At 41.7% G+C, this 102,371-nt stretch overlaps 1 protein-coding gene across 1 annotated transcript; it reads right to left on the bottom strand.

Annotated features, from left to right (window-relative positions):
• Nucleotides 1–12,587: 12,587 nt before the first annotated feature.
• Nucleotides 12,588–88,610, bottom strand: CRACR2A (calcium release activated channel regulator 2A). Its single transcript, XM_074151726.1, has 18 exons — nucleotides 88,403–88,610; nucleotides 74,992–75,230; nucleotides 69,243–69,354; nucleotides 63,350–63,518; nucleotides 61,622–61,768; nucleotides 49,308–49,398; nucleotides 45,627–45,722; nucleotides 40,845–41,032; nucleotides 37,861–37,932; nucleotides 32,249–32,294; nucleotides 31,364–31,455; nucleotides 29,638–29,965; nucleotides 24,444–24,576; nucleotides 21,932–22,013; nucleotides 20,187–20,301; nucleotides 18,930–19,031; nucleotides 13,568–13,644; nucleotides 12,588–12,678 (listed from the first exon to the last, which is right to left on the bottom strand). Exons 2-18 carry the CDS (start codon nucleotides 75,157–75,159, stop codon nucleotides 12,588–12,590), a joined length of 2,109 nt encoding a protein of 702 aa, XP_074007827.1. The 5' UTR covers nucleotides 75,160–75,230; nucleotides 88,403–88,610.
• Nucleotides 88,611–102,371: the final 13,761 nt, after the last annotated feature.

Raw genomic sequence — 102,371 nt, 5'->3', positions numbered from 1 at the left:
AACTACTCACAGGGATTGTCCTGTCACTTGAAACACAAAGGAGCATCCAAAAAACATAGATACTGGGCGTGTGTCGTGGTTTCGGCTGAATTTACCAAAACTGGACCAGCAGATGGCCCTTCTCCCCCCTTCCCCCCCCAAAAGAGGAGAGAGGAGGAGAAAGAGATAAGGAGATTCAGAAGTTTAGAATGAACTAAACTACTTTAATGAAGAATTAATATTAAAATAAAAATAAAGATGAAAATAATGAAATAGATACAATATATACAAAACCGTATCAAGCTCCCAGGATGACAGTCACGTCACCGGCAGGCACTGGGGAAGTCCCAGACTGGACTCAGCGACGGATGGGAACTGGATTCCAGCTCTGGAGTCAGGAACACACGGATCGGGATCAAAGGCAGATGAACAGACAGAGTCCTCTCTGGACGTCGGCCATCGCAGGAAGGGGGCTGACCCTTTGATCCCTCAGCCTTTATACTGAGCGTGGGGCAGATGGGATGGAATACCCCAGTTGGTCAGGTTTGGGTCACCTCTCCTGTCCACTCCTCCCCACCGATGTGACCCCTCTACGTTTTTTCCGTTTCCGACCCTCTAAGGGGGCAAATAAGGAAATTGGCTGCCCTTGGTTGTTACAGCAATAAGGATAAGCAAGGGCCTCTCTGCTCACCATCCCTTGGCACGGAGCACAAACATTGGGCTGATCATTCTGAGAACGAGCAGTTTTCTCCACAATATGCCGTTAATTTCAGAGAGTTAGAGGAGGCCTGGCGAGGATGTAAAGTTACAGAACAGAAAATTGGTTCGGTTTTACTTCAAACCGGGACAGCGTGCCTCTAAAAGGCACAGTGTGCAATTCAGACTTGCAGTGCTTGTAGTACTAGGGAGGTTGTTCCTAATGTTAAGAAGGCCACTCTGTGTTCTTAAGGTTCTCTACAGAACAGTATAGTCACATGCATTTTTTTATTCCCAGCACCAACTAGCCCTTGCCATATGTTATTAAAGTTTCACAGTTTTGGTTTAGTTTGGTTTTTGCAGGACTTGCGGTGGAGCAGGAAGGCACCAGTGATCTACCTCCTATCAGTCTGACAGTTCAGGTGGAGTCGGGGGCTCAGAACTCCCTTCTCAGTTGACTAAGAATAGATTACTTTAGCCACAGGCGATGACTCTGGCTAGATATGGAGAGGATGGCTGAGATGAGGGGGAAAAAAGAAGGTATTCAAAATGCAAAGCGGACAGCAAAACAGTAGCTGGAGTTATTTTGGTATAGAAGCTTGTAGAATCCTATAATAACTTGTAACGGAAAAGACTTCTGGAAGACTTCAGTCTAACTGCCTGCTCAGAGTGGGGCTAAATTCAGAGATAACTTACACTGCTCGGGGCCTTGTCTAGACAAGTCCTGAACGTTTTAGAGAACAGAGATTCCCCAGCCTCTCTGGGCAGCTGGTTGCAAGGTTGTGCTAATCTCACAAGAAAGCATTTTATGTTCAACTGGAATTTCTGTTGTTATCACTTGGACTGTGGGCTCTTGTTCTTTCACTGTTTGTCTCTGAGGAGTGCCCGGCTCTTGTTTTCACTGTAACTCCCCATACAATTAGCTCCCACATTAGTCCCCTCATGGTAGCTCCTCTCTTCCCTACACAACCCTTAATTGCATCCTAGCCTTTCATCTGAATTACAGCACCTATTCACCTGTAATGCCCCCCTGCCCTTTTTTTTCTTTCTAACTGAGGCTAGGTATATATTGCTGCTGTTACACGCTGCTTAACAAATGTATCATTAAGGGCTTTGCAAAGAACATAACTCCAAGGGTCACTGATTAAAGAGAACTTTGACTATCACTCCATGATATTCGAAAAGTCATGGCAGTCAGGTGAAGTCCCTGCAGACTGGAAGAAAGGAAACATCACACCCATTTTTAAAAAGGGTAGAAAGGAGGACCCTGGGAACTACCGACCTGTCAGCCTCACCTCTGTGCCTGGGAAGATCATGGAACAGATCCTTCTGGACGCCATGCTTGGGCATATGGAGGACAGGGGGATGATTCAGGACAGCCAACATGGCTTTACTAGGGGCAAGTCCTGCCTGACTAACCTAGTGGCCTTCTATGATAAAGTGACTAGGTCAGTAGACAAGGGGCGACCTATGGATGTAATCTATCTGGACTTCTGTAAGGCCTTTGACACAGTTCCTCACAACATTCTACTTGCCAAATTGGAGGGATACGGATTTGATGGGTGGACGGTTTGGTGGATAAGGAATTGGCTGAATGGTCGCACCCAGAGGGTGGTACTCAATGGCTTTAAGTCCAGATGGAGAGCAGTGACTAGTGGTGTCCCTCAAGGGTCCGTCCTGGGACCAGTACTGTTTAACATTTTTATCAAAGAACATAGACAGAGGGATTGAGAGCACCATCAGCAAGTTTGCAGATGACACCAAGCTGTGTGGTGTTGTCGATACATCGGAGGGACGGGATGTCATTCAGAGGGACCTGGACAGGTTGGAGAGGTGGGCCCAGATGAACCTCATGAGGTTCAACAAAAGCAAGTGCAGGATTCTGCACCTGGGAAGAAACAATCCTCAGTATAAATACAGACTGGGGGATGAGGTATTAGAAAGCAGCCCTGAGGAAAGGGACTTGGGGGTGCTGATGGACGAGAAGCTGGACATGAGCAGGCAATGTGCTCTCGCAGCCCAAAAGGCCAATCGCATCCTGGGCTGCATCAAAAGAAGTGTTGCCAGCAGATCCAGAGAGGTGATTCTGCCACTTTGCTCTGCTCTGGTGAGACCTCACCTGGAGCACTGTGGGCAGGTCTGGAGCCCTCAATATAGAAAGGACATGGACCTGATGGAGCGGGTCCAGAGGAGGGCCACCAAAATGATCAGGGGGCTGGAGCACCTCTCCTATGAGGACAGACTGAGGGAGCTGGGGTTGTTTAGCTTGGAGAAAAGGAGGCTCCGGGGAGACCTCATAGCGGCCTTCCAGTACCTGAGGGGGGCCTACAGGAAGGCTGGGGAGGGTCTGTTTACAAAGGCCTGCAGCGACAGGACGAGGGGCAATGGTTTTAAGCTGGAGAAGGGGAGATTTAGATTGGATATTAGGAAAAAATTCTTTACCGTGAGGGTGGTGGAACACTGGAACAGGTTGCCCAGGGAGGTGGTTGAGGCCCCTTCCCTTGAGATATTCAAGGTGAAGCTCGACGAGGCCCTGGGCAACCTGGTTTAGTTGGGGGTGTCCCTGCTGACTGCGGGGAGGTCGGACTAGATGACCTTTGGAGGTCCCTTCCGGCCTGGACCAATCTATGAATCTATGAAACTTCAGGTTCTCTTACTGTGTTGAGTTGGTGACAGGAAGGACACGTTTTAAGAGTAATTTTCAGATTGGCATATGAGGTGTAAATTTATGGCAGTGTGTGGACTTGCCTAGTTTCAACATACAACATAGCCACCTGATTTTTTTTTTCAATAGGCATTAAGCATTCATAGACTGGTTCCAACTGGAAAAGTGGGAGGCTTTTAGTCTTTTTTTGAAACATTTCCTTTCAACATTTCTCAGAGATTATCTCAGATGTTAATCCCCAAAGCACATAGGCAGGTGGGGGGAAAACAAATCTTTTAGATCAGATCTAAACTTCCTAAAAATTAAGTGTGAATTTACAGCACTTACAAATATTTTTTTAAAAGTATCTAAAGAAACAAAACTGATTTCAGATCTGATGTAACAGTGTGTTTGTTTTCTAATAACATTGTAAAAGGAAAAAAACGCATGACTTTAAATTCATTTTTCATATATTGTTTTAGAGTAATGAGGTTGTGAATCATCAGCTAGACGTTCCCCAGAATATTGGTATTTCTGCACTGTATGTTCACTGAGGTGATCCAGGGCAGTGGTATGCCTACAGGGAACAAGACTGTTCCCTGAAAATATGTGCTGCTTCTGGAGACAGACACAAAAACGGTAAAAAAAGACATGCTATACATAGCTGAGATGGAGAAAGAGGCAGATCACTGCTCACAGATGACTGCTAAAGCAGAGCACCCATCCTTTACACAAAAAATTATTCCAAAGTCCAGATGCTGTTGAAGGGAAAGAAAAAGAATGTTTATGATCTCAAAATTGTTACAATCTCCGCTGTTCTCTTTTATCTGTCTTTCCACTCTCTGCAGGTACTGATACAATTTCCCCGACTCCTTTCCCATTCCCTTTTCTTAGTATGTTTGATATTCTTCTCATTTTTCAGTGGAAAACAACACTGGATATAAGTGTTCATGAAGATAGCATTCTTTTGCGAAAGCTTGGAGAGAACTGTGGTGTGATTGTGAAACAGAAAGAAACTGTTAGTTTTGAGATGACAACTACAACCAAAAACCAATCTTACTTCCTCAAAGAACACGGAGGTTTGGGCTACAATCCAAGCCATTCCTCTGAATCATCAAACATGGTCTTTTAGAAGCACAGCAGTCAGCAAAATCAAGCCTGAGCTGACCCATGAATCCTCATGTGGAAAACAGAAACATCCTCTTTTGCAGTTCAGTTCTGTGCTTTCATGTCTAGCCATTTCCATTTACTCAAATGAACGATCAGCATTTCCAGTACAACACAGCCCTAGAACCAGAAATGGACCCCTGTGTTAAGAGCACAACAGAATATAATCACAAATCATACATGCACTACCATTTTGATGCACAAATATGAAATTTTGTGCATCCAAAAAGGCACACATAACTCACTGTAAACAGTAACTTGTAATGCTGATCAGTTAGCAGAGGTACGTTATCATCATCTTGGTATATTTTTCACATTACTGACATGACAAATCAATGTCACTAGCTAATGAGACCTGATTAAAGCAAAAACTATTTACTTCCATAATTGTCTGATTATTCAATGATTGCTATTATCACCCCTGATAGAGCATCTCAGAAAAAAAAATAGCTATTTTGCTTGCTTGCTTGTGGGATGAGTGTAGGCAGGCAAGCAACGTAAGTATGTGAAGCTGAAACAGCTGCATTTGTATATCAAATAGACAACAACAAAACACATGACAATAAGTTCTGAAGTATCAATTGAGGATATGGAAGCAGCAGAATTCAAAACCTGAAGGTATCGTTTACCAGTAAAGATGTGGAGATAAATGAGAAAAAAACTTCTGAAAGTATTCTGAAAATATTCAGAAGACCAGGTAAATTGGTCTGACACTTTCCACTAATAAAAGTAGCAGAGACATTAAAGAATAATATTTTCTGGGACAACTTTCCACTTGAGCTCTATTGCTAAATGATACCATTAAGTAGAAGTTAAGCAGAGGGACATCTGGTGTCAATCTGGGCAAATGCCTAGACCCTTCTAACCTAATGTTCACAGGTCCAAATGCAAAATTCACTTCTGCTTGCCAGAAAATTGACACTATGTTATGTTCTTCCCACCCTTGTTCTTTCAACGGTATTGACACAATATGCTGTTTTTTTTCCTTCATCTTGAGATGAAGGAAATTATGTTTCTAGCTTGTACTTTAGTGATATACAGAAAAAGGGCATTTGCTTAGAAATCAAAGCCAAACTTTTCTTCTAAGCTGCCCTCATCTCTTATTTGCCTGTGTGTCATGCGTTCTTTTTATTATGGTCCACACTCACATAATAGTCTGTGGGAGTGAGGATAAATCAAGTCAGCCTGGAGATCCTGCTTGTACCATGGGGCTTTGAACATTGTGCACAGTCAGAATTTCAGAAAAAATTACCACTGTGATCTACTGATCTCTTGAAACCATCTTGTCCAACCCCACTGCTGAAGCAGGACAAGCTGGAGCAGGTTGTCGAGGACTGTTTATAGTTGGGTTTTGAATATTGCCAAGGATGGACACTCCACAACTTTTCTGGGAAACTATTCCTGTGTTTGACCACCTCCATGATAAAGTATTTTCTTGTGTTCAGATGGAATTTCACGTGTTTCAATTTGTGCCTGTAGCCTCTTGTTATGTTACTCTGGACAAGAGTCTGGCTTCCTTCTCTTCATTCTCTGCCTCCATCAGCTATTTACACACACTAATAAGATCCCTCTTGAGCTTTCTGTTCTTTAGACCCTCTGGGCCTATTCATTCAGCCAGTTTTCAAAGCAATTTCCTGTCCAATTTTCTAACCTGTACTTTGTCATCTTGTCAATGAGGATGTTACGGGAGACAGTGTCAAAAGCCCTACTAAAGTTGAGGTAAACAACATCCATGACTCTACCCTCATCCACCAAGCTAGTCATCTCACTGTAGAAACTACCAGGTTCATTAAGCACAATTTTCCCAATTCCACGTAGACTATTTCTGATCACCATCTTGTCTTTCACGTGTCTGGAAATGGTTTCCAGGATTACTTTCTCCATCACTTTCCCAGAAATTCTGTTAAGGCTTACCGCCCTGTAGTTGTCTGGATCCTCCTTCTTGCCCTTTTAGAAGAAAGGACTATTTGCTTTCTTGCAGATGTCTTGCACCATAGAATGCTTTCATAGCACCCTTGGATGCTATGTTGCAGCTGTTGTAGCTGTCTTAGACTGTTAGGCTGTAATGTTGGTATACAAAGCAGACAAGCAGACATACAGCATGGTTTGCTTGACTCAAAGATTATCTGTTTTTTTCCCGTCTGTACCACAGAAATTTTGGTTGTAAGGAAACCTTGGAGGTTTCTAGTCCAACTTACTGCTTCAAGCGAACTTTCCCCAAAGCTATGTCAAATTACTATGGCTTTGTGTAAAACTCGCCCTTAAAACTTCCATGGGTGGAGATTTTATAAGCTATCAACAGATCTGATAGAAGACATTCCTCTTCATGATAGACCAGGCCTTGCTTATTTAGCATTATATTTTGAGACCTAATTTTTAATCATTTGATAGATGTCTGTAATGCTGATTTTGTATGACTGTTTTCTTGATCAATGGCACCCTACAGAAGTCTAAGTATACTATGTTTGCACAGCTACATCGTCTCCACAGCAATGACAAAAACACTTTAGCTACTGCTCTACACATCCCTAAGAATCATGTGAATGAGGAACAAATATTAAACAAAATTTCCACAACTTAATCACCTGTGTAAATGTTCTCCATTTGCCTTGATGTCAGTAGCACTCAACTTCTGTACAGCATAGCCTACATGGGGCATGGACATGACAAAAGCCAGAGCTTCAGACATCCTATCTGAGTTTAGTAATTCCTTGCACAACCTCCCCTGGGGCTTTTAATGACACCAATGCATTCCAACATAGAAGGTGACTTTAAGGGGGTGATTCCAAATAAAAATGTCTATAGCATACATGTAGAAAGTTTCACTCTTATAATTCATTAGTCCTTTCTTGCTGACAGACATGCCATTTAATGCAAATCAGTTTCTCTGTTAGAACAATACTTAAAGAAGTCCTGTCACTGAGAAGCTGCATTAGTGATTTATGCCTTATTTCAAAGGGATGAGCAACAGTCTTATTACAGCTTCATAATAGAAATCCATATGATACAGAGTTGCTATGACAACTGATGAGCCTTAATAGTCTAAATTTAAAGGACCTTGATCAAAACTGTCTTGTAGCGCAGTACAAGGTAGTTCAATCATTTGCACCTGTAACGATGGGGAGCAAGGCCATGCAGAAACAGAGCAGTGCACTCACACTCACGGGGGAACCCCACTGAGCTTTGCAGCTGAGTGCTATATCTCTGATCTATGCAAGCATTGTCTTGAGGCTTTTCAGCCCCTAGCAGAGGTATCCAAACTGGTGACTGGCTGCAGCAATACTGAGCTCAGCATTGGCCCCCAAAGCCACCTGAGAATCAAGAACCAGTTCACATCCAGTTCCATTTTTCTGTATTTAAAGATGAAGTTACAAACAGATGAGACAATTAAACACTTTGCTGCTACTGAAAATGGGCTGCCCACCCCTCCAGACTTCTTTTCTCACAACTGTAATCTTAGCTGTGTATTTCCACCCATATCCTCCCACTAGCTCCAATATTTGTCAGATTTTGCTGGGCTAGTTCAGCTCAGTAATGCAGAAGAAAACTGCCTTTTTTTTTTCTTGATACTCTGCCAAGGCAGTAACTTAAACTGGTTTACTGCAGAGTTCTAATGACTTACAAAAGGTAGAAAGGAGGAGTAATGACTAGCAGGGACGGTGAGTCACAAACCCACCCTGTACTTTCCTCCCCTGAAAAAGATGGCACCTGAGCTTTAATAACAGCTATACAGATACAGCAATATTCACATTCCTAATTCATATACTTGATTTGCTCTGCGAAGGCAAGGTTTAAGTTCAGCGCCGTGGGAGCACTGAATCCTGCAAATAGGGAAGGCTGTGATTTTCCAAAGCTGATAATGTTCATTTTGCAATGTGGTCACTGAGAAAACAGAAAAAAAGATGAAGCTAGATACAGCAGCAAAAGACCTGGAAAAGACCTGTATTATGTATGCTCAGAGCAAAAGAACGCAAATCTCACAACACATGAGATAAAGATGGCACAAGCGAGAATGTGGAAACCCAGGGCAGAACACAGTATGTCATAGAGGTATTATAGCTGTGGCTGCTGCTGTTCCTTTTTGCGAGTCCAGCCAAAACCCTAGCTGAGTACATATTGCAAAGATGCAGATACACATACAACACTAATGCCATCAGCCACACAGACAACACAGACAGCAGTGTCTTCACTGCTCATCACTCACAGACACAGCTATCAGTCTGAGACGGGAGACACCTCCTGGGTCTTAGACCTCACCAGATTTGGCTCCAGCAGACAAAGAGAAAGAAATCCCCTTCATCCCAGCATTCAGCTGCTCCTTAGCATTGTCTACCCTCAAGTTGTGTATATTCTGCTAGAAGAATCTCAGCGCACACTAGAAGATGCTCAAATAAAAATGATCCTGTGGAAATCACATAAAGAAGATCCACCTCATGTCACCTTCCTCCAAAATCAAGATGAACTTCAGTGAATGAAAAAATTAAGGATTTGAATTTGGAGTTTAGTGGGGCTAGAATCACTGGCAGTAAAGCCGAAATTAAGCCTTCAAACTGTCTTCCTGAGGTCGAGAGAGGTTGGAAGAAATACTGCCAGTTCTGATATTGATGGGGTAGGAAACACCTTACTGTACGGGAATAGATCATTCAAAGTCAATTGGCAAAGCCAGTATTTAAACTGATAACACTTCTTCCCGAATTGAAATTGGGACAAACGGTTTTGTTGAGGTTTAAATTAGGGGTTTGCATTAGTTCAACTCCAGGCAGGACTGAACACAGCTGATTCATTTCTGAGAAGATTTCCATGATGCATAACATGTAACAGTTGACAAGGTGACTCATTCCTCCACAACCAGTAATGGACTTCAAGAAGCAACCCTGGGAACTGAACAGAAAGCCTACTGATTTTCATTAATGGATGATAATTTTGCTCCTTTTGGGTTCTGGGGGTTCTTAAGCACCTCACTGGAATCAAGGGGAGTTTTTTTTCATTTGGATGAGGAGACTCTCAGGAACCAACACGAGAAAAAACCCTAAACATCAGCTCATCCGGGGCTACTTAGTCCATCCACCATTCCTGATAGAAGGAAAACCCTGGTTATTCCACTTGATAGGGAAAGGATCCCAACTCATAGGAAAGGGCATTTGAGCGCTGGTATGGATGTAAGAATTGCTGTAAGGGAAAATTTGCAAACCTCTATCGTATAGTTCTTGGGACTAGATAAATACTTTTGATCGGAGTGAAATCCCAAGACCACACTTAATTACTGATGAAGTTTTCATCCCAAAATAGTTACTTATAAAGCTAGCACTTAACTTTCATCTTTAGTTTCAAATTGATTTATTATTGAAATGAAAAATACCTTTTTTGAAACATTTAGAACATTTAGAAAATTGATTGAAGACATAATATCTGTCTCATGTAATAAAATCTATGGTTCACTTGATATTTTAATGAAATAAATTATACTATGGTTTCCATTTTCCCAACAAGTTCACCATCATGAACAATCATTCTTGAATGCTTACCAAAATAGATGGATGCAGTGAAGACAAATACCAAGAGGAATAATTGTTGATCACGTGCTGGCTGGGTTACCTACTCTCAAGTTTCTTATTTTCATTTATATTCTACAAAGGCTCCCAAAAGTAATTATGACATTTGAGTTTCTTATCATCCAGGATGGGCCATGATTTTCTAAAACATGTCCCTATGGGTTCAGTTTCTCAAACAGTGTCTCGGTACTATCAGGCCTTGGTGAAACCAAACGGAAATGCTGTGTGACAGATCCTTTTGAAAAATCAGTCACATAGGTATTTGAGGAAGAATTTTTTCTTAACATTGCTAAAGATGGTGATATCTCACTGGATTTTGGTGAGATTTTTGACTCCTTAAATGTTGGAAAGTTTCTCAAAATATTCCTCAGAAGATCTACTATTTCTGAAAATTCTGCCTCCAACATCTGACATGAAACCTTCTGTGAAAGACTTTTGGAGATAAAGAGCTGTTCAGTTGGTCCTCAGTATGCTTTGTACTACAACCAACTACACCAGTGAAATGAGCTTCCTATGTAGGTATGTGTTTTCCAACAGCACTAATGACAGCGAATTGATTTGAATGTTCAAGTTGGCCACAGATTGCTTTGGGACTTCTACAGGACACCGTAGCCAAGCAGAGGTTCAGAGCAAGCTCTGCAACATGAAGCAATACAGCCATGTCAAATATGGAGAAGAGCACAAGCTGATTTGCACTGAGTGCAACACTAACTAGCCAAAGTACTGCATACCCATGACTCTACTGTTTCTGAAAACTAAGCTAGATCATAGAATGGTTGGAGTTGGGAGGGACTTTAAAGATCATCTAGTTCCAACCCCTCCCTCACACAATGGGGAGGGACACCTCCACTAGACTACATTGCTCAAAGCCCCATCCAGCCTGGCCTTAAACACTTCCAGGGATGGGGCAGCCACAACTTCCCTGGGCAACCTGTTCCAGTGCCTCACCACCCTCACACTAAAGAATTTCTTCCTGATATCTAATCTAAATCTCCCCTCTTTCAGTTTAAAACCATTACCCTTTGTCGTATCACTACACACCCTGATAAAGAGTCCCTCTCCAGCTTTCTTGTAGGCTCCCTTTAAGTACTGGAAGGCAACTATAAGGTCTTCCCAGAGCCTTCTTTTCTCCAAGCTGAACAACCCCAACTGTCTCAGCCTGTCTTCATAGGAGAGGTGCTCTAGCCCTCTGATCATCTTCATGGCCCTCCTCTGGACTCACTCCAACAGGTCTATATACTTCTTAGGTTGGGGGCCTCAGAGTTGGATGCAGTACTCCAGGTGGGGTCTCAAGAGAGTGAGTGGAAGGGTAGAATCCCCTCCCTCAGCCTGCTGGCCACTCTTCTTTTGATGCAGCCCAGGATGCGGTTAGCTTTCTGGGCTGCCAGCGCACATTGCTGGCTCATGTTGAGCTTCTCATGAACTAACATCCCCAAGTCCTTTTCTGCAGGGCTGCTCTCAATCCATTCTCCGCCCAACCTGTATCTGTGCTTGGGATTGCCCTAACCCATGCACAGGACCTTGCACTTGGCTTTGTTGAACTTCATAAGGTTCACATGGGCCCACCTCTCAAGCCTGTCCAGGTCCCTTGGGATGGCATTCCTTCCCTTCCTTCAACTGCTCCACACAGCTTGGTGTTGTCAGCAAACTTGCTCACTCCTACTATTCATGTTGCCAGCCAAGATGTTAAACAGCACTGGTCCCTGTACCAACTCCTAAGGAATGCCACTCATCACTGGTTGCCACTTGGACATTGAGATGTTGACCTCAACTCTTTGAATGAGGCCATCCAGTCAATTCCTTGCAGATGTTTACATAGCACCACCTCATCATGGAAACATGCCAGCTTCCTTGTCAACAGCTCAGCAACCCTGTATGGTATCTCAGTGACCTGTCTAATCATACCTAATTCATCACATCTAAGCAGGAGAAAGGGTTTCTTATCAAGGACCTATTATGCAACAATGTCTAGTATAAATGAGTTAATGCTACTTATGAAAATCTTTACAGTTCTTCAATCCTTTGTTCACTTATATTTCACACTAAGTTTTAAAATATCACCTTATACTTTGCGATTGCTGGTCTGTTGCTTTTAAACAACCTACCAGCTACTTATTTCAATTTTTTAAAAACTGTCACAAAGTTCAGTACCAAATCAGGATCTAAAGAGCACTGAGATAAACAGAAGTAATCGGAAGATAGGTCATCCACACCAGTAAGAATTTACTTCACATTCCAAGTAGTTTTCTTCCTATAAAATTATTTCTTATTACTAATTATGTGGCAGGTTCTACAAGCCTGATCACAAAGCAGGATTCAGTGGTGGTAGGCATCAACCAGAATAAAAGACTTCTATTGTGCCAAATATTGTCAATTAACTAAAGACAATATTTGTAAAAGTGAAGATCAGAGCATACAAGGATTTTAAGGCTCACTTACACCTATACGCAGAATACAGCAGAAGAAAAATTTGGACGATAATGTAAACGTGATGGTGCCATGTAGTGTTGTACAAATGTAGGACATTTGTCTAAACATGCCCCAGCATTTTATGTCCTGACACAGCAAGACTTTTTATTCATATCAGAATGAAGTTCAATGGTTTTCTCTTTCATTTTATCTTCACGTTCCTTTAAAATCCTGGAGAAAGAAACAATATTTTTGAGAAAAAAAGTCAATAACACCCATAAGACAAAAAACATTTCCCCAATGCCTGTAAAATTGTCCAGAGATTAACAGAAAATGACAGAATTTTATGAACTATAGAACAACAAAAAAAAGTACAATTATGGTTGCTCCATCACAATCACCTTTGTTCATGCAGTTAGAAAAATGTAGTTGGTGCCAATTGTTAGCATTTATTGTTTATTACAGAGACTCAAAACAGCAACTTTCATTTGTTATTTTGAGGCTAGAGAAAAACAAAATCACATCTTGCTACCTAGACATTTATCAAACACTTAAAATTCACAACATCTCACTAACTGTAGCAACAATATCTGCCAATTCATTACCAGTGCTTCCACCTCTGTAAGTAGTTCAGAGGGAATAGATTTACCTGTATTTTTACCCCTAGCCTTTATATAGCTTAAAAAAATCCAACTCTCCCTCTCTCGCAGCCCCCAGGTAGACAGCAGAATTTGAGCTGTAATGAGCAAAGGGAAGAAAGAAGCACATCCAATGTTCTGCTGCAAGGACTCGGCAGCATCCATTTCCAAACATATTTCTCCAAGCCTCCAAGAACTTCCTGCAAAAACTATCACAACATCCCAGGACCTCAGCTTTCCTAGCAACAGTTCAGGTGTTTCTGGGTCTACACAGAGCTTTACTAGCTTACACCAGACTCTACAAACCTGAAGCAACTGCTCAGTTGGAGCAACAGTGTCAAGCTATAGACAAGTTTAAAAGGAACAAATATTTCATGATGGTAAGTTCTTATCAAACTAATTTAACAAACAGAATTCACTCTGTCATCAGTGACAGGGAAGTCAGGCACATATAGAATGCATAGATTGTGTTTTCTTCTTACCTAGCTAAGTGAATCACAGGCTTTTTGGTATTGTAGCCAGAATATGCACTGCATTCATAGAAAATTAAATTGTAATCCTAGAATCAAACAGAAAGACAATTTCAATTAATTTCGCACAGTATCTCACTCTAGCTTTAAAAAAGCAACACAGATACACTGAAATATAAAGAATATAAAGAAATAGAACCTCTTAAGAAAAATTAGGATTTAATTCTAGAGCTAACAATAAAAAGCAACAGAAGAAAAGAAGTCCAAGTGTGCTTCCAAAACAACAACTATGTCTTTCTTAACAGGAATTTGTTCAATACAATGGCTTTTGCTGGAAGAACTTGACCTCTCAAAGGCCTAAATGCAAACATATCTTATAAGTTACTGAAGTCTTCTGAACTTTCCTTGTGACGATGAAGCAATCAGTACATCACTAAATTCTTGAGAAAGCAAGTGAACATAATTCCAGTGACTTTTTTTTTTTTTTTTAAGTCTTGGAAAGCTTCAGCAGCAGTGTTTCTGTATTCAACAGTTTGAGACACCAATGTTTTCCAGCAAATGACCAGTTAAAAGCCTCAGCAAAAAACAACAACAATTTAATTCTATTTCATTTTTTGTACTTGTGAAATTTTTCTGCATCTTCTTCTGCAGTCAGCCTGCACCTTTGGGTTTTTAGCCCCTGGGAGCTTTGCAATTGAGAACAATGGAGAAATGACCAAGTCCTGAAGATATTGTCAGCACTTCAGCTGAAGCCTTATCACAATAAATGCAAGAGATCATCTGCAGAAAAGCCTGACCTGGCAGCTATGATGGCAAAAGAAGTTTGAGAGGGAACGACAGATTATTCTCTCCAAAATAGACATCTGACTACTTTCACAAGATATTACATTGAAGCTCACCTACATTGCCTCTGTGGTATTACCACTTGCCCTTTTACCCATCCAGATTTCAACTTTCTGTTCACTTTCCACTTTTCTATGTGTCTTATTGCTATTCATGACAGTGGCTTAAAATTCAAATAAGTCAGTATCTTAGGAAATTACAATCACACGTCTGCGTATTTTCATTTGTTTGCTATTAAGTGTGGTTACTGAGTTTGTACTTTAAATGTACTAAAAATGACCAGATATTTCAGTTTTGGTTTGGGTTTGGTTTTTGTTTTTGTTTAGTTTTGTTCTTTTAAATATACCATGCTTCCAAAATTGCACAGCTTTCTGAAATTTTTATCACCTTCATGAAATTTCAGAGACAAAAATGGGAGAAAAGAAGTTTCATAAATATGGTAGTTTATTTTAGCAGGTCTAAAAAAATACTTCAATATTATCAAATGCCAGTTTTGCATATGTTGGTTATATGGTTTGTTCTAGTGAGCATTAGGATTGAACCACTTGCAGGAGTTTCTGGGTGGCCGGATAAGCACAGAAGAGCAGAGAAGGGAAGAAATCAGTCACTGTTGAATGGATATTTACAATTATGTAACCCTATGATTCTCTTGCTTTACTTAGAATTAAGATGAATTTTACCCAGTTCAAATTTCTCACTAGATATGCAAACAGAAGTTTGAAATAAATTTACACTCTTCTACTGGGCTGATCAGAACTCTAATAGAAAACCTACTATGATCAGTATCTAGTTATTTTATATCAGTCAAAGAGTGATACTACTGAATCTTCTCCACATACAACAGAATTTCACTAGAGGTAAACTCTCAGTGATGACATCATTTATGCTGGCACGAATCTGAATGGATTTTTCAACAAATTCCAGGGATAGGACAAATTCTTATTGTTGAAATATAACAATTTAAACTCAATTGATATTAATTACTTATTTCTGTCAGTCTGGCAAACAGTTCCTTCTCTGCAGGATGAGTTAACCTGGAAATACAAAGTGTCATTCCTTTGAATCAGGGAGGAAATTTTAGTTGATAGAATACACAATGAGAACAAAGTAGCAGAAAGCAGGACACATATAATAAGCCAAGAAATGCCACCCATCTCTACCCAGGAATTAGCTATTGAACCTGAATACCACTGGCAGTTACTTCATTTTAAGAAGTTACATACAAATCAGCAGACATCTAAAGAACAGGGAGGAAAATATGATTACCAGAGGGAGCTGGGCAATTTCTGTCCTGTGAAGTAGTATCACTCTGAGAAGAATAGCTCGAATAGCTCCCTCATTAGCAGTATTTGTATAACAATGGCAGTGACAGGTTGATAAAGGAGACACTGTGTGAACACACAGTAACAGTCCTCATCCCATGAAGCCTACATAGTATGCAAAGTCAAGGCAGGCAAAGGCATTATTATCTTATTTCAGAGTTGAGGAACAGAAATAATGGATTTATTGACCCATTTAAGATCATTCAGGAAGTCTGTGCAGGGCCAAAATAAAATCATGCTGCCGGAATGCCTGAGCAGCACCTTATGTCATAAGCCATCTTATTTAAATAACTGGCAGTGGTTACACTAATCCACTCAAATAGAACATCTGCTGCTCCTGGATGCTCACAATATGATCTGAATACTCTCCATATTGTGCTCATATGAACTCTCGATCAGTGGATCAAGCTAAGCTAAGCAGAAATTTGCTAAATGGAGTTTAGCAAATTAGTCAAATGGACTCCTTTTTCTTCTCTTTTCTTTTCTTCTCTTTTCTATTTTCTTTCTCTCTCTTTTTCTTTATACTCTCAGTAGCTCTATCAAGAGAGTTTTAGATTTTTTCTATCAGGTCATTCTTGTACTGCACGTGACCATTTTGGTTTGTGTCTGCTGTTTCTCCCTGCAAAGTCAAAACTGCAAAATTCTAATTCATCCAACTACAGATCAGCTTCATCACTATTTAAATCTATTTTCTATGTAAATCTATTTTCAAAGGAGAAACAAGTATATACATGAAACCCAGCACATCGTTTGATTTAGGTAAATTCCTACCAACTCAGTTAATTTCTCAGGAATATTGGGATGACTTATTTCTAAACAAATGAATATTCTGGAGGCATTGGTGTTCAAACTATATGCATCGTATAGAGAGATTCAAAATTAAAAATTATGGGGATGGTACATAGGAATATAAAGAAGTGTCTGCTATTTGCAGTCCCTTAATGCTTAAAATTATGGCCCATGGATCACCAGTGCCTTGTTGTTCCTTATGATGCCTTCCAGAATCACTACCCACAACCTATTCCCCCTTTCCCCACGTATCCCACACACACAGCAACTACCAGTCTTCTAAAATGACAAGTAATTGAAAGGACTCCCTTCGGGCTGTCGTTCTTCCTTTTAATAATGAAGTGTGCTGCCTGCCTTGCAAAGAAGTTATGTGTCACATGCACTATAATGGGAGCCCTTGGGTTTCTGACCAAATTTGTAGTATGCTGACTTGCAAGTTTTGGGACTGAAACAAAGCAAGAGTTAACAGAACTGGGCTGGAATGCCCTCTGAAAGCACACATTCCGTTCTGTCTATAGAAAAAACTAGGAAAAACCAATCCCATTCTGTGAAGCCTTGAAACAGTCCATAAAAACTGGACTTCAGGGTCAACAGGCTAACCTGGTTCGTTGTCTGATGAGCACAGGTTCAGGGCTGTTTTCACCAAATATGGCTATACCTATTTGAATCAGATCAGAATCTAGTCCCATGTATTTTGGGTCATTTGTGAATAATTCATTGGATTATTCACAAAATGAGTGATTCAATTACATTCATGAATAGTGACAGTGGTATGTGGTTTCATAGGAATAACATGACTATTTAGCAAGAATTAATATTTCATTAAAATTCATGATTATTATTAGCTCAGCAAGCAAATTGTTATAATCCAATTATATCTATGGGGCTTTTCAGCTAATCCATTGTCATTAATCATTCTTTCCCTTAGCTACCTCAGGCAGCGCTCTCAAACATTCAAATGAGTCACTCAGATCCATTCATTTGATTATAACCATCTTTGATTTGACAACTCTCTTTGTTTTACTTATGCAAAACATTTTATTTTCTTGCATGACACGTTAGGACTAATAGCCTGGGTGGGCTGTGAGTTCTATATATTAGAATGATTCATCTTTGGTTTACTAGTACAATTTTTCAAGAGAGCTAAATGACACCTAAGACACCTACTCTGTCCATTTAGCATTTATGCATAATTTTTTTTTTTCACAGGAGGATTCAGTGTTACATCCTGGAGTCCCTCCTCCAGGCTCTCAAAACTATCTGCATTTCCACGCATACAGGAAAATAAAGCAAATTTCCGAAAGGGAGAACCTTTGAGGGAGGAAGTTCAAGACTGATATTGCTCACCTGCAAAAACAAAATAATGGACACAAACCTGAATACAGAGGTATGCTTGTAAAAGGCTATATGAATCATCAAGATAAAAAGAGACCTGGCCCTAACTCTTTCAGTTATAGAGAGGTGCCTAGCAGCAATCTTCCCTATAAACCAAGAACAATTCAGATGCATTTCAAATTTTGAAAATATCCTTTTTTGTTACCAGCAAGCAGAGCTGTAAATCTATTTTCAAAGGAGAAACTAGTACGTACATGAAACCCAGCACATCGTTTAATTTAGGTAAATTCCTACCAACTCAGTTAATTTCTCAGGAATATTGGGATGACTTATTTCTAAACAAATGAATATTCTGGAGGCATTGGTGTTCAAACTATATGCATCGTATAGAGAGATTCAAAATTAAAAATTATGGGGATGGTACATAGGAATATAAAGAAGTGTCTGCTATTTGCAGTCCCTTAATGCTTAAAATTATGGCCCATGGATCACCAGTGCTCTGGTAGATGCAGACTGTTAACTCTATTTATCTCCTTGATAGAAAGTTACTAAAAGTAAACATATTTTCTACTCCTATCATAGGAGTAACAGATGGTCTTCTGTGGTTTTACAAGAGGTAGGAGGGGGAAAAAATCTCCAAATTAGTTCTCTGTTAAGAACCCATCCACAGAGACAAGAAAGAAAAAAGAGAGAGGAAAAGGGAGGAAAAAATAGAAAGAGAGAACAAAGAAAAAGAGAAAGAGGGGAGAGAGAGAGACAGTGAGAGTGAATTCTCAAATATTTTTTCCACCACTTACTTTTTGTTTTTATTTCCATCTAGACAGTTTTATAACTACTATAATTATCAGCACTTGCATCACTGATGAGTGATCATCACTGATGAGTTCATCAATGATCATCATGAGTTCATCAATGATGAGTTCATCATCACTGATGAACTGATGAGTGCATCGGGGTTCCTAATCCTTAAAAATACTTGTCTGATTAAAATTAATCTGTGTTTCTATGAATTTAGACATACTCAAACTCCATTTTAAACCCTTAACCTTCAAGTTTTGTGAGGGGTTTCCCTCTAAGTATAGTACCTTAGCAAGATGCTCTCCCATTCCCATAGGGACCTCACGTTCCTTCTCATTATCAGTTTTATTACCCAACAAAAGCACAGGTACATTCTCCCCAGCTGTCTCCTGCAGAACAAAGAATAAATATCAACCAAGGCACCGCATTTAAAAAATCACAGATCAAGAGGATAAAAACTAACAAATGTCACACTACAAGACATTTAAGACATCACAAACATGTCAGGAATTGAAGTTGGATAAAAGACATGAAAAAGACAGAATGCTAGAGATTGCACTAACTCGGCATTTAATAAAAGCACAGAATTTCATCATACTCGATATTAAAATGGAAGAGAAAACTACCATGCTACACAGGCTCTTACATTGCATGTTTATGGCCATTGCTTTTCTAATTATATGGACAGGAAAATAATGACAACATCTGGGTACAATCATGCCAGATAAATTACATAAAGTAGTGGAGAGATACAAAGAATAGGCCCCAAAAATACATAGAATAGGCATGAAACAAAATTTGTTCTGAAATGTAGGCTGAATGCTGCAGCAGTAAATGGACTTGACCTTCTGTCTTCAACTTAGCAATGGTTTGTAGTAAACGAAATTATTCAGTAAAGATGAGTGAACTATTACAGTTTGGAAAAAGACTTTGACATCAATATTTTATTTTTCTGGATCAAAACCTGGAATTCTCCACTTTTACCATACTCAATTATAACAATCACTGATTTGTTAAGATCATATATTTAATAAGGGCCTGTTCTTACAAAATGCATGCTACTATTACTTCAGTGGAGCTACTCAGATGAGGAATAACTATACTTGTTTGGAAACATTTGAATGAATGAGTCCTTATTTCAACTTGCAAAGTCACCTATTGGCCACTACGGAAAACAGAGTATATTATACTAGAACACATCATCAGACCATCATAACTGATGCAAAGCATCTCCCAGTGCTAGTGGTGATCCAATCAGCTAGATAACCTTTATAAGAAATCAGAGGACTCCATGCTGGGCTTTCCCCACCGCTCATTTTAAGTCCTTAAAACCTTGGAACTGTGATTATTTTCATAGGCGCAGAGATTCTAAAAACAGCTTTATTGGGAACTGGAACTGCAGACCAAAATCACAAACAAAAATGTAGTTGTGACAACACAAGAAGCGTGCTGCTGTCTGTACTTCACTCTGCTAACGCTCCCTGTCCAGAAGAAGGTAGAAAATAATGACAGCAGAGTTTAGATTCAAAGTTATGTCATATTACCTCGATGCTTATCAGCCACTGCTTGACAGCTGTGAATGTGTCTTTTGCTGTTACATCATACATGACAATTACACCATCAGCTTTTCTGAAAAACTGCTTGGTAATACTTCGGTACCTACAAGTAAGAACCTGTTTATAGCTCTCTTCAACAGAAGCAGCAATCTGACAATATAAGTAAAATTTTATAGTAGTATCCCCCTGCCGCCCCTACAAAGGAAGATGTTGCCAAATGGTTTCTTCTAATCATCGAGTCTTAGTAAGGATTAAACCCTTGTTAATTTGGTTTATATATGTATTCTAAAATTCCATAAAATAGACAAGGGAGAAGCTGTAATACTGATCTTCACTGCAGATTCCATTTGAAAGGTGAGGCTTATTACAAATTGTAGTAAGCAATCCCATTGTTCCTGAATCATCAGACCCTTTTTCACATTCAGCAAAAGATTCACAGAATACACTACTACCACAAATTACTGCAACAGCAAATAAATTCTTTGCAAAAAAATATTTTTTGAAAGAAAGTGTTTGGAAAAGTTCTTCTCTGCCTTCTTTAATTGATTCTGGGTTAGTCTGGATAATCAGCTGCATATCTCACCTTCTCCCATCCTCTTTAATTTTAAACTTGGAGCAGAAATTTCCTCCTGACAAATTATTCTGCCTAAATCTAGCTAGATTTCCATTTGGGGCTTTTTTTCCCAAGCTTCTTGTAGAAAACAGATCATTATAATCATCCTTGCTTCTAGTAATATAAAACTACACAATAGGTGGCAATGGGGAAGGAAATTACCACTGAAAACTTATAAAAACTTGGGGATCTCTAACTACAATGGGATTGTTTTGGTGAAACTTATTTTTTTAAACTTTTTAAACTATTAAGGTATTTTCTGCTATAGAAACAATTCTAGGTACATTTTAAAATCAGCCTTCTTCCTAAAGATACTGCATGCCTTTTAAGAGCTTTAATAAGAATCTCTTTTACAGATTGGCAGTTTTTCAGTGGAGATTTACCACCAAATTAGCACATTATTCCTGCTAGGCAAAGATCTAAACTATGAATTCACCGGCTATATTAGGAATACTCCTATATTTGTTTCTCTTCCAAGAAGCGTGATTAGGTCCATGCTTACTAATCTTCAAACAGATGATTCAAGGAACAAAACCTTAGAATCTGTACTGGGTTTGACTGGCATAGAGTTAAATTTGATTGTACTAGATTGTACAGGGGCTATGTTCTGGATTTGTGATGAAAACAGTGTTGGTAGCACACCATTTTAGTTACTGCTCAGCAGTGTTTACACAGCATCAAGACATTTTCTGCTTCTTGGACTGCTCTCCCAGTGAGTACACAGGGGTGTACAAGAAGTTGGGAGGCAACACAGCTGGGACAGCTGACCCCAACTGACCAAAGGGATATTACATACCGTATGATGTTGTGGTCAGCAACAGAAGTGCAGGGGGAAGAAGAAGAGAGGTTGGCCAAGGTTGCAGTTGCTCAGGGACTGGCTGGGCATCAATTGGCTGGTGGTGAGCAACTGGGGTTTTTTTTGGTGGTGGTGGGTTTTGTGGTTTGGTTTTGTTTGTTTGGTTTTTTTTAATTATAATAAGCTGTCTTTACTTCAACCGAGTTTTCTCACTTTCACCTGTCTGATTCTCTCCCCCATCCTACTGGGGACGGGTGAGTGAGCAAACAGCTGTGTGGTGCTTAGCTGACTACTATGTTTAAACCAAAACAGAATGTTTCTCACCGTTCCTGGCCAGCAGTGTCCCAGAGTTGCAGGGCTACCTGGGTATTATCTACTGTGATGGTTTTCACATTGTAATCCACACCTGTAACAGAAATAGAAGGTACGATGTCTCTTTATATGCTCAGTTTGATCCTTGAAAGCCTGATCCAGCAAATAGCATCAATTCCAGCAAGTGATCAAGATAGATGCTACATTAAAAATTATGTCCATAGTCTCTAACTATCAGAGAAAAACAAGAGCTTTCATTTGCCAGAAATTCTTCAGTAATAAAATACTGAATGTTAACAGAGTAGTTGAATTTTGTAAAAGCTGTAAAATAAGTAACTTTCCAAATCAGGACACGAGTCAAGGGTCCATTTGACAGTCCACAGCAGTCTAAGCCATTTAGCCTGCAATTCATGCTGTATAACTTCAGTTGTATGAAATTTCAGTGTTTAGTCTGAGCTAGCCACATAGGCACCTTCTACAGTTCGTGAAAAAACACAAGGCACCACACTAAGGGGACACTGGAACCTACGATAAATGCTGAAGATAAATGGACTGAATATGTGGAGAATCTCCTCACCTCTTCAGAATATAGATGATGAACTGACTACTTTTAGGCTAGTTCCCTAATTTTTATGTGGCTAAATGGCAGTGAGACAAAAATTAATTTATCTAAACTTTTAAATTAATCCTCTCCCAATTCCCCTAACCTGTGATGATATAAGTATCTTCTGGATATTTATAATAGTAATTAATCTTAAATTTTAATCAGCCACTGCCGCCTGCTAATAACAACCTGCATCTTCTTGTATTACACACAATCATAGAATAATTCAGGTTGGAAGCAACCTCAGTAGGTCATCAGCAATTTCTTCCACATCAATGGGATTTTTACCACTGGCATTAATGAAGAAGCATCCACAACCACGTTCCTTCAATGGGCAATTAAGAAATCTGGATGGAGGATATATCCATTGCTTATATCTCAAGGAAAGAAATTGGAGCTAGTCTGTAGAAATTCAATAATGCTCTTCTCTCAGGTTGTTCACTTGACTTTTCAAGTGTCTGTATCTTGCCAGCCATAATCCACACCTGTGAAACTCATTGATGTGAAGACTAAATCAGAGCTACGACAAATACTTTCTTGCCATTGCATTTGCAAGAACACTGGACAACCAACCAAAAGATGAAAAGGTCAGACGCATTCCTGTGCTTTTCCTCTGAAAGCTCCAGGCAATTTAATACACTGTGTAAGATCCCAAAGTCTAGAGAAGCGTTATCAGCCATTTACAAGACAATATGGATAGGACATAGCACCAGATTCTTAAATGCAGACAATTGCATATAGGTGTCTAAGCTCCCATTACAGTTAATGAAGATCTAGTCAATGAAGAGCTAGGTGTCCAGGAAATTACTAAGCTCACCCTGAAGCAGGCATCAAGGGTCAGATTAATTGGTCCCTAAGCTCTTCTGGCTGGACCGATTCGGAAAGGATGGTGGCGTAGAATTCAGCTGTTTGGTCACAGACACCTAGTGCTACCGGAGATGCCATTTGGCATTCAAAATGTATGTTTCTGGCAGGCCACCCAGGAGACCTGCTCTATTCCAAAGCAGCAGCCGAAAGCCAGGTGAAATACCTTATAGTGCCAAAATTAATTTAAATCCCTATATCTTAGATGTTCCTTGACTCTAATGTGAACTCAACATATCAGTAGAAATTTAAACTTGGGTGTCTTTATCTACCCTGCAAGTCAAGGGAGCTACAGCAAGCGCTCACCTGAATGTTTTTAGATTGTCACAAATTCAAGACAAATCCATTAATTTAAATACCTTTTATTGTGAACAAGTTTTTTTTCATATATGCTGCAGAATAAGTAAGGCCTAAATACAGACCAAGTACAATGAATCCAGTCAATTACAGTAACTCAACTGTATTGCATACTGAGTTGAGTTGCATACTTAGTTTTTGTACCTTGACTATGTGTCTGACTTTTGAAAGTTTGGTTTACAACTACAGGTAATGTAAGTACAATATAGGTTTTGAAATGTTTGGCTTTGAAAACACAGTTCCAACATATTTCTTTGGTGCTTAGTATAATGCTAAATATTCAAATGTAATTCAAATACTCTATTTTCTCTTTAAAACAAAATCAGGTTACTTAGAGAGATAGAGATGGGGTATGGAGGTGGGATGGTTAGTACAGTGCAGTCCAGAAGACAGGATATCAGTTTCAGAACGGTGAGATCTATAAGGAAATTCCAGCTTCACTGAAATCAATACGATTTTTCTGATTTATTTATTTATGCCAGGATTTCAGTATGGAATCTACTCTGAAACCTCTCCACCAATTATCTGCCTCTCAGTCTAGGAGAACTCACTTTGCATGTCCTACTCTCCTTTTGGATAATGGCTTTTACAACATCTGTATGTTTCTGTTTTATAACACAGGATCTGATCTCAGTAGAAGCCGCTAAGCACTGTTGGAACAAAAATAATAATAATAGTAATAATTTTTCTTAAACTTACCTACAGTAGCAGCTGTGCCTGGGAAAAAACGATCTTCACAAAATCGCCTTAAGAATGAAGTCTTTCCAACACTCGAATTGCCCACAAAAATAATCTTGAATAAGTGGTCCAGGACAGAGTTTATTCTCTCCTCCTTCAAGTAAAAATAAACATTAGTCTCCAATGGTTCTATAAATCCTGTCGCCTCTCCAATTTGTCATGTCTTGAAGGCTAACTGAGATGGAGAGAAGAAGGTATTTTATCCTATCACGTTCTCCATTACTCATTAAGCAATATTCTGTTTCTTAAAATAACTCAGCATTTCAAATGTCTGCCATGCATCATTCCAAATAATTTGAAATGCAGTGATTTGGACTGAGCTCTGGAAGTGCACTGAATACAAACCTTGACATAAGACTGCATTGAAAAATGCACTAAATTCCCAAAAGAAAACAGTTTATGTTCATCCCTGCAAATCAAAACCCATACAGCTTCACACAGCTCTGCTCAGTCAGTTCATCCTGTACCAATGACAATGAGGAAACAGCGTATCTTCACCTAGATAACAGAAGCAAAGTCACAATTTTTTGGCTTATACCATCTATCACCAAATTCTCTCTGCTACTACCGTGGAGCCAAGAGTTTCCATAGAACTACTGCATTCTTCATCTGTGTGACATTACAGGCAGAAGCATGGGGAAAAGAGACAGAGAATTAGACCCAGTTAATCAGGCTGTAAACATCCAGCTATCTTTCTGTCACTCATTTTTTAAGCAGAAAGAAGAACAGTTTGTTCTGCCAATCCATGCCCTGTTTACTGCAGGCTACGCTAAGTGTATGATGGAGAGAATATTTATATCCTCTGTCAAGTAGGTCATTATTCCTAAGACCTCAGGACTTAGGACCTGTACATAGCTCAGGACTTGCTTATGGAAGAACACTGTAGCACCAGCTGGTGTGCAGGGGGTGCCCTAGCTGGCCTCTTCTATTTTGTGCAAAGGTCGGGGGAGGAAGAGGGAGATAGTGAGTTTGTTCTTAATGCTGCAGAAGGGGAGCAAGATCATGGATGCTCCTGGCATTAGTTTGTGGGGCCAGGGGTTGTGAGGAGGGAAAGGGGAGGGGAGGAGAAGGGAGGGGAGGCGAGGGCCTCTACCAGGCATTTGAGGTACGAAATCCCTGAGACTGCTGACTTCAAGAAGACATCATAACTGAACTTACTGCGTGACAGACCTTTGAATGGGACATTGAAGTCTGACCTTGCAAATGTTTTCTACAAATATATTGAAGCCTTACAGAAAGAAACAGAAACAATACAGAGCTGCACTTAATGAAGGGAAAAAATAACCTAACCAAAACTGTATTCCTTAGTATGAAAAAAAATTCATTCACTGCTGTAAATTTTGGGGACAAAAATTTCTCTCTCTTTTGTGAGCTGGGCTAATAGCCCATTACAACTATACAGAGATTTCTCATCTCGTTGTTCACTTCTCTTTTTCTATTAAAATCCCAAATGCAACTATAGTTGCAAACTCCACTGCAACTATAGGCTGCTAGTAATACCCAAACATCAATACAAAGCACATTTTCAGTTCTGCTGAAAAACATTCCCAGCTTATTAGTCTGTATGCTCTAGGAAATAAAACAAGTTAACATACAATCATCAGCTTGGCACCATTTTCACAGTGCTTCTGAGAACACTAAGTAAATACACGGAGTATATGACCTGAAATACCTTGTCCCTAGTGGTCATATACACCTCAGTAGCACTCAAAGACACCAGAGGCCTTCAGCTCAATTCCCAGCATAACAGGCAGTCATTTTTCATTGAGATGTATCAAGTCCATTTATGAAAATAACCTTAATAATCAAACTTGATTCTAAAGCTGCATCTGAACACTAGGGGATACATACTAGGGGATGAGCTACTTCATAGTCTGCTTCAACAAAGTGCTGATGGGATTATGGAATAGCGGCGGGATATAAATTTACTTTAGCTTACAATGTAGTCCGAAAAAGTCTTCCCTAGATGTGTCTTTCAAGCAGTCTTCATATAAATAGTACCCACGTCAAATAACATAACTATCTTTTGTGCAATTTAACACAAATGTGGAAGATGGCAGGTATAAACATAATGGTTCATATTCCATATTGAAAGAACAGAGGGGAGAGGAGCTGCATCTAAGGCAGAGGTTTTGAAAAGAAAAGCTTGCTTTAATTTCCATTATGGTTCCTTCAGGTGTTTCCCCAATCATATTTCTGCTTATGCTAACGGCAGCTTCATCTTCATAGACACTCAGAAAAATGCTCAACCTGACTGTTAACAAAAGAGCAGTTGCTGGCCTCATGTACTGCTGCAAATTCTTAGAGACTTTCAGAAGTCATCTTCCATAGGATGGAAATGGACTTGTTCATTTCTAAAAGGAGAAAAAATTTACATTGGTTCTACTCGCCTAAAAGATGCAGTAGGTCATAAAGGATTATCAGCTAAATGACTGTGAATGTATGGTGAATAGCAGCAAGGAGCCCGAGTTCAGTACAGTAAGCAATGAGATCATGTAATGCAGTAATACAGAGCCATGCAGACTACAAGAACACAAATGCCGATGAATTGAAAAATACAGGTTGTCTCAGACCCTTCATCTTCCTATTGTAAAACAGAGAATGGCAGGACTTCTTATCTGAGTGAGCTACATATGTAACAGCTGCGGGAAATCATTCTGCTTCCTTTGCACAAGTATTTCTAGATCCTACATTCCTTTGCACTGCAGATCCTTTGTGCAGCAAAACATGAGGGGAGAGAAAGACTGGCGGCAGAAGATAGTCTAGTTGAGATATGGCCCTGAGGCTCATACATCATGATGCAGCAAGCAGGGAGTTATCTTTTCTGAAGTGTTCTTCAGCTCCAGTTGAGGATTATATGCAAGAAAAAGACTTACCACTCCTCCTAGCCCAGACATGCTGTCAGGAAGGGGAATCAGCGTGTCAGCACTGTACAGGACAAGATCACTTCTGATGTCTAAATCTCATGGTCAAAATGCGGTGATCCCAAGAGCTATCATTTAGGAAATGCACAGTTGTATGAGAAATTCATCAGACTACAGCTGGCGTACGGAAGGAGACAAAGCACTACTCACACAGAGTGGCAGCGGTCAGACACCTACACAGTTTGGTGACTGCCTTAAGCAACGGAATGCCATCAACTAAATGCTCGTTGGTAGGCCTGGTCAGCAGGCCAAGAGGAACGTGCAGGACCACGCACATATTTCAGTGCCACATGGACAGTTTATCAGAAAGGAGTGTTCTGCTGTGTTCTTTTTAAACTAAATTTTATAAAACAAGCAAAAAGCTAACCCAACCTAAGGGCTGGGCTAATGCACTGACACTTCTTGGGGAAAAAAAAGTTATAAGTGACCTTTGGAAATGAACTTCTTATTTACCCTCATGATGTTTCTTTAGAAACTGAAACAAGATGTTTTCAACAACCAGGCAGAGATATATTGTGATTTGTTCTCTCCTCTCCCTGCTCGCTCTCAACTGGTTTTGGGAAAAAAAATAAACTCTAGAAAACACGATCTGAGGGAATGCCCAGTTCCTACCCAGCTGAGAGAATGTATTTTCAAGGTGCATGACTGCTGAAAGAGAGCAGGCAGGACACGTTTGTTCTAGCTGAACCTGATGATCTACCTGGATGTTGCTCTCCTGAAGTCCAGTGATGCCTTACTTCAAAAACGTGACACAAAATCAGTCACATAGCAAGTAAAAAGTATGCATTGTGCTAAATCATGTCCGAGGATGGAGCTCTGTTCTGTGCCCTAGACTTTTTATTAAAATGTACCACTTAGAATTTATTATGTAATCATTGCATAATCCTATAATAATTTTTAAGATATGCTTGCTTCTTCTAAAAGAACTGTGTAATTATGACCAAGTATAACCATTTTCCCTATACTTTAATCTTTTTAATAAGTGCTTCAAGAATCTAAAAATGAGTAATACTTAACAATGATACTAAAATTAGAAAACAAGCACAGCTAGTTCTGAAGCAATAGCAGTGCAAGAAGGACTTTAAACTCCAAAGAAATGTAGCTTCCAGCACATTGTTTTAAGGACTCTTATTGCATGGTGAATTTATTGTTAACATGCACATACAAGCTAGAGCTGAAAAAAAAATCTGTATTTCAATTTACTAATTAAAAGTCTTCTCAAAAAATAATTAAAAACTAAAGATATTTGCTCTTATTATTTCTCAGAAAGCGTAACATCTACCAAAGCTGACTCAAAAGAATCAGAATATGAGAAATGTCACCTTCTGACAAAAAAACAACCCCAACTTTTCAAAAAAAGAGTTGCTTCTTTTTTAGACCATTGCTACTTTTCAGCGGACCTTCTTGTGTCATCTATTACAAGGCTTAACTTCACTTTTCCTAAACAGTCTTTCAGACCTAAGTATATACACACAGTGTCTGCAGTTACCAATGCTTTAGGGTGAGCTTCCCTTCTTTGCACCCTCAACATTTACTTGCAGTGTATTTCCATCTCCCTCTTCACACAATGGCTTAATTTGTCATGCTTTAACTTAAAAACCGAAACCTAAATAATTTCAGATTCTAAGAATAATGCATTACCCTTCAACACCATTTCATGTTTTCCAAGGTCCAATAGAATAGAACAGAATAGAATAGTTCCAGTTGGAAGGTACCTACAACTATCATCTAATCCAACTGCCTGACCAACTCAGGGCTGACCAGAAGTTAAAGCAAATTATTAAGGGCATTGTCCAAAAGTCTCATAAACACTGTCAGGGATGAGGCATCGACCACCTCTCTAGGCAGCCTGTTCCAGTGTTTGACCACCCTCTCAGTAAAGAAATGTTTCTTCGTGTCAAGTCTGATTCTCCACCGACACAGCTTTGAACCATTCCCATGCGTCCTATCACTGGATACCTGGGAGAAGAGATCAGCACCTCCCTCTCCACTTCCCCTCCTCAGGAAGCTGCAGAGAGCAACGAGGTTGTCCCTCAGCCTCCTTTTCTCCAAACTAGACAAACCCAGAGTCCTCAGCTGCTCCTCATAGGACATACTTTCTAGCCCTTCCACCAGCTTTGTCACCCTCCTCTGGACACATTCAAGGAAGCATTCATCCTATTTAAATTGTTAAATTTTGGGGCCCAGAACTGCACACAATACTCAAGGTGAGGTCCCTTTTGTCCCCTTACATTTGACAGTGTTTCCTTCCCTACAGGCTGCTCTCTAGAAGATGATGGTGAGTGCTCCATTGATTGTTCTGTGTCTTTCTTATCCATTTCCATCTCACAAGAAGTATTCTCATCTTCTTCAGTCCATCTATTCAGCTGCTTATCAACCAGCCTGTCAAGAAGCTGGGGTAGGTGATCTTCCTCAATTGATATAATTCTTTGGAGATGCGATGCTTTAGGCATTCCTCCAGTGGCTCCAGCATCAGGCTCTACAGAGAGAATTCCATTCAGTCCAGCAGAATTCCTTCTCTTTGAGTTACTGAAAACATCATCTTCTTCAAATGAATGGCTAGACAGAGAAAAATGTAAGTACCTCACAAAAATACACTGGACCTCGTCTTATTCCTATTGTTTTATTCTAGTGTAACTGAATTTAATCTCCCATGTTTTTTACTACTCACAGCAGACATAGTAGATTCAGTTCAACATCTACTGAAAAGTCAGCTCATCATACAACATGTATGTATATATATAGTGCACTTGATAATTATATGCATCATGGGGAAAGCTAAGAACTTACAGGGAAAACCTGAACCAAAATACAAAACATAAGATTAGCCTAATTTCATGGAATAGCTAAAGTAAGTTTCTCCACCGTGATTTCCTACTCCCCTCCCCACTCCATTCTGGAAGAATAAAACAGCTCCCCAACCCTTTCTATGTGTAATCTAATTCTCTCTTTAGCGGGTAAGAGGGAGATGGTTCTGTTTAATGTGGATGAAAAAAAAAGCCTAAGCGGGGATTCAACAGAAGGGGGAGTGTAAATAAAATAGATCCAGAGTCTTCTCAAATGTGTGCAACGACCACAGGTGCAAGTTGCAATAAGAGAAATGCTGACTTGATACAGTGAACAAAATTTCTTCATAAGACTGGTGCAGCAAGGGAACAGGTGCCCAAAGAGGCTTTGGGAACTCCATCCAGATGTTCAAAAACTCAACTGAACAAGGCCCTGAGCAACCTTATCTAGTTTTGGAGTTATCCGTGTTTAAGCGGGAGATTGGACTAGAGACATCAGAGGTCCTTCCCACCTAAATTTTTCTATGATTTTTTTGTGCCTTAATTGTTTTTGTCAATTATGCTCCGCTTCTCAGTACTGAACTTAACTAACCTGCGTCTCTGAAAGTTTTCCCTGCATACACTTCATGACCTCATGCCTGCAGGGACATTGTCTTAGTTGCTATTTCAAAGTGAAATACTAGTCTTCTTTCCAGCACCTCTTGTCTCAAAGAAAACATGCTAGAATTTCACTGAGATTACGATCTTATTCCTGTTGATTTCAAGTTTACAACCACACTCTTGAGAATTAAATTTTCCATGTTTTACTAGTTCCATATCCCATGCTTTACAATAGGACTGCTGCCCTCTACCATGGGACGGGAGAAGGTATACTCTTACCAAGGACATTGTACCACATCAACATAAGGTGATGGGCAAGCTGTTGTTGCCTCCCAGCATATACTCATCCACAACAGGGAAGTCTCTTGCCTTTGCAGAAAGTACACTTGTTTTATGTGAAAATTTGCCTCTTTATTTCCAAATTTCTTAAAAAGCACAGTAACCTTATAGTGACAGATACTTTAAAAATACATGCTTTGAAAAGTCTAAAGGTATCAGAAAGAAAACATTCCACATCATCTTTCTATAAGCCTCATTGTACTCAAACAGGGAACACAAGAAAAGTTCTTACCTATTAGGCAGCATCTTGCCCTCTATGTATTTCCCAATGACAGACCCTGATCGCTGCTTCCAGCTGGCTTTTGGAACACTTGTTTTGCATTTCTGCAGAAATACAGAATACTACTTACTAATTTACTTCTATTGTTCATTATGGTTAACTACCTTCATTCCTAATGCTCAAATAATGCTATGAGTATGAAAGAAAAAAATGTAGAAAAAAATCCTAGAGGCATAAATGTTTCAAACTCCTGATTGATAAACAATCAGAACATGGAAACTCCAGATTCTGAAAGAATTCATCTTCTTAGTAAACTAAGGAGACCACAATAAAATAGCATAATGCCATGAAAAGAAGTCAATAGATGTATGGTAATTTACACTAGTAGCTTCGTGTAGGAACTAGAACACAAACAAGTTTGAAGTAAGTGTCCTTAGTCTACTTAAGCCGGAGTACCTTTGGAAATTCTTCGGGGCCTGGGTAAAATTTTAATGTGATCTGCTCTTACCCAGTACCGATAGGTATTCATGTACTGATTCAGGTACTCAGATATTGTAGTGTTGTATAAACAGTTCAGGATATTAGCTACTCTTGACTGAATAGATCGTTCAATTTTTAAGTTATTTTGTCCTCTCATGATTGCATCCTTAGTTTCTTATAAAATATATTACTCTCCCTCAAGATAGCTCCAATTTTATAATTCTAAAAATGTAGCTCTAAAATTGTTCAGCAAACAAACTTATTCCCAAGTGAGAAAAAAATGATATAAATTAGGAACGGGGCAAGATTTAAGTAGCACAAGCGTCTGTCTCCTGAAGAGCTTTCTGATCCCCTTCTTTTGGGGTTGCTCTGATATGTGTTTGCTCAACACTAGGTTTGAAAATAATAGTTGTTTACCTGTAAAAATATGTCACGTTCATCTTTGAGATGTTTGTTCCTCTCCCTGCAAAGAGAACACAAATAAAAGAAACACTGAGGCCAAGTATTTAGAACTGCTGACTTTTCTACTCAGCACTAACAGACAGACTGCCAGTACAACAGACAAGACAAATGCACTTTAATTTGGCATATCTCCACCCTTGATCGTACTTTATTTATATTCTCACCACAGCCAGTTGTCTATCTGGGCCATTGAATCTCCAGTAGGGCTATGCTGATTAAAGTAAGGTGGCATCTGGCCCTCATTCTGTAGTTTATCAAAACAAATGCCTTAACACATAGAAATCAGTTCTGGTCAATATGCCTTCACTTACTCTAAATTAGAATGTTTAAAGCTTTTCACAGTAAAGATTACTTCTTAATGTGGAGAGGGTGTAATGAACCTCCTGAAAGGAGGGTGTAGAGAGGTGGGTGTTGGCCTCTTCTTCCCAGGGAATAATGACAGGACCAGAGGAAATGCTCTGAAGTTGCAGCAGGGGAGGATTAGATTAGATATTAGGAAGAATGACTTTACTGAGAGAGTGGTCAGGCACTGGAACAGCCTGCCCAGGGAGGTGGTGGAGTTGCCATCCCTGGAGGTATTTAAGAAACGTGTATATGTGGCACTTCAGGGCATGCTCTAGCGGCACGCTCTAGTGGCAGAGATTGTAGGGTTTTTTTGTGTGTGTATGGTTGGACTCGGTGATCTCAGAGGACCTTTCCAACCATGACGATTCTGTGATTCTGTGGTTCTGTGAACACCATCTCTATTCAACTGGTGACAGCTGTGAAGGTCAGTTATGCCCCTCTGAGAGCTACCCGATGTAGCTGCCATGGAAAAGTCTCCCTAGGGAAACATCCACCTTCCATTCATTATAGAGAAGAGATGAAAACGTCGAGTGGAGACACCAAGCGATCAGCCAGCTCTGACAACTCAACTGCTTAGTACATCATTCATTGTCTCCATCCATTGCTGGCCTGACCACAAAAAAGACTGAGCAGCCATTACAGTCTTGGTGAACAGAAACAACCTCTGCTGTCAGACGTTTCTATCTATGGCCCTATTACCAGCAGCAGGCAAGATCACACCACATGGAGTGGCCTATGGGAAACACACTGCAAAGTAAGAGCCTTTCCTCAAGCGTGGCAGCTTTTTAGGTAACTTTAAAATGAGGCCTCCTGAAGGCAATGCAGTGAATGAAGGCCTACAGGAAAGTACACTCTATAGCCCTTGCAAACTTACCATTGAGCAAACAAAAACATTGCTGCACACTAAAAAGAGGGTTACAATTATGTGAACTCCAAACTCTGAAGTCTATCAATACAGAAATGTTACAGACAAACTTAGCTAGCTCTATTTTGATATAATTTTACAAATAAACAATTTGGGGAAAGAATCTTTGTTTTGGCTGTACCCCTATCACTTGAGAAATAACAGAGCCTTTTAGTAAGCTTCAAGTCTCCTGTGGTCAGGCATCTACTACAGAACCAGCTCAGAAGAGTTCACCATTGTTTTGTTTTACACTTGACTTTTGGAACAGAGATTGTCCTACAATACTGAATTGCCAAAACAAAGCAAGTCTTTCATCTTACTGCCTTCTACTGTGTGCCAGAGTGGGGCTTAGAAAATGCATATTGTCTTTTGTAACCATTTTTGCTATCTTTTGTGTAATTATCCTATGGCAGGTTGACCTCGGCTGGCTGCCAGATGTGCACCCAGCCACTCTCTGACTCCTCCTCCTCAACAAAACAGGGGAAGAAAATAAGGTGTTGGTGTCCTGGTTTCAGCTGGGATAGTTAGTTTTCTTTCTAGAGGTTGCTTTGTTTCAAATTTGGTATGAAAAGGATGTCAATAATGCATATTGTTTTAGTTATTGCCAGGTGATGCTTATATTTTTCAAGGACTTTTTTCAGCTTCCCATGGATGCTGAGAAGGAGCATAAACAGAACAATAGAATAGCTAATGGAATACTCTGTACCATAGACATCATGCTCAGTATATAAATGGGGTTAGCCAGGGGGGCAGGTACTCACGAACACTGCTCGGAAAGGTGCCAGTTCCACCAATTCACTGGGTGGTGAGAGTGACGCGTGTCATTATTATTATTGTTGTTGTTATTTTCCTTTTCTGTTATTGTTCTAATAAACTGTCTTTATCTCAGCCCACAAATGTTGTTTTTTGGGGGGTTGGTTGTTTTGTTGGCTTTCTTCTTCCCTCCTTTTCTGCCTCTTCTCTCTGCCTTTCTTGGGAAGGGGAGAGTGGGAAGGAGGGGTGAGCGAGTGGCTGCATGGTCTTAGTTGCTGGCTGGGGTTAAACCACGACAGATGGAAAAGCTTGTGGGTCAAGACAAAGGCAGAAAGATTGCTTACTGTGACGGTGTGCTCATCCTCCCCAGGCGCCACCCTAATCTTTATCTCATGTAACCCTACCCAAGCAATAACCACCCATGGTGGTCATAATGGGTGCATGTAGTCGTGTTGGCTGCACCAGGCTCAACTTCGTTTTGGGGAGACAGATTACAACACAATAGCCAAGGACTAACTTGAGCAATACTGGTACTGTGGTCAGCATGCAAATATGACTATAAATTAATCTTCTTACTCCCATAAACAGTGGACAGCCCAAGAGCCCTTTGAGCTGTCCTGCGTGGCAGCAGGCTGCATGCCAGGATCTCCCCTTGAGCAGGGACACCACTCAAGGTTACTTCTCAAGATTCAGAGATTCCTTGCTGCAACAGATCCTCAGTAAGTGACTAATAGCATGCTAAACTTTGAAATCTTAGCTATATAATTGCACATATATAATCCTTTAGACATAAACCGTTGACCAAGTCTGGGACTAGGATTGAATCCGGCCGCACCTAGACTCCTCTCTGAGAAGGAGTTGAGAAAGCAAGGGGGTCCTCTCTGAACCTCGTGACTCAATGGCAGTGTCTCCCTGACAGCTCTGTCTGACTCTGTCCTCTGTGCAGTAAATAACCAAGTGTACCTTGCCATCAAATCTTGTAAAACACTACTGCATTTACCATCAAACTTTGTTAAATCCCTGGTTTATATTTGCCGCTTCTCTCTACAAATAAAGTGTATCGCTCCATCCACGCCATTCACCAACTGCCATCACAGACAAAACAGACTCAACTGTAGGATGATTTTGCCTCAGTCTTCACTGATAAGGGCTCTAACCACACCGCTCAAGTTGCAGAAGACAAAGGCAGGGACTGGGAGAATGAGGTACTGCCCACTGTAGAAGAAGACCAGGTTCGAGACTGGCTGAGGAGCCTGAAAGTGCACAAGTCCATGGGACCTGATGGGATTCATCCATGGATCCTGAGGAAACTGACAGATGAAGCTGCCAAGCCACTATACATGATATTTGAGAAGTCCAGGCAGCCTGGTGGAGTTCCCACTATCTGGAAAAGGGGAAACATTACCCCTGCTTTTAAAACGGGCAAAAAGGAAGACCCAGGGAACTACAGGCCAGTCAGTCTCACCTCTGTGCCTGGCAAGATCATGGAGCAGATCCTCCTGGAAACTCCGCTAAGGCACCTCCTATGGAAAATAAGGAGGTGATTTGCAACAGCCAACATGGCTTCACTAAGGGGAAATCATGTCAGAAAATTTAGTAGCCTTCTACAACAGTGTTACAGCATCAGTAGATAAGAGGAGAGCAACAGACATCATCTACCTGGACTTGAGCAAAGTACTTGACACTAGCCCATATGACATCCTTGTCTCTAAATTGGAGAGACATGGATTTGACAGATGGACCACTCGTTGGATAAGGAACTGGCTGGAAGGGCACACTCAAAGAGTTGAGGTCAACAACTCGAAGTCCAGGTGGTGACCAGTGACAAGCCCTGTTCCTCAGGGATCAGTACCAGGACCAGTGCTGTTTAACATCTTTGTTGGCAAGATGGACAGTGGGATTGAGTGCACCCTCCGCAAGTTTGCTGATGACACCAGGCTGTGTGGAGTGGTTGACATGCTGGAGGGAAGGGATGCCATCCAGAGTGACCTGGACAGGTTTGAGAGGTGGGCCCATACCAACATCATGAAGTTCAACAAGGCCAAGTGCAGGGTCCTGCATGTGGGCTGGGGCAATCCCAAGCACAAATACAGGTTGGGCGGAGAATGGATTGAGAGCAATCCTGAGGAGAAGGACTTGGGGGTTTTGGTAGATGAGAAGCTCAACAGGAGCCAGTATTGTGCACTTGCAGCCCAGAAAGCCAACCGCATCCTGGGCTGCATCAAAAGAAGAGTGGCCAGCAGGCTGAGGGAGGGGATTCTCCCCCTCTACTCTGCTCTCGTGAGACCCCATCTGGAGTACTGCATCCAGATCTGGAGCCCCCAACAAAAGAAGGACATGGACCTGTTGGAGCAAGTCCAGAGGAGGGCCACGAAGATGATCAGAAGTTAGAGCAACCCTCCTATGAAGACAGGCTGAGAGAGCTCAGGTTGTTCAGCCTGAAGACAAGACTCCGGGGAGACCTTATAGCAGCTTTCCAGTACCTGAAAGGTGCCTATAAGAGATCTGGAGAAGGATTTTTTACAAGGGCATGAAGCGATAGGATGAAGGGTAATGGCTTCAAACTGGAAGAGGATAGATTTTGATAAGATAATAGGAAGAAATGTTTCACTATGAGGGTGGTGAGGCACTGGAACAAGTTGCCCAGAGAAGTTGTGGATGCCCCATCCCTGGAAGTGTTCAAGACCAGGCTGGATGGGGCTATGGGCAACCTGGTCTAGTGGGAGGTGTCCCTGCCCATGGCAGGGGGTTGGAATTAGATGATCTTTAAGATCCCTTCCAACCTAAAACATTCTATGGTTCTATGATTCTATGACGAGAAACAAAGAGAAAAATAAAATCATCTTCTCCCCATCCCTTTTTCTTCCCAGGCCCAACTTCACCCCTGCATTCTTGACTCTTCTACCTTCTTCCCAACCCAGAGTGGTGCAGGGTGACGGGGATGGGGGGCAGGGGAGCTGTGTAGTCAGTCCACAACACCTCATCTCTCCTCACACTTTTCCCTTGCTCCAGTGTGGGTTCCCTTTCACAGGTTACAGTTGTTCACAAACTGCTCTAGCATGGATCATTTCTATGGTGCACAGTCCTTCAGTAACAGACTGCTCCAGTGAGGGTTCCCCACAGGCCACGGTTCCTGGTAGAAAACCTGCTCCTGCCTGGGCTCCTCTCCATGGGCCTGCTCTGTGCAGTCTGCAGGGGAATCTCTGCTCCCACGCCCGGACCGGCCTCGGTGTCTGTAGGGCTGTTTCTCATGCATTTTTTCCTCACTCCTCTCTCTCAACTGCTGCACAGTTTTTTCTGCCCTTTCTTACACATGCTTTCTCAGAGGTGCCACCACCTTTGCTGAGGGGCTCAGCTGTGCCCTGCAGTGGGTCTGATGGAGCCGGCCAGGACCGGCTGTGTCTGGCAGGGGGCAGGCCCGGCCGCTCCTCTTTGGCTGCCCCTGTAGTGCACCACTGCCAACACCTGGAAACCTAGACCCAGTACATACCCCAACGTAATTTCGTCCTTTAATGTACCTCTTTAGAATGACACAAGAAGTTTTTGAATGTAAGGTTTGAATTACCTTAAAAAATCCAGCTGCTTCAGAAGTCCTGACTTCTCTCTCTGCAAGGTTTCTGTCACTCGGTACACCTCCCTGTAATGAAAATAAATAAATAAAATTGTTCTAACCATGGTAACAACACTGCTAAAATGCTTCCCCCTAGGAGTATCCAAATTTGAGACTTCATCTTCTCCACACCTGTAGACTTTATTCTGTATGAATATTTACTAATTTTAAAAAAGTTTATTCAGTATAAGGTCCACAGCACCACAGCATTTTGAAGGAGCAGAGGTTCTTTTTAAAAAAAACTATAGCTTTATAATTTCTCTATCCAGAGAGCTTAATATACACTGATAACAGCAGTTGCATCATTCAGAGAACACATACTGCTGAAATCCTTCTTGCTCATGGCCACTGAAGACCATGAAACGTCTAATCCAGAATTAGAATTTATCCTGCTGCTGCAACCACATGCCAGGCTCACATATCTATATTCCCTACAATTTCTTTTCCGTTCCTGACTTTAACAGTTATTCTGCTTAAACGTTGGACAGATTTTTCCACTAGATTTACACCGATTACTTCAACTTAACGCAAATCGGTATCTGGCCTTAAATGTTTTTTTGCCTTTCAGGGAAGCCTCAAGTTCTTCCTGTGCATGATGTATTTTAAAAGGCAGAATGTATTTTAGAAGGTAGAATGTCTCACTAAGCAAACACAAAGAGCTTAGTAAAACGTAAAAACGTTACAAGGCCTTGTGAAACAGGACACTTTGAATAAACAACACATGAATATACCCTTGAAGAACAGAAGGCTGATAACAAGGGAACATCCCTCCGCAGAAGGCACCAAAACTGGCTGAAAACCGGACAGCCACTAGAAGAAGCATAAAGTCAACAAAGATCTGCAGTAACTGGGGAATGCTAAAGGCGGCAGTGGGAGATCATGACCACCGAGTCAATTAGAGACTGAACAGAACTACCCCACCACCACCGTACTGGAGTATGCGCACATCAATTAAAGGACATTGTAACTTTATATTAAAGCAAGAGACTGCACTAACCAATAGAAATTGTTAAGATAAGGTACTAACTAATAATTATAATTAAGGGTGTGTATTTCTGTGTTTTGAACTGTATAAATATTCCAAGGAGTTTGCAGGCCAGTGTGCGGGCTTTGTGGATTACCACTTAGCATCCATCTCTGCAGAAATGATTTAAATAAATACCTCTACTCTGTGTGCATACTGGCATCTTGCACACGAGGTAAACAACGCTGATTTGGGACAACATGCACAGTCTGAACATGACACCTGCTCCAACAACTCAGGTCTTACCAGACTGATAAAGATGTTTAAAGCAACACTGCAGGTGCAGTTGAGTAGGGCTGAGCTCTAATTCCATAAAACACTATTGAATCCAAAGTGCTTTGTAAATGCAGTAGTATTATTCAGCAGTCTGAACTGCTGGGCAGATTTCCTCTGTAGCTTTAAATTCAGATCATTCCACAGTCCTTGCTCTGGATCTGAAAAGAGAGGCCTCAAAGGGGATACAAATAACCTTGAGGAGGAATATTTCTACCATCTACTTCCAAAACACACATCAAATATGCAAATCTAAAAATAGCGTTCTTAAACACAGTGGCTGTTCTTTAACAATCATTTATCAACAAAGTTCTTTATTTATACCCTCAAGAAAAACTACATTTTTAGTAACTAAGTAGAGTTTTGCACAAAGCTTAACAGAAAAAGAATATGACATTTGATGTAATATTCTGCTCTATCCTGAAATAAGCCAAATAGCCACAGCTCTGAGTTAGGTAGTTCATTGCTGAAATGTATAGAGTCTGGCAAGATGTGCACCACAGTCAATGTGCTCTCCATCGGCAACAAGAGGGTTTTACAGATCCCTCAGCATTTTTTTAAACCTACATTCCATTACATGAACTCCAGTGAACATTTCTGCCAATTACAGCTTCAGAGTAATGTAACTTTTGCTTTGTACAGAAGGCTAGAGCAAGACAGGTAGATTGATCCATCACTTAAAGGCCATTTCTATCCCTCAAAATATGAACTGTAAACATTTCTTCTTGAAAAGTATTTTTAATTCAGATTCAGAATCTGAAATCCAAAACATTTGAATTTGAAACTCCAAAATGATGGTTCTGGATTGCCATAAGTCCTTGTATGAATTGTGATTTAGCTGCATAAGCTACATTTTACATTGCGAGCCAGGATCCTTGATCAGAAATGATGTACTAGACTTGCTTTTGATGAAGAAAAGAAGCACATCCTAGCCATGTCATAGCCAGAGAACATTCCAAGAAGCAGTTTCATATAGAGTTAGCTTTGAGGAGGATGGAGCATCATGTGCCACAAATGTAATTTCTGGAAGGAATCCCACTGGTATTTCAAAACTAATACATACTTTTTAACCAATTAAACTGATTTTTAATTCCAAACACCTCCAACAAATGGGGGTGGGAGAACGCTGATATTTTTAAGAAGTAGCAAAAGATTCCGTAGAAGCCAGATACACTACAGAAAACATGCTTAATGACTTGAGGGAAAATTATTAGACCCGCACTTGGCTTTTGTCCTAGTTCTGGTGGGGATAGGGTTAATTTTCCCCAGGACCCGGCAGAGGACACAGGTATTCCATACCATGTGACACCATGCCCAGTCTATAGCCGGGAGCTGGTCAGGGCAGGGGGCAGGAAGTCACCACTTGAAGCAGGCTGGGGCATCCTGGGTCCAGTTGGTGAGTGGTGGTGCAGACATTTCTCTATCAGTGTTATTGATGTTGTTTTCCTGTTCCCTTTGCTGTTCTGTTAAACTGCCTTTGGCTGTGGGGGCGTTTAGAGAGTGGCCACATAGTTCTTTGTTGCCGTCTGCTGGTGCTTTCTGCTTATGACACAAACTTAAATCACAGCACTGAATACCCTGAGAAGAAGGCTCACTGGCACGCTAAGCAAATGCATTAGAACCACTGCAACTGGAGACTTACATTTCCTTCTCCTCCTGTAGTTTTGATGCCTCCTCCTGAAGCACCTGTAACTGTTGTTGAGCCTGTCTTAGTTCGTGAGAAGTTCTCTCCAGGTCTCTCAGCAGCTCCTTGTTAGTCAGCTTCAGCTTGGTGTTCTCTGCTTTGGTTTCTTCTTTGCCACTGAGAAGTTCTGTACATTGCTGCTCTAACTGGGATGGAAGAAATGAGAACAGAAAGTATGATGACCACCTGAGGCCTCTTGCTGTTGAGGCTTTCAATTCAAGTCATAGAGGTTAGTTGAATAGGGAAGCTCTTTCTATCAAAGCCAACATATGAATAAAACACTCTTCCACTGCTCTGTGTACAGACATAATTATGTTACACAAAAGCAAATCCATTCCACTCTATGACTGAATTTCATCCAGTTCAAAATTGTACCAAGACAAACCACAAAAAAAGTGTTTACAGAGCAGATTAGCGGTACTTAGTTGATACTCACAATTCATATTTTAGACAATTTCCCACAATGACAAGGCCTACACAGATCAATTCATAGCTCTGCCTAAAAACTGTTATATTTAAATCTGGTAGCTGCTAAACCTTCCCACTCCAATAATATCAACAAACAGCAACCTTTCTGCCATCTCAACTAAGTCTGCCAAGAAGTGTGAATTAGGGCTTTTTTAGTCACTTTTATATTCACTTTGCAAAGTATATAGAAAGGAAAGATACCTCTTCCCCGTGCAACAGGTAACAGCAGATGACAGTGGCTTCTAGTATGTAAAAAAGTTCCACCTGCTTCTCCCTGGCTAACTGAGCAAATTAAGATGACACAGCAAAAGTTAAGTCCACTTAAGCGGACTAAAAATTAGTCCACTTCATATTAGGGAAGGCACTGCTGACCTAAAAATATAAAAGCTTTTTTTTATTTATTTCTTTCTTTTTCAGTATGCGTTTTAAGGGATGTAAAATGTACCAGAAGCATTACAATGTTACCAGTTCAATCCTCCAGATCTAAGACACAACAGAGGAATTTCTTAGAAGCCTCATTTTGCACACCCCAACAAGCAGCGCTCACCCAAACCAAAATCTGTCCTTACCCAGCTCTGCCAGTCTGTTCACACTCCACAACACTGCTGTTGTTCCAGTCTTGGTTTTGAATGCAATCTTAAGACCCAGGTTCAAAACAAAGGCAGAAAATACGTTCTAGCTGGGATTGTGAAAGGTCAGGAGCAAGATCAGAGTGGGAGCACTTATTTCAGCAGCAACACCAGCTTAACGTATTTGCCGACCTGTAGCCTCAGCAGGCTCACAGCTCATATGGAACACTGACTAGCTGAGCATGAGATTACTGCTGAGCAATGTTGGTTTACATTAGAATCACAGAATGGTTAGAGTTGGAAAGGACCTAAAGATCATCCAGTTCCAACCCCCCTGCCGTGGGCAAGGACACCTCCCACTAGACCAGGTTGCTCAAAGCCACATCCTTCCTGGCCTCGAACACCTCCAGCAACACTTCAGTTCCTGAGTATTGCTTCTATTCCAGGAGTGGTTTTGGCAGAAGCAAAAAGTGATCACACAAAGAAGAACTTTCAAAAAGCTTAAGAGCAACAAATTCCAGGTAGAAATCCGACTTAAATAGTATTAAGGCCATCTGGAAACTTACACAGAGACTGGCCTGGAAATGTAACTGCAATGGTAGCCATCATCAGCTCCCAGAATCATAGGTACTGATTTTAGAAATAATTGCTACAAATCCTGGTGCTTACTTTTGTGGGAAAAACAATTATGTTGAAACTATGCTCAATAGCAGACGCTTATAATATTTAAACTCCAAGACACAACACAAAGAGAAAGGGTTATTTCACAGCAATACAGAGCTCCTTCCTTTCATCGTATCTATACAATCCTTTAAGTCATGCCAAACAGTACTTTCAAAGCATTCATTTAAACAACTCCCAATACAGTGGAATAACTCATTAGGTGAATGCTCAGCTGGTATAGAATGGCATAGATCCTACAGGCTCTAACTGCTTTTTGGACCTGCAAATTGTCTACCACAGTCATCAAGCAGATGAAAATTGATTGGGAAAAACTCATGGCTCACAGTCATGTTTAAGAAAATCTAAAAAGCAGAGAGAATTAACCAATTACCATAGGTCAAGCAGAGACACAGTAGCCGATGGTGTATATTCTCTTTTTTTGACAGAAGTGGGAGGAAAAACTCAGAAGTCTAACATCAAGTAAAGAACTGGGATTGTCCAATACAAACTGTTGCTGAGGGCAGCTATTGCTGACTCTCAAAGACACATACATTAAGCACTCTCCATATATTCTCTTGTTCTTAGCTCAGCATTCTATCTGTACTATTTCTCTTGGGTTTTTTTTCCTGTTAATTTCAAGTGTGTGTGAAAGATGAAACATATATACAGTGTGATTATTTTGCTTTATGCCTTTTTAAACAATCCTATCACTTGATGTGCATTTTTGAGTGCTACTAATCTGTGTTCTCATGGATCTCTCACTCAGAATCCCAAGATCATACTCTTCAGTGGCTGTCATCAGCACAGAACCCATCGTTTTATGTGAGGAGCCCAGTAACTCACCTGCATTTTGCCTGGTCCAAATCTACTTTCTTCCCCTAATACAAGATTCTGTGCCCTAGATGTTATGCTGGGCCTGTGCCCTAGATGTTATGCTGGGCATCTTCTGTCCCCAGTGTCTCCTTCGAGATATGCCATCACACTTTCCTTGAGGAACACTATTGAGAAAATCTTGTGCTTTAGAGCAAGCTCACATAGAGCAATCTGACAATTGAAGATCATGGTAGCCAGCAAAAAGACCTAGCCAAATGAATCTTGGCCTACAGAAGGCTAGCCAACATGAAATCAGATCAGTATTTTAATGACAGCAGGAAGAAGACCTTCAGAAGGGAGACTCCCTCTGACTAAATCAGCAGAAACAACACTTGAACTCATCTTGTCTGGAAGTTTCCTTTCACATTTTTGTAATCATTTCCAACACAGGAATTTTGAGAAGGGAAGAGATGGGAAGAGAAAGGAAGGGAAAACACAGAAATACCATTAATAATAAAAAATGCAATGAACAGAAAAGGAAAACATACCATTAGATTAAAAAAATAGTAAAAAGATAGCACAGACATGATGTTCTCCAAGATAGGCAATAGTAGACAATAGGAAATGTACACAATAATCATAAGATAAAACTTCATGATACTTCTGCCTGTATTACTTGTTTAGACCAGGCTTAAAATTGCGCATAAGCCTTTGAATAGCTTCTGTGGTTTTTATACCAAATTTAGAACACGTATATTTTACACAACCACAGGAAAAGGGTTTTACAGAACTACTGGTAGATAACTAAGTTTTAAACATAGCTTTAAAGCAAAAATAAACCCAAACAAAAAAACCCCAAAAAAACAAAAACAACCAAAAAAGGAGAATATTAAACTACAAACATTACAAAATTATGATAAATAATTTCTTATATTTTTACAGTTAGCTTCAGACCAAAAAATGCCTGATTTGTGTGCCCCCCCAGATATCTTCAAAGTATAGACAGTGCTTTTATAGTGCTTTTTACCACTATCATGCTGCAATGTAGTAAACAGCCTGCATAAAAAGACACCTATTCTGTTTCACAGTTGTACTGAAGAAAGACAGTTAACATCAGGCAGTTGATTTCAATCATGTAATGGCTTTTTGTTCAGTCCTATATCCTCATCAGCTAAACTTGCATAATGATAGTACGCTAGAGGCTTGTTTCCCCTCTTACTGAAGTACAATCCTACACTTCTCATCAGCTTCAGCAGCACCTGGATTCATTCATCAGAAAAGGATCTAAAAACTACACACAACTAGGAAACTGCCCTCAAACTTCTTTTTCCTCTTCCTTGCCTTCCCCTCTTACTTCTGTCCTACTTTCCAGGACCAGCACTCCCAAGCCCTGCTGCCAGGAAAAGAAAATTTACATGTATTTCATATTCATCTTTTACAGAAAGTGTTGGTTTCACAGCATTCCGTTTCCGTCTGTTAAATTCCAGTGCTACCCCCTTTTCCTATATCTAGTCTTTCCTGCACTGACCTTGGAGATGCTTTACAGCAAGTTTACATATGCAGAAATACTCTGCTTCCCCAAGCAGGCCATGCATTTTAAGAAGTAAAACACATCAGGCTTTAATATGGGAACTTGACAAGCTGTTAGCATGCAAGAGAACCATGCACTGCTATAAAACTGTTATCACGCAGATGTATCAGGAGCAGGATGTTCAGGAGGGAGAATTTCAAGTTCATAGTGCTTCATTGTCCCAAACAAGTAAATGGGTAGTTGGTACAAGCTTTGAACAAAGGTGTACTCTGTAAGACCCAAACCATTGTTCTCTGCTTTTGAGCTGTTGGGGCATTAAGCCAGTTCCTAGCACATTGAAGGCAGTGGAATTCTGCTGCATTTTCATAAAAATAACTCAGTACCTGGCAAGAATACCTGTAGCTTTTTTTTTTTTTTTTTCATTTTATCATATAAAAGGAAAACTGATTTAGAAATAGAGAGTAACATTTATAACATTTTTCCTAAGCATGTGCGTAGAAGTCTAGCAGTCATAACCTCACTTTTAAATGCATTCAGGTATGTACACTCATGGCACAAAAGCAACAGAGGGTCACAATTTGGCAGAACCACATCACACAAACTTCCATTTTTGGGACCTAAAATAGTACCTAAAGAAAATAACATGAACAAATAAAAATTATCTATTTTTTAACTCTGAAGGATATAGGTTAATACCCTTTTCTGTTTCTGCACCAATTGTTCCAGCTCTTGTTCTTTTGACAGAAGCTTGCACTTCAGCTCTTGACTGTAGGACTGAAACCTCTCTGTGTCCTGCAAAATTCAAAGAGGAAATGGATTAGCAGAACAGGAGGAGACATAAGGAGTCAGGCATGAAAATAATAGGCTTTTCACAGTGAACATAACAAGCTACTGATAGAACTCAATTTAGGGATGGTATCACACATGAATCTAGACCCTCAGCTTCTGTAAACTGGTGTAGTCCAGCAACTTCAATGACTGCAATTGCTACAGGATGTGCTGATTGCACATAAGTAGGCATCAGGTCTACAAAGCGGAGGCAGAAGTCTTCTTAGGCATGAGCCTTAGGAGCTTAGCCAACCTAAATCAATGAAGCCAGAATGCATTCTCCCATTTCCAGCTACACGTACCTTCATCCTCTTATAAACTAGCATTCATCTGTTGCAGCAGTGAGCTGTTTCAGAGAGCTAAGCAAGCAGAAAAAAAAAAAAAAACAGCAAAAAAGTGAATAGCCTTCTCCACTTTCCGTTTCCTGAACCCGACAACCGCTGACACAGACAAGTGATGAGAATCAACATGGAAACAACCTGGACAAATTTAAATTATTATGGAGTCATACCATAACTCATATGCAAACTATCAGGATTGACCTGGGAGGTACAGACTACCGCCATGAGAGGTACAGGTTACTGACACACAGCCTAGCAACTCAGGTTGAAGTAAAAGAAACAACACCTGCTACCTTTAAAATCCATCACTAACAACAATTTGTCACAGATGTTCCACTGGTATAAACAAGCGATCTGGGCTTCAGGCTCTGACATTCACTTAGCAATTATATCAATCTGTCCACTACTTAAGTACCCTGCAATCACTGGGAACTCCCAGCCCTACTTGGGATTACTCCTTCAGACACTCAGCTGAAACAACCTGTCAGGCCTTCTCTGGGCAACATCGGGTCCAGCAGTTCATATCAGCTGAGAATCTGTCCTATCCCTCCACAACAGCCTTCTACCCTCTAATTTCCCCAGGAAAATGCCTCTGAACAAAAATAAAAATTCCCTCAAGACTGTAGTGGTTCCTACATGCTTTTCCCCTTCAGTAGAACACGTAATAGGGTACTCAAATGCATATTAACTGGCTTCTTATGAGGAAGAATACATATCCAAGAGAAAAAGCAGACTAACTGCCCTTTTTGTACAACTTTCAGTCAGCGGGGCATTAGGTATTGTAAATAGCTACAATTTGTACTTATCTGCATCTTAGCAATTTCTTTAAATGTATTCTTCAAGAGTTGCTCTTCATTCCAGCCATAATAATTCTCCTTTTATATGGCATCAATGCATCTCTCCAGGCTGTAAAGTCTTAGTGAGACTTTGCATTAGAGAAAGGATTTAACAGGCAGATCTCCCCAAATCCCAAACTAGTCATCCCAAGAAACAATACATCTTGAGTGTCTGACAACCATTAGCGTGAATGACAACTTAACTGTAAAAAGCTTCATCGGGAAGCTTTAATGAAAACACTTGAAAGAAATGGCCTTACCTCAAATCTACAATTAATTTGGAGATCCAACAATCATTGCTTATGGAAAAGTCCTTGTTGTTTTAGGATTTTCAATACAACTTCAGTTGTGGGCTATTAAGAGCATATAAACCATTTCTTCCACACACAACTGCTGTCAGGCAAAGTTGCAAATATTTTTTATCCTTCAGCTGATATACAAACTTTATATAAAGGGTTCATCTCATCAATCACTAAAAACTGCTCTCAGCTTGGAATGAAGAGGCACTTTCACTAAGGGCAAATCTTCACTAAGGGCAAATCTTCACTAAGGGCAAATCATGCCTGACAAATTTGATGGCTCTCTATGATGGGGTTACAATATCGGTGGATAAGGGGAGAGCAACTGACATCATCTACCTGGACTTGTGCAAAGCACTCAACACTGTCCCACATGACATTCTTGTCTTTAAATTGGAGAGACATGGATTTGATAGATGGACCACTCATTCGATAAGTAACTGGCTGGATGGCCGCACTCACAGAGTTGCTGTCAATGGCTTGATGTCCAAGTGGTGAGTATTGATGAGTGGCATTCCTCAGGGGTTGATACGGGGACCAGTGCTGTTTAACATCTTTGTTGGCGACATGGACAGTGGGATTGAGGGCACCCTCAGCAAGTTTGCCAATGACACCAAGCTGTGTGGTGTTGTCGACACACTGGAGGGAAGGGATGCCATCCAGAGGGACCTGGACAGGTTTGAGAGGTGGGCCCGTGCAAACTTCATGAAATTCAACAAGGAGAAGTGCAAGGTGGGTGAGGGGAATCTCAAGGACAAATACAGACTGGGCAGAGAATGGGTTGAGAACAGTCCTGATGAGAAGGACTTGGAAGTGTTGGTCTAGTCTGCCTGAACTAAAGGTTTTTAAACTGAAAGAGGGCAGACAGATTAGATATTATGAAGAAATTCTTTACTGTGAGGGTGGTGAGACACTGGAACAGGCTGCCCAGAGAAGTTGTGGATATCCCATCCCTGGAAGTGGTCAAGAACAGATTGGATGGGGCTTTGAGCAACCTGATCTAGTGGGAGGTGTCCTTGCCCATGGCTGGGGGGTTGGAATTTGGTGATCTTTAAGGTCGCTTCCAACCCAAACCATTCTATGATTCTGTGATTTGGATCACAAAAGGATTTTTTAAATGTCAATTTTGATTGAGAATGGAGACAGTAATTGATGGATATACACTAGTTTTCACAACATTTTGCACGTCATGTGTTCTTTGAAACAATATATTGGTTTGATTCATATGACTGTTTTCAAGACAACAAAAGGGAATGAGCCACTAGCTTATGATCGGTTGTCCCATGCCACCTAAAAAAACTGGAGAATCTCCATCAAAATACTGAAAACCCAACCGGGCAAGTCCCTGAGCAACCTGATTTAATTCAAAAGTTAAAAGCAGCATAGGTACCTTCCACCTAAATGATTCTAATGACTCTTTTCTGGAGCACACTAGGAGTTCTTGTTAGTTTCCTTGTTTTAGGAGAAAAAACAGGACAGAAAAAATCCAAGGAACAGACTACAAAAGCAGAAGAGGAGATTTAAAGGAGACTTCATATGACAAGGAAATTCATTGTCAAGTGTTCTGGAAGCACCATGGCAGTGACAAAAGAATCTGACCTATGTTTATTTTGCAAATAGCTGTGGTGGTTTCAGAAATTACCATCACTTCATTTATCTGTTGTTGCTCTTCAGTGAGAACTTATTCCCTCCTCAAAAGCAGAGACTGCAGAACTCAGCAGAATTAGTGCTGCTCTGCACAACCTCAAAGAACATTTTTCCCAATTGTGATCAGAAGTTGGACCTATAGCAGCATACAATGAGGCTGTAGTTCAGTTCACTTTCGAAAGAATGCCAGCTGTTACTATATGCCAACCAATGAGCACAGGACATCAATACTCTTCTCATCCAACAAGTCACTCAGTTTGAAGCTGCAGAGCCTGCATCAGTACAAAAGCAGCAGTGAGGCAAATTATGTTTTTTCTTATTCTGTTGTGAAACACATTTTGTGCGCTTTCACTTCACACTCAGAATGAGTATAAAATCACTGGAAGTGGGAGCAGAATCCGTGGCTACAATAACAGAGACACTCACTTTCAGAAGAAACTGCTCTTTCTCCTTTTTGATTTGCTGTTCCATTTCCTCATAAAGATGTTGAATTTCTTCATCATAAGCAGCAATTTTCCTAATAAGAGATAGAAGTATACTGAGTGCGTTTTTGTAGCATTACTTCAAGTCATGGCTCACATTATAAGTTAAGCCCCACATTTTTGCCTTCAACACAAGACTCTAGAGACTGTTGTAGGGTTAAGAAAATAGCAATTTTTGTGCAGGAACTGTCAGAGATTAAACTTGTATTTTTTTTCTCATGGAAGCAGAGCTTAAAAATCTCAAAGACTAATAAAGCCACACATCTGATATTTCCGTATAAAGCAGCTGTTCGTTATGCAGTTCTAATGACTTAGGTTTAAGAAACAGAGCTTCCTAGTGACAATAGTACAATAGACAATAGTACGAGAGCCTAAGTTTACCAGTTAGAAGTATTTTCATGGCAACTGCATTTTTTTACTCTTGGACTGCATTGTGAACCATTCAAGAGCACTGAATGGGATACTTCTATCATATCTAAGACACTTTAGTTCGAATGGACTTTTTGAAAGTCTGTCTTGAAAGTTGCCTTACTGCCTCTCTAACACCTTTCCTGAAACAAATTTGAAAAGTCCAGCTGAGAAACAGAAATAAATATGTTGTGCACAAGTATATTCGACTGTAGGAAAAAAGAAGGACTTACAAAGCTCACTTTTCCCAATAGAATTTTGCAATTAATATCACTGCAGTTTGATACATGAAAGATTACATTGAGCAGATACTTCAGGTTGGGCAGAAAATATTTAACTGTTGAAAGGGAACAAGACAGCTGCTTTGTTCTGCTTCTATTCTATTCTATTCTATTCTATTCTATTCTATTCTATTCTATTCTATTCTATTCTGTTTTCATTAATCCAGAAACTGAAAAGCAAAAATCACTTTGCATCAAACTCAGACGACGTTCTAGAAAGATTTTTATTTGAGATAAATAGGGCCTTTATGTGACACTACTGTATATCCCTCTTGGCAGTGCTGTTCCTTGAGCAATCTGCAGAATGCATGTTACAAATAAAGTACATAATCTCCTAGGGCATTCACATCAATAAGAGCAAGCCAAAGAATATACAGCAGGAAAAAAAAGCTGTTAATTTTGTAATCTGGGTATCTACCATTCTTTGTTTTCTCTTATTCTGTGTTTTCACTTATTAAAGGCCCAATTATCACCTCAGTTAAAGCCAAGCAAATCAGAAAGAAACTTCGAAAAATTTAGCTAAGATCAGAAGAGTGAGAAACACCAGAAACAAGCCTTTCTTTCCCCTTTTCAAACATCAGAACGCTTGACATTGCCAACTTGCATTTTCAGTCACAGGTAAAAAATAAGGGGGAAGGCATTTTCTCAGGATTTACAGTAGCAATGAGCAAATATCAAGCTACACCAATTTGAGGACTTACATTTTTGTAAACTCTGATTAGGTAAGAAAAGCAGCCCAGACAAGGGCCTCTTCACGTGACTTCAATGGTTCAAAAAGAGAATGCCAGAAAATCCAGAAGCTCTTTTTGCTGGCTTACTCCCTTTATAGTGTAAGGGCAGTACTTTATAGTGTATTGTTCTGATCTCAAATTTTATTTTCTTAAAATTAAGAAAATGCTTCATGAGAAATTAGCACTCATCAATGGAATAAAATGACACAAAATCATAAAGTATTAACAATTGCTTTAAAAGGTGTGGCAGAGATGCTAAATTCATATTTAGAAATACTTTATTCATGCAGTATAATGTCACTTTGATCAGGGCTAGATTGACTATGTACTGAAAAACCCTGTAACTTTGCACAGGCAGAACACATTCCACAGCAATCAGTGTTTCCATGGGAATCATAGAGATTTTCTTTGCTTTTGTGTGACACAGAGAATAACTTTAGTCCCGTATCATTAACCTTCTGGCTTAGATATTTCTTGCCTCTTATATGTTTGGAATTAAAGGATATGGCAGCATCACCAAGACTACATCCAGGAGGTACCTCTGGGTGTAGGAATCTTTTTAGTTGGTCTGGTACATAAGCACATGCCATTTCTGCAGGCTGAACGCTCCCCAAGCATTTAATTCATGGCTTACCATTCTTAACTCTGATCAAATTAAACAGAAAGATAAAATAATATCCTGTTACAGTCAGAAGTGCAAGAACACTTATAAGTAATGTAACTAACAAGCAGCAGAAAAAATAATACCATTAGCTAGCACATACAGAAAGGGGAAAATAATTAAAGCTGTAAGGGCATATCATCATTATGTGAAAAATGCTAAGCATTTTGATTAAAATCTCTATTCCCTGGGATCATACCATCCAGTTTTACTCAATGCATAATTGTATAATTTCAGCAGTATTTGATAATGTGATCTTTCTCTTTCCAGTTATGCTGTGGAAATAAACAGAGATGGAGACAAAAAGGGAGACAGTGCTGTTCTTGATCACATTAACCAAAATGGAATGTAAGAAGAGTTCACTAAGTTCAGATGATGAGTTCAGGATAAACACACTCACAAGGGTTTACTTTCTGCCCGTTTATGTAGCTGCAATGCGAATTGTTTGGGTTTCACAATTGCTATTCATGCTGTTTGTTGTAATGGTTCTTCTTCGCACTCACAGCCCAGAAAGCCAACTGCATCCTGGGCTGCATCAAGAGTGGCCAGCAGGCTGAAGGAGGGGATTCTCCCCCTCTACTCCGCTCTCGTGAGACCCCATCTGGAGTACTGCATCCAGATCTGGAGCCCCCAACAAAAGAAGGACATGGACCTGTTGGAGCGAGTCCAGAGGAAGGCCACGAGGATGATCAGAAGTTAGAGCAACTCTCCTATGAAGACAGGCTGAGAGAGTTCGAGTTGTTCAGCCTGGAGAAGAAAAGGTTCTGGTGAGACCTTATCGTGGCCTTCTAGTATCTGAAGGGTGCCTATAAGAAAGCTGGAGAGGGACTTTTTACAAGGGCATTTAGTGATAGGATGGGGGGTAACGGCTTCGACCTGGAAGAGGGTAGATTTTGATTAGATATTAGGAAGAAATTTTTCAGTATGAGCGTGGTGAGACACTGGACCACATTGCCTAGGGAAGTTGTGGATGTCCCATCTCTGGAGGTGTTCAAGGCCAGGCTGGATGGGGCTTTAAGCAACCTGGTCTAGTGGGAGGTGTCCCTGCCCATGGCAGGGGATTGGAACTAGATGATCTTTAAGGTCCCTTCCAATCTAATCCATTCTATGATTCTTTCCCCTTAAAAAAGTGATTTGCGCACTTTCTGCACTAATCTTCTGAGATGCTGATTCTCCTCTTCTTTCACTGAAGATGGACTCTGACACTGTCCCATGCTAAGGCCAAGGAGAAGTCAGTTCATCCTTCCCTTCCCATTTACCTGTATATTTATCACCTTCTCTGTTTAGAACTTCGTTGTCTGAAACACAGTCTACCTTTTTGCTACATCTGTCTTTCAAATGCAAAGCACAGCAGCATTCAGAGCTAATGGCAGTTGAAGATTTTATCTGCTATTAGAAGAAAAGGTCTCTTTCTCATCTGTTCTAAGCTTGCTTCCTATTAGTCTTATTAAATGTCTTTTCATTCTGCTGCTAGGGATTTAAATAACAGTTCTTCATTCAGCCTAGTCAGTGGTCTCGTGGTTTTGTAAAGGTCTATCATATCTCACTCCAGCCTTCACCTCCTAACTCAAGAGATCTTACCTTTTAAAAAAACCTCTTTCAGAATAGCTATTCCATTCCTTTTAATCACTGAGTTACCATTCTCTGTACCTTTCTTCATTCATGGCTCTGTGTATAGGGAGTGCTTTGATTGTATAGAGCTTGGTTCCAGTGATGATGAGGTTGACTATTTATGGGTAAGGATGAAGGGTAAGGAAAATAAGGGAGATTTTGTGCTGGGAGTCTGCTGTAGACCACCCAACCAGGATGAGGAGGCAGATGAAGTATTCTGTAAGCAGCTGGCTGCAGTCTCGCAACGCCAGCCTTTGTTCTGGTTGGGGACTTCAACCTACCAGACATCTGCTGGAAATAGAACACAGCAGAGAGCAGGCAGGCTAGGAGGTTCCTCGAGTGTATGGAAGATAACTTCCTTGCACAACTGGTAGGAGAGCCTACCAGGGGAGGCGCCTTGCTAGACCTACTGTTCACAAACAGAGAAGGACTAGTGGGAGATGTGGTGGTCAGAGACTGTCTTGGGCTTAGCGATCATGAATTGGTCAAGTTTTCAATTCTTAGTGATGTAAGGAGGAGGGTTAGCAAAACCTCCTCCTTGGACTTCCAGAGGGCAGACTTTGGACTGTTCAGAACACTGGTTGAGAGAGTCCCTTGGGAGATAATCCTGAGGGGCAAAGCTGTCCAGGAAGGCGGGATGCTCTTCAAGAAGGAAATCTTAAAGGCCCAGGAGCAGGCTGAGCATGAGGCGCAAAATTAAAGGGCGGGAAAAATGGCCGGCCTGGTTGAACAAAGAGCTTTTGATAGGACTTAGGAAAAAAAAGAGGGTTTACCACCTTTGGAAGAAGGGACAGGTAACTCAGGAGGAGTACAGAGACCTCGTTAGGTTATACAGAGAGAAAATTAGTAAGGCAAAAGCCCAGCTGGAACTCAACTTGGCCACTGACATAAGGGATAACAAAAAAAGTGTTTATAAATAAACAATAAAAAGAGAGCCAGGGAGAATCTTCATCCCTTACTGGATGCGGGGGAGAACATTGTGACCAAGGACGAGGAGAAGGCTGAGATACTTAATGTCTTCTTTGCCTCTGTCTTCAATAGTCAGACCAGCTACCTCCAGGGTGTACAGCCTCCTGGGCTGGAAGATAAGAACGGAGTGCAGAACACCCCCCATAATCCAGGAGGAAGTAGTTAATGATCTGCTTCTGCACCTAGACCCACATAAGTCTATGGGGCCAGATGGGACTCACCCAAGAGTACTCAGGGAGCTGGTGGGAGAGCTCACCAAGCCTCTCTCCATTATCTATCAACAATCCTGGTCAACAGGGGAGGTACCAGATGACTGGAGGGTGGCTAACGTGACGCCCATCTACAAGAAGGGCCGGAAGGAGAATCCGGGGAACTACAAGCCTGTCAGCCCGACCTCGGTACCGGGAAAGATCATAGAGAGGATCACCTTGAGTGAGCTCTCACAGCAAGTGCAGGGAATCCTACGCCAGCCAGCATGGGTTTATGAAAGGGAGGTCCTGCTTAACCAACATGATCTCTTTCTATGACCATGTGACCCGCCTGCTCGATGCGGGGAAGGCTGTGGACGTTGTCTACCTGGACTTTGGTAAGGCCTTTGACACCATCCACCACAGCGTTCTCCTGGAGAAGCTAGCGAATCATGGCATGGACAAGTGTACTCTTCACTGGGTAAAAAACTGGCTGGATGGCCGTGCCCAGAGAGTTGTAATTAATGGGGCGAAACCTTGTTAGCGGCCGGTCACCAGTGGTGTCCCTCAGGGCTCAGTTTTGGGGCCGGTCTTGTTTAATATCTTCATTGATGATCTGGATAAGGGGATTGAGTGTACCCTCAGTAAGTTTGCAGATGACACCAAACTAGGTGGGAGTGTTGATCTGCTGGAGGCTCTACAGAGGGACCTGGACAGGTTGGATCAATGGGCCAAGGCCAATGGGATGAGGTTCAACAAGGCCAAGTGCCGGCTCCTGCATTTTGGTCACAACAACCCCAGGCAACGCTACAAGCCTGGGGAAGAGTGGCTGGAAAGCTGCCCAGCAGAAAAGGACCTGGGGGTGTTGGTGGACAGCCGGCTAAACATGAGCCGGCAATGTGCCCAGGTGGCCAAGAAGGCCAACAGCATCCTGGCCTGTATCAGGAATAGCGTGGCCAGCAGGAGTAGGGCAGTAATGGTGCCTCTGTACTGGGCACTGGTGAGGCCTCACCTCGAGGGCTGTGTTCAGTTCTGGGCCCCTCACTACAGGAAGGACATTGAGCTGCTGGAGCGTGTCCAGAGGAGAGCCACCAAGCTGCTGAGGGGTCTGGAGAACAAGTCCTATGAGGAGAGGCTGAGGGAACTGGGCATGTTTAGTTTGGAGAAGAGGAGGCTGAGGGGGGACCTCATTGCCCTCTACAACTCCCTGAAAGGAGGTTGTAGAGAGGTGGGTGTTGGCCTCTTCTCCCAAGGGAACAATGACAGGACCAGAGGAAATGGTCTGAAGTTGCAGCAGGGCAGGTTTAGATTAGATATTAGGAAGAATTACTTTACTGAAAGAGTGGTCAGGCACTGGAACAGCCTGCCCAGGGAGGTGGTGGAGTCGCCATCCCTGGAGGTATGTCCTGGTGGCATGCTCTAGTGGCCAAGATCGTAGGGGGATTTTTTGTGTGTGTATGGTTGGACTCGGCGATCTCAGAGGTCCGTTACAACCATGACAATTCTGTGATTCCACTGCATTCTTCTTGTGTTGCACAGACTAGAACTTCACTCAGTACTCAAGACGTGGGTGCACCAAGATTCCATGCAGTGGCAAAAACATGCTTTGTTATGTTCTCAGTACCCTTCCTGATCATGAATAGCATTTTACTGGGGGTCTTTTGGCTACCATTGCACCCTGAACTGATGATTTCGGGAAGCTCTCTGCGATGACCCCAAGGGCTTTCTCAAGAGTTGTAACTGCCCATTCCAAGCTCAGCATCACATAAGCATGACTTAAATTATTTTATCTTCCTTACATTTATCTAATCTACAATGAAGTTCATCTACTGCTCAATACATCACCCCATTATTTAAAAAAAACCACCACTGCTAAACTCAAGAAGCCATCTCATTTTAAATTAGCACTTAAAATTAAATACAAGCATCAGAAAATCAAGGAGAACTAACTTACTCATGGAAAAAAAAAAAAAAAAAATGTATCCACTGATCCACTGTGTAGATGCCAAAAGCAAAACGGATGAATGTATGGAGCTACTCGTCCACACTTTCAGTGCACAGCTTAGCTAATGCTGATTCCAGCACCAGACCAGATATATTTACAGTATTCACTGTAGTAAAAGTCTCTTACTTTAGTTTAAATCAAAAGAAACAGAAAAGAAAATGAGTATTTTTAAAAGGAGAAGGTTTAAACCTCATATTTTCATTTTGCCTTAAAATTTACAAATACTGGCAACAGGGCATCATCAATTCCTTTATGATGATAAACACCAGTGAGGAGAATATCACTGATTCTGGGATAAAAATGTGGCTGTTTGCTTTGTTTTCATTAAGGCGTATTCAATTCCATGTAAAAATTCATCAGCAGTATTTTGGCTGTTCTACTGAACCAGAATTTCAGATCACCTAAAAAGAGAAACATGCCTATGGTTATACTGGCAGAGAGTATGTCTGGGGCACTGACAGACCTCTTCTCTGAGTGTAACGGAAAATATTTGATATCTTGTTAGGAGTCTTTCTTGAAACTCTTTGACTAATGGATTATAGTGGTAGGTTTTAAGTTTCTTCTCTTACAGTTTCCTCTTACTAAGCTCTATGAGAAGAGGTTTGTAAAAGACATGTTAACACTGGTATAGATTAAGTGTTAAAGTACTGAGATGACTAGGCGTTAGCCTGAGGATTAACTAACTGAACAGAGTATGAGAAACTACTGGACATAACAAGTAACAGAGCCTGACAACACTTACAGATAGCACCCTGATGGATGGCTTTCACAGGTGTTCTAGGAGGAGTTATGCAGTAAACAGCCAACCTCATAGCTATCTGAAGGAGAGTATTTGGCACCTTTTAGGGAGAAGAATCTTGCCATGAAAAACAGCCTCTAGATAATTACAACAGTAACACCATAAAACGTCAAGATTACTTAGGTACCAATATCAGAAATATGAAATTTGCATACAGATGTAGAAAAACTGGGACCAATGTCAAAAAAAAATATTTAGGGACAAGTTTTTTATTTGTGAGGAGACAATGATAGAGAAAGGGACCAAGATGGATATGAAGTGGGGGATAAGTGGCTTAGTCAAGTGTAAGCAATCTGATGGTTGGTATATTTGTCTGGTCAAGCCCTGTCTCTGATTATTGCAGACTATGCTAAATTATTATGTTCTATTTTTAACTGTGTGAACTCAATGCCTATTCTGTGTGTATTATTCATTAGCATACTTCAAGCTGAACTAGCCAGCAAGGAGAATCCTAGAATCATAGAATTGTCAAGGTTGGAAGGGACCTTTCAGATCATCTAGTCCAACCATCAACCTAACTCTGACAAAACCCATCAATAAAACATATCTCTAAGCACTATGGCTACCTGTCTTTTAAATGCCTCCAAGGATGATGATTCCACCACTTCCCTGGCCAGCCTGTTCCAATGCTTGATACCCCTTACAGTGAAGAAATTTTTCCTAGTGTCTGATCTAAACCTCCCGCAGCACAACTTGAGGCCATTTCCTCTTGTCCAATCATCTGTTACTGGGGAGAAGAGACCTGAACTACCTTTCAGGTAGTTGCAGAGAGCAATAAAGTCTCCCCTCAGCCTCCTTTTCTCCAGACTAAACCCCACTTCCCTCAGCTGCTCCTCATAAGACTTGTTCTCAAGACCCCTCACCAGCTTCATTGCCCTTCTCTGGACTCACTCCAGCACCTCAATGTCTTTCCTGTAGTGAGGGGCCCAAAACTGAACACATTATTTGAGGTGGGGCTTCACCAGTGCTGAGTACAGGGCGATGTGATCACTTCCCTAGTCCTACTTGCCATACTATTTCTGATATAGGCCTTCTTGGCCACCCGGGCACACTGCTGGCTCATATTCAGCTGACTGTCGATCTGCACCCCCAGGTCCTTTTCTGCCAGGCAGCTCCAGCCGCTCTGCCCCCAGCCTGTAGCACTGCATGGGGTTGGTGTGACCCAAGGGCAGGACCCGGCACTTGGCCTTGTTGAACCTCATCCCATTGGCCTCGGCCCATCCATCCAGCCTGTCCAGATCCCTCTGCAAATCTTTTCTACCCTCAAGGAGGTCAACACTCCCACCCAACTTGGTGTCATCTCCAAACTGACTGAGGGTGCACTCGATCCCCTTGTCAAGATCATTAAGATATTAAAGAGAACTGGTCCCAGTACTGAGCCCTGGGGAACACCACTGGTGACCAGCTGCCAACTGGATTTAACTCCATTCACCACCACTCTCTGGGCCTGGCCTTCCTGCCAGCTTTTTACCCAACTAAGAGTACTCCTGTCTAAGCCATGAGCAGCCAGTTTCTCCAGGATAACGCTGTGGGAAAACATATTAAAGGCTTTACTAAGTCCAGGTAAACAACATCCACAGCCTTTTCCTCATCCACCAAGCAGGTCCCTTTGTCATAGAAGGAGAAGACCTCCATCTGGAAAAACTCAAGGTGTGAGCTGATGACTGGAATAGAGGGACTAGGGTCTCAGCATGGACTTAACAGGCCTCATGCTAATATCTGAAGGACCTGTGATTGTTAATGAGTGAGCAAATGAACACATTCTGGTAGCAAACTTCAATCCAGCTGAACCAGTCAGCAAGGAGAAGGAGACCCACATCTGGAAAGACCCAAGGACTGAGTCAAAGATTGGGTAAGGCGCCCAGGGTGCAGGCAGGGACATTAGACAGACTAAGAGTCCAATGCAGGGCAACTAAGATGATTAAGGGATTGGAGCATCTCCCTCATGAGGAAAGGCTCAAAGAGCTGGGGCTCTTTAGCCTGGAGAAGAGAAGGCTGAGGGCAGACCTTATCTATGTTTACAAGTATCTAACGGGTGGGTTGAAGGATGATAGAGCTGGACTCTTTTCAGTGGTTTCCAGTGACAGGACGAGGGGCAATGGGCACAAGCTGGAACATAGGAAGTTCCATTTAAATATGAGGAGAAACTTCTTTCCGGTGAGGGTGCCAGAGCCCTGGAACAGGCTGCCCAGGGAGGGTGTGGAGTCCCCTTCTCTGGAGATCTTCAAGACCTGCCTTGATGCAGTCCTGAGTAATGTGCTCTGGGCAACCCTGCTTTGGCAGGGGAGTTGGACTAGATGATCTCTAGAGGTCCCTTCCAACTCTGACAATTCCGTGATTCCATGAAAGTCCACACTAATATTCACAGGATCAGTGAATGTAGGTTTGCTTCTGAATAAAGTAAGTGTGGGGGAGGGCCGCATGTGTGTGTTTTCACTAATAAAATTCACTCCTGATAAACTGAACAGGAGAAACAGGATCGGGCTGTCATCCTTCATGTTGGTGTGAGCGCTGCTTGTGTTGAGGTGGGTACCAGTAGAAGCACTGCTTTCTAATCAGTATTAGTCTGCACAGTCCCCCATGTGTGGTGTTATCTGCATGTGTGTGTATTGAGAATATATATCCAGCCTCACTGCTAGCTGGACCTACAAACGGTAACAGCAGCAGCATACTGTACCTATTGAGCCAGGACAGGAGGAAAGCCCTGGCTCTCTTAGACCACAGCATTCAGGTTCATGAATGAAAATATGCGTGTATGAAAGCTCCAGAAGAAAAGACAAAAAACAGCTTCTCAGGGCATGCAGGTTAGAAAAGAAAAGGAACAACTTAAGAGAAAAGCATAGGCTATATCCAGGAAAGAAGACAAAAGGCTGAGAATAGACTCACAGAGGTGAGTCAGGAAGGAAAGGTGAAAGATCACATTCATTCTCCACTTCCAAAGGGTACTATTGCCACCAATCAAGAAGATCCCAGGAGACCAAGTCCTCATTATGCAGCATCCCTTATCTTCTGCGGCCCCACAGTAATTCCTGGCCAGTCTATGCAGACACATGCATCTTAGTGCTAATAATAAATATGTAGGTATAAAAAAAAAAATAATTCCCCCCCCTCTATATGGTCTTGTCTTGAGCTTTGCTGTTACTGGTACACAGTTTAAAATAAAAGAGGTTATTCATCCCCACTGTTAGCAAAGACTTCTGACAGTTCTGACTCCTTCCAGATATTCATTACAAACAAAATAATGATCTACGCGCTGAAATCAGAGATGTTATCAGGAGCAACAGAAAGAAAAAATTAGGTAAAACTTGTTTTAGTAAAAACAAGTAGTAACAAAGGCATAAAAATAAAACAAAGTAACTAACTTTGTAGTAACAAAGGCATAAGAATCCAATTTATTTTCAAGGTAGAGATTACGTGTCAGCCAGAAACGTCAGGTAATGCTAATATATTCTCCATGCACCTCTGTGCTGACCACAGCTATTAAGCAGACAAATTTCTTCATTCAGTTCCCAAAAATCACTGACAAGAGTCTAACCAAAAAAATACCCACAAACAAAAGCACAAAACAAACCCCTCACCACACATGGTTGTTAACAATCTCTAGTCTAAAGCAGACAGCACAACCATCTCTATGCCGTTTCCAAATGACTAGCTGTCTGAAGGCTAAAACCACACTTGTAGACTTAGATGAAAATGTTGCTATCAATATAAATCAATTGTCTTTAATGACCATATATTTTCAGGTTTTTTCTTTCTTAAGAAGCCTCATCACACTCTCAGAATAGCCAGGAGAGTGCTGAAAAAATGAAGTAAATGTTCAACAACATATTTGCCTTTATTAATCAATTTGTAAAAATCTGAAATTCAGAAGTGACACTTCGTAATAAAAGTACAAGGGAGCTTCAACTATAAGCATCATTTTGCATTCTATTTAGATTTAGTATCACAATTTTTTTCCCTCTATATAGCAACATACTAAAGGATGACCTATTAATTTTTATTTCTTATATATTTGTTTTTATATATGCATTTTATAGATTTGTTTATATATACACATTATATATGTTTTTATATAAACGCAATATATATTGTTTATTATATTTGATATGTTTGTTTCATATATATATATTTGTTAACTTACATTTTCACTGGTATCAGTGCTTTGTGCTACTTTAGTATCTTAAACCTCTCATTCTTTGGCCAATTTATCCAGATTTATAGTTTTTCTGCATACAATGTTTACAAAGCACATGGACAATATACCAGATTTACTGGTAAATCTGGCTGTCCTCTGGAATCAAACGGATTAACTAGAAGTGGATTGCTTAATATTGTCTTAAAACTGCAATGCAGTAATAGACATCTGCAAAAGACTCTCAGTCAGCAAAATCTGTTAACTGGAAGAGAAAAGGTAATTTCAGTCAGTTCTGCAGTATAAATAATTTTACTGGTACTCTTCATGACTAACAAAAATTTCGTGTTACGGGAACTCTAGTGATTGTAATACTCAGTCCTCCACTGAAATACTTTGCTTACTTCAAAGGTTCAAATAGTAGGTAAGAGTTGTAAAATTACATAAACAGTCCAAAAAAGAGAAGTACTTACTTTTTTAGAGCGCATTCCAACTCATTCTTTTCATTATCTGCTTCTTGGAGCTGGGAAAAAATTCTGACCAGGAACTCTTCAAAATTGGAAAGTAAATGAGGTTCGTCTTTTCTCAGCTGCAACCAAAGTTGCTTCACATCACTCTCACTGAAAGAAGAGATCATGAAGGATTCGTTAAGAGAGAACATTTCTCAGGCTGCAATAAATGTCCGCAGCATCCCAGTGGATGCAGGCTTCAGGGCACCACTAGTCAGAACACATGGCTTATTAAAAACAAGGGCTACTTAAGCAGTGCCAGATTTGAAAACAATCAGGTGGGTGGGAAATGAGGGAAATTGAATAAAAAAAAAAAACGCATCATAAAGTTTGGCCATGCACGGCTGCAGAGAATCACGGGAACTGCTTGTTTAGTGAGTGGCTTGCCAGACACTTCATCTGAGCAGGAATGGATAAGAAAGGAGACAGATGGGATACACTGTACCATCCTGTCACTTCTCTTGCAAGTAAAGAAGTTGCCACAATCTAGTGGGGAGAGGGGGCAGTAGGAAAGCTAATCAAAAACAGTTCCTCATGAGAAATAAATGAGACTCAGTCTCCTAAGTTACTTAGACAAGTTAACAAATAGCATTTGTACTGTCTTCTTTAATTTTCAACCCATTTTAATTCCACGGTGGGACTGCTACAAAAATCAGAACACGACATCTTGAAAATTTTGATTTAAAGATTTACCAAGAGAATGTTTTGTTTCCAAATCTGTTCAGCAGATACTGGAAAAAAGATGTTCTACTGTGAATGATAATGGGTTTTTTAACACTTTGCCAAAATTCTCCTGAACAACTTATTTTGTTTGTTTCTTCCTGATTCATTCTCTTCCATGTGCATTGTAAGCCTGAACCTAACCAGCAAAGAGTGCTACATTTATAGGACAAAATGAGGATAAGGCTAGAAAAAGCGGGTGATAAAAATCTCTTCATAATGAAAGCCTTTGAGGATGATCAATCAACTAACAATCAACTCTTTCCTGTAACAGGCAGTCAGGGGAAGAGAAGCACTGGTGAGGACTTCTATTTCATGGTAAGGATCACTGATCTATTTCTTAAACTTTCCTACTATCTGTCCAGAGTCTCTCCCATTTTTGCCTCATGCTTTTTTGATCCAGAACATTCATTGTGATTGACCAATGAATGTCAGGCCAACACACAAGAAGCTCTTAGAGCAGTTTTTGTGTTCTGTGTTTCAGAGTAAGTCATCCTGGTCCTGGAAGAGGTAGTGTTATCAAAGTAATCACAACATGCAGCTATGCATGGAGGGGAGAAAAATCAGAAAAAGGGGAGAAAACATTCTTACTTACAGTTAACTGATGCTCTTTAAACACAATCCTTGCCCAAAAAATCACGCATTGTTTGATTGAAAATCAGTGGCATCTGTGGATTACATGCTAGCGATTATCTATGTTCAAACCCATGGTATTTCAGTGTGTTAATGGTATAGCTTTCATAGGGCGCAAACACACATTTCATATGCTTGGACTACAATGGTTCTGCTCTTGGAAATTTTTGTTGAATGGCATTTTATCAACTCTGACAACGAAGAAGATTAATTTTTAAAGATCACTGTGTTACTGAGCAGCCTTGGTTCTCATCATTCATCTTAGATTATATTAAAATCAAACCCAGAGCTGAATCATAAAAGACCACACAATCTATTATTATTGCTGTGAAGACTCACTCATCCAAAACTTTTTCAGCTCCAAGCCGATTCATCAGAATTGAGAACTGGAATTCTTCATCCTCATCATCACTCACGGTCTCTTTGCATTTAAGCGGGCAGGCTGTCTCCCCTTCTGATTGCTGCATCATCTCATTATTCAAGGCAATCTGCCCCAAAAGAAACTGGCCTAAGAATTAGAGATCACACATGTCAGCATTTTCAGAACTTACTATAAGAAGCAATGTCACCGAAGAGCAACATACTAAAGATCAATTTTTACATTAAATATAATTTGTGAGGGAAACACCTACACTTGTTTACAAGAAAAGGGACTACAATGAAACAACAAAAGGATGAGGCATGGCAAGACTATCTCTGAGTTCTATGCCTGACTTTATGCCCAGTTTAACGTCTAACCCTCAGTAAATCACTCACCTCAAAATTCACAACCTACTGAAAAAATTCAGTAAGACATAAATTGTAGCAACAAACACTTTATAAAAGTTGTGGCCCTATTTCTTGATATGCTTCAATAGAAGTTAGGAATCTAAAATAACCACAGCATTGCTATTGATAAAATGTACCTCCTATTTTAACATTCTTTTTAAGTGCATGACCAAAGGCATACCTCAAATTCCTGTACAAACTGCATATAGAAAGCTACATTTTATAAACACTTATTTCCCTCCATTTGACTCACATGCATTTAAATTCCTCTAAACTTGACCCTTACAACAGTTTCTTCCAACCATTTGGGATATTTCTATTAATAACAGAAAGACTGGATGTGGTGGGATGCCTCCTATGACTGGAGTGTTGGAATGGAGGGATATAAGCTCTTTAGGAAGGACAAGAAGGGAAGATGAGGAGGGGGAGTTGCCCTTTTTGTGAGAGAGAAGATGGAATGCATGGAGCTCTGTGTGGGGATAGAAGAGGAGCTGATGTAGAGCTTATACATTAGGACTAAAGAGAGGACAGGCAAAGGGATATAGTGCATGTAGGGGATATAGGCTATCCAACCAGGAAGAACAGTGGATGAGGCCTTCTACAGACGGATAGGAACAGCCTCACGTTCACAGGCCTCGGTCCTCATGGGGAGCTTCAACCACCCCGATATCTGTTGCAGAGACAATGCAGTAAGACATAAGCAAACCAGGAGATTCCTGGAGTGCACTGATGATAACTTCCTCCTTCAAGTGATAAAGAAGCCAATAAGGAGAGATGCTCTGCTGGACCTCACACCCACCAACAAGGAGGGTCTCATTGGGGATGTGAAAGTCAAAAGAAAGTCTGGGCTGCAGTGACCATGAGATGGTGGAGTTCAGGATCTGGAGGGCAGGGAGAAGGGTGAAAAGCAAGCTCATAACCGTAGACTTCAGGAGAGCAGACTCTGGCTTCTTCAAATATCTGCTTGGAAGAGCTCCTTGGGACAAGGTCCTAGAGGGAAAAGGCACCAAGAAAGCTGGTTAATATTCAAGGATCACCTCCTCTCAAGAGAGCTCCATCACAAAGCACAAGCCAGGCAAAAATGCCAAGATGCCTGCACGGATGAACAAGGAGCTCCTGGCCAAACTCAAACACAAAAGGAAAGCACACAGAGGGTGGAAGCAAAGATGGGTAACCTGGGAGGAATACAGAAACATTGTCTGGGCTGGCAGGGATGAAGTTAGGAAAGCCAAAGACCAAATGGAATTGCATTTGGACAGGGATGTTAAATAAAATAAAAAAGAAAAAAAAAAAAAAAGAAGGGCTTCTATAAGTATAAAGGAGACCAAAAGGAAGGACTTGGTTACACAGAACATGAAAACGGGGGAGGTACTGAAAGCCTTCTTTGCCTCAGACTTTACTAGCAAGACTGGCCTTCAGGAATCCCAGGTTCCCGAGAGCAGAAAGGTTGGAGCAAGAAAGATGTATGCTTGGTGGAATCAGGTCAGGGAATACTTAAGTAAACTAAGCATATATGAGTCTATGGGCCTTGATGGGATGCACCAAAGAGTGCTGAGGGAGCTGGCAGATGTCACTGTGAGGCCACTCTTGATAATCTTAGATCAATCGTGGTGCCTAAGAGAAGTGCCAGAAGACTGGAGGAATGCAAATGTCACCCCAATCTTCCAAGAAGGGCAAGAAAAAGGACCCAGGCAACCACAGGCTAGTCAGCTTAACCTTGATCTCTGGGAAGGTGATAGAGCACCTAATCCTGGAAACCATTAACATATATATCAAGTATGAGAAAACCATAAAGAGTAGTCAGCACGGATTCACCAAGGGGAAGTTATGCTTGACCACCTTCATAAACTTCTACAATGAAGTGACTGGCCCAGTAGATGAGGAGAGTGGTGGTTACTGTGTACCTGGACTTCAGTAAGGCCTCCAACAAGATCCTTACAGAGAAGCTGTTGATGTACAGGCTGGATTAGCATTCAGGGAGGTGAACTGAAAAGTGGCTGAATGGCTGGGCCCCTAGGGTGGTTATCACTGGTGGAAAGTCTAGGTGGAGACCAGTGACTATCATGTATCCCAGTGATCAATACTGGGTCCAGTCTGGTTTAACATCTTCATTAATGGCCAGGATGATGGGGCAGAGTGCAAGTTTGCAGACAACACCAAACTGGGAGGAGTGGCTGATACACCAGAGGGTTGTGTGGCCATCCAGAGGGACCTTGACAGCCTGGAGAAATGGGCTGACAGGAACCTTATGAAGTTCAGCAAGGGTAAGTGCAAAGTCCTGCACCTAGGGAGGAACAACCCCATGCACCAATATATTCTGGAGCCCACCCAGCTGGAAAGCAGTTTGGCAGAAAAGGACCTGAGAATCCTGGTAGACACCAGGATCAACAGGACCCAGGGATGTGCCCTTGCTGCAACACAGGCTAATGGTACCCTCAGCTGCATTAGACAGAGTACTGGCAGCAGGATGAGCAAAGTGATCCTTCCCCTTTATTCAGTGCTGGGGAGGCCACACCTGGAGTTCTGTGTCCAATTCTGAGCTCCTCAGAACAAGAGAGACATAGATATACTGGAGACAGTCCATCAAAGGGCCATGAAGATCATTAAGGGACTGGAGCATCTCTCATGTGAGGAAAGGCTCAGAGGGCTGGGACTCTTCAGCCTAGAGAAGAGAAAGCTCAGGGATATAATCAATGTATATAAATACACGAAGGGAGAAAGCAAAGGGACAGAGACAGGCTTTTTTCAGCGGTGCCTAGTGACAGGACAAGAGGCAATGGGCATGAACTGAAACACAGGAGGTTCCATCTGAATAACAGGAAACACTTTTCTACTGTGAGGGCAACCAAGCATCTGGCACAGGTTGCCCAGGAAGGTTGTGGAGTCTCCCTCCTTTGAGATATTCAAAAGCCACCAGGACATATCCCTAGGCAACTGGCTTGATCAGAGGGCTCGGACCAGATGACTTCCAGAGGTCCCTTCCAACCTCAACCATGCTGTGAATCTGTGATTCAGATATTCCTGGCTATTGACATCACATCACGAGTAATGAATGTCACGAAACGTTCTCAACAATTTTTCATGAGCCAACAACACATCATGGTACCTTGTATTTGCTCTCGTAAGTGTTGAGAACGCTACAGAAGAATCGATTGTAAGAAATAACTATGGATTGACATATGAGTTGATTCAGTTTAAATTAAACATGAGGGTAAGCAAGAATAATAATCACTGAAACCAACAGGTCTGAAGCATTCAAGTAAATTAACAAACAGGTGAAGCTTGAAACTATCTTAGAATTGGAGATAAAAAAGGGTATATATGGGCAAGACAACTAAAAATACTGAGACCTGCAAAGAATACTAAAATAAACAGCCACGGGCTTTTTAGCTACATCCATAAAAAGAAAGGAAGAAAGAAGTACAGCAGTTGTACAGTGAGGATGCAGAAGTGGAATTGGCACATGAATAATCAATGCACTTGTGCTCGGTTGGGGAAAACCAGATAGATTCCATCAAATTCTAAATGTGCCAGGTATTTTATTTTAATATCTGCAAGTCAGAATTTTTAAGGAATCTAGGCAAAAGGGTATTGTGATTTTCTGCAGAGGATCTTTGGTTATATTCTAACTTCTAGTACAGAAGTTATGATAGGAGGAAACAGAAATACTGGTGTGGTTTTGTGGTTTTATCAACCCTATCTCACATTTTCTCTCACAGCACCCAGCAGAACATGTTGACAGCAGAATATGTTGTAAAGATAGCTTACAGTAAATTTCAGATTTGCCATCATTTAGAAATATGAGATTCTCCTATACTAATTGTTGCAGTACAAGTGTTATCCAGACACTACTCTGCTTTCTCCGTCTTCTAGTTTTCTACAGCAGCCTTTACCTAGTACAGCTTCAGCTTCTGCTTCTACTAGGAACGCCAACATCATCACCTAGCGAAATGTATGACTACCTGTCTTGGATCCCTAGAAAATACCTGTCAGTCCTGTGTAGCAGGTTAAAATGTAGCATGCTTTACATGTCCATCCTTATGTTTTATGTGAATTCTATACAGAGGTACTGTTGAAGGCAGTGCCTTGTCTGTGGCAGTCTGTGTCCATGCCCTTTGTGTGTCTGTGTGTGTGCATGCGTGGGTGGCTCTGGGATACACATTTCACTTCACTATCAGTTGAACCTGCAAACAGGAAAGCAGCAGCCACATCCAGCTGGGTCTCTGGACTGGGGTCCAGCAGCCGGGCAGAAGGAATCCCCAGGCTCTGCAGCTGCTGGAGCTGGCAGCCACTTACAGCCTCCCTTAACAGAAAATTTTGGTTTTGCAGGGACTACTTATGAAAATAATCTTCATTTAACTAAGAAATATGTACAATTTACATATTAAAAGTAGAGCAGTGTTATATTATTTCATTTAATAATATGGTCTAGTGGATGGTGTCCCTGCCCATGGCAAGAGGGGGTTGGAATTAGATTTCTTTAAGGTCCCTTCCAACCTAAATCATTCTATGATTATATGATTTTTAAATAATGGCAGTTTGCAGATTAAAGCATACTCTTTTAAGATACTTGATCTAGCTCTAAAATGGGAAAGGTGGGACATGAGAGAATTAAAATTTCAAATGATTGAAGATTTGCAAACAGAAATGAAGGTCCTACTTTTTGGGCCTATACAGAGTATTTAAATGTAGATTTAATGTTACAATTCACGCATAGAAGAGATTCAGTTTTCTAGAGAAAATGCTTAAAGCTGATGCTTATAGGCAACAGAGCTAAAATTTAAGTATAAAATTGATTTTGTGTGAACAACCAAACACAGTCTAACTAACCAACATTGTCCTCTTATCTGGAACCTCACAGCTGGGCAGAAAACACAGAGAACATGACAGTAAGAGTGGCCTTGCAAAGCAGCGAGCTACAAAGAACATATCAGCCCCAGTCATGCAGTAATAATAATTGCTTCATCCTGCTTCGTTTTGAAATAAAGTAACAACACTTAAGAATTAATTTGTTGTAGAAAGCGTTCCCGTAGCTGTAAGGACAGTGGTATTAACACATTTTCAACATTGTCTTACATTAATCTTAGAGATAATCTTAATTATCTCTCAGGTGTTATGACCTGATATGAAATAAACCACAAGATTTTCTTTTCCCTCAAGGGAAATCTTCCAAAACTTGTTCGTAGATCTATTCCATGGCTTAAAACAGGTGTAATTCAGATGGTTACACTGTATGTCTCACATTGTGCCATGACTTGACAGCTTACACAGGAGACAAAGACCCTGGAGCCCTTTGTCTATAGACATAATTTGACCACTTCTTCATCTGCTACGTGTATCCGCTATGTCTAGGAAACAGTCTGGCTCCCTGCATGCACCGTTAAGATAAAATGCTTCTTCATTGATGTGGAGGGTACAGAACATGAATAAAGCTCTGTACAGGAGACATGCTCTCCAAACTCACTGAATCCTGTGGTGAACTCCTTTGGGGTAAGCGAGCCGTTGCCATCAGCATCCAATGTAACAAAAACTTTTTCAAGCTCTTCCAGGCTAAGCGGTAACTCAGGATGCAGCCTCTGGAATGACAAAACATGCAGCAACTTTACCCAGTACTACAGAATGAGAGGAAGACTAGATTCTACAGAACATCCGTAAGACGGAAGGATAGGTCCTTTTGTTTCCCAGAGTGAAAATTCAAATACATCACAGAGTAAACAAACATCAGCTGAGGGAGATTTGCTTTTATGACTTCATTATTTGCCTTTATGAATCCTTTACGACAAATCAGTGAGAACAATCCCCTTGTAACACAGATTCCAACCGCACAGGGAAGAGGTAGAACTTGACGTGGAGTCACAGCATCCTGGTGAAATGGCTTGATTATCTTGGTGAAATGCCTTCACTATCATGCAGCTGGACAAACTTGCTAGCAGAACTGTATGCCTAGTTCCTTCCATGTCATGAGGTCAAGCGACTCTCTAAACAAGAACATTATAGAGGGTATACTGTCCTAATTAAAGCTGCTTTAAGATGTGTAAATAAATAAATACATATAAAAAAGCCGCATGATCCAAGAAGCAAACCTGATGCTCCTGTAATGAGTAAAATATAGTTCCTGACTATCTACTCAAGAAATGCAGCATGCTCACACCAAAAGACAATCAATTTTCATTAAACCAGCTCCACAAAATCATTATTTTTTTCCTGAGAATCTAAAGATGGCATAAAAGAAAAAAAACTGAACAAAACAAAACATTTTCTGTGAGTCAGGCCCTAATGATTTTACTGTAATTTGTTTAACAGTATAGACAGATTGCCAGAAATAGAAGGAAACTGGAGTGACAAACAACTACAATAGCACGATTTCCACTGGGAGACAGCACTAGGAAGAGTAAAACCTTTCCTCAGCTTGGGATGCAATATAAATATACACTGGTGAAGTCTTCTGCTTTATTAGTTAGTATTTCAAACTCTTCCCTGAACTCCTACTATATATATATATATATGTATATAAAACATACTAAAATTGCAAGCTAATAGGTTGATAAAGTTCATCAGAACAAAAGTGCTAATCTGTTCCACTGTGGGGAAGGGATTTAGCACTAAAGAAAGTCTCTTCTGCAAACCAAGAACAATCGAAACCACTATTCAATATACCAGGCCATATAACCAAGGTAAGAATTGGCTGAGTGCATTAACCAGAACTTCCCTGGCTGTATTATAAACCTGTATGAGTTGAAGGGAAGAGCAGTAAAAGGAATTCCAAGGTGATCTTGAGAAGGGAAAGTAACAGAACTTCTAAAGGACAGAATTATCTGGAACAGTCCCAAAGGGATTTCTGAGCAGGATTAATTATTCATTGCTGCTTTCTTCCAAAAAGCTAAGAAAACTTGTACATCCAGTCTAAGTAAGTTATTCATCAGTATTCACCTGACTTATTATCAGTTTCTCAGTTAAACACACCCATCTTCCCACAACTTTTGGTTTTAATCTCTTAGCTCTAAAGGGACACTTTTAAAAATTAGCTTCACTTGTAAAATTATTACATCCTACACGGCACTGATGAGGGAGGAGGTGCTTCAGACAAATTACTCTTAGAAAAACAGAAACTGTACTCCAAATGCCAGTTCTTTGGGACCCACTGAAGGAGTGCTTCTTGAGAGCTGGCTGTCCTCATCTGACCACGTGATAAACACAGACCCATCTGCTATTCGAGTACAAATGCTTGTGGGTCTTGCTGCAAACCTGACTGATAAATACATGCTTCACCAACTACAGCTGGAGTGCCCTCCAGCAGGGTTCCAGGGTTCAAATTCTGGACTGAATTATACTAATTTTGCAGTAGAAAGCACCACAATTACTTGCAATTTCTTGAAAAAAAAAATGAAAATAGGAGATTTTGAAGAATGTACCAATATTTTGCTCCATTAAATTCCCTGATGATAATTTACTGACTTTGATGAACTGGGGCCACACTTACCATTATTACTAAGAATAAGTCAATGTTTCCCCAATGTCTTGTTTTTATTCTTCAAAGAAAAAAAGTAAGTTAGGTTTTTTTGTTAGGAAACAAAATTGTTGGTCTCGTAGGTGTGGTTTTGTTGATTTGCTCATTTTGGGCTCACTGTGAAAATATACAGATCCTTTCAACATGAGGCTCTTAAAAAAACCCTAAATAAATAAAACATATCCAAAGACACCACTGGAGCTTAAAGAGAAATTGCCTGCATTGCGACCCAATGTGGTCTGTGCTTTCATGACCCCTATGCTTACTTAACTGAAAACACCAGTCTTTTACTCTGCGAAATAAAAGACAGAGGTTAAACAGCTAAGAGCAAGATCTGAACCCAATTCTGCTATACGCATTAAACCAAAACATTTTGCAACACTAATTCTTGTTATTCACGATAATCTCAAGGCCCAAAGTGCAAAGCTGTGGTTTCAAGTCTCAGGTACAATTTCCTTTCTTGCAATTCCAGACAACCTGTCTGCTTGAAAATTGAGCACATTTAATATTTTGAAATGGAATGAAAAACTCCAAACAATGAGTATTAACATAATCTCAAAATAATCAGGGTAAATCTTTAATATAATTACTATATTATAACACATCAGAAAACTTTGTTTGCAAGACCTGTTCCACTGAAATGAATTGGATTTTAGACACCCAGCACTCTTTGTTGAAGATCACTAAAGATTAAAAAGCTTAGTGTTAGCATCATGATTTGAAGCAATGCTTCATTAATGGTAAGTAGTACTGAACTAACAAACAGCAGGATGCAAAAGTGATCCACGCTTGTTACCTTTTATGGAAAAAACTGATTTACTTTATTGATTTGGATTGAGAACAGTCCTGAGGAGGACTTAAGAGGTGTTGGTGGATGAGAAGCTCAACATGAGACAGTATTGTGCGCTTGCAGCCCAGAAAGCCAACTGCATCCTGGGCTGCATCAAAAGAAGAGTGGCCAGCAGGCTGAGGGAAGGAATTCTACCCCTCTACTCCACTCTCGTGAGACCCCACCTAGAGTACTGTGTCCAGATCTGGAGCCTCCAACAAAAGAAGGACCTGTTGGAATGGGTCCAGAGGAGGGCCAGGAAGATGATCAGAGGGATGGAGCACCCTCTCCTATAAAGAGAGGCTGAGAGAGTTGGAGTTGTTCAGCCTGGAGAAGACTCTGGGGAGACTTTACAGCAACCTTCCAGTATCTGAAGGGGCCTACAAGAAAGCTGGAGAGGGACTTTTTACAAGGGCATGTAGCGATAGGACAAGGGGTAACGGCTTCAAACTGGAAGAAGATAGATTTAGATTAGATATTAGGAAGAAATTTTTCACTATGCGGGTGGTGAGACACTGGAACAGGTTGTCCAGAGAAGTTGTGGATGCCCCATCCCTGGACGTGTTCAAGACCAGGTTGGACGGGGCTTTGAGCAACCTGGTCTAGTGGGACGTGTCCCTGCCCGTGGTAGGGGTTTGGAATTAGATGATCTTTAAGGTCTCTTCCAACTTAAAGTATCCTATAATTCTATGCTTTATGTCTTTGCTATAGGGAGTGAACATCATGAAAACTGCCAGCAAAATCAACTATACTGATTTCAAACTCAAGTTCACAATACAGAGACTGTAGATAACTAGATATTCAAATCAAACATAATGAATACCTGTAACAGTATATATCTATATGTACAGTCGTTCAGTATAAAATATCATTATTTTGTATATTAATAACAAAATGGGTACCAAATCCATTAGAAAACATTATGGATTACTGTCACTTGTGTCCAAATAAATCTCTATTAATCCACTACTGAATTACAAGGAAGATGGGACAATGAGAAAGCTATCACTGCCTTCAAAGAATCAGGGTTTCTGAATTGCTGGAATTAATGCAGAAGCCTTTCATTTATAATTTTTATTCACTGTCACTGAATTACTGTAAAGTCAAATGGAGGAGATGGGTCTCACCCCAGTTTCTTTTTTTAGCAATGGAACTGCATTGGTTTCAGCTGAATTACTCCTAATTTACTAAAGTTTGGGTGGAATAAGGATAATCCAGTATCTTCAAAATGTCTGCATTTGTAATATTATCTGTAATTGGATGAGCAGGAAATAAAAGCAAATAAAAAGAAATACCTTCTCAAGTGTTTTGAGCACCCTTCTTTCTGTATTTAAATGAACCAGACACTTACATACATACTGAAGTTGTTAGATATACAAGTTATATAATATAAGATATATAGATATCTAAGATATATAGATATATAGATATATCTAAGATACATAGATACAAGATATATAGTTGTTAGATACAAATACTCATGGTGAAATAGAAATGTACTTCATGTGTTCTTTGCAACCCTTTGCAACGCTTTTTTACTGCATCTTTTGCAATGTCTGTTTTAGAACCTGAAGTATAAATTTATCAGCACTCTAAGCATAAAACCGAGAATAAAACAGAAACAAATGTTTTTACATTTCCTGCAAAAAAAATACTAACACTTTTTATATATACATACATACATATACATACATGGGTCATTCACTGCGTAAAAATATTCCATTCAGGTTTTGGAAAGGCAATAAAATTATAACCCATTAATTTCTCTATGGGTCTGGATTTACCAAAATTAAAACTAACAACATATTTGTTTGTTTGCATTCAGTTATTTCAGCGAGATAATGTACATTGGTAAAGCCTGCCGCACAGGAAGCATCTGCACTCCTATCTTTTTTCAACTTCGCAGCATTAGCACAGGTCGTCACAAAACTCAGCACAGAAAGCTTCAAGCGATTTACTATGAGGTTTTTGCTTTTCTAACATAGATAGTTAAAAGGGGTTTGCTTGCATTTTCCTTTTTGCAGATACATCTTTGTTTCTGAGGATTTGGAAATTTTATATTTTATATTAGATGCTTCCATTGGTAGTAGCTTACGCTGAATTTATTTTGCTATACCGCTCCCCAGTTCTATTTCATCCATAAGTACTGAAGTAGAAATAGATTAACACAATGAAATTATGCTTTGCATGTCAAGCATGAGTACATTCTTGTTTTCTGCTACACGCTGGTCCAAATCATTATATCTGCAATATGCACCCAATTCCATTTTTCAAAAGATTTTGTTATATAATTGGGTTTTTTAATCAACATTTTCAGCATCTCTGATTTTGGCCCCTCAAACAATTGAAGACCAAATTGATAAGATGATTGTGAACACTGAATAATGCTAAAATACAGTTCCCTTGCACTTCCTACAAATATATGTGATCCAACTGAGAGTTCACCATTGTTTGGCAGATGAAACCAAAGTAAAAGACTTTATTTATACAATTTTGCTGAAAAAACCAGGATAAAATTGGTGGACTGAATACATTCATGATGCTGTGGCAAACTGCAAAGTAATGAATTTACTGGAGTTTCAACTTTCTCAACAAGACTGAAATTAAATTCCTGGGCCAGTTTTTAAACTTGACTTACTTTGATTTTCCACTTTTTTTTTCTTTGTCTGTGGAAACACATGCAAGTATTATATAAGACTTCAAAGAGATTATTTTAAATCGTCCAACCTACACAACTCTATGATTCTATGATTCCATACATCTTTAAAGTTATCAGGAGGGTGTTAAAATTTTTAGCTCTTAATTAATCAGTCTCAACTCATTAAGGGCACTAGGAGCTTCTCTCATGGTCATTTCACATAGTTAGTTTTGGTTTACCTGCATGTCTTGACGGGTGATGAAACCTTTGCCTTCCACATCACAAATCTGAAAGAACTCATGTGCTTTTCCCCACACAGTTAGTCCTGAATCTTGTTCTCCAGTCCTGCTCCTCTCTGCATTCCCTGATGGCGCAGGACTGGCACAGTCTCCTTGTATTCTGTCCATTGGCACAATCTCAGCACAGGAATATTTTGGGATGCTGCTGTCCCATTTATTCACAAATCCTGATCTGAAACCTGTGCATGGAAGGTAAGAAAAAGAGCAAATCAGATCCTCTTAATGATGCTTTCCACAATCTCTTAGCAACCATGTCCTTAATTAGGGACCAAAGCTTAAAAGAAGAAAAAGCTTTTTGAAAATGCCTACCCTTGATGGGCTGCAGTAAAGACACTGCAAATGGGATGATGAATGAGGAGGGGGAGTCTGAGGGAAGGAGAAGACAAAACCAGCTCTAAAAAGGAATCCCAAAGCAAAATCAGCCAGTTTAAAAAGAAATATAGACAATCAATTAATATGAACAAGAAAACACAAGAAATACTGTAAATGAAAAAATAATTTAAAGTCACTACAAATATTCAACTGGTATCCTTTTGACTCTGATCATCTTAACACCACATGTCACAATTTGCATCCAGTCCCTTGGAATGCAGTTCATATGATAGCTATAGAATGGAAGGGGACTGATGACTGACCACGGAGTTCAAATCAATGAAGTAAAATTAAAAGAAAGATACTGGATTATGGAATTCTGAAACATTTCCTTTGATTCATCCTTATTACTTACAGCTTTGACTTTCACCTGTGAAGGAGAACTAATTGCTAATGAACTTAGTGGGAAGACTTCATAAGTTAATCACATTCTGAAGAGCCTCTGTGAAAATTTGTATTACACACTCTACATGAAAATATTTATGTTTGGCTATAATTTTATCTTAACTTCATTCTAGGAGGTCAGATGTAAATAGTTTTCCCTCTCCAAACATGTACAATTGTACAACACACAGTATCAATACAAAAGGAGCAGGCTTTCCCAAAAGCCTATGAACTCAAAGGCACTGTTGACTGATCATGGATTGTCACGACTCACCTAATGTTTCTAAGACTCCCTGTATGATCTTAACGGATTATCATGTTGGCAAACCAGGTAGAGAAACGGTCTATTTCACTGAGGTACTGACTATTTGTGAGAGGCTAAGAACAAGTGTAGAGTTATCAGGGCTCAGATGACATGCAATAGCTAGACTTTTTGTTTCTGTTTTTCTAAACAGGTCTACCTAAAGTAGCCACAAATTTGTCAGATAATCACAGAATCACAGAATCTTCATGACTGGAAGGGACCTTTGAGATCATCGAGTCCAACCAAAAAAAAAAAACCAACCAAAACCAACCAAACAAAAAAACCAAGCAAACAAAAAAAACCAACCAAACAAAGAAACACCACACCCACCCACAAACAGACACAACCCACCAATCTCAGGCACTAGAGCATGCCCCGAAGTACCATGTCTACACGTTTCTTAAATACCTCCAGGGATGGCGACTCCACCACCTCCCTGGGCAGGGACCAGTGCCTGACCACCCTCTCAGTAAAGTAATTCTTCCTAATATCTAATCTAAACCTGCCCTGCCCCAACTTCAGACCATTTCCTCTGGTCCTGTCATTATTCCCTTGGGAGAAGAGGCCAACACCCACCTCTCTACACCCTCCTTTCAGGGAGTTGTAGAGGGCAATGAGGTCCCCCCTCAGCCTCCTCTTCTCCAAACTAAACATGCCCAGTTCCCTCAGCCTCTCCTCCTATGACTTGTTCTCCAGACCCCTCACCAGCTTGGTGGCTCTCCTCTGGACACGCTCCAGCAGCTCAATGTCCTTCCTGTAGTGAGGGGCCCAAAACTGGACACAGCACTCGAGGTGAGGCCTCACCAGGGCCCAGTACAGAGGCACCATCACTTCCCTATTCCCTACTCCTGCTGGCCATGCTATTCCTGATACAGGCCAGGATGCTGTTGGCCTTCTTGGCCACCTGGGCACACTGCTGGCTCATGTTCAGCCAGCTGTCCACCAACACCCCCAGGTCCTTTTCTGCTGGGCAGCTTTCCAGCCACTCTGCCCCAAGCCTGTAGCGCTGCATGGGGTTGTTGTGACCAAAATGCAGGAGCCGGCACTTGGCCTTGTTGAACCTCATCCCATTGGCCTTGGCCCATTGATCCAACCTGTCCAGGTCCCTCCGTAGAGTCTTCCGACCCTCCAGCAGATCAACACTCCCACCTAGTTTGGTGTCATCTGCAAACTTACTGAGGGTGCACTCAATCCCCTTATCCAGATCATCAATAAAGATATTAAACAAGACCAGCCCAAAAACTGAGCCCTGAGGGACACCACTGGTGACCGGCCGCCAACTGGATTTCACCCCATTAATTACAACTCTCTGGGCATGGCCATCCAGCCAGTTTTTTACCCAGTGAAGAGTACACTTGTCTATGCCATGATTCGCCAGCTTCTCCAGGAGAACGCTGTGGGGGACGGTGTCAAAGGCCTTACCAAAGTCCGGGTAGACAATGTCCACAGCCTTCCCCACATCGAGCAGGCAGGTCACATGGTCATAGAAAGAGATCAAGTTGGTTAAGCAGGACCTCCCTTTCATAAACCCATGCTGGCTGGCGCGGATCCCTCGGCTGCCCTACACTTGCTGTGAGAGCTCACTCAAGGTGATCCTCTCCGTGATCTTTCCCGGTGCCGAGGTCAGGCTGACAGGCCTATATTTTTAACAGAGGGAAGTATTTTGAGAGGCATTTGATCATTACAAAGGAACATAGCCTGATTCTGATCCAGCATGACTGGCACAATCTGGAACAACTCCAACAGAGGCCATTGAGAACCTGAAATGTATGTTGTCTTCAGCGTACAGGCCTTGGCATTGCTTAAGTTCAAACCTGGCAGTGCTTTGTGCCTCTTAAAACACAGCATCTTCCAAGAATTTCTTACCTGTACAGTTTGCCATACCCGCAGGTTGCAGTGGCTTCTCATGTCAAAGCGATTTCTCCAATATCTATGGGCCAGGCTGTCGGACTTCCCATGTTGCATGTAAGTATAAAAGCCATTGTAAACAGCCATTGACTTCAAATCAAACTGGGACTTTGACGAGCAAATCACCCACCCCCTCTGAAACCACCTGGCAAAAATCTGCACACATAGGTACATTCTCCTCTCTCTTCCTCACTCTGTTTTGCAACTCTGATCACTCCAGGACTGTTGTTCAGATACTCTCCAAAGCTGAATGACCAAAGAACTTAGCCGTCAAAATCTTTCCTATGACCAAAGGAATGATGACCAAAGAACTTAATGACCAAAGAACTTAGCCGTCAAAATCTTTCCTATGACTAAAGGAATGATGACCAAAGAACTTAATGACCAAAGAACTTAATGACCAAAGAACTTAATGACCAAAGAACTTAATGACCAAAGAACTTAGCCGTCAAAATCTTTCCTATGACCAAAGGAATGATGACCAAAGAACTTAATGACCAAAGAACTTAGGTGTCAAAATCTTTCCTATGACCAAAGGAATGATGACCAAAGAACTTAATGACCAAAGAACTTAGGTGTCAAAATCTTTCCTAAAGCAGTTACAAGCAGCAAAGGGAAAAACAAGCTGAGAGAAGGCAAAGGATGGCTACACCCATACCATCCCGCTTTAGGAAACCCCTCCTCAGAATGGGTCTTACTTCGGTTTTAAGGTATGGCAGTCACGGGGGCTTTATAAACCCCGAGAGCAGCTACTTCAACCCACCCGCAGACACCGAGCGCCGCCCGTCGCCGCGCCAGGGGAGCCCTCTGCTGGGGCTCACTGCGCTCCACACCCCAAAAGGCACCCAAGCCTGACAGAGCATCCATGCTGGCCGACAGCCGAGAAGGCCCCGGAAAATTAACAAGGCTAGGAAATGCTGTCACAGGGAATATAGGTCTGACATAGCAAAGGGCATTTGGCTATATTACAGCTGCCTGAACAGCTGTACTCTTCAGAGGAAAATTTCTAGCTCAGAAAATCTGACCGACCATCAGTAGCTGGGAAGACAAAGGAAGGAAAAGATCTCTCCGTAACTGCCCTGTTTCTTAATCCCTTTCCTGATGTTTCTGATATTAGACAGTCTCATATCCTGATGTTTCTGATATTAGACAGTCTCATAATCAGTATATGAGCTAGATATGAGTCAGCTTTGCTCTGACTCTATATAGCCACCCACACACTTGTGATCAGATGAAAACACCACTGCAAGCCACATTCAGACTACAGTGGTATAATAGTCTGAATGAGATTCCCCTTTCATGCTGCTTTTACACACCTAACCTTCGCTTAACTAACACAGCTCATTCTTGATTGACACCAGTGTACAAGAGAATCAGAACCAGGCCATCAGTTTCAACTTTGCAGCGACACTAACTTAAAAACAGGTTTAAAAATACCAAAAATCAGTGAGACAAGTGCAGCTTAAAGATGGTCTTAAGATCTGACCCAGACTCCAAGCGTAATAATTATTTTTTTTCCACATCTCAACAATTTCTCAAAAAGCCACAACGGCAGGAACAGGCCAAACTCAACACGATAGTGCTGCTAGTCCCTCTGGCTTCTGTACAGTTCGTTAGGCTTACTTAAGAAAAAGCAAAAAGACAAATTGTGCAAGTATTAGATAGTCAATTGCATGGGAAAGAATAGAAATATGAAAACAGATTAATAAATGGCAGAACAAAAAGGCACTATTTACAGTTTGATAAAGTTGTTTACATTTAGTAAACAGTACAGATAAGATTCAGAAAACGTCACCATGCTTTCTAAATACTTCCACGCCACAAAAGGAAATTATGTGCATCACAGGAGCCTCACCTTCTTACAAGTTGCCCCACCTTTCATAAACAACATAAAAACTGGCTACACAGTTGAATACAGCAGAAAATTAAATTAGAGCATACACTAAAATTCTTAATCCTTATGACAGCTTTCAAAGATGGCACAGTTCATCTTAATTCCTAGAGTGTCCTGATACTTTGCAAATGCTGGTAATAACATGAAAGATTAAAACAGCAATTTGCCCCATGTTACTGGATCAGCAATGTAATTATTCCAAGGCCAGTTTTAAATAACATAGGTAGTTCTATTCACTCATTCATCTCCTTTAGAAATCAAATGGCTTACAAATTCAAAAGACTATTCTATTATATTAAAGACCTTCCATTTCTCTTCTTTTAGCTACAAACACACACTTCACTATGCAAAATAGGTCGTATCATGAGCTGATGCAAGCAAGTATAGCTCCAAATAATACTAAACAAGGACATAGAGTTTATGAGGTTTCCACAGATGATGAAGCATCGGGTATTTCTGGACTGGTCTGCAAAAGGCGGGTCACTGTTAGTATTTCAAATGACATTTTTATCATGATTTTCCAGTCAGATGTACTGTAAATGACCAAACTCTAGAGGTACAAAGCACTGCTGATCCACAGATTTCCTAAGTCATGACAAAGCCCATTCTCCCCAATTGTGATCATTAAAAACTTGCAGAGCTGTTTTACCCGCATTCATGTCTCTGACTTTCTAGGTTTCAGTAGAATATTTTTTTTAGCATCTGTCTATAGGTACAAACTTTCTGCAGCACACTTCAAAACACAAATCATCAAAAGAAAAATGTGGTAAGATCACTTAATACTCAGGTCACCATGGATTTATAAAAAAATACTCTTATGAGAGACAACATTTATGTTTTACAAACAGTAGAAAATAAAAGTTAGATTGCGTAATTTCGCTATGAGAAATATGTTTTCCTACAACCAAATTAATATTGTTAAAATAACCTGCAGCCGTTCACATGACACATCAACAGGGACCTCTTCAGAACTAACTTAGTGTCAGAGTTAGTTACCTTTTAGCATTATGCTAAAAAGCTTCTAAAGGTGCTAAAATATACCACCACAATTATTTTAAGTTGGCACAAGCCTGCTGAAAGAATCATTCTGTTTGCTACTTCCATAGAGGCCAGCAAGAAGCCAGGCAGGTGACTTTCTTCTTCATCTATGTGGGAAGCTAACCTTTGGGAGAGGCAAATTTTCTTACAAACTCAGTGAAAACTAGTTGCTTGATTCATAGAATCATTGAATCATTGAATGGTTTGGGTTGGAAAGGACATTAAAGATCATCTAGTTCCAAACCCCTGCCCTGGGCAGGGACACCTTCCACTAGACCAGGTTGCTCAAAGCCCCATCCAGCCTGGCCTTGAGCACTTCCAGGGATGGGGCAGCCACAGCTTCTCTGGGCAACCTGTTCCAGTGCCTCACCACCCTCACAGGAAAGAATTTCCTCCTAATACCTAATCTAAATCTCCCCTCTTTCAGTTTACAACCATTACCCGTCATCCTGTCACTACACTCCCTGATAAAGAGTCCCTCCCAATCTCTCCTGTAGGCTCCCTTCAGCTATTGGAAGGCTGCTATGAGGTCTCCCTGGAGCCTTCTCTTCTCCAGGCTGAACAACCCCAACTCTCTCAGCCTGTCTTCATAGGGGAGGTGCTCCATCCCTCTGATCATCTTTGTGGCCCTCCGCTGGACTCGTTCCAACAGGTTCATGTCCCTCCTGTGCTGAGGTACTCCAGAGCTGGACACAGTACTCCAGGTGGGGTCTCACAAGAGCAGAGTAGAGGGGCAGAATCACCTCCCTTGACCTGATGGCCACGCTTCTTTTGGTGCAGCCCAGGATACAGTTGGCTTTCTGGGCTGTTAGTGCACACTGTTGGCTCATGTTGAGCTTCTCATTCACAAACACTCCCAAGTCCTTCTCCTCAGGGCTGCTCTCAATCCAGTCTCCACCCAGCCTGTATTTGTGCCTGGGGTTGCCATGACCCAGGTGCAGGACCTTGCACTTGGCTTGGTTGAACTTCATGAGGTTCACACAGATCCACCTCTCAAGCCTGTCCAGGTCCCTCTGGATGGCATCCCTTCCCTCCAGTGTGTCGACAACACCACACAGCTTGGTGTCGTTGGCAAACTTGCTGAGGGTGCCCTCAATCGCACTGTCCATGTCTCCAACAAAGTTGTTAAACAGCACTGGTCCCTGTACTGACCCCTGAGGTACACCACTTGTCCCTGGCTTCCACTTGGACATCAAGCCGTTGGCCACAACTTTTTGAGTGCAGCCATCTAGCCAGTTCCTGATCCACCGAGTGGTCCATCCATCAAATCTGTGTCTCTCCAGTTTAGGGACCAGGATGTCATGCAGGACAGTGTCAAATGCTTTACATAAGTCCGGGTAGCCGACGTCTGTTGCTCTCCCCTTATCTACCAATGCTGTAGTGCATTCGTAGAAGGCCACCAAATTTGTCAGGCATGACTTGCCCTTGGTGAAGCCATGTTGGCTGTCACCAGTCACCTCCTTATTTTCCATGCGCCTTAGCAGCGATTCCAGGAGGATCTGCTCCATGATCTTGCTGGGCACAGAGGTGAGACTGACTGGCCTGTAGTTCCCTGGCTCTTCCTTTCTTCCCTTTTTGAGTGGAGATGTTCAAAAATAAAAAAGGTTAATGAGAACATGATCACCAGTCAGAGAGTTGGGATCATTGTCATTGTGCACAGAAGTGATGTAGGTTGGGGTTTTTCCAACATTTGGATTTGTGGATTCATCCAGGGACAAATGCAAAGTGGGGAATGAGTCGTCTTTCTCCAAAGTCTTCGGTAGTCTGTTTTGGAATCGTTAAGGCTGCCACTGTAAGTATCTTTTCTGGTTTTCTCCTGTTTCCCAGCTATATTTTGGAATCTGAGCTTCTGATATATGACCTGGTTTGGTTTTTTCTTTCTTTCTTTTTTTTTTTTTTTTAAGTTTTCGGTATGTTTTTTTCCTTAACTAGCCATTTTCTGAAAATGAGGAATTTCATTTATATGATTATGATGTATTTATAACCCGCAACATTTTCTCCCAGGTCTTTTCCCATCTTGATTTCTTCTCATCTCCCTTACCTTGAAATAAATTGCAAGTAATTTTATGGGAATCTGAAAACTTGTGGTATAAATGAAGTTTTGAGCTTGCCTTCTGCAGAATATCAAATTAGGTGATCCTAATGGTTCCCTTAACCTTTAAAAGCTACAGTCAGAGCTGGTTGGAGAGCTTCTATTAAGACGGGTTGTAAACAGTGTCTGGTTCTGTTACACTATCCATGTATTAGAATTCAAATGTCCAAAGGTAACAGAGCTAAGCAAAGGAAGCAGGCAGATTCATTTATTCACCATCATGGTACTTCAATATGGAAATACTAATGAAAAACAACTAATGTGCAGGCAACAATAATCACAGAACCTCCCACTTTCCTTCCAGCACTATCTTCCCTGATTTCTATTGCCTAAATATTAGCAGTTGTTAGGGATCCATACTGAAAAGCTAGGGTGAAGTTAAACAGATCTGCTTAGTGCTGCTACACTCCTTGAGACCTAAACCTATGCTAAGTAGTTAGGATTTTAGGGGAAATACATCTTTTCCTCTTGCTTCATTGACGTGGATGCTTCCTTTTTAAGAAATGAAAAGCTAAGAACTGTCTGGAAATGCAAATTCCTTATAAAAGGACACCGAATTTAGGGGCAACGATCATCGTGGAAATCACTGTTGCAGAATAATCACAGGACCATCAGAGCTGTGAGAGCCCCCTGCCTGTAGTCTCTGCATGCTTCAAGGACCCACACTCTCCTGCTCTCCCTCCCAGCTGCTCTTCCTGCCCTATTCAAGGGCACCATCTCCAATAAGACCTGTTCTCCCTCCCCTTTGTTCCTTGCCTGCCTGCTGGTTGCAAAAACCTTGAGTCTTTAAGAAACTGTTGACCTACCTAGCCCCCAAGGAGGATGGTGGCAGAAGTGTGTATGTGTATCCGAGTATGTTGTTTCCCCCACAAATTCTGTCTCTATCTCATCAATAAATCCTTACTGCATACAAATACAACTTGGCCAGTTATACATTTCGGGCAACAACTCTGGCTAACATTTGTGGCTGCAGCATTAGTTTTTATAAACGTTTGCACATAAACAGTAGTGACATTAACAGTTATAGAACTTGTACCACAACTATTATAGAACTAGAGAGAACTATTTTACCATTATTTTGACTTACTTCCAAAATATAAAATGTCAGTTCAGAGAAGTAAAATTTATTGTTAAGAAAGCGCGCCTTTCAACATATGCAACACATTCCAAGCATGAAGTCAAAACTGAGCTGACACAATTTAACTGCATTATTTATTGTGTTGCGTTGTCCCAAGCATTGAAATTAAATGCAATAACTATATTAATAACGGCATTATATTATTAAGTGGTGTAACCTGTAACATGATGCTCTGGGCAAATTATTTGCGTTGGAAACAGACCCCTCCCCAAAGTAAAGGCTTGGAAAAAGTTTAAGTAAAGCAGTATATGTTCATTTTAATTGTCGTATCTTTCAGGTTTCCTAACGAGTCACTGCTAAATGGGGCTACTTTCAGTCAGTGAAATCTGGTTGACAAGAACATCTTTAAAGTACACTTTTTTCACAAAAAAAAAATAATCTTGAAATATTCTGCCTCCTCCAAAAGTCCTTGCTAAAAATGTAACTTCTGGGGGAAAAAATCAAGATCTTTTATCTGCCTGAAAATCAACAAAAATTTGGCTTGAAATCTAAGACACACTCTCTATTTCTAGTTTGTCAAGGAATGTTACATCTTTGACCTAAATTAAGGATTTTGAGATGCAAATTAAATACTCTTTTCAGACAAAAATTCATTTTTAATGGAAAAAATGTTAGTGGAAAATTCCAGTCTAAGGACTGAAGTCTAGGTCTAAGGACTTACTCTAAGTCTGAAGGCTAAGGACCCAAGCTAATGCAGATTGCACTAGAAGACCCAAGAGGCACGTTCCAAGTGTCTCCCGAGTTATTTGGCTTGGCTTTCAGTTGGCTTTGCAAGAATTCTTGTTTTCAAAGTTTTTGGAATTTCTAAAACTATAAACTTGCTCTTGCAAACCACCTTCACCCGAGTCGGTGGCACAGTTTGTATGGGACAAGACCATGTGAGTGAGGCATGGGAATTTGCTAGTACACTGTTTTTCCATTGCAAGCAGTAATAGTAAACTATGACGCAAGAAGTGTCATGTTTTCCTATACGCAGTACAAGACAACCTTCATGCTCTCTCTTCTGCATGGCTCACTTCCAAGGTCTGGGAAACACATATAAACACATAATCTATATTTGATTAGTAGGCTCGGTATACCTCATCCTGTTCAGTTCTACAAAAAACTCTAGCAACACAAACAATTGAAAATGCATCATTACAGATTCTTAACTGGATTTTAATTCACCCCTGCTTTCAAGTGAAAATACAACTCCCACATTCTCTGTGAGTTAACTAGTCAAAAAGGTATTCTTGCAATTGGCAGGATCCCTGCCTCCATTTGCATCGCTCTCTAACAAACAGAAGTTCCCCAGCAAGATCCTTCACCTTTCCTGACACCCCCTTTGTGAGACTAAGGGATAAGATGAGTCATGTGAGGAAAAAGGGGCTATTGCGTGATACTGCAGATAGGGAGAACATCTTCTGGTGTGGCTCTCTGGAGGTCACAGCCTCTTCAAAGGGGCACGTATCCTGGCCATGGCTCAACAACATGGTGACCTCCCACTGCGCAACAGGTACGGCTACTTCATCATCTCTGTCTGGCAAAAATAAGGTATCAGAGCAAGGGATAGCCTGGGACACAACAGAACAAACACAAGATACAGAGGCACAGCAGAAGGACAGCGTAAGAAGGAAGTAAAATTAGACTGAGACATGACACACAATAAATCTGAGAGTGACTAGTGGGAGGACTGGACAAGACTCCCAGTAAGCTCTCCTATACCTTGCTTATCTGACCCTGTGGCGATTCAGCTTGCTAAATGTGGGGAAGAACAGGGCACTGGTGCCTAGAAATACAGGCAAATATTTATCACTAATTTTTTGTTTTCTCTTAGGATAAAAAATAAATCCGATTTAGACTGAAAACTCTAGGCCTGACCTGGTTAGATCTTTGTCTGGAAAGAGCTCCAAAGTCTTTAACCGAGTCTCGGTCAGTTTCTTGACACAGGCATCCCAGTGGCTTCTACATGCATAAGTCATGGACAGTGGAATCAATTATGGTTTTACGTCAGGTTTAACTTAAACTGATTAAATCTGCTTTTTTAACAAGAAAAATAAAACTCTAAAGATATATTACTCCCTCCTTATTATGTAGAACTGTACATTCATAAATACTTACACAGCAAATTAGCAAACAATAGCAGAGGATTCTGGGCAGAGCATTATATTCTTCACCCCTCCATATGGCCACAATTTACCCATCTATGAAATCAGGACAGCATATCGCTGGCCAGGGAACAGAAACAGGAGAAGAAAAAGAGAGAGAGACCTGACAGAAGCGGCACGTGTATCCTGTGAGCTGAAGAAACCACAAGAAAAGCTTGCAGAGTAATGCTCTTCAGTGCGTTACTTTCTGCTACTCTCTTTACCGTTTCTCTTCTAGTCCATCACAAGATAGGAGGAAAAAGGGGGACAGGTGTGTCACACGGAACCAAATATACTTCGTTTCAACAGCAGTGAACTGAAGTGTCTAAGAGCCGACAGACTAGGAGAGTGTAAACTATTATTGCCCTAACTCTCGTTTGCTACTTCATCCATTCATGGAAATACCTCTGCTCTTTGTACTTGAAACACTGACTTTTGATTTCTTTTCTTGAGGTCAAGATCAGAATTTAGTACAGGGAAGACTGACACGTAATTTTCACTCTTTTGGGTGTAACAATTACCTGTTAAGTTGTACAATACTGAAGCCCCTAATGATAAATTTGGGGACCAGATATCAGAGTCCTTAGGATATCACACAGACAATCGATAAACTTTCATCAGTGTATCAGAGTAGTTCATACATGCCATCCAAGAAGAAAAGTGAAAATGACCTGGAAACTATCAATAAAAACCACAAAGCTGCAACTAGGAAAATAGAAAACTGCGTTAGTCAAAGTGTTCCATCGGGATTTCACCATTCTCCCAATCGTGGCACCACCCAAGTTTCATTACACGCAGCCGTAATCTGTTCTATTGGTATATATTGAGAAATCTATTATCCTGGTAGCAGTAAGTTTCTTTTACAACTGTCACGTGCGGTCATCGTAAGCATTCGGTACCAAGCCAGCCAGAAAACTACATCAAATACCGCACTAGTGCTACAGCAATGTAAGGCTAACGCCGAACTATCGCAGGGGGACACAAGAGTCATTTCTACGTGCAGCGGTAGCAGCACCACCTTCCTCCTCACCAAGTCGTTTGGTGGGCCTGTTCCTACCCTGAAGGCAGCCGTCACCCACAAATTCAATGAGCTGTCGCATCTGCGAGGGAGCCTACGCCGAGAACCAAACGGGCAGCTCCTGAAGTAACCAGGACACGAAGCGATTTCTCTGCGACACCGGCCTTAGCGCGGAGCTACACGAGCAACGCAGAAGCGCAAACGCAAAGGCTTATCGGTCAAGGGCGCTTTTGGGCACCGCCTTTACGAAACGCTCTCTGTGCGGGAGGAGCCAGGACACGGCATCCTCCAGCACACTCAGCTGCCGCCCTTCCGAGCGCAACCTCCTCGCCCCGTACTGCTGCCGTACCGGTACCTGCGCCGCACGAAGAAGGGACGCGCGGGCTTCAGCAGCTTGGCTGTCCCGTCGGCAGGCGGGCCGTGCGGCGGCGGGAGCGGCCTATCTGGCGGCCGCTGCCCTCCCGATCCCGCCGCCCCCCCGCCCGAGAGCGAGCTGAGGGGTAAGGGAAGGGCCCGGGGCCGCCAGTGCGGCGCGTCACCCTCACAGCGGCCTCGGGAGCGCTCCCGCCACGCTCCGGCGGCCCCGCCAGGGGGACAGCCCCTCAGGGGGACAGCCCCTCAGGGGGACAGCCAGGCCGCCGAGGGGGGGGGACGGACGGACAGCCCGCCCCCGGCCGGCCCGCACGGGCGCTCCTCCTCCGCCTCGGGAACCTGCCCGGCCTCCTCCCGCCCCCGCCGGCGCAGCCCCCGCTCCCAGAGAGGCCAGGGAGGCCGGCTGGCACCCGGGGCCGAGGAGGTGGGCCGGTTAACGGCTGTCCCGTGCCGCCCGCCCGAAACCCGCCAAGCCCCTGCCCGGCCCCGCAGCGGCGGCGTTCTCTCGCAGGCGGCCCCTCGCAGGAAGCGGAGCCGGCAGCGGGCGGAGCGCGGCGGAAGAGCAGAGCGAGATTGAGACACCGGCGCTCTGCAAAGGCGGCCGGAGCAGCGGCCGCGCCTGCTTTTCCGCCAGCAGCTTCGCCGGGGGAGGGCACGGTGCTCTGCTTTGTCCTGCCCCGGCTCCTCTGGCCTCCCCCGACTCACCTCCCGCCGCTCCCCGCGGAGCCCGGCCGAAGGGAAGGCGCGATGCGAACCCTAGGCGCTGCCCGGCGCGGCTCCCCTCCGCCTGCCCGCGCCTCGGGGGGGGAAGTGAGGCCGCGGGATGGTGGAAACGAGTTTCTAAACTTTGTTTCGAGGACGGGTGGCATAACGGGGCGAGGCGGGCTGCGCCCCGGGGGCGGGACGGCCGGCCCCGTCCGGCCCAGCCTCCCCCCTGCCGGCGGGGCCGTGTGGCCGCAGCCGGGGCGCCCCCCCACCCCTCACCCCCCCGGAGGCCGCTGCGGCGCGGGGGCCCCGTCGCACCTCACCTGCGGCAGGACCGATACCCGAGGCAGATTTAATGTAGCTCATAAACGGTTAAACTGTAGAGAATCTTCTTTTAGAGAAGAAACGTAGCTATTTTAGCAACCGTCCCAAATGGTTTCAAGGACTTAGTAATCACAGAATGGTTGGAGTTGGAAGGGACCTTAGAGATCATGGAGTTCCAACCCCCCTGCCCTGGGCAGGGACCTTAGAGATCATGGAGTTCCAACCCCCCTTCCCTGGGCAGGGACCTTAGAGATCATGGAGTTCCAACCCCCTGCCCTGGGCAGGGACACCTCCACTAGAGCAGGTTGCTCAAAGCCCCATCCAGCCTGGCCTTAAACACTTCCAGGGATGGGGCATCCACAGCTTCCCTGGGCAACCTGTTCCAGTGCCTCACCACCCTCACAGGAAAGAATCTCCTCCTAATATCTTACCTAATTCTCCCCTCTTCCAATTTAAAACCATTACCCCTTGTCCTGTCCCTACACTTCCTGACAAGGAGTCCCTCTCCGGCTCTCCTGTAGGCTCCCTTCAGATATTGGAAGGCTGCTATGAGGTCTCCCTGGAGCCTTCTCTTCTCCAGGCTGAACAACCCCAGTTCTCTCAGCCTGTCTTCACAGGGGAGGTGCTCCAGCCCTCTGATCATCTTCGTGGCCCTCCGCTGGACCCGTTCCAACAGGTCCATGTCCTTCCTGTGTTGAGGGCTCCAGAGCTGGACACAGTATTCCAGGTGGGGTCTCGTGAGCACAAGACGTGAAGATAAGAAAGGATGTCTGTGGCCCTGAGAACATGGTGACCTAAGACAGGGATGCAATCAATGTGGACATTGTCTGGCACACAGGTGGTAGCAGGGAGATCATTAGTTTTAATGAGCAATTAAGCCGTTAGAATGTTTTGCCAACATGAAAAGTGAGCCAAAGGACAGGTGAAGAAGATGAAGATTGAGGAAGAAATGACCCTCACTCAAAATGAAGACCACAGAAGGCACAACTACGCATGCCCAAAAGCTTATTATAATATGTAAATGAATTCTCAGAAATGTAATGAATATGCTGATGTTTTCTTGGAATTACATTGACTATGTATCCCTGTTGTGTATACATTTAATTTGACAACAGTATTTGGTGTGCACAATAGGAGGAGTGATCCCCTGTGCACCCAGCGCCACAATAAAGAATGCCTGCTTTCTAAACTTTAAACTGAGTCTTAGGAAGTTTTATCTGCCGGTTTGCAGTGACAGGACCAACTCCCTCCCGGCGGCGAGTCAGGTCGGAGAGGCGCTGCTGCCTGCCTTGGTCCCACCTGCAGCCAGGACTACCTGTAGGGTGGGTTTCTAGGGTGAAGGCGTTTAGTTGTACCCGCTGTAACCCCAGCGGCACGGGGCGGAAGCGTTTGGAAGGGTGCGGGAGCATTCATCCACGGCAAAGCCAAGGTGGTGAGCAATTGGAATGGACCATCTAGGGTCTTTCAAACCTTGTGATCTCCAACTGCCCCAAGTCTAGTTCCACACGTACAGAAGATGGCAATGGGAGACAGCATTGATTTCACGTTCATTTGATTCAGAGACTTCACGTAGGCCAAAGTATATTTTGAGAAATGTGCAAATACATGCATCTGGGGTCAGGTTGTCTGCGTAGTCCCCCAGGAAGAGAAAAAAACTCAACGTAGTTCTTATCATTGTAAGATCCCCCAACTGCAGAAGAGCTCCCGGTTCATGGCGCCTGAAGAATACTTCATCTGTCTCTTCTTGATCGGGTGATCTGGTAGCAGATACCTGCCGTGACATCGACTGCACTGGTCTGTTCTCTCGTCCTTACCCACATTCTCCGTGGGTTCATCAACTGTCCCAAGATAAAGCTCCATGCACCTAAGGGTTCCTTTTCACAGTGTACAAGCCCTCCTACTTACGTGCCCACCCCATCTTTCCTGAACAGCCCGTAACCCTTCAGGCTTATCTCCTTAAAGTAAGCTACACCAGGACACCGGTAAATAGCAAATCCTGCATCTATAAAGAGGAACGTAAGGAAAACCTGGAGGTAGTTTGCAGAATATGGGCATGTATGCCCAATATATCGACTTACAAAGCACTACCAATAGGAGTTTAAAATAGTTGTTAAATGACTAGTTGATGAGTAACTGAGTTTAACTAGGGTGGCTTCTGCAAAGGGAAATGTTACTTCACTACTTGTTACGATTCTTTGACTGTAGGCTTGTACAAGTTTCCCCAAGGCACGCTTGAGTGTGGGTTTACAGTACATTAAAGTGCTATTTGACAGTTACTGCTCATATCCACGCTCAGTCATAGAGTAAATATTTGAAACGTGCTTACCACAGCAGCTGCTTTATATATCTACTGTGGACTAAAACAGGCACACAGGTAGTTACCATGAAATCATCAGCATGTTGAACAGCTGTCATACTCTGCACATGCTGACTTGACTTAGGCCAACTTTTCTATTTAACTTTTTGCTCTGTTAGTAAGGTAGTGGGTAAAAGATGGAACTACATTTCTTTTAAAGCTGTGGACAAGATTCTTCCAGAGAAATGAAGGCACGCTGTCAGCCTCAAGGTGCTAGAAAAATTCAGAAGCTTGTGACGAAACTGAAGACAGCGTCTAGAAAGCTAACTTCTTACCATGTTGAAAACTATTCTAGAGGGCTCCGCAGCATTCCATACTCAAACAATTCAGGGAAGACAGGGTGAGAAACAGCATAGAAATGTTTCCAAGAAACATCCCGTGTTCGGGATTAGCTAAAACTGAGGAAAATTCTGGAACAGAAAAGAGAATTTGTCACATCCATGGGGAAAAAAACTCACTGAAGTAGCATTTTCAGACTTAACGGTAACATTACTGTATTAAGGTCCCAGAGAATAGATCTTAAAACTAGGGACTGCTCAGGCACCTTCTTGCAACAAATCATTCAATTTTCTTCCTTACCATTTGCTGTGGTGCAATTTAGACTTTTCAGTTTCTTTAAGAAATATTTGGGGCCTACTAAGGAATAGCTGATGACTGAAGTTGTCTAGGTCTTGCCTAGTCAGCTAATGCTGGTTTTACATATATCTGTGAATACTTTGGAGTAGAGCCTTACAGAGCCACCTAGAACTGGGCTTTTGCTCTGTTTTCATTCTCTCTCATAGCAAAAGTTATGGATTCTAGCTCTTCATTTGGAAGAACAAATAGTGGAGTAAGAAGCAAGACATAAAATATTTACTAGCGTTAAGACCACTACTATATTGCAGTACCCATGCAGATACATGTCAACTAGAAGACAGGGCTTAGTAGTAACTATTATAATTTGCAATTTAAATTACTTAGCCTGATATTGTTTGAAAATTTGGGTCAAATCTGAAGTTTGAATTGAATTGTCTTGTCTAGATCTCCCAAACAAACAGAGAAATTTTTGTTTTTATTTCTTGTGAGTAGCAGTTGTAGGATCTCCTGAATTTAAAAATTAGCCAAATTAAAAATTAGCCAAAAGAGGAAACTGAGTATTTATTTTTTCCAACTAACTGAGTGTCCTGACTAAGTGAGTGTCACCTGATGGGTGAAATCTGCACCATGAGACCTATCCATTTTATGTCCTCTGCATTAAAAAGAATCTTTTTTTCTTTTTTTTTTCTTTTTAGCAAAATTGGGAAGAATATTGGATTTTGATCAAAGTGTTTGCAAACTGGACTTGCAGTAACAACGAGCAACTGCCTATGTCTTTCAGAGGACTATCACTGTAATCATCAAACCCTAGAAGACCCACACAAGGAATGGACTACTTTGACATATAGCTAAAGGGTACATTTATCACATTGAAATTTGGTGTGATGGGAACATCAGATTCCTATATTCTACCGTGGAAATTCAGCCTCTGAGCCCTTGAAGAAACCAGTTTCAGAATAGAATTATGCTTTTAAAATTGCACTCATGTACTGCTGTGATTTCAGCAGTTTCTGATCATATACATTGATGTGAACTGAGTTCCCAGGCTGACGATGGCAGAGACAAAGATTCTGACAGGTTTCAGCAGCCACAAGTTTGTTCTTCATGAAAATCTGGAATCAAATCTATTTCCATATCTCCCTCCTGGAGTAAGTGGAGTGAAAAGCAGTAAACTCATGTACTTTGATGTCAGAAACTATGATGCTAACTGCAAAGCAAAAAAAGAGCCCAAGAATAAAGGTGCATATGCATGAATCTGCTTCTTAGCACAAGCCTGAATTACAGCAATAAACAAAACACTTTAAATAATTCTACGCTTTTATATGGGTCCAAAATTGTCCTCTGTGAAGTCTAGGTACAAACTCACTAGATTTTCTTCAAGGAGTATAACCAAGAGATTTTGACAGTCACTATGGGTGCAAAACATATTGTCCAGAGCTAGGATCCTTCTGACTTCTATGTTTAAGGTAAAATGATTTAGAAACTGGATGACAGTCTCTACCACCGGATTATACAAATGCCAGAGCTACAAACAGAAACAGGTGGTAGGTAGAAGATGGCTTGCAGGTCTTAAGTAAGGAAATGACAAGCAGAATACAAAAATAAAGCCCCCATCCTTTAAATAAAACAGGCTGTATTTCACAGTTTATTTATGGTGATGTGTGTTTATTTCAGTCTGGAGATCCATCATACTGCTGGGATGCTAGGGGTCATTTTCTTCTATGTTTAGGCTGTTAGTAAAAGGCTTTCCGGGCTAATGCAGCTTTTAGTTGCCTATGAAATTGCGTCACCCTGAGGGAACTTTATAGTAACATTCAAAATCACGTTTTCTTTTTTTATGCTCAGGGATCAGAGAAGTTGTTACAGAAACTGAAGTCATAAACATAGTGAAAGAAATTTACAGATTAGCTATAAAATTGAAATCGTAATAACTGAGAGCTGGAAAACTGGAGGTCTTCCAGCTTGACCTGCTCTAGAGACATCTCACTTGCCAGAGTAAAGGAAATACGTTTGACTTCATGTTCATGTCACCTGGAGCAGTAAAAGACTGGTCATGCTACACTTAAAAATAATGTATAAGACTTTTCTAAAAAGCAAACTTTAATCATGGAATTAATCTGGCTGTCATCTATTCCAACCTCACAGCAGAGTCAGCCTGAGCAGGTTGCCCAGGGCCTTGTCCAATTGGATTTTGAAAATCTCCGAAGATGAAGACTCCACAACCTCTCTGGGAAACTTGTTCTAGTGTTTGACCATGCACACAGTAAAAACATTTTTTCTTATGTTTAGGTGGAATTTCCTGTATTTCAATTTGTGTCCATTGCCTCTTGTCTTTTCACTTTGCAATACTGAGGAGAGTCTAACTTTGTCTTCTTTAGCTCCCCTGACCAAGTAGTCACATATGTTGATAAAATACCCCGAGCCTTCTCTTCCTGAGGCTAAACAGTCCCATCTGTTTCAGTCTCTCCTCAGGTGTTTCAATGCCTTAATCATTTTAGTGGCTGTTTCCTGGATTCACTGCAGTAGCTCCATGTCTCGTACTGGGAAACCCAGAACTGCACAAAACACTCCAGATATGGTCTGAGTGTTGTGTAGAGGGGAAGGATCACTTTCTTCAAACCTGCCAGAAACACTCCTCCTGACTGTGAGTCACCGTGCAGTAACACCGGCCAGCTCCCTCACTTCTCAGGGATGCATCCCATCAGAATCATAGCTTACAGAATCATGGAATATCTCAAGTTGGAAGGGACCATAAGGATCATCGAGTCCAACTCCCTGCTCCTTGCAGGACTACCTAAAACTAAACCATATGACTAAGGGTGTCATCCAGATGTTCCTTGGACTCTGACAAGCTTGCTGCCGTGACCACTTCCCTGGGGAGCCTGTTACAGGGACCAACCACCCTCTCAGTGAAGAACCTTTTCCTAATGTCCAATCTGAACTTCCTCTGACATTTTCTTGTGTCCTATCACTAATTACCAGAGAGAGGAGATCAGCACCTCCCCCTCTGCTGCTGCCCTTGAGGAAGTTGTAGACTGCGATGAGGTCACCCCTCAGCCTTCTCTTCTCCAAGCTAAACTAACCAAGTGACTTCAGCTGCTCCTCGTAAGTCTTGCTCTTGAGGCCTTTCACCATCTTGGTTGCCCTCCTCTGGACACACTCTTAATAGTTTGTTGTCCTTCTTATATTGAGGTGCCCAAAATCACACACAGTACTCGAGGTGGGACTGCAGCAGGGCAGTGTAGAGTGAGACCATCACCTCCCTCGACCGGCTAGCTATGCTGTGCTCAATGCACCCCAGGGCACGGTTGGCCCTTTTGGCTGCCAGGGCACAGTGTCAACTCATATTAAACTTGCCATCAACCCAAACCACCAGATCTCTTTCTGTGGGGCTGCTCTCCAGTCTCTTTTCCCCCAGTTTGCATGTGTAACCGGGATTACCCTGTCTCAGGTGGAGAATCCGGCATTAGCTCTTGTTAAATTTCATATGGTTGGTGATTGCCCAGCTCTCTAGTCTATCCAGGTCTCTCTGTAAGGCCTCTATACCCTCGAGGGAGTCCACAGCTCCTAGTTTAGTATTGTCAGCAAACTTTCTTAATGTACATTTGATTCCTGTGTCTAGATCATATATGAAATATTAAAAAGCACTGTCCCTAAAATTGAGCCCTGGGGAACACTGCCCGTGGCTGGTTGCCAGTCTGGTGTAACCCCATTTACTATAACCCTTTGAGCCAAATCCATCAGCCAATTGCTCACCCAAGATATTATGAACTTGTCTAGCTGTGTGCTGGACATTTTATCCAGAACGATACTGTGAGAGAGAGTATCAAAAGCCTTGCTAAAATCCAAAACCACCACATCCACTGGCTTCCCTTGGTCAACTAGATGGCTGACCTTGTCATAAACGGAAATTAAGTTGGTCAAGCAGGACTTTCCCCTCGTGAACCCATGCTGGCTATGACCAATGACTGCGTTGTCTCTCAAGTGTTTTTCAGTAATTCCCAGAATAACCTTCTCCATAATTTTACCAGGCACCGAAATGAGACTGACAGACCTGTAATTACTAGGGTTTTCCTTCTTACCCTTCTTGAGAACTGGGACAACATTTGCCATCTTACAGTCGACTGGGACCTCTCCAGACTCCCAAAACCATTGAAAAATAATGAAGAGAGATTCTGTGGTAACATTGGCCAGCTCATTCGGTACCCTGGGATGAATCCCATCAGGCCCAATGGATTTATGTCTATCCATCTGGAACAGCAAGTCTCAAGGAAGTTCAGTGTTGTGTGGGAGTTTATCATCCCCCCAGTCATGGTCTTCCAACACTGGGCTCTGAGGGTCCCAGGACACATCATTGGTGTTGAAGACCAAGATGAAGAAGGCATTAAATGTCTCTGCTTTGTCTATGTCCCTGTTTGTGAAGTGACTGGCCCATTGGCATTGGACCAATGTTATCTCTGATTCACCTTTTGCTATTAATGTATTTAGAAAAGCCCTTTTTGTTGCCCTTCACAGTGCTGGCAAGCTTGAACTCTAATTAAGCTTTGGCTGCATGAATTTTCTCCCTGCTGTGGTGAACAGCATCTCTGTAGTCCTCCCATGTTGCCTATCTGGCCTCCGGTGTCCATACACTTTCCTTTTCCACCTAAGATCTAGAAGATCCCTGAGCAGCCAAGCTGGCCTTCTGCCCCAATGGACCACAATACCTTCAAAAGCAGATTCCCTGGGGACCTTAGTAACTAGCTCCTTTAGCAGTCCAAAGCGTGCTCTCCCCATGTCCAGGGCCGAAGTTTTGCTGGCAGTTTTTTTCCTACCTCTAATGATTTGAAACTCAACTATTTCATGGTCACTGTGACCAAGACAGCCACCAATCACCACTTCACCCATGAGACCCTCTCTGTTTACAAACAAATCTAGGAGGGTATTCATCAGTTTTGTCATCCTGGCTGGGTGTTCAATAGTAGACTCCCACAACAGCATTTGCTTTACTTGCTTTCCCCTTCATCCTTGCCCAAAGGCTCTTGACCATGTCATCACCAACTGTAGGCGCCATACAATCCAATCCCTCCCTTACGTAGAGCTTACCCCCTCTCCTTGCCTGGCCTGCCTATCTCTCCTGCAGAGCTGATACCCACCCACCACGCCATCCCAGCCACAGAACTCTACATGAGCCACCTGAGCCGACTCTACCGAGGGAAAGTATTCACCGTGCCAGACTTTGCCACTTGTCTCGGGGCCCTGGGAATCCTGACGGCCGATCTTACCTTTGAGGTACTGAGTATCTCAGCCTTTTCCCTGTCCTTTGTCACCCCGTCCCCTGTCCCATTCAGCAACAGGTCCATCGCTTCCCTAATTGTTTTGGGTTTGTTTCGTGGTTGGCTTTGTTTTGTTTTGTTTTGTTTTGTTACTGATATACCTCTAGAAGCCCTTTTTGCTGCCCTTCAAATCCCTCACATACCTTCAACTCCAAGTTAGTTTTGGCTTTCCTAACCCTGTGTACGCATGCTCAAAACAGTGTTGCTGTGTTCCTCCCAGGTCACCCCTCTGTGCTGCCACCTCTCCAGTGCTTTCTGTTGATGTCTGGGTTCAGTCAGGAGCTCCTTGTTCATCCATGCAGGCATCTTGCCGCTTTTGCTTCACTTTCTGCATGCTGGGATAGACTGTTCTTGGGTATAACGGATAATAAATAGATAAATAAAAACCTAACAAGAAAAGTGTTTCCTTCCATATAACCTGCATTAGAAATGTTGTTCTTAAACCTCAGCATCGGCACACAATTAATTAGAGCTGTTGCATAAACTGGCACTATTTCCAGTATGGCAACATCAGCTCAGTAGTAAAGCATGAATTAATAGGTGTATTTGTGCAAATGAAGAGTTTACAAAGCAAGAAGACTTAAGATCTACATTGTTTATTTGTCCTATCTCCTGAGGGGAGACAATATCCAGTCTTCCTGATTGTGGCTCAGCACTTTCTGACTCTTGTGGCTTTAAAGGAAACCAATTTAGCTATTTAATCTACAGTGACCTATTTCTTTCCCCTTAATACTGAAAGTACAGTCTTTGTGCATGCTCATGTCTATCATGTTCTTCCAATCCCTTTCCCTCAGGACTAAGCAAACCCATTTCTGAAATATTAAAACCCACAACATTCCCAGGGGAACATTCAAATCAGTTCTTCATGTTGATTTTTTTTCTATCGCATTTTACAGCCACACTCTTCATATTTCTCAAACTGAAAAGGATTAGAATTTAATTTTTATTTTAAAAGAAAAGCACCATTTTGGAAAGTTTCCCTGCGAGGATGTGGAGCCAGCTGTACTGTAGATGGACTTCTCTCTCAGTCTGTGCCATGATAATTTTACTCAATATTCCACAGTTTGCTGAACCATAAGCCAGTTTTTAAAACATGCTGCCATTAAAAATCTTGATCTACTCTCCTAAGGGAATGGTATCTTGGACCAAATCTAACATTAATTATATACTGCCTTGCCAATGCCTCCCATAGTTCTGCTGAGAGGGTAAAAATGTGTATTTTTGTCCACAACCGGGCAATCTGTGATGAAGTGTTACATAGATTCCAGCCTAGAAACAGCTGAAGTGCACCGATAGCTAAAAACTCTGTTAGCCACACCTCTGCCGGTCAGGGCTTTTCAGTTTAAATGAATAGTTATTATAAAGAGAATTAGATTGCCTTCCCTAATGCAATTCACATAAACAGAGTAAAGAATACTGTTCAGTGACGGACTTTGTGCATCAAAGGAAAACTTTCAGAAACTCACTACCTTATGAGCATGCTTGATAGAAACCTGTTTTTTACAAAGAGACAAAGTTCATATTGTGAAATTGGAAATCAGTCATATTTACCACCATAGCAGTTAAAGGCCAAGAAAAATGGAGATCTATTTCAATAACTAGTGTATGCACACAACAGAAGGCAGTTCCAGACCAGAAACCAATTGCTTCATAAAAAAGAAAGATTTAGAGTAATAACACAATTTCCTTTGATTCACTAACACAAAACAAAACATCTTTGCCATCTTTTGTGGCACAAAAACATCTTTTTGACATGAGAGTGATCAGTTAAGCGCAGTAAAATTGACATCACACACTTGTCATGGAAGAGATGCAAAGACAAGAAGTATGCAATGTCACTGGTGTGGGGATATTCCAGGAAGCACGTTGGCTCCACGAGAAGCCAGTTATGCTTACAGCCAGCAGCAACCCCCATGCTTCTTACAACAGTGTTTAGAAGAGCTGCTGTAGCTACATCTCTCATTTCTGACACTTCTGTATCATTTATGTACACTTCTGTAAGTCTGCCCTCATCACAAAGTGCCAGAAGAGAAGAAAATTTGACTACAGGTCCCATGACTCTCCATCCAATACTGCATCCTACTGGGAATATATAAGGTTGCTGAACATTCAAGAAGATCATAAGCATGAAAATTTAATTTAAAAATTTTAAAAGACAGACTTAAAGCAGTAATATTTTTGTTCTCTGCCCTTCTTTCTCCCATTCCCCAGACCCAGTATACTTGCACACACATGCACTATTTCACTTATATAGCCGTTTTTCTCCTGTTTATCTTTTTTTCCCAGGTTTTCTCTCTCTTGTCCTTGTCTTATCCCAATGCTTTGGTCATATTTCTTATACTAAAAAGAATAATCAAAAACATTTAAAAAAATCAGTCTGGAGCTGCTATTTAAGTCCCTCTCATGTACATCCAGTAAGTAGTTGACAGTGCTTTGTCAAGGATATAGTATTCTCAACAGTTGCGTTAACACAAAATCTATAATGAAAGTATTTGTGTCAGCCAGCCCTTTTATAGAAACAAGTTTTTGAAAAGTAACCCCACTGGTTAATACATAGATAACAGCACAGTGTATCCAATACCCAATCATCCTTTGAAAGCCTAACTTTCACCAACTGTTCTCAGTTGTGATTACTTTCTTGAACAACCTTCACCGTCTCAAAGGTAGATATTGACTGGAAAAAAATTACATGTACTAGATACTTGGTCAACACCAGGTCTGTAACCTAAACGGATCACTTAATACAATAAACTGCATATTACGAAGGGCATCTGGGAGTTCTAGTCAAGCTCAGCTGCAGGCTGCCCCCCACGCGTGTTGTAAACATAAAAGATGAAACAGGGAGTGAGGCATAGAAAGGTGAGTAAGTAGGTTGAAGAACAAGCATATTTTATAACTACCGCTCCCGTTCCTATGCCTTAAGCCCTCTACAAGGCTATTGCAGCTAATGTGGTCTTTCTCTGTGTATGTTTTAGGTAATTAGGTGATTCTTCTCTTAAGGACTTCTTTAAATTAAAAAAAAAAAACCCAATGTGACTGCAACAGTAGTCACGTACTCCCAGGTGAGTACCATTGTTGTCCTTCAAGTCTTTTCTGCCTGCTTTAGCCTCATAGCCTTCTCACAAAGTTTAAGGTGGCAGATTTTTGTTACAGCTGGCATAGTTTCATGCACAATACGCCATAAATTGGAGCTTCTTCCACAGACACAGGTCTGTCATTCCTGTTACAATTTTTCCTGACATTCTTCTCCCATTTTTCTTTATGTCTTGTCAACAGTAGCTAGCTATCCTGGAGCCATATATTATTTATGCAGCAGTGCACAGACCAGAAAAGAAAACAAAATGGCACTGTAACTAAGCTCAACTATATTTCCCACTCCAATTTAGTTATTAACAAAGATCCAGATCTTCTGTCTGGTTCACTTTATGACAACATGAATGCAAGCACAGCATGGGAACAGAAAGAGGGAGGTGAGCAGGCTTAAGGCCTTGTGTTGCCTTATATTGTTCATGAAACCAGGACACAAGTCAGATACGTGCCACCTGTTACTGGTTTATGTATTACATTGCTTTATTAGTCAAAGGGAAGAAAACCGTATCAGTGGGGAACCTGAGAAAAGAGAAGAAACATTTCAGGTTGTTCCTTTTGGTGTCAATGATTTCATTCCCTTTAAGTAAAATTTGGCATTTATTGGCTAGGAGACTGTATCAGGAAATTCATTTAACTGTGCTTGGTTTCAGATAGGAAACATAATGTTGTTTCCACTATCCGCTTTCCCGATAGGCACGCTCTCAGCACACGGACCAAACAGCTTCCCCAAATGCTGAAACACTTATCCTTTTTTATTCTTCTTTCATCCCTCTCGAATTGCAAATTATGTTTTTCTAAAAAGGAAAATACTGAAAAAAAAAAAACCTCAAAGACATTCTAAGGCAATAGGCAGGCAAAATATAAATACAGAAATTAACAACATTTCTAGTTAACGAAGTCAATAGCTGAGAAGAGCATAGCTTAAAACTGTTGTTTCTAGCAGTGGAGTCACAATCTCTTTTGCAAACGACTCTAACAGTAGTGACTGTAAATTAATCTTTAAATGTCTGCAAATAAGTGTGCAAACAGCGAGGACCAGCTGGTTCACCATCCTTAACATGACAGCAGTATCAAACTCATAACGGCTCAAAGCACATGAGGAAGAGGAACTCATTTTATGGTATTCCGTGGAACCGATTAATGTCTGAGGGGGCAGAATTTATTTCCTTTATCCTTTTCCCATACTGCACGCCCTCTCTTCATTACACGGCATTTTTTTTCTTGCTTATTCCACTATACACCAAGTACTCTCCTACTTCTGTACATTCAAGTGGGCCCTTTAAAATTAAAATATCCACTCAAAAGAACTTGCAGCCTTTCAGTCTTTGTGTTCACCTTGGCGCTCTCTTGTCCTGGCATTGGGATGAAAACTCAGTGCAAATGACCCTACTATGTGCGTTCATTGCCATAGAAATGAAATGTGACCTCTCCAACTAAATCCCCAAGTTAGGACAAATGTGGGAATAGGTTTGCAAGACGTTCTGTGGCACAATTATCTGCGAGTGGAAGGAGAGTGTCTACTCCTTTAAGGGTATCTGGTCAAGCATCTTTTCAATGCAACGGGAACAATAAGGAAAGGAGGAAGCTACGGACAAGAACAAATGGGAACACAAACCCGACTGACGTGATACAGGAGGCAGTGATGAGAACCAAACCTGGTCAGTCACATCAATTGATAAGGGCGTATGAGAGTAAGAAAGTTTATTCCAGTGAGGTTATCTGACTGGGATCCTGTCCAACAGAGGAAAAGAGGGAAACCAGAAACAACACAGCTGGAGACAGAGACCTGACAGAACAAACATGGAGACGATGGCAAGAAATCAACCTCCCCACTGACACTGACTGATGGGCTAGCAAGAAACCACAGGTGCCGCTTCCAGGAAGATCAGCCTGGACTTTGCAAGTAGTGATTTTGCATGCCAGGGGGAGCCCCCGACATGGGGGGGGTGGGGGAAATGCACAGGGGAAGGAGGAGCAGAGGGCAAGAAAGGGGTGTAGACAGAAAGGGGTGTAAGAGGGGCTGGTTGGCTGCACAGAGGGGCTGGTCAGGGGCTTGTCTGGCTGAGCCCTGTGCCTCATCACCGCAGTCTAGCCTTGCTGCTTCTATCTCCTTATTAAATCTTTTCTTAAGCATCCCTCTGCCTATGCTCCCTCTCTGTCCCACGTGGACCCGGTGCCAGCTACCGGTGAGACCCGTGCACGCATGAGGGGAATTTGGTGCCAGCTCCTGGGGTCAGACCAGGGGCGGGCATCCCTGGCCTGTGGTGCCAGTGCATGGGGTGAGTGGGGTCTCCATGTCAGCTACTGG

Source organism: Numenius arquata, chromosome 1 (assembly GCF_964106895.1).
Source record: "Numenius arquata chromosome 1, bNumArq3.hap1.1, whole genome shotgun sequence".
NCBI lineage: Eukaryota > Metazoa > Chordata > Aves > Charadriiformes > Scolopacidae > Numenius > Numenius arquata.
Note: the sequence above shows the minus strand (reverse complement) of the source record. Positions and strands in the feature narration are given on the sequence as shown.

Bases quoted from the DNA above. Each gene is read 5' to 3' on its own strand.
- CRACR2A (XM_074151726.1), bottom strand. From the start codon at position 75,159: ATGGACAGAATACAAGGAGACTGTGCCAGTCCTGCGCCATCAGGGAAT. The intron at 49,399-61,621 runs GTAAGTACTTCT...ATCTCTTATTAG, and splicing joins TTGGAATGCGCTCTAAAAAA to GAAAATTGCTGCTTATGATG. The intron at 20,302-21,931 runs GTGAGAAACATT...TCTTACTTGTAG, and splicing joins GACACTGCTGGCCAGGAACG to GTACCGAAGTATTACCAAGC.